This window comes from Electrona antarctica (genome assembly GCF_951216825.1).
Source record: "Electrona antarctica genome assembly, chromosome: 12".
NCBI lineage: Eukaryota > Metazoa > Chordata > Actinopteri > Myctophiformes > Myctophidae > Electrona > Electrona antarctica.
The window spans coordinates 39,400,376-39,544,554 of NC_136793.1; the positions used below are offsets into that span (position 1 = coordinate 39,400,376).

A 144,179-nucleotide genomic window follows, 5' to 3' on the forward strand; every position below is an offset into this window, starting at 1 on the left:
ATTACATTGTATAATTAAAGTTATAACCACTCGGTATAGCCTACTCATAATGCAATCATAGCAGTATAGTGAAGTATCATAGTAGTTATAACTTCATTATCAGTACAGGACTGTATACAACCAGATTAGGCTATACTCACTTAATTTAAGACCTACATCTCATAAATGTCCATATAATATGAATATATGGACATAAATATGTCCTCCAAACCATAGCAGTAGCAGTAGTCTGGTGGGTGTGGCTTTGTTATGCTGCTGGCCCCCCTCTAGATGGCAGAAGTTCCCAAGGAAAGACACTGAGAGGCGAGGGGGTCTGACGTTTCTTTCCCTGGAAATGGAATTTTCTTTTGTTTATCTGTTGGCAGGGACAGAGTTCTGCCTCAATCAAGGCAATCATTTGGTCTGAGCTGTGATTGTGCTGAAAACCCCTTTCAGTTTTTTTTCTCCTTGATAATGCTAACACGCAATTAAATTAACCCTCATTGATGATGACTCTGTGTTAATTTAACTTGAAGGATTTTGCTGTGTGGAAAATGCCCTTAAGGGATCATCCAATAACCATCTCTTGTTGTCATAACCCAAAGCCTGCGTCATTTCCACCAAACTTTTTTAAGGACGTTATCTCTGTTCTGCTCCAAGTATCTCAGCCTTCCACCTTCGCTTCCCAGTGTTCTCCGCTTTCCCAATACCCCACCTGGAATGGAGACCAGATGTGGAATGGAGAGAAGGAGAGAGATTGCTTGCTTGGCTATAAGGAGTGAGGGGGGGGGGGGTGCACAGAGAGAATGTTGGAACGACATAAAAGTTTGTCTGGATGCCATTAAGTACAATTTGATGTAATGTGCAGTTTGGGACGTGACATTTTAAATGGAAACTGTGCGCTCCAGATGAGAGAGATTTGGGCCTTGCGGAGATGGAGGGGGGAGGCAGTCGGGGGGCGGGGGGTGTTGTACTTGAGGCCTTATTTAACAGCTTGGATAAACAGCCCTCTGTTTCATCGCTGAGCAGGCGCCCATCCACTCCTTATGCTTTCCTTCAGTAATCATGCCGGCTCTCTGAGTCCGCTCCAGTGTACAGTATCATATACAGGAATAACAAACCGGGGTCCGCCGCGTGGGTCAGAGCACACTGAACCATTGTGCAACCTGGCACGCTCGCATGACTGAGGTGCCTGCCTTTTGGGTATGTCAGCGAGTACACGTCAAGCCCAATTGCTTGAAGTCCCTCTTCAAATGCGTTGCCAGTTCACCTTTTCATATATCAAAATGCTCTCCAGATTTGAATCGCTTATAGGTTTCCGTCCTCCCTGGGATCTCGTATATCAAAAAGTATTTTTAAAACAAATCTGTAGCAATACCTTAGATATCTTTCCAAGGAAAGGAACAAAAAGGCTGACACTGAGGCCTGGGGGAAGTTTATAGTCTTGTGTATTCTTTGGATTGTGTGTGATTATTTTGGGAAATGAAAATGTCATACTAGACAGTATTGAATTTACTTCTTTCCACTCAACAAAGAGACAACTTATTTGAGAAGTCATTGAAAAAGTTTTTGGTGGCAAAACTCAGGGTGTATTACTGCAGCACCTGACAGTATGTGTCTACTACTGTATTTATACAGTGACTAGTACATCATTTTTACAACAAAAATAACTGCACAGACACAGTGCAGTGTCATCTATTGATTTAGGCCTGGTTTCACTAGCATCTCTTCTAGTTTAACAGGTTGCTTTTTGTTTAAGCCTGCTAGCTTTACAGAAGCTACTTCTAATAAGGATTCTTGAGGCTAGTCATAGTCAGTAAAACAGAGCAACTATAATCTCACCTAATTACATAAAAGGGCCAATCTATTTATAAACATCTGGTGGGTAGTTTTCAGTTGGTGGAGGCTATTGGTTGTATTTGACTATGTGAACCTCTTTAAATCCACTCCATCATTACAGAAATGCTTTCACTTCATATATAACTAGAAAAAGTGCCCTTCTGGGCACAGGTCTCCACCAGGAGGATAGGACTGTGTGAGATGTTTGGCAAAATGTTTAGGAGTAATATAAACATGTTTTTTTTTGTTTTTTGCAACAATTTTCTTTTGTTGAGGAAATGCAGAGCCAGATCACTCAGAGCATCTCTGAGGATAGAATTCTGGATGAGCAGGACATGTGCAGCATTTTGAACAAAACGGGCCACTCCTGAAAACTTTGGAAGGCAATGTTAGCCAATCAGTGTAGAATCTGAGAAATCCAACAGACTCGTCTTGTTCACATGACTATAGAGATCATGTGTACCGATTTGCGTGAGATTTGGAGGAAATCTGTGCGACTAACATAAGCAATGTGTTTTGCAGAAATCGGCCTCATGGTGGCGCTATAACCGGCAGATGTGTAGGGATGCTGAGACAATGTTTTTCCATGGCCTCTAGGGAGTGCGCATACATAAGTTGTATACAGATCGATGCAGTTATAGCTAAAAACAGGAATTGGCCTGTTATAGCGCCACCACGAGGCTGATTTGGAAAAAAATGAGTGGCATGTCGTCCTCGGCCTAGTGGAAATGTGCATGTATAATTTCACGTAAATTGCACACTGTGTTTGTGATTTGTGGCATTTTGTTCGAAACGGACCAATCATGTGAGCTTTGGAAGCCAATCTTAGCCAATCAGGATGGAAGATGGGAAATGGTGCAGATCCGTGTTGATCACATGACTATGGAGATAGTATAGTATACCGAATTGTGTGATGTATGGATAAAATGTGTACGAGTAATCTACAGAAATGTGTTTTGCCTAAATCGGCCTCATGGTGGCGCTATAACAGGCCGTTGAAGAATATTTGGGGCAGAGGTTTGTTGTTGGCATCCAGGGAGTGTGTGTGCAAAGTTTGGCATGGATCGGGCCAACGGTGGCGGAGATTAGCTGGTAACGGACGGACGGACGGAAGGAAGGACACACGGACGGAGTGCAAAACATACTCTCTCCCCATGCCTTCGGCCTGGTGGAGACAACCAATAACAATCTCCCAACAAACAAGGCTGTCAGAAATAACTAGAGATTTGATTTTGCTGTTAGTTCATGAACACATGGACACCAAGAACTTCAGTCCACGTCGCATGGCATGGCATGCCCATAGATGTACAGTAAACCACAACAAACTCCAACCAGACCTTGTGTTCAGAATGCAACAACCCAGCAAGAAGAACAGTATTGGCTCGTAATGAATGTGCTGTGCTGTGGTTCTGTATCATCGATTAAAAAACAACAATTCAAACTATCCATGAGAACGGCATTCTAATAATAGTGTGTTGCCTGGATATGTTGTTTATGGGTGCACCATAAACTATATTGATTGAACTGCCTTGATTATAATATTAGACATGACCCCCATATGTGAACTTAAGACATGCAGTGTGTTCAGTTCTCTGGCATTACTGACTAGTAATGCCAGAGAACTGCTTGTCTCTGGCACATTTGCACATTACTATACTGTTGTGTACGACTGTACGGCACATAACTATCACATGATATCTGTTGTGAGACATTCTAGGATAATACATTCTCTCTTGAGTCTTAATATTCATTGTTGATATAGACTTACTGTATTATCCAGATACTCACTGCTAAAGGCCAGTTGACACTGCATAATCAATCACATATCCACTGTCTATAATAGTATATAATGTATACAGACTCTAGCCATTGGCGATATCTATTCATGCATATCCACTGGTACATTTATACTATGTATTTATTTAATCTGCTGGCCTAGTGGTCCAGGTGCATACCATAGTCTCTAATGCTCGAATCCCAATACTTTTGCTGCGTGTCACTAGTCCCCAACTCTCTCTCCCTATATGTACTGTCTCTCCACTATAATAATAAAACCGGGAAAGCACCTTGATTTTAGTTATAAATGTGTGTGTGTGTGTGTGTGTGTGTGTGTGTGTGTGTGTGTGTGTGTGTGTGTGTGTGTGTGTGTGTGTGTGTGTGTGTGTGTGTGTGTGTGTGTGTGTGTGTGTGTGTGTGTGTGTGTGTGTGTGTGTGTGTGTGTGTGTGTGTGTGTGTGTGTGTGTTAAAGCAAACATTTTAACTCAAATATTAGCTTCTGCAGGTCCCTGGAACCTTTGAGCACCACTATACTGTAGAATTTTATATTTATTTATTTTCAGAAATCTGTTGCGATTTAGAAGACATTTTGTTTCTTATCTTATGGACTTATCTTATTATGGATTTAGGCGTGCCCGATGCCCCCCCTGCCCCAATCCCACTATACCACCATCTCTCACCCATCAACATCATCATCATGAGGCTTTTTTGTGTGTAGGTACTGAGGTAGGCTACTATCTATCTATGGCCCATGCAGGGTGGTACTCCTGTCACACGGGAAACTGGGTTACTAGGTATAGCCAAGGCTACTACATGGAAGGGAACGTGTCGGCACTAGGACCCGGCCGATTGGAGCGCAGACGGCGACGGAATGCGCGCACTTGGGATAGTATCTGAATTTGAGTGTGACAGAGTGGCAGGCAGGCAAAACCGCTAGATTTTGGGAATAACACAGGAGTCGATCAAGACCATTTCAATTCGCCTAGAAGTCGGTCGAATTTTCATTCGGATCCGATTTTTTTTTCTCACTGCAAATCCACGGAGAACTGCGGGAAACGAGACGAGACTTTTCTTTAACACTGGGAGCATAGAAACAAATGACAAAGTTTCACCTTGTGAATAATTCGTTGGCTTTTGCATTGGATGACAGTTTCGTCCGATGACTGCTGGACCCAAACCACTGGAATATCCTAACTGTTGAATAACTTTTGTGGGGATAGCCTATGGTTTTCACTATCTGCGTCTGAGACACTCCCAAGCGCGCTTCTTATATAATTTCCATAAGGTAATTCTGCTATCAGCAGCCTTTTTTAACTAAAAAATCTTAAGCAATTCGTATCCGACGTTTAGGCTGGAATACTTAGGCTATTATCGGAATTTGTGAAGCATGGCGCTAAGGGAGTTGAACGGACAAGCTGCCACGACATAACGGGACAGTAGAAAACTTGAACATTTGGGAATGGCTTAGAGATGGTGTCTGCTGCTTGTTGAGTGGAGTTATAGCCTACAGCAGATCTTTACAGCTTGACATTCAATTTCAGTCCTGAAAGTTTTTGCCTTTGCCCTTGAAAACCGCTTCACAGTGGAGAAATGGGATGACGAGGGGCAGGTGAGGTGACATTAGAGGGACAATGTTCGTGCCCGGCGTTGGCATCCCGCTGCTGCTGGGACGCGTGTTGCTGATGCTGCTTTTGCTGCGTGCCTCCGAGTCCAGACTCTCCCAAGCCTGTCCGGGGCTCATCACCAGCAGCTGCAGCTGCACGGATGAGCGTGAGCGGTCAAAGCCACATAGCACCTCTGTCGTTGGGAAGCGCGTCAGCTGCAGCAAAGAAGACCTGTCGGAAACTCCAGATGCCAGTCTGCTCCCCAACAGGACCGTTACTCTGTGAGTTTCAGTTGTAACCGTATTCTGACACTTATATGAACGTAGACTGGTCATTATGCTGCTGCTTCTGCACCTCCAGGGAATCTTAAAAATGACCATAATCTGCAGTAGTCCAGACCAGTCCTTTGTATTTTAGGGAGAGCAACGGTGGAAACAGTTTGGAACGATTAGGCAGAAGTGCAGGGTATATAATTTAGGCCTACTTTACTTTTACCACTTTTGGCCTCATGACTATTATAGGCCAAACTTAGCTCTGGTAGGCTAAACTAAGGAAGAAAATGGCATACAGGCTCAGACCAGCTATATTTTAGCTATTTTTGAAAATCATGGAATGTATAAGATGCATGGTGCATTGGTGCTTAATAAGAGGTTAAAGGTTAATAGGCCTACTGCTGTGAGTGGTTGACATGTCATATTGCTCAAGAATAATTTGAATGTGTCAAAACTAAATGGCTTCATATGGACTTGGACAGTCTGGTTATGCCTACTGTTCTTGCCCACGCACCCACACTGTGACCTCACGGCCTCGGATCCAACTGTATTGAGGACTTGCTGAGGTAATGAGCCTTGTTAGGTCAGCAGTTTACATCTTGATCCAGTTTAACTCTGTAGTGGAATGCTGAACTTAGCTTCTCTGTAAAGCATTAAGAAGATGAGGGGGCTGGCTGAATGTAGCCGTCATCCAGCCCTGCCTCTTTGTCACTACTCTGACACTTTTTAAAACTGACTTTGACCCAGGCAAACGCTCTGGGTTTCCCCCCCTCCTCCTCATCACCCTCTTTACACGTGGTGCAGCTGACTTAACTTGCAAAACTAGAATAAACAGAAACACATTTCTACTCCTTTTTTTTATATCCTCTGCTGTGTGCCGTAATGGTGGGTTGGCTCCTTCCTTTAATACCATAACATCCCTTCAATCTCGGCCTGCTGCCTCACAATCGCCTTCTGTTCAGGAAGGAAAAGCGTCGCGCTCTGCAAACCTATGGTGAGAATATAGCCTAACACAGGATGGCTCTTAAAACAACCTGGGTCATTCTACGATAAACAGCTATACGAAGCATAAGTTTACATAAGTTGTTATTGTACATTTCTGCGATGAGAGCACCCAAAGGTCCAAATGAAGGACAATAGCCTGGCCTTTTGGACATACAGTATACTGCACGTGCACAGTGCACAGCATGGTCACCATACCATTCCATATACCGTTCCCTCAATGGCAGATTCTTGAGATTTTGGAAATAATATTTCCAAGAATTTCTATTCTTATACAGAACTTTTTTCTGGGTTGCTCAGAGGCAACTGTTCTCATGATGACTGATTGAACCAAGTCTTCAAAGACTTTAGTCCTCCATGTTCCCACAGAGCCTCGCTGTCTTTCTGCCCGACCGACCTAGTGGGAGAAGCCACACATGGGCACAGTAAAAAGCCCAAAAGCCCCATTGGAGCAGGCATAGGAGGCACAGGGAAAGGGGTTTATACCCGCCAGAGCTGAAGGCAGCCAGAGGTCCATTTATAGGGCCTTATGTTTCTTGGTTAATAAAGGCAGGATACACATCTGGGAAACACATTGCTGCAAACCAGAGGAAAAAATAAAAAATAGCATGGGTGGCAGCGGTGGAGGTGATTTAAGATAATCTCCCTTCCCCACACCTACTAATTTCACTTTATTTGTTTTCCTACATATGTTTAGCATTCTGTGACACTTTTATGAGTCTGTGTACAAGGAGCCAGCAATTCCACGCTTAATCCATGTGAAAATCCACCATTTTCTCTACTTTTCTCTGACAAAGTCAGTTCAATTCTCCTGAAGATTCAACAACCTTCTCCGAGCAATTCATACTCTCATCCTTGCTCCTGGTATTAGCTCCAGATGTGGAATGTGAGAAGTTGTGTTGATATTCCTGTTATTCCTGACATTCCTCAGTCTGTCCAGAGACTGCAGACAGTATTCCAGGTGCAGTAGGGGTGCTGTGCGTGCCGTACATTGGCTCAATCCCTCCCCAGGCCTGACGCCCTGATGCGCCGCCATACAGCCCTACTAGCCTCTCTCTCTCCTGGGGCAGCTTAGAGGAATGTTCTCCATGCCGAGCAGTGTAGCAGGGGCAAGGGCTGGGGGACACCAGGCCCAGGGCTTCCGGGGCTGGCCGCTACATGTAATGCACAACAGCTGGCCCCTGTGAACATTCCAGCTGAGGCCCCTCAGCCTCATGGGAAATCCCAACGGGGATTTGTTTATTAAAACTATTAGTTGGCTGTTTGTTGTTCCTGCCAGCTGTAAAGGAGCAACCGGTGACCCCCAGTATTGTCACCTCCTCCTTCGACTCACCACTACACCTTATCATCATTTGAGATCACCGGCGAGTAACTGTGCCAATGTCGATGACTTTGATTACAGTACTGTATATCTGATTTCAGCTAATGGCCTCAATATTGATGCAAGAGATGTTAAACTGCTGCATCCCTTCCTTCTCCATTAAAATTAACTCACATAATTGTATTTCTATCAGCCTTATGCTGTGATTTACAGTTGGCATCTCTCTCTCTCTCTCTCTCTCACTCCCTCTCACTCTCTCTCACTGTTTTTCTTTATCTCTATATACACACTCTTGCTCCCTATTTCTCTCCCCTTCCCCACCCCTCTATCATGAGTTCATCCACACGCAGTAACTCTCAACCTAAATATTTAGTCGTCTTGGTAGGAAACTGCCATGTCTAAACTCCTTCCAGATGTGTGCCTGCGCAGGCCTGTGTTTAGGCCTAATTATGCACGGCTGTGAGGGGAGCTCGATCACTGGGAGAGGAAAAGGGGAAGGGGTAGAGAGAGAGGAGAAGAAGATGAGGATGATGATGATGATGATAAGCACGGAAAAGAGAAAGTAGGTGAAACAGTTATGCTGCTGTGGAGGAGAAAGTAAGAACAGGAGATATGGGGCACACAAATGAGTAGAAGAATTGCAACAAAGGAGAAAGACTAAGTGGGAACTGGGAAAAGAGAGTTGAAACAAAGCAAGGATGAGAGCAGAGAGAAAAAGAGAGAGGGAGGATGGAGGAGGGAGAGGAGATGCTTGGCAGACTGCTCAGAGGGATGTGTCTCGGGAGACTACAAACTCCCCTGACCCTAACTAACAGACCTTAGACACTGGGGTTAGAGAGAGGAGTCTGTGAAGCAAAGCAATATAGCGTCACATAATGTACATAGCATTGTTTACAGTCATGCAAGAGAGAGTACTGTACTTTGGTGATTTTGGTAACGAATGAAAGCATTTGTATTGCGATCCAAGCATAACATAATGCATTCTATTCCTTTTACTTGTCATATACCCCGTACACTGCAGAGATGTGGTATTTGGATTGGATTTGGATTAGAAAGAGAGCACTGCAGTATAGGAGGGAGAGCGTAGTCCTTGCATTCTGAAACCACACTCCTCACTTTGCCATTTGTTTTCACCCTCGTCTGTGACTTATGACTCTGGCTCAGTGAGTGCCAACCTAAATGAGTGGGCACAGATGGTCGGGGAGGGGTCAGTAGTGCCCGCCCTTGGCAGTCAGGACCCGGCGCTCTGTGGAATGTAGTGCCCCCCGACCCCGTGCGCGCGCGCGCGCGCGCACACACACACACACACACACACACACACACACACACACACACACACACACACACACACACACACACACACACACACGCACACACGCACACACACACGCACGCACGCACGCAAGACAGCTGCAATAGAGCTGCACCCAGCATGGTTGCTCCTAGACCCTGAACTTCCCATGCAACTACATGGTTGTCAGGTGTCGAATGTAAAAATACACCAAACTGCTGAAATTCATGTTGTTGACAGACACTATAAATGTTTTCTAACAGTTGCTGAAGGCCTTTATCCAAGGGAAGGTTTGCTGAGCATGTGTGCTCTCTTTCAGCAACGCCCTGCTACATTCACATGCTCATCCCACCTGAGTACAATGCAGAGAAGGCACAGATTAAATGCCTTGATTAAAGGCATCTTGACAATTGTTATTGAGAGAGTGGAGAGCATCATTCATTAACTGTCCTCACCTGAGCTTTCCCAGCTGGTTCAGGGATTTGAACTCCACTAAGCTTCCTGTCAGACTGACTTTCCCCTGTAGGCTGCTTGCAATCCATGATAGGCCTGCATCATGTCCGGAGAATTTATCAGTAAACTAGTTCCTGGCAGACAATCCACCTTTTATCTTTCATTGGCTACAGGGTTAATGAGCATGTCTCTTATCAACCATTTTGTCCTCTGAGTCACATTGTGCGTCTCTTTACTCGCGCGCCATGTGCGGATACCAAAGGAGTAGCAGATGTGTTAGCGGTTTATGTCGGGTCTGTGAGTCAGTATGTGTTGAGACGGGAGTATGCCCATGAAACGTCCCAACAGCCATCTTATCAGCGGGGTGAATTCCATTCGCTGGGAGAACGCTGGAACCCCTGGCGTTCCTGCAGGGAGATGGTTTATTTATGTGGGGAAAGGTGTTGAGTGGGGGTTGGGAGGGGGTGTTCTCCTACGCATGTGTTTCTTGGGCCATTGGTCAGCAATAAATCAAAAAAGCAAACAAAGACACTGACACTAGATACTTAACGGCACTTTAAACTAACAGCGAGCACACCTGTCAGTGCCACACAGGCCCCGAATCTCCCGCCTACACAGGTCAAGGTAGTGGACACAGCTTGAGACTGCATGGGACAGTATACCATATTTGCTATTTCGCCCCAATTTCTCTCTCTCTCTCTCTCTCTGAGGATGATGATTAACCCATTAAAACCTGAGGCCGATTCTACAAATTCCTTTTAAACCGGTTCTCACACTTTCAAGATTTTAAAATAATGTTCAAAAACAGCAGATGTACAAGCTTGCATGCAGTGCGGCATGAAGTGACAAGCACATTTTAGATGTGTCATCTAAAATGAGACATGCTGCTTTCCCGGTTTTAACGGGTTATTTAATATATTTCCTTTTTGAGTTGACCTTATGGCGTTTGTTGATCGAAATGCTGCAATTATCAGACTGAGAAAACAGAGAGGCGTGTTGTCATAGGAACCTCATACCCCCAAGCGACATTTTGTTATTTTAGTTTTTCCTTTCGCGTAGCTCTTCTTATCTTCCTCCAAAAACGCCTGACTGCAGCTTTTCCTGGCCAGCTCTAAACTCTCTTCCCTCTCCCCATGTCTGACCACAATGAAACTGCAGCACATGGATACACATGGAGGTAATGGGCGTCTATAGTGGGAATGCCTGCGGGTTTGTGTGTGTGTGTGTGTGTGTGTGTGTGTGTGTGTGTGTGTGTGTGTGTGTGTGTGTGTGTGTGTGTGTGTGTGTGTGTGTGTGTGTGTGTGTGTGCATACGCACGCACACACACACACACACACACACACACACACATGCACGTGTGTGCGTTGTGTAACACACATGGTATAAACACCCACGCTTAATATCCTTTCCTCTTTTTTTGCATTTATTCATTTGGCATTTTATGCTTTATTTCAGATAGATACAGTAAGAGAGAGAGAAAAGGGGGGGTTACAATGACAAGCCTCAATTGAGTCAGATTCAAACCCAGGTGAGCTGCTAGAAGGACTATAGCCTTACTTTTACTCCGTGATCCACTGGCGTGCCCTGATCTTCCTCATTGATCCACTGGCGCGCCCTGATCTTCCTCATTGATCCACTGGCGCGCCCTGATCTTCCTCATTGATCCACTGGCACGCCCTGATCTTCCTCATTGATCCACTGGCGCACCCTGATCTTCCTCATTGATCCACTGGCACGCCCTGATCTTCCTCATTGATCCACTGGCGTGCCCTGATCTTCCTCATTGATCCACTGGCGTGCCCTGATCTTCCTCATTGATCCACTGGCGTGCTCTGATCTTACTCATTGTCTCCACCAGGCCGAAGGCATGGAGAGTATGTCCGTCCGTCCGTCCGTCTGTGAACAGCTAATCTCTGGCACCGTTAACTCGGTCGATGCCAAATTTTGCACACACACTCCCTGGATGCCAACGATGAACCTCTGCCCCAAAATGTCCAGAAAGGCCTGTTATAGCGCCACCAGGAGGCCGCTTTGTGCAAAACACGTCTCTCTAGAGCCATTCAATGAAACGGGTCTTTCAGATTTCTCAGACTCCATCCTGATTGGCTAAGATTGGCTTCCAAAGTTCGCAGGAGTGCTCAGTTTCAAACAAAATGCTGCAAATCATTAACACATTGTGTGATTTCCGTGAAATTGTGCACGCACATTCCCACTAGGCCGAGGAAGAAATGCCACGTGAACATTTTCAACTCAGCCTCATGGTGGCGCTGTAACTGGCCGATTAGTGTTTTTACCTCTAACTGCACGGATCTGTGTAAAACTTTGTATGCACACTCCCTAGAGGCCAAGGAAAAACCTTTGCCTGGGATTTTTCACATCTGCTCTTTATAGCGCCACCAGGAGGCCAACATATGTAAAACACATTTTCTAATATTACTTCTTCATATTTTATCAAAAATCATGCAAATCGGTACACATGCTCTCCATAGTCATGTGATCAAGACGGGTTTGTTTGATTTCTCATAATCCAGTCTCATTGGCTACGATTGGCTTCTAAACTTTTCAGGAGTAGCCCGCTTTGTACACGTTTTGTACGCCACAACTACTCAACGCAGCGTCCGATTGCGGTGAAACTGTGCATGCATATTCCCACTAGGCTGAGGAAGAAATGCCACTTGACAGTTTTCTAATCAGCCTCATGGTGGCGCTACAACAGGCCAAGCCGCGTCTCACACACACACACACACACACACACACACACACACACACACACACACACACACACACACACACACACACACACACACACACCACACACACACACAACATGATTGTATTACTCCTAAACATTTTGCCAAACATCATACACACTCCTATCCTCCTGGTGGAGACCTGTGCCCAGAAGGGCACTTTTTCTAGTTTCATCTGTCCCACACCAGTGTTGTTATTCAAGTAATAATAAGTTTAACTCAGAGCATCAAAACGTTTAAAATCTATAACTCTAATCCTTCTATCCTCTGTTCGTGCTATAAATCTAAATGTGGTTGTGCTCCCCAATAAAATTGTCAGTGCCAGTTGTGAAATTAAGCATTCAGCTTTTATTGGTCTGAGAGGTTTAAATTGATTGGATAAATTGTTGTTTGCATTATAGTGAATAATGAATTTAACACATGGTATTTGTTTTAATCACTCTGACTTTGTGCCTGCACATATAGACAGTGCAGGCACATTTCATAGACAAGAAATGTCATTTTGATCATTTTGTTTTTACGGGTAGATTTTTCCAGATTAGCTGAAGTGAAGTATTTTTTATGTGGACAGTGCTTTTATAGTCGCTTTTGGAAGCCATGAAACGCCACTTTTCTTTAAATAAAGTCGTTAATTTCACAAAGTACTACAGCCAAACAGAAATGCAAATTTTCAAAATACCCAATTATTATCATTATACTGTATGCAAGTCACTAACACTCTATAAAGGCATTGATCGGGTCTTGGGGGGGCACAACAATTTAGCCTACACTTTAAAAGTAGACAATTTTCCCAGCAGTCTTTGTATATAGGAATGGAATACAGAGCCTGGTTATGAGATAGAACAATGAGACAATGTTATTGAGGCAGCATAGGCCACATTCCTCCTGTCTCAAAAGCCTACATTCACTAAATTGCCTCATTAAAAGTGTAAAAACACTTTAGTTTAGACAGTGATTAAGCTGGGTATTATATTACTGTTTCGCAATCATAAACTTTCTAATTTGGTATAGGCCTCTAAGGCGGGGACTAAGAATATTACAAATAATGTTGCTTAATATATTCTGGCTTTCAATGTCTGACCATTAATATACAGAGTATAGTTGTTTACCTAATCAGTGAGTGTCCATCTTTAGGAAATTGTGTTTTGTTTCAGTCAACAGGAGACAAAACCCAATGTCAGGCATGGCGCCTGTTGTACTCTACACAGTACAATCCTCAGTGTTAATTTAAGTCTTGAGAATGTACAAATGCAATTGTATTAGGCCCACAAGTCCATTTGGTTAAATGTGTACATTCTCTGAGTTGCTAGATACATTAAAACAAATTGTATTGTTTCTAAAAATGTGTTTACTAAAATGGTAGCAAAATGGTAGTTGTTGGGTCATAATAACGGCTTGAGGTAATCAGATTACTTTGTTATTTTTGGAATACGTTTTTATATTTACTTAATCGTACGAGACAGACATGCAAAAACAGCTCATTTACAAACTCACAGCAGCATGAGTTTGTAGATCTGCTATTTTTGCTTTAAAAAAATATTTGAATGTTTCTGACAATTTGTGCCTATAATGACATGCATGTCCAAAATAAGAATCCCAGGTTGAAACTAAGTGGTTAAAAGTATTTAATCTGATTTACAGGCCTGACTGTGTGCCTGTGTGTCTGTGTGCACACATATGGGAAGGGCGTGCATGGCCACAGGTCTCAAAATAGGCTTCAGTCCTCCTCTCTCTAATTAGAGAGGTTTAGAAAACCCAAATTTTAATTTTAGACCTAAGAGTAGCTTTTGGACCACTTATGCGCACACACACTCACTTACTCAAATATATGCACTTTGCATACAAATAAATCTTATGATAAGTCACACACAAATGTATGCACCCAAACAACCGAACACACAGATGCATACACACACACACACACACACACACACACACACACACACACACACACACACACACACACACACACACACAGTTACACACGTACACATGAAACCACAAACCACAAAGCCTTACTCCCTTGCCCAGCTTGGTAACCCATGCACAATGCAGTACACTATAATAAGCAGTTCCACGTATCAAATACAGGAGCTCACCCCCCTATCAAGCCACAGGGCAAGAAAGTATGGAAATAAAGCTAAGTTTAGCTAGATAAACTACATACCGGTACTATAAATGACTCATATATTTTGCCTTTAGCATGGTAAGAATGTATTGTACCACTGTATTGCCTCCTCTCTCCTTTTTGCATTGTTGAATTTCTCATTTGGCATTCACGAAATAATATCAGAAAAAAATATTTTGCACACGATTACACGGATGCCTGTTCCCATGACATTTAATAAATGGGGACTTGTAGCTTGGCGGTGTTCCCTGTTCCCTGCTACGAGCCCTCAGGCGAGTCGGGGACAATGGCCACATTCACATGTTGACATGCATTTACTGCCAAAGTGCCTGTCTTGCTCAAGGGCCTCTAGTGTCTTCATTACGTAGAGCACTGTGACCCCCTGAGGACAGGGTCCAGGGTACTCTCAGGACCGCTGGATGAGGTGGCTCTGCCTCCTTCCGCAAAGGAAGGGTTAAGCTATTTGGATGGAGAGTGGCCAGTGCATTCTGGAGGCTGCTGATAAAGTGCTTAACCACTTAAGCCCCATTTTATACTTTGTCCGGCATTGCGCAAAAAAAGTCTGCCTATAATGACATGCCCAAAATACGGATGCCACGTTGAAGGTGGTTAATGCAACAAAGATGACACAGCTGTCTGTCTGTCTGTCTGTCTGTCTGATTGCGTGCGTGCGTGCGTGCGTGCGTGCGTGCGTGCGTGCGTGCGTGCGTGCGTGCGTGCGTGCGTGCGTGCGTGCGTGTGCATACAAGCAAGCAGACCTCTGCAGGCACCTTAAAAAATTGAGCAGTATGTGCATTTACTGTACATGCACTTTAATATTATCCATATATGCATGTCTCTCATACTTTTAATAAGGCAATTTTAAAAACTATATACAAATGAAAGCAAATAATAAAAGGCATATTCAAAAAGGAGTGAGAAGAAGCATAACTTATTGCTCCCACTCCTTCTCCATCAATAAAAAATATCAACAATCTAGTCAATTTCTATCAATAATAAATACTTTATACATAATACATTCTTATATATATTTTCTGTCTATGATTATATCTTTCCCTTCAGTATATTCCTAAATGGTAAGGATATAGTATTATTAAGATCCTTAAAAGCTTTCTTTTCTGTTTCACGTCCTGATGTCCTACATCATATTGTACTATGATTTCCTCCTCTCAAACACTACACACCAATGTTTGTTTTGTCAAGTCATACCATGTTTACATATGGGTTATAAATGTTCATTATTCGTAGTGTTATCAGATGGATTTGCCACTTTGTACAATGCAGAAAGTTTGTCAGAAACAGCACCGGAAGCCTTTAGACAATCACAGGAAAGGTATTTTTAAGTCAATCGTTTTTTTTTCTCTCTCTCTTTTTGTACGAGATTGAAAATGTACCTGGTGCAGATCTTAAATGTCCTTAGTTGCATGCACCACACCATGCAGGTTAAAACTATATACATAATTTTCAGTTATTTGGCACAGGGTAGGGCATATTACCCCCTCTTTAAAGTCGGGCGGCTCTCAGCTCACGGACTAATCCGACTTTTTACTGAGACACCAGCTTTCCCCAGCCCATTGTCTACTAGGTGAGTGTGGTACTACACAATAATAGTCTCACAGAGGCCTTTTCTATTTAAACATGGCAATTAGCCTGAGAAACACAAGTAACAGCCAAGTTAAGTAATGGAGCTTTTAACGAAGCTCTGAGTTGTGATTGAATAGGTCTGACTTTGTCAGCATCACTCAGAGTGCCATGTGTGTGATGTCTAGTTAGTTATATTTAGAGAAATCTTGCCATGTCTACTTAGTTCTCCTCCGTGCCATGAACTGCCAATATAATAGTCTTGGAACTTAATTCCAGAACTGTAAGCAAATTAAAATCACTCAAACTTTTGAGTGAAGGAAAATGCAGCACAAACAAAGGCATGTTCTGTGTAAAATGCTCTCTACTGAAATGGCAAACAATGGAACAGGCGTGCACACCAGTAGTAAGGAGTTGCTGACCATGAGAAATAACTGTTTCAATGAAATTGTACACAAATAACAGCATTCTCTATATGTTGTTTTTTCTAACATTATTTATTCTAATTTTTTTAAGCACAAATTTATGTTTTTAGTTTTTTATCGCCCAGACCAGACTAGTGTGTCCACTATGAAGTCAGCATGCTGAGTAACTGGCTTAATTCAATAGTGAGTGACGCATTGAATCTCTTATTGAACACCCCTCTCAGATCTGGTTGTCATGGCTCTCACAGTATTAGGACTGGATTTGGGGCATGTTAACAAACACTTCCAAGGGCTCTTGTCTTTCAGCTTGCGTGTGGTCCTTATAGCAAAGGGATCTATTCCAAGTTAAGTGATGTTTACACAGTTATTAATTTGGTTGTTTTGACTTCTCTTTATTACGTTGAACCTGCTGCTCTCTCTCTCTATCTCTCTTCCACTCTCTCTGTTGACCTTGGGTGATGTGACCATGACCAATGGTCTGGGAGACACAGTAGGGTTGGTGTCTAATCTTCATTTATATCCACGTGTTATTCTGTTTGATTGTGTCTCTCAATGTTAGATCTATGTACATCCTTTAAATCAGGGGTTCTCAACCCGTGGGTCGCGACCCCTAGGGGGGTCGCCAAATTATTTTGGGGGGTCCCCAAAATATTTTTCACGATTATTTCAAAAATAGCAGACCTACAAGTTCATAGCGCGCCACTCGGTGGCGCGCTATGAGCTTGTAGATCTGCTATTTTTAAATAGCTAAATTATAACAATGCTTAAAACACCAAAAGGGGTTCCCGCCCAAAATGGTGGGCACATGAGTCCACTGCTGCAGTCCAAGGTGTTGGTTGGTGAGCGATGCTGTAGTGTATTATCTAGACTAGAGAGACTGCTTGAAAGGCTGAGATAGACAAGCAACGGGTAATGAGCGCAGGCAGCTTAGACCGCAGATGGATTCTTATTAAATATAAATCCCTCCTTAAGTCTATCATCCTATTTGTGGTCCGTGGTGGAAGCCTGCAGCTACAGACAAAGTTGCCTCTTTCAGCAGTGGAGACAGAGAGCTCCAGAGAGGCTCCAGTGTGCCTAAACAATTGGATGGCAACAGGGATCAACTGGCATGGGAGCATGGCAATGCAGATTCGAATAACAAACGTGTTGTGGATAGATCCTTAACAAGGGTGGAATATCACCTCAGTCTCAGCCAGTGTCTACTCTAGATACATTATGTCTCCCATCGGCAAAGTGTTTTGGTGCAGGGAGACTGGACAAGAGCTGGAAAAAAACATTTGACACCAATCCTTTTTGTGGGAATTGACAACAAACAGGATATCCTCTTTTGTTTGCGGACGAGTTTACAACACGCTGCTTGTGGTCAGTGGAGGAGATGGAATGAGCTGTTTTCCCAGCATCCAGCTGTCTCTTGAATAGCTGAAAGGACTCTGTTCAGTTGGAAACAGTGTTGGTACTGTGTACTACATAGCATGCCTTCCTACTTCCACCCCGGGCACCATTCCTTTGTAAAACACTGGTATAGATAGTGGATGATAGAGGATAACCTCAATCCTAGGACAACTACAGCAGGCTAACTGCTTTGGCAGACGATCACAAAGCATAAAGTTACACATTCAGATGTACAGATATAGGGCCAGCCTCTTCCCTAGATGAAAAAGAAAACAGACACAATTGCGTTGGTAAATTCTTGTAATTGTGGTTTCTTGCAGATATTTTACACAAATGTGCCGACGTTTCATATTACTATTACCGGTAAGACGCCTGAGGGCGAGGGCGCATGCACGCATCCGCCTCGTTGACGGCAGACTGCTGGGCGAGCACTGGCGCTTTGGCATGGGGGGTCAGATCAACATGGAATGAATTCTGTACTGTTTTCTGTATCGTGTGCGTGTTTCTTCATTCAGTCATTGTTTGGGTCCAGCACCGTATTCTGAAACTGGGATGTGCATATCGTTTTCCTGCTTTACATATGAATTCTGTACTGGCCATATAAGGAGCATGTCTTGAGTGTACAGGGTTTGATGAGGTCAGATCAACATATGGAATGTCAGAACAGGTCAGCTCCTTACAGTATATGGAGATCTAAGGGTGGTAGCGAGGGCAGTGTCTTGAGTGTACAGGGTTTGATTTATTTATTATTATTTTTAGCCCAGTTTGAAATCTGTGCATTATAACTTTATAATACATAGGAAATCAATACTGGAAGTGCCTGCACAAAAGATAAGGGATGGCAAATCAATCAATCAAAAAATAAAACAACAACAAGAAACATACACAAAAGAAGCACAGACAAGAAGAAGAAAACAATACTGCAAGATTTACGCCATGATCAGTGTACTTAGAGTTCTCCAGTGCAAAAATAGAAAAGAAAAAAGAGAGAGATATAAACCATTCCTAATAGATTTCTTTTAAAACCTTGCTGCAGTCAGAAGTCACCGTACGTTGCAGCTCTTCCCGGAGTAGTGAGAAGAGGGGAAATAAATCAGTGAGAGAATACAATTTGGGACATGCTGACATGCCCCTGTGTGTCCCTCAAAGGCTTTGTGGGTTTAGGAAGCAAATTGAGCAAACCAACAAAGTGAGTGGCACGGCCCAGGGAGGGGCTGCTGTGGTTTGCTACTGCTGAAACAGGGCTCTTTGTCTGGCAGTTACTTTCTCCGCCGCACACTAAAGAAAACCCTGAGGTAACAGTGAGGCACTTTATACAGGGCCATACTTTTGTCCTGATTGAGTACTTGACCATATTTGAATCCATTACTTTATCCTGCGATGAGATTAGAAGTGATGGGATGAGAAGTGATGAGATGAGGAATTTGAGGTGAGATTAAATGAGGCACAAAATTAAATTATATGAAACTAGATGAGAGATAAGATGTGACAGACGTGAAAGACATAAGCAACTTCATTGTCACATCACAGGTGTACAGCCAGGTGTAAAGAAGTGGGTGAAATTCGTTTTTGTGCAATAATAAGACTATAAGCAGTAGCACTTCAGTCACATCCTAAACCTGTTTTATAATGCCAACGAATACAGTGCTTGATTCACCACATTTATTTACTCTAATATGACATAATATTCTACAGTCCCAAGGAAAGGGGTGACCTGGTTCTTTTCATATTATTTCCATCTTTTTTAACTTGATGTAAATGCAGTAGGTCAAATCTTTAATGTGGCCCTGGAACCTGACACAAGGCTCTGTGTTTTACATGAATTAGATGGATTCAATTAGTCTTCCTGATTTCTGATAAGCCTTTGTCGTCTGAAAGGGTGAATGAAGCCTGCTAATGCAGCTCAGAGATAACTTAGATCATCTGGATTGAGTTAACATGCTGTCATGCCATATACAGCACAGCTGATTGTATTTTGGTGCACATATTCGATCATATCGCCATCTGACCTGTCACTTATGTCGCATCAATAGAAGCCTTTCAAGGGAGGAGACGTAAGTGATTTTTCCCCCAAGCAGACGTTAGGCCTGTAAGCAACGTGTCCTTATATGATTAAAGAGCTACTCATCTTCTTTGCTTGTGAAGCGCTGTTAACCTTTGTATGCTCCAGTGATAAACTGATGCACTCTCTCTCATGTCCCCGTGCCCCTCACTCTTGCCTTCCACCTGCCTGTGGACACTGCTCTGTCTGTCTTACGGCTGTCCAGGAAGTGCTCTCACCGCAACCCCTGACCTCTGTCAGCCGGGTTCTGAATAAACAGCTAATTGGCTGGGTTTCCTGTTTAGCCTGATGGGAGCGTTCGACTATTTCTGTTCTGTTTACAGAGCTCTTGCCTCTCTCTCTTTCTCAGGAGCTGTACTCTGCGTTGTTTACGAAAGAACAATGTCCTGTCCTACAAGTGTGCTCTAAACATCAGAGATACACAACAGAGGCTTGGGGGATATTACTAATGTCCAGCCTCTTCAGCTTCCCCTTTGCCTTTCCTGGAAATCAGTGTCTGGAAATTATGTTTTTCTGCAGGAGGGCTTCAATGAGCTTGATTTGTGATCTTTGTTTATTTGTGAAAGTCAGCTCCTGATGTGCTGCACAAAGCAAGGTAATTGTTGAAATAATCTGTGCTGTAACGAGACAGATGGATTTGTGTTGGGTCCTTGGGTCATGTGCACAAACGCTGAAATATATTGTTAACATATACGCATCGCCTCGCGTAGTGATACTAATATCACTGTGAGGATAATATCACTATTAGTCTCGTCCCTCTCAGCATTAGATTGTCCCGCCCCATGTTTGCATACTGGGCCCTAGTTGGTTCCAGCCGAATCTGCTTGGCTCGTCACCACTTCGGCCGTGAAGTCCTCCCACAATTGAGAGGGGCCAGACTTAATCTGCCTGGGGCAGTATGCATTGCAAAGGCAGATGAAGGCTGGCTACGCGAGGGCCACTACACGAGGACGTCGCGGGCTGTTCCCCGCCTAAGTTTGTGAACGATATAAAACTTATATATTAATACACATCGCATCGGCATCGCTTAACATTTACATATACACACTGTGGGCGCACACACACACACACACACACACACACACACACACACACACACACACACACACACACACACACACACACACACAGGTGGTCAGGTCACTGGTCACACAGGTACAAACACATGTAGACACCCCTTGGCCTAATTAATAGCTTTCTTTCTGCATAATAAGCTTAGGCAAAAAGAGACTGTATCTAACTGTATCTGTATCTAAACTGTCTGTATTGAATTAAACGGCTTGTTTCTTTGCCAGACGTGACTTTCTCCTCCTCTCCTATCTGTATTGAATTATTCAGGCAGTTCCGGATCTTCTGGAGCTTTCATCTAAGGCCTGCATCCAGTTATAGCAAAGATACTGTGCCCAACTCGAGCGTGAGACCTTAGGTCCGCGTGTCATAGGTTCAAATTTAGGCTAAGTCCTGTGAGGACCAGGATACTGATGAGTCTGCATTGGTATCATTTCAACAAACAAAGAAGTGTGCTCCCAAAAGACAATGCTCATGCTTTTTTTTGGCAGTTTTATCAAGATTTGATGGAAAATTACTCGACAAGATTGGAGATGGAAAAGTTTCTCTGAAAGCTAAATCAAAGACTCTAATCTATGATGTAATGGAGACAGTTTATGGAGCTGCTCCATTCACAAATAGCTTGAAAAGGATATACGGTATATGGGCATTGGGCACTGTAGCCATAACCGCTTTATGGGATGCAGCCAGTGGTGTAGTAGTCTACCGTTATACGCTATATACATAGTATGCCGTGCCGAAGTTTTTGGGAAAAGGCGTATTCCATCTGCTAATCATTTCATCCACCATTGACCACGTGCAAGCGTATAGCCTGTGTGCATGCCGCACAGGGAACAATTATGGTATACCATCTGAAAAAACCTGGACTACAGCACTAGATGCAGCCTTGTTTATCTCCAGGCTGGTTCACTCAAATAAACTTTCTTGAGAAGGTATCTGGATTTCAACACAATCTTATTCTCTGTTCATTTTGGGAAGAGTGCATGGAGCAGTGCTTTTCAAAGTGGGGGCCACCGTGGGGCGCCAGGAGGGATAATTGGAAAGGAACAGAAAATGGAGGGAAAAAAATATAAAACATAATGAAAAGATTATAAAATAAATATATATAAATTCTCTCTCTCTCTCTCACTCACGCACGCACGCACGCACGCACGCACGCACGCACGCACGCACGCACGCACGCACACACCTTCAGTAATGGTTGGCAGAGTGGTTGTTGCACCACCTGAACCTCTCTCTCTCTCTCTCTCTCCCTATAGGTCCTACATGGGCTTCCACCTAGCCTGATATTTTGTCTATTTTGTCTAACACACAGCACATTCCACACACTCACAATTAATACGTTGTAAACTTGACCTATGGCTCTTTACTTGCAGGGACAAGTAAGTAACACCAAACCTCTTAACTCCTTAAAACCCGAGAACGAGAGAACGAGGTAAACTTACCGTTGCATAGGTAGCCATGCCCGAGAGAACGAGATTTGATTAATTGTGGTTAATCGAGCGGTACATTTTCTTAGCATTTTTTAGCATTTTTAGCTAACCACCGCTAGCGTCCACGTAAAAAAGCCCAAAATTCCCGCGTGCACGCACATGCACGCATACACGTTGTCTTTATTGGCATTATGGCTCAAAACAAGGCATGATCGGCACGTAATAAATCATGAATCCAGCCTCCCGCTAATGAAAACAGTGATCGAAGCGCTAGTAGGCCTTGTTGGGCCTACGCAGACCCCGTGGTCTAGATAATATTTCAGTTCGAACAAAAATAAATACCGCCCCATCTTCGCTCATGTTTCAGATTTCAGATTCTGCTACCTATAAAGACATCCTTTTTTTCCTTTTTTCTGGGGGGGGGGGGGGGGGGGGGGGGGGGGTTCTGACCTCAATTGCATCCCAAAAACCTGAACTTTGAACATTCAGTGGTTTTTATGTGGTAATAATAATTAGGCTAAAAACAGTGCTGTGATTTGCCTGTGGACGGTGACATCCCACCCCCTTCCCTATAGTAACTCTGAGGACACCCTAGGGGTCCTGGACCCCCTGTTGAAGACCCACGATTTAGTGTAATCCACAAAGATATGCAATTTTAACTGAGTAGACAATATTTCCACTGCTCCTTGTACTAAGCATAAGTTGTACTCATGTATACATGATGACCTGGATTTTGTGATTATTATTCAGTGAAGTTGCCACAATGGAAAAGTAGCTACTGGCCAGTGTGTCCCCATATACCAGGGCTTGGTGATTAAATCTGGTCATTAAGTGTTTTGGAAGGCGTAGAGCTGAAGGCAGTGTTTTTTATTGATGTGGCAGGAAGCACAGGGGGGGGGGGCTCAACTGCTGCTGCTGATTCTGTAAATCTCAGACTGTTCACAGTCAGCCCCCTATTTTAAAGGCGCACACATACCCACATATATACACACACAGCGCTACTCTTTTGATTGAAAACACACTTCATCTCACAAACAGCCCATTAAGCGGCGTGGGGTTGGGGAGTGGGGGGTGATGTTAGACTGTAGGGAGTGTTAATGACGGCTGGCTGTCGCCTGCACAGGGGCCTCTGCGCTTAGTTGGCTCCCTGCTGAGGGGGCACATGGATCACAGAGACACACTCGGCCAACCTGACAGGGACAGACACATGGGTGTATATGGCCGGGCTATAGTAGTCCGAAAGATGTCCATATAGGTGGTGTGTGTGTGTGTGTGTGTGTGTGTGTGTGTGTGTGTGTGTGTGTGTGTGTGTGTGTGTGTGTGTGTGTGTGTGTGTGTGTGTGTGTGTGTGTGTGTGTGTGTGTGTGTGTGTGTGAAACTGTGTAATGTACAGCTATCCTCGCCTGCGCCCTCTGAACCGACTTAGACAACATCTAGTCCATTTGGGTGTGTCCATTACTGTAAATACCATTTCCCATGATCCCCTGTCTGAGAGAGCAATCTCAACTTCAGCCAAGTCCGTTCTGGACCTCTGAGCTCCTCTTGTCTGATAAGAGGCATATAAGCCAAATGATTTGCCAGTAGGGAAAGAGTTAATTGAAATGACTTGTGCTGATGTTCGTTTGATGTGGACACTGTTCTTTTGATGTGGGAAAAAAAACAAGTATCTGAAATCGTTATCGTGATTACAGCTTCCCTGCTTAACCCTCCTAATCTTAAATCAGCCATTCAGACATTAGGATTAATTGGAAACAGCTTGCTTTCAGCTAAATGACTCTTGCCATGCTCATCCCATGTGTAAATGTGCTACACCATCAGGAAAATTATAACAGGATTAATATCCTCTTGTTAGTATCTTATAAGAATTCTAGCTAAATTGGCTCCCAGAAGTCCCTCTCCCAGCTGATCTGAAGCTTATTGAAGACAGTAATTTCACTCATTTGAGCTGCAACATAACATAATGTGCAATTTACAGTATTTCGATGGAAAGATGGCTTCCTAATTAGACAAAACAAAGAATCTTTGCAGAATGCATGCCAACAAAGTGTCCATTACCAGCTATATGCACTGCTAAAGTGTGCAAGCCATGAAGGCTATGGTACATCTGATTCATGGTAGTCCTACATCACTTTGGAGGAGAGCAGCTGCAGTCAAATGCTTGAAATACCGATATAATATATGGTTCATTTCAAACCTGGTGGAGTTTCTCTAATGATTTACTGGTTTCTGATTTTTACAGAATACTGAGCCACAACAAAATACGAGTTCTACAAAATGGATCCTTCATTGGACTTTTTGCTCTGGATAAACTGTGAGTAAAACTTCTCCTTCTCAATCACCCCGCATCTTTATCATGTTTCTTCTGTGGGCAGTGAAATATAATGTTAATAGTTTGACAGTGTTATACCCTTGGCATCCCTGTGGATGTTTATTTCACTTGGCTCCATATAGCACCTGTAGAGAAAGACACAAATTGTATCAGTGAGATCTAAGCATCTCTGTGCTCATCTATCCCATGGGCAGCCTTCCAACAGGGAGGACGGAACACTTTAGAATGACTATCCCACTATCCCAGAGTTATGTGGAACAGGTTGTATAATTACATCACAATCCATCAGTATCAGGGAAACCCCAGTCCACAGGACAAGATAAGGTGATATCTGGGAGGACATGTGAGTTGGCAGCTTTGCATGTAACTGACGCAGTACATCCCTCCTCACGAGGATCATCTCCTTTACTTCTGAAGTGTAGTGGCGATTTTATTTTATTTATTTTATTCTTTAAGGTGTTATTTTGTTTCTATAATGGACAGTTTTGGGGGCAATCTAGAGATGGGTCATGCTCCCAGCTACAGCAGCCAAAGCAGCCCACAATAATCATACATCTGTTACCCGTCAACAGAGTTGCCTAAATAGTTGCCTCTCATAACAATCCTGTTTGGCAATACTTTGCAGAGTTCAGGGGTTTCAGTAGCTTTTTATTGTTTAAAGTAAAATCTGAGGGCAGAGCTTACTGGTCAAAGTGACAGATGTGTTCCCCATGAGTCAAGGCACATGTGGAAACAACTGCCATGGCTTTTGGCCAAACAAGACATGAGTTATGCCTGTTCAAAGGTTTCATTTTCAAACGATTGTTATATCGCCCCCCTTTGGCCAATTGGAGTAAGCGCTATTTGGCATGACCATACTGTAAAGTTTCATAAACATGTGACTCTGCAACATGTGACTCTGCATGTATGTATTAGGCCCTAATACATACTGCAGAGTCACATGTTTATGAAACTGCCGTTTTAAAATTGCAGTTTTATGAAAATTCTTCTTCTGCCCCTAATAATTAGGGGCAGAAGAAGCATTTTCATAAAACTGCAATTTTCATTGGCTCATAAAAGCTTCATTTTTAAACTTAAAAACAAAAATGAGACACCAGTTTTTAGATATTGGTCCAAAGTTCATGTGTAGCAAGTTTTGTGCATTTTGAGTACAGATTCCAAGAGGAGATCGATTTTAATAGTTTTTCATATAATTCAAAATGGTGGGAGAACTAAAGGTCAGAGTTCAAAAGTCTGAACACGAGAATTGTTCGGCATGAGGAGACACAGTGTGTATCGAAGTTGTATTGCCGGCCCCACAGGTTGTAGTTCCAGACCCACAGGAACAAAACGGTTGAGAAATGACAGAGTTACCGTGTGGGGGTCCCTCTACTGTACTGTACTGTACTGTACTGTACTGTACTGTACTGTACTGTACTGTACTGTACTGTACTGTACTGTACTGTACTGTACTGTACTGGCAAACCCAAAATCACCAAATATACAGTTAATATGTGCATGTGTGTTTGTGTGTGTGTTAGGTGTTCACAGGTGGTGAAAAACAACCATGCTGTTTTCGTGCTCAGACGCACCCAGCCAGCCAGCCAGCCACCCACCCACACACCCACCCACACACATAGTCACTTAAGGAAGTGGTTGCACCACTTAAAAATCACAATTCACATGGGTGGCAGTGGGAGCATCAGCTGGGCTGAGAATATCCTATCCATTAAGCTTTCATGACCAATACCAAGTCACTAAAAGCCACCTCTGGCTCTGTGTGTGTGTGTGTGTGTGTGTGTGTGTGTGTGTGTGTGTGTGTGTGTGTGTGTGTGTGTGTGTGTGTGTGTGTGTGTGTGTGTGTGTGTGTGTGTGTGTGTGTGTGTGTGTGTGTGTGTGTGCGCGTGCGTGTGTGGCGCGCGCGCGTGCGTGCGTGCGTGCGTGCGCCCGTGCGCCCGTGTGTTGTAACCTTATTATAACCAGGAAAGCATCTGTGACATTTTATATTTTAATTACATTTTAACCACTTTCGCCATTATTTTCTACTTTGGCTTTTCAAAAATAGCAGATACACTATAGGCTACACGCTCGTAGAGCTTGTAGATCTCCATTTATTTTAATGGTCAAAATTGATGCAAATCTTAGCTTGACATTCACTTTTTGAGGCAAAGTAAATTTCCCATTCAAATTTCCCGTCCAAAGCACGAGCACAGACAAATACATTTTAAATCAAGTAAGTTGGTTTTGGTGAATACATGTTTGAATATTAGATAAATATTCTCAGTTTACCCGTTAATAGCCTTAGAATATCTGTGATCTTACATTTTCATGTATTCCAAATACACATGCAGCCATGTACTATGGCTGCATGTACAGCCAGGTACTATGCGGGCACGGTTAGCAGACTGACCTCGTCAGCATTTAAACTCACCCAATAATTAATTCCGAGGACTTGGAGTCAGATATTGTCCTCTCGTTACATAGAAAACTCAGAAAACGTGTGTTAAGTAAAATATCGCCATTTTTGATTTTGACAACATTCTCTGTCAGCGACGTGGCCGGACCTGAAATGACTGCTGGACTGAAAATATGAAAACCTCCTTTGGGAACAGTCGATGTTTGGGAAGCACAAACGTATGGGGCACATAATTGACAGATGCATTGCGATTGGTGTGGGGTAATTGATCACACCACCTGCCAATTGTGTGCCGGGTGCCCCATACATTTGTGCTTCCCAAAGGACGTTTTGATATGTTCAGTCCTGCACTCATTCAGGGCCCCTCGCCCATCGAGAATCTCGTCCATGTGTAGCTTGTGGAAAAGTGTAGATATTTGACTAAATACACGTTTTCTGCCAGAACTTTCAAATGGATATGAAAATAGTCTCCAAAATGACTCCAACTCCAAGTCCTAGGAATTAATTATTGGGTGAGTGCACGCGCATGCAGTGCTACAAGTTTAAATGCAGACGACGTCAGTCTGCTAACCGTACGCGGATAGGACCGATCTATTGCTGTGTATAATATGGAATACATGATATGTAAGATCACAGACAGATCTAGGGCTAACAAGTTAACAGAAGTCCATCGATCTGCCTGCATACTTTCTCAATAGACCGGGGCAGTCTATTTGCTCGTTTAGCACAAATAATAGAAAGACGTGATGATGGTCAGTAGCCATTTTAAAATAATTAAATAAATGACGTAGGGTAGTTTTTCCCTTTGAAAGTAAAGAAATACAAAATAACACAAGGTTTTGTTTTCCTGAAACGGAATAAGGGACAACAATATTGGAAAGGTGATTATAATATAAGGAAAGCCAGACAATAATGTCAGACAATATTGTTGGCTGTTACGAGTGTCACAGAAAAAGTGAAACCAACTCAAATCTTTGCTTCTGGGGGTCCCTGGAACAAAATATTTTGAGAGTGGGACTGCAGTGTTCAGAGTTTAAAGTAACAAGGGTCAGGGTAGATGACTACAGGAACTATAGTGATGAGGGCAGAACCGTAGATGGAACATAGCATCATTCACAATTTACAATTTACAATTTACAATTTAGGCATTTAGCAGACGCTCTTAATCCAGAGCGACTTACATTAAGCAATAACAAAAGCATGGCATACATCACATATATAAAAAGTAGTTATCATGAATCATGCGTAGACTAAGAACGTAACAGTGGAGTATCTATGTAAACTATACATACTATACTATATAATATATTATACATGTGTACTATAAAGTGCTATGACTACATAAAGTGCAATTCTAGAGCTGTCTACGTAACAAGCTATAAGTCTGTTTAAAATACTATCTAAGTCTACATAATGTGCTATCTAAGGGGCTAGGCTAGGGCAAGTGCTACGGGCCATGGTGGAGTCTGAAGATAAACAATAAACAAATCAGCACCACTCATGTTAGCCTGGATCCAGCCCTGAATCGCTACCATTAAAAGAATATGTCCTGGCGATTCAGGTCTGGTGACGCTGCCAGTCTCGATCGAAAATCCGATCGCAGCAGCTGTTTGGCCATCAGCCCCGTCACTCAACAACGTCAAACAACAAACATGGCTGCCTCCACTGCGGTAACTCGCGACCGTATCAATCTGGCTATTAAATCGACTTATGATAAATAGTTTCTTTACAGAAACGACAGGTTTTATAAACATCATCATCAGACATATTTTACCGCTTTTGTTTACATGCTATTAGCCCTCGTTGGCTGTGTTTGTTTGGTTAGCAACCGGGTTAGCCATAGCCACATGATTGACAACGTCATCTGCTTTCCTACTATTCTGATTGGTTGGTATGAACCAATCGCCGAAGACTGACGCTTTGACAACGCCCATCCCAGAAACTGCTGCCGTGGGGAGGGCTTTCAGTCTGAATAATGAAGTGAAACGAAATGAAAATTGCAGGCTACTCATGTTATGTAGCAAGTAGCAACTTATAGGTTTTTTTTAGAATGCATCTGTAGAGTCGGCCTCAGGTCTTATGGGTTAAAGAGACTTTCCTGACGGGTGTAGTATCGTAATTTAATGTTTCATGATTCAGTGGTATAACTAAATTCAAAAGATTACTGATTGACAGTCTGTTGTCTTTACACTTACACTATATACATAAAAGAACACTTTCTGGTAGCCAACGATAAACATGGAGCAGCGTTTGTAGTCAGCATACTGTAGATGACAGTCTGGGAATCATGCGTTTTTGTTGTTGGGTTTTTTAAGGAGGGGGATGGGTTACACTTAAAAAAACATATTAGTTCCACATGCCACGTAGAGCTGCCTGCCTGCCACCCATGAAGTTAACAAGCTTCTCAAAAATGGTTGAAGAAAGAAAAAGATGGTAATTTGCCACAGTTGTTAGCTTGTTAGTGCCTACCTACTGGAGCTTTCGCCAGACATACTAGTTCAGACAAAAGGAGCAAACTTTGCTGAAATTGCTGTTTTTATGTCTGCCATGTGAGAAGAAGTAGGGGGAAATATTTTCAAGGCCAGGTTCTCACCATCCACAAACGTTATTGCTGCCCTTGAGCTTGGGCTTTGCAATTTGTTATATAGATATTCGCCCAGAAACTTTTCTTTATGCTTTATCATAATCTTTGAAGTAGATATTTTACTAAAAGTATGAAATAGCCTCTGCAGACTTATAGCTTGAAGTGTTTGTTTGATGTAAAATGAGCTGATATTGCTTGTTTTTGTAAGTGCAGACAAGGCTCCCTGGAGTGCCATGGGGTTAGCAGGTCAGGTAACCTGAGCTTACTCACTAACCGGCCCTTGTACCTGGAACAGTGGTAAAATCAGCAGGGGGGAGGGGCGGAGACATATTGGAGGCCCATGATGAAGAACTGGCAGAGATTGAGAATAGAGCCCCCAACACCTGACCTCAAAATGTACATGGGCGGGCGCCACCCTGGCCTAGCGGTCTAGGCGCAAAACACATCGGCTCTAATTCGAATCCTGATCCCGACGACCTTTCCTGCGTGTCACTCCCCATTTCTTTCTCCCTGTTTCCTGTGTATCTTCACTGTACCATTAATAAAGCCAGAAAATACTAAAACATTTCTTTAAAAAAGGAAAGATTGAAAAAATAATAATATATATATATAGTGCTGTCGCCTCACAGCTAGAAGGTCCTGGGTTCGATTCCCGCTGGGGTCGTGTTCTCTCCTCCGTGTCATCAGTGCCCATACACTCTCAAAGGCCCCCATAAAATCTGAATCCCCCCTCACTGTACATTTGTATGTCTCTAAATGTTCTGATGAATTGGAAAGGGTGGACCCTATTGTAAACAAGTGTAATGCTTATGGTGTCATCCACAGTTAACAGTTTTTGTATTGAGTACTTGAAATGTACTGTAATTCTCCAAACTGTTAATAAATGTGACCAGATTTGACTGAGAGACTGCCATCGCGCAAATTACAGCTTTTCACCAGAGGAGAAAAACTTTTATTTTATTTTATTTTTTCAAAATGAGTTAATAGCACAGGCAGACTCTTCACATACTAGAGCATGTCTGAAATAAGTGTCAGAGCTGAAATCGACATGTAAATATGAAATAAATGCTTAAACATGTAGCTAGGTGTAATGTTAGAGACTACAGAAGTGAACCTTTCAAGCTTGTTTTCTCAACTCGCTGTTTTCTGCAAGACATTACTCTATAAGCCATATCTCCAAAACTGGTGGGTCAAACTGAACAACCAATATGTCAATTTGAAGCTATGATTCCCTGCTTTCATATGACATGAAAAAACGAAAATCCCTCAGTCAAATTTAGTCACAAATAGCCTACTTCAATCAATCAATCAATACCCCAGTTAGGGTTGGCGAAAGGGCCGTTCTGTGTGGAGATATGTTCTTCTTGCAGTAATCCTGGTCTCTAACGTGCCTCCCCCTGGCCAGTCGGGGCACCTGATGGAGGAGAAAGGAACTGGTTGGAATAACGTGTTCCTTCCACACGCTATGTCCAACCAGGGAAACTCTTAGACTCCTCATGCAGTGAAGATAGTATGAGGTGCAGTACTTAGTTTAGACTAGTCATTGGTTAGACCAGTCATCAGTCCTACAACCTATCTCAAACCCTCACCCTAACCCTCACTCCTTACCACGAGCCCTCCACACCCTGGATGGATCCTTGACTGCTGGAACAACCAATGGTCCAAATCCACATCCACGTTGAGGAACTTCATCAACTCTGCTTCAACCAACCCTCCTGGAGTAGCTAAGACCAAACTCTAGTACCTGCACATGATTGGAGTTTCTGCCACTGATCTCTGCGAATGCGGAAAACCACAGACTGTCGAACACATCATCGATGAATGCCCAATCTTCAAGTCATCACATGGAGTCAGCGGCCTAATTGAACTGGACGATGATACCACTTCTTGGCTGATGTCCGTTCGTTTGTTCGTTGGTGTAGGGCTACACAGGCAATTTGGACTCCAAATTGCCTGTGTAGCCCTACCTACATCATCGAACAAACGAACCCTAACCCTAACCTCCCACGGGGCAGCACACCTAAACCTAACCATAACCCTCTCCCAACCCTTAACGCACCCCTCACCAACCTTAATCCGGTCGTCTTCACGCACCCCTCACCAACCTTATGTCTAACCAATGCTATGGCTAACCAAAGGATGCCTCCCGGTCAGTCCAGGGAGTGTAGAGCCCAAATTAAATTTGTGGGATATATATATACAGGCATAGATGAAAGAACAAACACACACACGCACACACGTCCAAAGTTGTTCTCTTGTTTTTTTGTGTTTATTTGGGGGTCAGGAGGGGATTATTTGTGGCATTTGACCTTTGACTGAATAGTGTTCTTGGGTTCAATCCAGCAAAGAGAAGCCGTCAACTTGTTTGTGCCAGCTAATGGGCTCTATATACACAAATGCACGCATACTCACACACACACACACACACACACACACACACACACACACACACACACACACACACACACACACACACACACAGCCCCAGCCACACAAACATAAACACACCAACACACACTAGGCATACGGTGTGGAGCCATGGGTGGGTGTCTGGTGGTGTAAGAAGGGCGTATTGTAAATCACGCAGGCCTCATTTCACTCCTCTGCTCCAACCTCGACTGGCCCTCTGACACAGTGCAGTGGAGGTCTGCTCACTCATCCTGACTTCACCACTCTTTAATTGAGCCCCTCACAGCTTAAAATTACCTCTGAGCTCATTGGGAAAATTGCCGTCTGATGGGAAATACGCCACATTGAAATTCATCAGCGTAATGATGGGTGGGTTGATGTGTTTTATAGCCCTCTAACCGAATGAAAGGGGGATGTATAGGACGAGTTGTGCCCAAGATGTCAGAATTTGTTTTCTTTGTTAGTTTGTTTACCTAATATTGTTGTGGGCTCTGTGTCCACTGTGAATATGTTCTCTTGCGCTGTTTTGTCTCCAAAGGCTGCATGGTCAACGGTTCAGGTCTGCTCATTGTTTCCAGCGCGTTGTCTACATGTGCTTGTCATTTGGAGCGGTGGTGAACAGTTACTCATATTATGTGGTCAGTGCTGTAATCAAAGGCCAGCCCACTAGGGCTGAGTAAACACACATCAGGGAATTACACTGCAGCCCCTCCCCTTCGTGACGAGGATAAACAAAGTCTCCTTTACTGACTCCAATAGACACTCTCACTGTCGGACACTCCATTTGGGTTGCAGCTTCAGCGCATATCTCAGTGTGTATATGCTTGCTTGTGTCCTATTATGGACATCCTCAGTCCTCTCTGCCTAATGTCCATTGGAGAGACGTTTTAAACAGGCGGCTACTATAGAGACTAGTAGCCGCCTGTGCAACACCCACATGCACTCACTGTATGTACGCATGCACACGCATGCACGCACGCATGCACGCACGCATGCACGCACGCAGGAACGCACAAACAAACAAACAAACAAACAAACAAACAGACCAGATGTGTGTAGAGTTGAATAGAGTGTGATCTAGAGTTGTTAGTGTGAGAACACAGTTAGCTCAGGGGCAGCCAGGCCACCGTGCTCCAGGCTCAGGCCCAGACAGTGGACTGATCCACACAGTTAGCCCTTTCATTGGGGCAAGCCTCCTCAAAGGCACTGTTGCCTTCATAACCTGCCAAACCACCCAAGTGCAGAGGAGCAATTTAGCCTTGTTTGTTTTGCCCTCTTTTACTGGACTACTGTGTTTTTGTAGCTCTTTTTTTTTTCTAAGGCATGCCCTCCAACAGCTACACTGGGATCTTGGCATTGCTCATGTTGTTCCAACTATAGGGATGGAGCACCAGTGGAATCATACCTGGAGTCCAACGGAGTTAGCTTTGTTGCCAAATGGTCGTTTGTACCATCAAGCTCTCCTCATTAAACAGATTTGTGTACACCCCTCAGGGCCCTCACCCTCATGCATGACACCCATCACACTCACGCACACACACCCTGAGACATGTGCACGCACGTGCACACATGCACGCACACTCACACATGAAGTCTGCCATATACTGTACATGTGCACCTATTTGGGTACCTCCACCTCTGTGCACACCCTTTCTGATGGGAGCTGACGCAGTCAGGCCCTAACGAGGCCGGCCCACTAATGAGCCGGGACCTTTATGAGTTGTGGACAGATCCCAGCAGCCTGTCCTGCACTGATTTGAGGCGAGGTAATGAGAATAATGAGCAGAATGAGGGGCTCAGGCACTCTGGCTCTTGTCCAACTGGGCCCCACTGCACCATGGGACACAGGACAGGCAGGGCACAAGGGGCCCTCATTACCCGGCCTGTTCGCCCAATGGAGAGAGACAGACAGAGAGAGTGAGCCAGGGAGGAGAGAGCAAGAGCAGAGGGCACTGAAGGTGATGGACGAGGGAGCACTAGGGGTATTGCTCTGGACAGGTTTAGAAAGGAGGAGCTATAGGTTTCTGTGGTCCTGACTGGCAAGAGGTGTTGGCAGCCTGATAGACATTGTCAATGAGAGAACCTGACATGATGTCTGCAGTATGTGTGCTTTTCAACTTTTCTGGGGGTAAGATGATGGTATGTACAGTGAATTCCGTGCCTAGTTCCAGACCATTTTTAAACACTTCCTGTTTTGTTAAAGCCACTTCATTCAAGAACAGGAAATACACACTTGTTTGTGATTTATATTGGTAAAGGGACAAGAATTCAGGGATGTTTGTGCTGAAACCTGCAACCAATGAATCAGAAAGGGCATGAGAATTATGCAGATGTAGAGTGATTTAATGAAAAACAAAAGCTCACTGCCCATATTAGAAGAAGAAAATAAAAAATATTCCTATTTATATCTCTTGCTATTCATATCATAGATATATGGAAATAGCTGTTACTGTCCAACTGCATACTGAGCCTCATTCATTCGCATTTGTCTTGATGGTATCTGTAATAGAAAGACATTCTGTAGTTTTGCCTGAGTCTTGCTGAAACAGACCTTGAAATTGCCTCTGCCATTCTGAGCAGTTGGGGTTAGGAACTAGGCCAACTTAAACAACTTTACCATCTGACACAGGGGAAGTGGAGCCGAGATGGCTAAAGATGGTATGATGGTCGCTGGAGGGAGAGAGGGAGAGAGGAAAAGAGAGGGAGAGAGAGAGAGAGAGAGAGAGAGAGAAAGAGAGAGAGAGAGAGAGAGAGGAAGACTCCTGCAGTTACCTTTATATAAAGTTGAGGTTGTTTTCCTAGGGTGGGAGATGAACATTATTTCCACAGAGACTAAGCGAATTACATTGATGGAAGTGGAAATAAAGCAGAGGTGGGCATTACTATGCCATGTAAATGCAGTGGTAAGTGTGTGGACATGGTTAGGAGCCCTTCTGTCTAGACCAGTCTAGGCAGAACAAGGTTCAAATTCTACTGGCCTACTCTCTACTCTCTACTCTCTACTACTAAAAGCTATCCTGAAATAGAGGCTCTGGACATCTGTGAAGTCTACACACAGGACTCTCATTTCTACCCCGCCAAATGCCAAACAAATGAACATTTGTGTTGGTGTGTTTTCCTGCACACGCCATTGAGTGGCCCCAGTTAAGAAACGGTCACCTAATGAGAGTGCAGAACATAAGGGGTGGAGTGGGTGAGGAAGGGGTTAAGCGTGCTTGAGAATGGAAACAGAACAGAGTGTGTGTGTGTGTGTGTGTGTGTGTGTGTGTGTGTGTGTGTGTGTGTGTGTGTGTGTGTGTGTGTGTGTGTGTGTGTGTGTGTGTGTGTGTGTACGGGGGGGTACTGTTGGAGTTGATAGACTCCAGATGTGTCTTTGAGATAAACCGAAGGAACGGGGAGTGTTTGTATTGTGAGCTTAACTCAGTCGTGGCTCTGGGGGTTTATTGAAACAGCGAGCAAGCCTTCTCAAGAGCCCATTACCAAAACTGAACGCTTTCGTGTATACCAGTGTTTCTCTCGTGCGCAACATTTTGGCAAACTTGATATCGTGTCAGTGGCATTTTTCGCTCTGAGGAGCTGGGGCTCTATGCTCACCTCCCCCCACATCCGTTTTCTGCTTTCCTTGCTTTCCTTGCTACATCTCCCCTCTCCCTAGCTCACTGTCTCTCTCTGTCCCACCCCCTGTTCTCACTATAGCCTACATGCTGTAGTAGTCCAATGTTTGCCCATTGCCTGCGACTGTCTCTCTTTCCATTGATAGCTTGTATGAAAGGCATTCTTTTCCAGATGCTTCTCTTAGGCAGAGTTGGCTCACTTTCAGCCTGGAATAAAGTATTCCCAAACTACTGTCTATTAGCTCATTGTAAGTGCTGCAACGTGGGCGTACAGCTGTCTTTATTTCGGTCTACATTTCGAACCAATTTTATTGCTTTGCTCTATTTTTTCATATTTCATGAGGTTTTATGAGGTACTTTGTATCCTTCTGTTTGAATTATTCTACAGACTACAGCCTGCAAAGAATACTTTGAGTATTTTGACAAGTGTGTATGTATTGAGAGCAAGACGAATGACTATTGGCCTGTTATTGTGATGACCTGTTTGTCTAGATCCCAGTGTATGTAATTGAGGTGTATTGTTTTTGAACATTACGTTTGCTCAATCTCATGCACCTCACATGTAATCAAGCCAGAAGCCAAAACGGGCATCGCCCCCTTCTCTGGTCTGTTCCAAAGCCAGAGCCGTAGTCAATAACAGTCCAGGGTTCCAGAGTTTTCCTTGGCAGAATAATCTCCCGCTCTCATTGCAACAGTCTAAAGAAACATATAATCAACCTAAGAAATGTTACACTTCACATAGAAAGTGTATATTACTATTTCTGTATATCCCTCTTCTAACGAGCGTGCAGTTGAATCCAGAGTTTAGATTTCATGAGATGAGGGGAGCTGGAGGCCATATTCCTATGAGCCTATACAGTGATGGCAGATGGTGGTGTGAGATTTCTTACTATTCAAAGGAACGTTGGGTTTCACCTGACATCAGTATTGAAAACGCATTGAGCGTTAGAGCGTTTACTTTTCCTGGAGCAATACAGTATGGTCTTCAGGGCTACGGCTTGGACAACCACTGAACAAACTGGTTTCCACTTTCCAGATGCACTCGGACAAAAAATAGATTAGGGATCCAATCTGACAGGAACCAGAACAAGAAAATAAAGCAAATAATCTGTGGAAGGGGCAGGAAAGCAGGAAATTAGTAGAAAAACAAGAGCTCGGCAGATCCTGGTTTCCTGTTTTGGGGTGTGGGGGGGGGGGGGGTGGTAGGTTGGGAGCTGTGTTACAGAGCCCCCATTGTGAGCAAGTGTGTTGAGGAGTGGGGAGGTGGGGTCTATGGGGCCATACACAGGGCCAGTTCCCCCCCCCCTCCCCAGAACCCACCCCACCCTTAAAACCCACCTGCCCCTCCCGACAGGGGAAAGGCAGCTAGTAAAAATGGAGAAAAAGGAAACTGTAAAAATAAACGAGCAAGGGCCTCTGCGCTAGAGACACCAACTAGACAGGAAATGACACGTGGCACAAAAATGGTCTCCACTGACCTAACCAAGGTGCCAGTTAACCACTGGATGCCCCTGGCGTTCTCTTTGTCTAACTTGTCCTCCATCCACTGAAAATCACCCAAAATGTGCTTTTATTATTGGTAAGTGTATCTTGTCCAACGATGAACAAGTAGCCTACTGTAGAAAAGAATCACACCTGTGTGAAGTGAGGGGCGCTCTTATCATCGTACATCATCCATTCAGTGTGAAGGGGAATTTAATCTTTGTGTAGGACAAAAATAGCCGATTTGCTCGTCTGCATATGACGTAAATTCTCCATTCATTGTCAATGGGAATTTAATGTTTGTGTCAGACGAAAATCTACACTATAGCTGAATATAGGAGGGGCTAGTGTCCCTCAAAAATAACATGGGAATGCCAATACCTTTCATAAAAGAAAACATTCCATAATGCAGTGAAACAGGAAATTCTTGATTCCAGACTGGCGATAATGAGTGGCCATTCCCTGGCTTCAGCCATTCTCCCAGCTCTTCCCTGGCCACGGCCTGAACAATGTCACTGGAACACTCCAGACCCCTGCCGCTGTGCTGCCTATAATGGAGCACTCCACGTCTGGAGCGCTTTGGAGCCCAGAGCGTAATTATGACCCTCTTGCTACTCCTACAAGCATGTCGCTCTTCTCTTTCCTGCATGGGGCCCAGGTGCTTGTGGGTTGTCCCCCTGTTTCCCCATCCCTTAATAGAAATGACTCTTCAGAGCCAGGAGGACCAGCTCCATTGATGATGAGGAGTTTTAGGAGAAAAAAAGACGGTCATAAAAGGTAGTCTCTGGTGTTAGGCCCGGCGGAAGCAGACAATGGCTACCTTTGGACCGGCAGGGGGTTTCAACTCCCCCCCACCAACAGCATACAGTTGGGTGCCACCGATATTGTCCCTTATCATTTGACCCATTTAGGCCTGACCTCAAAATTTTAAAAAAATCCTTCTAAATCCTCCAGTTTTCTGAAATAAATATTTTCACGATTTTTCAAAAATAGCAGACCTACAAGCTCGTAGCGCGCCACTCGGTGGCGCGCTATGAGCTTGTAGATCTGCTATTTTTCAATAGCTAAATTATAACAATGTTTAAAACACCAAAAGGGGTTCCCGCCCAAAATGGGTTAACTGTCCTTTTGCGCAGATCACGCAAACCTCAGCAAAAAGAAAAGGACAATATCGATGGCCTCCAACTGTAGGTCCAAACACAGCACTCCCATGGTTATAGCTTCGAAATCACAGAGAAAGTTATTTATTGGTACTGTATAGGGGCGCATGGTAGATAATGTGGCACATGATTTAATGGGCAAGTGAGTGAAGTCGCTGCTTCTTGTATGCCATGTTCATCATAATAGCTAACAAGCTTTGAAGTGTCACCCGCTGCCCCATCTGCTAAATATCCTCTTCCTTGGTGAGAGCTGTTGTCATCGCTGTTGAAGCCACTGGACTGTGAAGGTGATGCCAGGGAAAGTGTCTTCTGCCCTAGAGGGCAGAGACAACTCAACACCAGGGTGTGAAGCCTGCAGAGGCAGGAACTAGGCACTTACAGTACATTATAAGACAGGAACTTGCTTCTTTAGTTTGAACAAAACTAGGTTTAGGCTGGAGCTACAGAGGCCGGGCCTGAGTGTTAAGCAGTTACAGGAGATAGCTACATATTAAGAGCTTGAATTCGTTCCATGGGCCCTATTGACTCTAGTGAGCTCCTCCACATTCCCCAGCTTGGTGATAAGAGAGTGTATCAGAGTGGCAGGCTGTTAATATTCTCTGCGCTAAAACACACATAGTTTCACAGGCTGTTTATGAAAGGACAGATTGTAGGAAGTGCAGTGTGGTTCATATATATACTGTTTGGTTGCTTCAAGTGTATGCTATTTGAAGACTGACACAGTGACCAGGGGTTCACCTTTGGAGACTGGAGTATTTATGGGTGCATCCACTGTTTGTCTTGTGGCACGGCGAGTGTTGATATGTGTGTAACACTGAGAGGGATAAAGACAGAATAAGAAACAGAGTTAGAGACAGACGTTCATCAGAGGGAGGAAGTTGTGGGCAGTGCCCCGCCTTTCATCACTGTGCTAATGAGCCCCGGGACACGCCAGTCCGGAAACTGCAGCATTGTTCTCTCCGCCCTGGTCAACAGATTCAATGCAGCTACTCTCTCACATGCATACAATCAGAATGGGCTACATGGTGTCACACACACACATGCACAAATACACACGCATGTGCGCAAGCCCGCACACACGCACACAGCGCCGGAAGGCGCACGCACGCACGTACGCACACACGCACACACACACACACGCACACGCACACGCACACGCACACACACACAGCCATGCATGGCACAGAAGATTGACTCACAATGCATGCTCAGTGATATCCTCAAGCCCGATTCATACTTTGTTGCACGACGATGTCACACGTCGAAAATAGCCGGCCTACAGTACAAGCTCACAGTCACAATGAAAGCATTGCGGATGCAACTAACTCCTCTTTACCCCACTCTCTTTACCCCACATGCAACTAACTCCTCTTTACCCCACTCTCTTGCTACAGTACACACTGGGCAAGACCTACGCTGTAGTGTAGAGTGTATTAAAAAGAAATCACACCTGTGTGAAGTGAGTGGTGCAACTCCGTGTGGGGGTTCCCGGGGGTGGGGGGGGAGTTCCAGACCCACAGCAACGCACCCAGGGTGCCGGCCCGGTTCCGGCGAGCCGCCCCACGTCCGAAACGGTTGAGAAATGACAGAGTTACCGTGTGCCGGTCCCTCTACTCAGTAGAGAGACCGGCACACGGTAGAGGGTACAGTAGAGTCTACTGTACCCTCTACTGTACTGTACTGTACTGTACTGTACTGTACTGTACTGTACTGTACTGTACTGTACTGTACTGTACTGTACTGTACTGTCACTGTACTGTACTGGCACACCTGAAATCATCATATATACAGTTAATATGTGCGTGTGTGTTTGTGTGTGTGTGAAAAACACACACAAAAGGTGGTGAAAAACAACCATGCTGTTTTCGTGCTCATACCCAGCCAGGCAGGCACCCACCCAGCCAGTCACCCACACACATAACTCCATAAGGGAGTGGTTGCACCACTCAAAAAATCGGCGGAAGTTGCGGCATTTTGGCGGAAGTACTGCTCAAGGAAATTACGTTGACGCTTGACTTGATCAGTTTACATTCTATGTGAATGAAACAAGTGTTGTGATTGGTCGAAAAAATATTGTATCCTGGGCAAATACATCTGACGGATGTTCCGGCCCGACACTTCCACCGATACACTCTCTGCCTTAGGTTGTGACCAGGCTTTTCTTTTCGTGCGAGTAAGGCTGGGACCGAGGCTAGCTACAGTATAGGCTATGCCATTACTCTATTTTAAATGTCGGTGTTGACCAAACAATTCAGAAATGCCAAGATAGCAACCTTTGACCTCTATAAAGAGCTGTTAAAGTGTTGCAAAATGTTGTGTCAGAGGCTCTGGAATTAGCTCAAGGAGCTATAGCCAAGGCTGTCCAAGGATGTCTGCTTCAAGACAAACACATCAGACCTCAGCCTGCTGGTCCGATGCCAGGTAGCTGCTGCACCATCATTATAACATGTCTCCCATCTATAATCCTGGTATGAGTGATGGCCCCAAAAGTTTGACTAAAACAGGTCCTGACCAACACCAAAACCCCTGATTCTGACTGTGTTCCAGCCATACCACACACTCAATGTTTCCTCTCTTTTTTTCCTGGAAACATTTTACAAAATGATTCTTGTACCCTGATTTGATCAAAATAGCTCATCTCTTGCATGGGCAGACGTCAAGGCTTATGGGGTAAGGAGATGTCTGAGGCATGGTGCGCGTGGTGTGAGGGCGGAATGGTTGGGGGGGAAAAAACTGAAGTCAGATCACTCGTTGTGGAAAAGAGGAGCAGAAAGTCCCTTTTCCACAAGCAGGACTGCCTACCACAGTGGCGTACTGGGTAGGACTGGAATGGAGGAAAATGTAGCCGTTGTAAACCATGGTGTTGATGTCTGCAAGCTCCTGTAAGGAAATCCTCCTCTGTGGCCAGTCCTGTGGGAGCATTTTTCATGCTATGTAGGAACACGGATCGCATTCCAGACCACGTCGGGCTCTGTCCTGCCGGTTGATAGCCATTTGTCTTCTGACCTCCTTTAACCTTGTTATTCCCACCTGGCCAATAAAGAAAAAGGCTTCTTCTCAATTTCTGCAAGGTTAAAACTCTCATGCAGGTTTGCTGATGGTGATGGTGAGGGTCATCTGGCTGAGCGGTTTAACACATGGGTGTGGGCACAGCCATGGGAGAGGGTGGAGTGTAATGTGGTGGGGAGTATGAAATTAGATCTTCAAAGGGGGTTAAAGAAATTAATATTTATAGTTTTGAAATAGCCAGAATAGCTTTATCGTGGGATGGGCCACTTTCAAGCAAGCACCAAACGAACAGAACCCCTAGTTGTCTTAGGGCCTGTACAGACGAGGACGTATTCGGTGTTTCTCGGGCAAGTAATTAGCCGATCTGCCCTTTTTGTCACACGGAGACGGCGTTTTGGGGGACTTTAACGGCTAATTTTGAAACTACCTTCCAGAGTGGGAAAGTTTGGAGACGCGACTTTCACGTCTCCGTGTGTACAGCGAATGCCGCCTAATTTGCTGAAACGGTGATGTCATAGTCCCCTCGCCCCCTCCAAACTAACCAGTGTTAATGGTTTATTTCACATAGCTGTGATACATATAAGTATCACAGCTATTTTATATTTGCACATAATGTCTATAAATCTCTTCTCCAAAAATAGCCGATCTGCAGCCCGCACGCACGCAAACAGTTGCTGAGATTGAGCAGGCATGCACGAGAGAGGAGTTGTGTGTGAGGAGCTGATCACAGATAGAGGGAAAGTGTTATATTTGGCCTATTATTTATGCTATATATTATTGACCGCGTCTGTGTCACAGAGAGAGAGAGAGAGAGAGAGAGAGAGAGATGCTGCGTGTTAAAAAAATAGAAGGTGTGCGCACGCTCTCTCTCTCTCTCTCTCTCTCTCTCTCTCTCTCTCTCTCACTTACTTTGTGCTTGCTGCTCTTTTCAGAAGAATTAATCCAAGGTTTGTCATATATTATGGTTTAGTAGGCATACACTTTAGCTGGTCAGTCAGTGTGTGCAGACTCAGAGAGAGAAGCAGCACTGCTCTGCTCATTAAATTGATATGACGCATATGCGCATCTGATCAAGATAATTAGTTATTTGGCAACACCTGTGTGAAATACCAACGCTTTCATATAGACAACTTTTAGAAGCTTTTTCTTTTTTTTGATGGCCATCTGCAGGCCAGCCATGTGTACTGCATCTTTATCTTGAAAACGAAGCAGTTTACCGGTCTCGAGTGGACGTCGTACATAATTAACATAACCGCAATGTAGACGCAGTAAGTTTTATATCGTTCACAAAACTTAGGCGGGGAACAGCCCGCGACGTCCTCGTGAAGGCAGCCCCTTAGATTCCAACAATATTTTCCTTGGTCAAGTTCTTGTATCTTTGCTAGCCTAAACCCAGGTGGCTGATGGGGTAAGATTTCTTATCTGTAGGCAGAAAATATCCCGCTGGGTCCTACTCGTGTAGCCATGTTCGGGGCATATGTATCCACTCCCCATCATTTTCACTTGAAGGGGCCTCTTGAAGTCCAAGTGTGCCTACCGCCTATGTCATGGATCCATGTATTGGGAAGTTAACATTATTTTATTGACCTGGTGTTTTCTCTCTCCACAGGGACCTCAAGCACAACCTAATCAGCACAGTCATGCCTGGAGCATTCCATGGCCTGCCTGAGCTTAGGAAACTGTAAGTAGAAGCTAACTTAATTCACTTAAACAATACCTGAGAGTGCATTCTTTGCTGTGGCCATGGGGGCAACGCTGATACCATAGATTTGAGATGCAGCCAAGCAAGCCCTGCACTATGGGAATTAGCAGTATGTTTGGAATGCATCTATAACCGACCAGATAGAATCTAAACACATAGCAGTAGATGTATAAATAGAAATCATAAACACAAGCATGAGAATTTAGAATGCATTTGTTTGGTATGAACCCGATGATGAAGTCTGTGCAGTTTTTGAACAACAACACTGGTTGTGGTGCTTGCCACATTAAGAATCACACAGTAGTTGTTGGAAGAACCAGCGCCCACGTATCCCCTCACATTGTTCTAAAGCCCATACTGTTATGACAACTCATGGCAGATGTCATGCATTATATCCAGCTCCTTGTGTTCGCGTAACCATAAAGGTTTGGCTCGCATTCACTTGACTGTTCTGTCCTGGTCTCTTGTTGATCTTTGTGGGGTCCTGGGATGACATCTCTGGTGCCCTGCGACGTCGCCACGCAAACCTCAGGGCCACGGCGAGGCTTCTCTCATGTCATTGGATGTGACAGGGCAGCAGTTTGCAACCACTCGCTGCTCGCTCATTGTGTTCTCGGACAGTGGTCTGGTCACGGAATGGCCGGGTGCTCGTCCTCTTCGCCTCTCTGCCGCGTGACACTCCCCATCCCCTCACTCGCCCACCCACCCCTCCTCCCTCTACTTGTGTTTTCCCTGCAAGGTCTGGGGCTTCTCAAAACAAACAGGGGGCGAGATAAACACATGCTTTGCACAGTTCTCTGCTGGATAGTGTCAGACAGGCAGCAGAGCACATCCCTCTCTGGCTGTGGCAATACATCACACTCATAGTCAAAGAGAACAGAACAGGGGCCTTGCTTTTACTCCACTGCTGATAAGCTTTTGCAAAGGTTCCTCATCAACTAGTGATAAAGGAAACTGACAGGGGGCTATAGTCGTGTTTATTTTGTGATATTTATAGTATAGTATTTAGTTAGGGATATGGTATGGTATGTACTATGAACTGAATCTTGTATTGCATTGTAAAATGTGGGATTATATGCAGACCTAATCCACATAACGTCATAAATAGCATAGTTACTAGTTGCACATATATATTATATACATATATTACGTGTACAAAATGGTAAATGGTAAATGTATATAGCGCCTTTATCCAAGGCGCTTTACATAGATTCACACACACATTCATACACTGATGGCAGCAGAAACCATGCAAGGCACCAACCAGCACATCAGGAGCAATTAGGGGTTCAGTGTCTTGCTCAAGGACACTTCGACACTAACTCTGGGTGAGCCCGGGTTCAAACTGGCAACCTTGCGGTTACCATCCAGCCACTCTACCGTTGATATTTACAAACAATGTAAATAATTAAATGTTGTCATTTGATATTAATTTTAATATAACTAACAGCATTTAATCACGAGACTATGTCCTTGTTGTTATTTTGATATTTTGACATAAAAACAAAACAAGGATACAATCTTATGATTAATTGTTGATTTGTAGTTGAATGTTTGAATATCTAGCTTGGTGTCTGTAGTGTTTGTATACGCAACAGTAAGCCCGCTCTTATAAGATTTATAACAATAACAGTCACGTTTTGTGACTTACATTGTTTGAATATGTATAGTACATATGTAACTAGTTACCTAATGGTGATACATAACATTACTTTACTATATGTTTGACCTTAATATCCATTGTATGTTTCCTAATGTGATCGTGTTGATGTGTTAAATTACTTCACATATCTAGAAAAGACTGACGCACAAGAAAAACACCATAATCCAAAGTGTCAAGATATCACAGATATGTGATTGATTGATTGAAACCAGTCAGCTTGACAATAGTTTAAAAATAACCACCAAATCTGTGCCCTTCTCCTTGTCTTTTCACACCTTTTAGTGATCTGTCCAACAACCGCATTGGCTGCTTGACTCCAGAAATGTTCCAGGGACTGACAAATCTCACCAAACTGTAAGAGACAGATAGGAAAGATATACACACTGACTATAAAAACAGTACACTGTTTGCATTGTGGGGTAAGTAGTAAGTACCCAGTTGAATTGTTGGCATATTCCCGTTTGCTAGGATTCTCTCTGGCAACATTATATCTACTTTGGATCCAGGTGTGTTCCAGGAGCTGCCTTCCCTCAAGCAAGTGTGAGTACTGGACATTCAGTGTGCTCAAATACTTTGTTAACTCTGTATTATCCTTTTCCATGAGGAAAAATACTAATAACAAATCTCATGTAAAAAGCCTGTGGTGTTTATTAAACATTACAAATGTAAGTAACCTTTATACAGCCTTAAAATAAAATATGAATGTCATGTTTATCCGTCACATCAGCCCCCTTCATCAAAACCCCATACATTTTAGAGTGAAAACAAATCTTCAATCCAATAAATCCCTATGTAAACAAAACCAGTGGCGGGATGACTATGTTTCAACAGTTTGCAATAAATAACAGTTGAGTGTTGGGCCTTTAAGCAGTGAACATTATTTTGCCATATGTAATATGCTGAGCCTATAATGGATACAGTATACACTATATACACTATATTTCAGATACTGTAGGTACTAATGTGTCTTGTCCAAAGAGCTCTTATCGTTTTGCCATCAGAGTGAAAGTATACATCCCCCTTGTTATCTAGCATGATAAATCACCATCCTCCCTTCTCTCACCAGGAACTTCAACTCAGACTTCCTGTCATGTGACTGTGGATTGCGCTGGGTGCCGGGGTTCTTCCGCACCAGCTCTGCCCGGTTAGGGGATGAGACCCTCTGTGCCTATCCAAGGAGCCTGCGTGGAAAGCCCCTGCGTGGACTGAAGGAGAGCCAGCTGAGCTGTGGTAGGAGCCTGGCTAGTAGAAAGCTCAATGCATATGGATGAGGTGGTTCACCACTCTTTACTTCCAACACTCAGGAAATTTGAGTTTATGAATGACAAAGCCTGTGCACTCACAGCAACATCATCTCAAGATGTTCCCCGTTTTGAAGGAATAGTAAACCAAAATAAGGCTGCAATGAATCTTGTCATTTCAGTAGGGATGTATTTCCAAAAGCATCAGCGTGCTGTGTCGTTGGCTAATCCTGTGGTTTGCCCTTATGAATTGATGCTGTCTACATCCAAATACTTCCATTTAGCTTCCATTTTAACCAAGGTTAAATAATGAGAGAGTAGCATATAAATTTGCCAGAATGATGGAGCAGCGGCCTCATCTTCTTTTTCCTGCGTCCGTTATTCAGATGGTCCTCTGGAGCTGCACACCCTGTCCCTGCTGCCATCGCAGCGCCAGGTCGTGTTCAAAGGGGACCGGCTGCCCTTCCACTGCACCTCTGCCTTGGTGGACAGAAGCACCACTTTGCACTGGCGTCACAACGGTCAGCTGGTGACATCAAACCCAGAGATGGGAATCCAGTTGGAGAACAGTGTAGTGCATGACTGCACCTTCATCACCAGGTTAGCCAAAGTTATTAGAGACTCGCTAGACACTACAGAGGTCGGTTTTCACTCTTTGGCCTGCATTTTGTTCAGAGTTCAGACATTGATGTGATTCATTCAATGACCCATTGCTTTCCATTCTATTCAACACTCAAATATTTTTCAGTCAATATTAATTTACAAAGCATTGCACATTGAGCAAACTGATGCTTTGAAGACGAACAGTTTAATTCATTCAGATGCTTGAAAGATTATGTGGTTGCAATGTATAAATAATGGCCTGTCTATCTCCTTTACTGGCAGTGAGCTCATCCTATTCAATGTGCATGTGGAGGCCAGCGGAGAGTGGGAGTGTATGGTGACTACTGGGCGGGGTAATACTTCTCGCAGTGTTGAAATAGTGGTACTGGAGAACAGCGCCTCCTTCTGTCCAGAGGACAAAGTTGTCAACAACCGGGGAGAGTTCAGGTAAGTTACAGCAGTGCTTCTCAAACCTTTTCATGTCCAGGACCCTCAAATTAAAATATATGTAAGCTGTGGATGCCCCCCCCCCTACCCCGCCCCCCAACCCATCTGAAAATGTTTTGGGCCAGGTTTTAAAGCAAAAAATGCAGATCCACAACCAATTTAGATTTGACTATATATTATCTCATTTTGCTGGCCGGGGACCCCCTGGGACCCTTTAACTTTGAGAACTACTGAGTTACAGTAACTATTATTATGCTCCCGAAAGAGCGGTATTGCTTTTTATATTAAACCCTGCTGTTTACTTCCCAGGTGGCCAAGGACCCTGGCAGGCATTGTGTCCCACCAGTACTGCCTGCAGCTGCGTTACCCCTCCCTGTCTGTGGATGGAGGTATGGAGCAGAAGAAGGCTTCCCGTTACTGTGACCGCTCAGGAAAATGGCAGGAAGGTGACTACACCAACTGTCACTATACCAACGGCATCACCCGTGTCCTACACACTTTCATTCTGGTCAGTATTACTGTTAAAGGTTGAAGTAGGGCTTCTGGTCCACTTAAGGTGCATGATAAAGTCAGGAGAACTGGAGACAACAAATTTCAGCAACACTCGCAGTGTACTCAGAAAGTAGCTTTATTTTTGTGCGCACGCACTCATGTGCGCGCACGCACGGTCGCACGCACACATACACACATCTGTCATATATCCAGTGTTTGCCAATATTATGAGCATGTAACGTGCTGTAAATCTACTACTTCTGATTATTATATTGCGTATATCTCAGTTTTAATTATTACTGCACAGTTTAAATTGGGTGGCATGAATAGGTGGATCTTGCATATTGCTTCCTCAAATCTTTGCTTCTGTATTTCAGAGGCCCATCAATGCATCTAATGCAGTCACTGTGGCGCATCAGGTGCGCTCATACACACTAGAGGCAGCAGGCTTCACTGACTCTGTGGATGTGCTGTATGTAGCCCAGATGATGGAGAAATTCATGGAATATGTCAAGCAGCTTCGAGAGGTGTGACTTTAAATATCTATATGTATATGTATTTACCGTTTATAATTATTTATAATTATTTTCAATGTGTGAGGTATGTTTCAAAATCAAATCAAATCAAACTTTATTTATAAAGCACGTTTTAAAACAACCAAGGTTGACCAAAGTGCTGTACAGATCAGTGGCAAAACATAGACAAGCAAGAGAACACAGAATGTAAACGAGAAAACACAATCAGAAATTATGACAAAAATATAAGCATGAAAGGTCAAAATAAGCAAAACAAAAAAGAGCTAAGATAAAGCAAAACCTAAAATGGACTCAAGACTAAAGAGGGATTGAAAGCCAGGGAGAAGATGAGTCTTAAGGTGAGACTTAAAAACATTAATAGATGGGGCAGATCGAATATAAAGGGGCAAGCTCTTCCAGAGCCTAGGAGCTGCAGCCGCGAAAGAGCGTGCGCCCCTAGTGCTCTTCTTGGTTATTCGGCCCTCTAGCAGTACCTGATCAGCGGAGCGCAGAGCTCTAGCCGGCGTGTAGGGTTTCACGAGCTCGGAGAGATACTCGGGGGGCCAGCCCATTTAAACATTTAAAAGTAAATAAGAGGACTTTAAAATCGATTCTAAAAGAAACCGGGAGCCAGTGAAGGGAGGCCAGCACGGGGGTTATGTGTTCTCTCTTTTTTGTACCAGTTAGTAAGCGAGCAGCCGCGTTCTGGACCAGTTGCAGTCGTCTAATTGCAGAATGTTGAATGCCAATGTAGAGTGAATTGCAGTAGTCTATCCTGGAAGAAATAAATGTAGAGTGAATTGCAGTAGTCTATCCTGTAGAGTGAATTGCAGTAGTCTATCCTGTAGAGTGAATTGCAGTAGTCTATCCTGTAGAGTGAATTGCAGTAGTCTATCCTGGTGTAGAGTGAATTGCAGTAGTCTATCCTGGTGTAGAGTGAATTGCAGTAGTCTATCCTGGTGTAGAGTGAATTGCAGTAGTCTATCCTGGTGTAGAGTGAATTGCAGTAGTCTATCCTGGTGTAGAGTGAATTGCAGTAGTCTATCCTGGTGTAGAGTGAATTGCAGTAGTCTATCCTGTAGAGTGAATTGCAGTAGTCTATCCTGTAGAGTGAATTGCAGTAGTCTATCCTGTCAGTAGTCTATCCTGTCAGTAGTCTATCCTGTCAGTAGTCTATCCTGTCAGTAGTCCTGGAATCCTGGAAGAAATAAATGCATGGATTGCGGTTCAGTGTACTGATGTCCCTCAACTTTCTACAGCTAAATAAACACTAGACTGAGATCCTTGTAGTAGGAACGTCATTTAAATACACATAAAATAAGCAAATAAAACAAAGCATGATATGTCATTGGCTCTTGAAACAATACAGAATTGACTTAGTATAGCTACTTATTATTTACGTTCTCAAAGTTAATTAGGAATAGAAACCATTTGAAGTTTTTTTTTAATATCTCTTTGTTTATACGGTATGTGTATATCTATTTCAGCTGTCACAGGTGCTTGTAGAGATGGGCAGCAACCTTATGCAGGTGGATGACCAGATTCTGGCCCATGCCCAGAGGGAGAAGAGAGCCTGCAGCTCCATAGTCTACTCTCTGGAAACACTTGCCTGGCCTCAGCTCCACAGCCATGCTCAGGACCTTCCCATGGTAGATACAATCAAATCTCAGCCACACCTTGTTGCATGTCACCCCCTTCAATTGTAATGTCACGCCACAAATGTAGTAAATATACAAGAATACACAACAAGAATATAGACGGAACAAATTAAAATAAGTCAGATATGTCAAATATACATATTGTATAATGCATGGTCAAAATAGCAAATAAAAATGAAGCAGAATATTGCAGTCTCTTGTTTCCTCTCTCTTCCCTGGTCTGTCTAAATTAGATTCCAAATGCCATAATACAGATTATCTTTGAAAAGTCAAAATATTTAACTGTTTTATTTAACTTTGATCAAACTGATATCCATTATCCACAGGTTTCCAAGAACATCGTGATAGAGGCCTACATGATTCGACCAGCACACTTCAAAGGTATAAGCTGCACAGCTTACCAGCGTCGGGAAGTCCTAATGGGCATCCCAAGTCTGGAAGGGGCAGAGTCGTCCCCTGAGCAGCAGCTACACTTCCGCTGCACCATAGGAACACATAACACCTCCCTGAACAACTTCCCCTTGAAGGTGAGCAGAGAACACTCATCTCTTACTGTAGCTGTTCCACATCCATGAGTGTGAGGTTACCTCCTTGTCACCAGCTGACCATAATGTTATGATTATTATGAAATGGACATTTTTTACCAGCTGCTATGCAATTGACTTTATTCAGACCGTGGCCATCTTGCCAGCAAGGTGCTAACTAGGTGCAACTTCCCATTGACAGCCCATGAATCCAAACAGAAAACTCCTATCTGATTGTAGAAAAATAATCACCTACAAGGAATTTCTTGACAGAAAGTAGCTCATAACATGTCTGGAAAATGTCAGGATTTTTATGAAACACTTTGCAGATGGAAAGAGGATAATTCAAGCTTTTCGTACAGCTGCAATGTTGGTGAGTTTGACGTTGTTTAATACAATCACTTTTCTGTTTGGAAGTGTGGGCTGTCAATGGGAAGTTGCACCTAGTTAGCACCTTGCTGTCAAGATGGCCACGGTCTGAATAAAGTCATATTGAATCTGACACAGAGGCAGATAATAATAATACAGCTGGTAATTAATTGATTTAATAAATTCTTGTTTTTGCAAAGATATTACTCTAATATTTTGGCCTGGCTAACCAAATATAAATGATATGCCTGGGGGCTCAGTGTCTCCCCAGAGGATCCAGATCAGATCTGTGCGTGTGTGTGTGCGTGCGTGTGTGCGTGCGTGCGTGCGTGCGTGCGTGCATATTCAGTATAGAGGGTATGCGCGTGACATCATCATCATCATACCAGGAAGTTATGCGGAAATGCCTACTGAGTGGCAAAAAACTACTTTCTGGCCTTGACAGCCCATACATCCAAACAGAAAAGTCATATTTGATTGCATTAAATTACTTTAATCAACATTAAACTCACTTTGCCACTCACTTTGACACTCGATTTGCCACTCGATCTGCCATTCACTTTATGCATGCGCATACCCTCTATACATACATACTAGAAAATTGTACAGTCTGTGCTCACTGCTCAAGAAATAACGCAAATGCAACCCTTTTCAGTGGTGGAGAACACTGGATTTAAACAGTTAATCAGCATTCTAGAACCACGTTGCCAAGTGGATCACATTTGAGCACAAGTGTGTTGCCTGCGATGTATGAGAACATGAAGGCAAGAGTTGTTGAAGGGTTGAGCCATGTAGAATTGATTGGGGGGAAAAAAGAAAAAAAGAAAAGAAATGCCCATTCCTCAGAGCGCAGATCTCCACCAGGCTGGGTTGCCTACCCAATAGCCCAAAACTTTGAAAGGCAGTCATAGAACTCTTACCTATTCAAAGAATGTTTAAAGAAGAATCTGAAAATGTTAATGACAGTTGTTAGGAAAACGCAGGCTAAAATCCTTGATTTTGCGGGCTAAAATCCTTGATTTTGCGGGCTAAAGTCCTTGATTTTGCGGGCTAAAATCCTTGATTTTGTGGTGAAATATGGGGGGTTTTATGTGATTTTATGCGGTAAGAAATCTAACTTGAAATGTGCTTTACAGTGTGGTTGTGTATAGTGTGTATATTATTATAGTGATAGCAACATGCTGTACCTGCATTAGAATCCATGAAAGGGAACTAGTGTTCTACCTCATTGAATTATGAGTGGTGATATAATCAATCCCATGGTTCTCTCTTCCTCCAGAACTCTATAGCCCTGGCCTCTGTGACTCTCCCAGCCTCTCTCTTCCCACCTGATGCTCCTGCAGATTGTAAACTCCAGTTTGTAGCATTCCGGACAGGCCGCTTCTTCCCATTGACTGGGAACTCAAGCATGGGTGGGGAACACTCTCGGAGACATAGCGTCAACACCCCTGTCATCTTTGTAGGCCTGGGTGAGGAACATTTGTCACTCTTGAATCCATGGAAACCTCTCACTCTGGATGCATGAACACACTACAATGTTCACTGTGACATTTATGCCCAATAATTGATTATACCATGGTGATAGCCGATACGGATGAGGAGACATGTAAGTTTAGGGTCAGAAGGTCATTATAATCCCTGGATTGTCAGGAGAAAAACAAGTTAAGTGAATGAGAAATGCTCTCTAACAAACTCTGTAGTATGTCTTTGAGAAAGGCATGCTATCACCATTGTGCAACTCCCAGATGTGAATAAACAACTCTACAGTATAGATGTGAGGCAGGGCATTATTTTAAAAGAGCATCAATGCAGTACCAAGTTTCCCTGTATGAATAAAGGTCAGATATACATGTCTAATTCAGTCAGATGCTGAATAATTAGCATGGGTTCATAGAATTTAATATGGGTAATTTCCCCTCCTCTCTGTGGCAGATGGATGCAGCATGTGGAATCATTCGGAGCCCATCTGGGTGTCTCTGCGCCACTTGTCTCCTGGCACCGATCCAGTGGCTGCCCAGTGGAGCCTCAGGGCACTGGAGAGGCAGGGCAGCTGGAGTCAAGAGGGCTGTCAGCTGGTCTATACTGACAGCAGCACATCCACTTTGCGCTGCTCCCAACTTAGCAACTACGCAGTGCTCCATGTATGTCAGCCATATATAGTGTCTGTTCTGTTATCATGTTGCACAGAATCATAATTTGTGTATGTTCTATGAGAACTCGACCAACTCAAACTTTTGTTTGTTGCTTTAATCTTTCTTGTGCTTCAGGAGGTGCCAGACTTTCCAAACTCTCTCCCCGTCTCAGTGAGGGTTCTCCACCCTGTGGTCTATGCCTGTACTGCAGTGCTCCTCTTGTGCCTGTTTACAATTATCATCACACACATACTGCACCACAGGTACTGTGTGTGTGTGTGTGTGTGTGTGTGTGTGTGTGTGTGTGTGTGTGTGTGTGTGTGTGTGTGTGTGTGTGTGTGTGTGTGTGTGTGTGTGTGTGTGTGTGTGTGTGTGTGTGTGTGTGTGTGTGTGTGTGTGTGTGTGTGTGTGTGTGTGTGTGTGTGTGTGTGTGTGTGTGTGTGTGTGTGTGTGTGTGTGTGTGTGTGTGTGTGGTGTGCGTGCGTGCGTGCGTCCACATTTGTCCATGAGCGTGTTACAGCTGTTCAGATCTATACCACACCATTGTTGTTTTTGTAAATGTTTTTCCCTTAAACCATGCAGCTCCATACGCATATCAAGAAAAAGCTGGCACACATTACTCAACACATGCTTCCACATTGCCATGACAACAGCCATCTATGCAGGAGGCATTAGCTTGACCAGCTACCCAGTAGTGTGCCAGGCAGTAAGAGACCCTCACTTTTTTTCCCATCATGTTTCATGCTACTGTTTGTGTGTGGGATTGGATGTCTGATCCCACGTTTGTAATCTGTGCCAGGTGGGCATCGTTCTCCACTATTCCTCCCTGTCCACTCTGCTGTGGATTGGAGTTAGCGGCAGGGTCATCTACAAAGAGGCAGTGTGGAGAATACCACGACTACCAGAGGGAGAGTCTCCCGCTCCGCCTACTCAGCGACCTATGCTCAGGTCAGTGATGTCATCATGGCGAACCACAACTCACCTTCGGTCAAACCGTCAGGAGGTTGTCATTTTGCTGTCAGTAAGGATTATGTTTGACAGATGAGGGAGTTTTTTGTGTGCACGGCCACCCAAAGTGCACCCATCAAAGACGGTCATTGTGTAGAGCAACCAAAGCGCCTCTGTTTGCAGGAAACCTTGGAGGTTAACAACAGTAGAGCAATGCTGTAAGGCACAAAGAAGCTAAACGCAGTGATGCACACCGAGTTCTCAGTGCAGGGGTGGCAAGGAATGTATGAGGCCAACATAACGGAGGTTGAGGGGTCTGTCGTAAATCTGAGCAGGGTATTAGAGGGGGCACACTGTCTCCCTTAACTCTGTCTCCTTTTTCTGTGGTCTCCCTGCCCCCATGTTCCTGGATCTGTGTTCATACACTGTACTGCTGACCTCATTGGTCTTCCAGCCACCACCCTGTCGCCTACTCAGCCACATGGGGTCAGGCCTTCATTGCAGCTGAACTACCCCCCCAGTGAGTGAGTGTGAAGATCACACTCACTCACTGAGGCCCTTGTAACAGTCCATCAGTTCAGAAAGAGAAAGAACACAGAGCCTTGTTATGATTAAAAATGGCCACAGGGAGTAGAAACTCAAAGAGGAAACGAACACGGACAGGGACACTTCCAAAACAATAATAGCTGCCAGAAAACTTTCGGCATCCTGCAGAATAAACAAGAAATGACATTGCGCACTTTTCATTTGTGACGAGTGAGCCACTCAGAAATTCATTGCTGGGATTTCCGGTTTTGGCCTAAATGTTTTTCCTCTATTTCTCTAGGTTCTATTTGATTGCTGGTGGAGTTCCTCTTATTATATGTGGGATCACTGCAGCTGTCAATATCAATAACTATGGAGACAACAGCCCTTAGTGAGTGCTTCTCTTTTTACCCTTGAGCCATTTTGTTTCGTACCGAACTGAATATTGTTTTGTGATGTGTTGCGTACACAGAGATTCTTTCATTCATTCATTCGTTTTGTACTGACCCTTCTGACTTCTTTACTGCCTCTTACAGCTGCTGGCTGGTGTGGCGCCCCAGTCTGGGAGCTTTCTTTGTCCCTGCAGGCCTGGTGGTGTTGGTGACCTGGATCTACTTCCTGTGCACTGTGTTTCGCCTGAAGCACCGAGTGGACAAAGAATGTACAGGACCCTCCCTGTCCGTCCCTGCGCCTGAGAGCCAGCCCGCGCTGGCAGGAAGCACCAGTCTCCTGTCCACAGACTCAGCGGTGGGCACTATAAACCCAGTCATGCCACCAGAGGACCAGTACTCCCTGAGGCTACAGTTCATGGTGCTGGTGGCCACCCAGTTCCTGTTCCTGGCTTTGTGGTGCTGCGGTGCCTTGGCCATGTGGCTAACCGGGCACACTGGTCTGTTGTTCAGTTGTCTCTATGGAGTGGCAGCCACAGTACTGGGGGTGTTCTTGGTCGTGCACCACTGCTTCCGACGTCTGGATGTGCAGGCCTCGTGGCTCGGGTGCTGCCGAGGCTACCGCCGCTCGCAGCCCGTTTCTACCTACGCACACACATGCACCACTGGGAGTGGAGTGCAAACTTCTGAGCAGGGATCACCTCACCAACTGTTCATAAGCTGCCATCCTCCAGGTGACTCCCACAACTCCTCATCAGCCAGATCGTCATCCACACCCAGTGGAGTCAGCAGCGTGGGCCCCGGGCCCTGCAAGCTCACCAACCTACTGCAGGTGGCGCAGGATAATCCCAACAACACCTCCCGTGCCCCTATGAGCACCAACACGAGCAACGGCATTGACCGTGTCAACAAGCCAACAAACAACCACCTGCCTACCATAAACTCTGTCGCCCCAGTGCAGCCCCAGAGAAGGAAGGTGAGTAGCAGAACTAAGCAAGGGAGTAGCCAGTATTATCATCGGGGCGAGGGCAGAGGTCATTATCGTCTCAAGGCCCTGAGGGCCGCTGGAGGAGGGGGCAGCTTGGGAGCATTAGGACCTACAGGCGTAGAGCACCTCACCGTTCACAAACAGGCCACAAGTGAGAATGGCAGCATCCATCACAGCCTCTCAGAGAGCCAGGCCAGCCCTCTAACTAATGGTAGGCGAATTGGTGAGACAGTGGCTACTAGCCCATCAGAGGGAAGTGACGGGGGCAGCAGTGGAAGCCGTAAGCCCTTTCCCCTGCCACCCTCGATGGCCAGCAGGGTGGCCATGCACGGTCACGGTGCCCAGAGACGATGCGCCAGCAGAGACAATTTGAAACTGGCAGCGGCTGTGGAGCGAGACGCTAAGCGGTGCTCATACCCTCTCAACAGTGTCACTGCCACTGTGCCAGGGGCCGCTGCTGCCGCCCCTAATGGCACGCTGAAAAACTCAGTGATAGAGCCGGAGCAGGATACAAGCGGCACAGACCATTCCCAGAGCTCTGTTGGCATGAAAAGTGGCTTGTGGAAGAGTGAGACTACAGTGTGACCCATATTTCCACATGATCATCTGTAAATGCCGACTTGGTTTTGTTTTAATGGTCTCTTACACATAATCATAACTTGAGGTATGAAGGATCATAAAGGCATCCAGTGTCCAAGTCTGGTACTCTTGCCTCTGTAGCATAGTCAGGGTTTGCTGTGAAATGGTAAAACAATAAATAATAATAAGACAGGTCATTTGATTGTCATTTGCAACAAAATAAAAACTAAGATGCGCATTTATTTTTACATTTCACATAAAATTGTAAAAGCAATGTCTGAAATTGGCATGTGATGTTAATTTTGGATCTGTTATGAAAGCTTTATTGTTGTATTTGTGACTTTTCTATGCATATTGACTATAGCACGAAATGGAATCCAAGATAGTCAATTTCCTCTGTACAGCTACAGTATATGCATTTACTCTGTGGAGATCCTTATGCTCTTTTGTTTTCTTGAAGTAACTGTTTGCATGTGTTTATGTATGCACTTGTATGTTTCTGTATGCATGCGTGAGCGTACACACCTGTGTGTGTGTGTGTGTGTGTGTGTGTGTGTGTGTGTGTGTGTGTGTGTGTGTGTGTGTGTGTGTGTGTGTGTGTGTGTGTGTGTGTGTGTGTGTGTGTGTGTGTGTGTGTGTGTGTGTGTGTGTGTGTGTGTGTGTGTGTGTGTGTGTGTGTGTGTGTGTGTGTGTGTGTGTGTGTGTGTGTGTGTGTGTGTGTGTGTGTGTGTGTGTGTGTGTGTGTGTGTGTGTGTGTTCGGCATGCATGCGTGCGTGTTTGAATACACAGAATTAGATGTGCAGAATGTCTGAGCATAAAAGAGAGATTAAAAAGCTAGAAAGAGACTTTTGAATATATATTTTTGTTCATGTACTCACATCAGCACTGATACAGATCTCCCCCCATCGAATAGATTTAACTGAACAAATATGGTGGCAGTAACTGATTTTCTGCCCACACAGAATCCTTGTTCAGGTTTATATGAATTTAGACTGCCCTCTGCTGGATGTCAGAATCAACTTTACATTTGCTGACTAATTATGTCTTGAGAAATTCTTAGTGGTATATTTTTCTAGGTGACGATGAGCAAAAACATGTCCAAAGTGAGTGTACTGGAGATACCAGATGTTATACCCCTTGGGGCTGGGCCGAAAGCTTGCACTGCACATAAGCTCTTAATTTTGATACCTAAATATGAATATATTTTCTACAGAATACAACATACTAAAATGTCTCAAGAGTTACATATATTTAGAATTGGCATAGGTTCTCTATAGAGCATATAATTATGGCTATTGATATTGTCTGCCTAAAAAGCATTCTGTTGTCAACAGAACATACTGAATTGTGTGTTTTATGGCCAGTCTGTTGTATGTCCATAGTTGTGTATTGTCCATAGTTGTGTATTGTCCATAGTTGGCCGTATATAATATTTGGTAAATCCCAGGGAGATTAGTATCCATGTACTAAAACTATGTACAGAAATGAATAGGCAATGAAATCAGTCGTGGAAAACTAATTTTCATGAAGAGAGACTTAAGTGACGTTTGCACTCGAGTGTCTATTTAATAATTATTACATGTTTTAATTGTATTGGCACAGAAATACATCCAGTATGGTTATAATGTAGTATTGTCACCTATTATGCAGCACAACTATTCAGTTATGGCCATGGTAGTTACACTATCGGCCAATCCAATGGAGTTAACACCTGTATCAGTAATCACAATTTTGTTCATAACTTCTCGAGTATGCGTAATGAATAATGATATGTGGAAGGTGATCCAAAACTGTTTAATGAAATGTTATGTCTAAAGGCTAATTTATACTTTGTCAAAACTTGTTTCAATAGCCTAAGCCTCGGCTTTTGACACTAGTTAGGGTCATCTTTGTTGAGAGTTAACTGAAATGTATAAAATGTTACCTGTGTCTGTCTCAAGCAATAAAGTATGAATTAGCCTTTAGTGTTTGAACATGATCATCTGGTGTTAGATATTTCTGCTACTACACTACAAACTATAAATACTGAACTTTGGAGATTGCGACAATCACATTCATAACATTGAAATAGCTCATTATTAATAACTGAATTTTAAGTTTTTTTGTTTTACAAGAAATTGCTGTTAATATTTGTGGTGTTTGTGTTTGGTTTGTCGTTCCGTTAAGCCAGTATGCATTACTCTAACTTAAAAATGATTAGGTTTGTATTGGATATTGGTTATAAAAACAAAAGCTTTAGTTGTGAAAATATGGGGCAGTATAAGCCTACAAACACCAATGAAACTGTAGTGAAGTCACATATTTGGTTTTGTTTGTCATAGTTGTCATTTTATTTTCTATGCTCCCATAAGGTCCATTTATGAAAGTGGCCCCGTAGCATTCATGAATGCATTTAACACTGGTTCATAATCTGAACTTCTGTATTCTGAGTACAGCCACCATCATTCCCAATTTCCCATAGCACATCACATTATTAGCTAGTTGACTCCTTGATGGATATTTTTGATGGGTTAAACTTGCATCTTGATATAAAAAGGGAGATTTTGAGAACATGTCTGTATAGCCTATTGGCCTATTTATAATTGTCACATAAAACAGTCTATGAAATATTCTGCCATTTTCTTTAGTTCAGTAATATATTTTTCAAGAACCTCAGACTGCCTTACAAATCCAGTGTCAAATAAAGAAATAGAAAAGAATGTGACTGGACATCATCTTATATTTAATGGGCTCAGATCAGTGAATGAATAAGTGATCATTTGACCGCACTTGATACGAGGTGCTGGACAGTGGACACTGTTCTCCATCTGTGATTGATGTGGAACAGTGGAAGGTTAACGGGCCATGATTGTGCAACACCATACAACCGCTATCCAATCGTGGGTGGACGTCAAGTTATTGCCAGGAATGTTAGCCAATCGCATCAGATGTAGAGCATGGGGCGGGAATGATGTTGGGGAAGTAAATTGTTCCTCATTTCTACACAGTGGGGTTGGAAAATAGAAAAATAAACAGCGTTTTGTATGATGATATGTCAAAATGGCGTTTTGCCGTAATTATATATTGATTCCGCTACACTGGTTAGTTAGTAGTAAGGTTGTCAGTTGTTGAGGGTGTGTTTGTTTGTTTCAGGGATAGTGTTATGAGAGAGGATGAGGGAGGAGCATCCTGACTCCTGAGCAGTTGTTGTAGTAACAAAACACGGCCGCTTCCTGGTCTGAAACAAGCTAGCCTAGGTAACGTTACAACCTCCACAGACGTGTTGAAGCTTGAAGATAAACGTCAAGAAGAAGGTTTAAGGACACACCATCCGAGCCAGGCGCCAGCTAGTCGGAGTAGTAATATTTGTCAAAGCTTAATTAGCTTTGACAATGTCTTTGTCCGACCAAAGCCAACAATGGTTTCCGACCAGTGTACAGGTAACGGTGCACCAAGCTAGGAATCTGCGTATCAAGGGGAAGAATGGAACCAACGATGCCTATGCCATATTCCAACTGGCCAAAGACAAGTTTTCTACCTCTGTTGCTGAAAAGTCCGTCGCGCCAGTATGGAAAGAAGAGGCGAATTTCGAACTTCCATTATTCCACCAAAACAATGCTGAGCGATGCACACTTAATATCATTGTGATGCATCGTGCCCATGTGGGGCTTGACAAGTTCCTGGGACAAGCTGTAATAAATTTACTGGATCTTCACGACAACAAATCTCGCAAAAAGACAGAGTGAGTAGTACTCTTCTCACAATAGGCTACCTGATGTAAAACGTTGGTAGTCCCAGCACCAACATGCAAACTTAACCGAGACATGTTTTCCTTATAGTGTTAGTAAATTCAAGGAAAGGACTAACACTAGTAACAACACGTAATGTTTGTTTTGTAAATGTGTTTGTAATGTTTTGTTTACGTTGCTTGTACTGGAACAGTTCCAGTAGAATAAAAGTGTAAACCATACCTAGATATATTTCAACTTTCAGTTGGTTAAGAAAGTTCCAAACTGCTTACTGCTATACTTTCCAATTCATTACTTATAATTCTTTTTTTTAAACACTTGTAATTATTATACAAATACAGCTTTTTCCCCCTTTTTTTTGGAGGGGGTACAGTATTCGTCATCTCTCATTTTTACCTTTCCATCATAGCGCCTACATGTTTGAAGAAACAAAGAATCTGATCCCTCAGGCTCGAACCTTTCTCTCCCCTTGACCTCCTTGGTTGAGAGTGGGATCTGACAGAGAAGTAGAGGTGTGAGAAACATAATCCAGCAGTGGTTGTCAAACTAGCTCTATTGTTGTTTTGTCTGAAGGCTGTGGCTGGACTTGTACCCAGGGTGGAACATTAATACCACTCATTACAGCGATCAAAATGGCACCTCTGTGTCAAATGACCAACTGTCATTTGGTGTTGTATATAGGCTAGCCAGACTAAATTGTGATTGCTTGGAAGAAAAGGAAAAACAAAGTGGTTCGTGAATCTGAGTATAAATAAGCCTGTGGCCAGTAGATATCGTTTGCATATTTCTTGCCAAGTGATACACACCTTTTAAAATGTGTTTACTAAAAAGTTATTTTTTCTACTTGTTTAATTGCTCAACATATCAAATTGAAATAACAGGAACATTTAGACCGGTCTTTTTGTAGTTTATTTAACCTAGCTCTTGTTTCTTGCTGTAGGTTGGATATTGCTTCTTGCATGAAGTAGTCTAGTATTACTTTATTATAATTAATGCATATTCCCCTTTGCCTCAGTAAAGTGTCAGTTATCTACTGGCAGAATATTTTATTACAGCACAGGTCAGGACACAACATCTGCTAAGATGATTAAAATTCCCAGAAAAGCACAATGGCTGGCTTGTTTATATTGTTTTGTTTTTTTTCATTAACAACATTTGGTGACATACAAATATACAGTACTATGCAAAAGAAAGGCTTTTGATTTTAAGAGTCAGTTCTTGGGACGTTCTGATTTGGAAACTTAAAGTAAAAACAATGTTCTTTTTCTGCAGTTCACAGAGATTGTAACATACTATTGCAATTAATTTGACAAGCACAATACTATAGATGTGTGGAAAGCAGACATGTACGTAATAACTTGAGGCTTCTCATTGATGGCAGCTACAAAGATTACAACACATTAACTATTTCCAATAGAGTAATGTCCTTCCACTTTTTTCACGTTATTACAAATCACTCTATTTTAGAGTTAGTATTCGTAGCTAAGATGCTTTGAGATGTATTTTCAAAGAAACGTATGACTAAGAAAAGTAGTTATTAGAATTTAGTCTCCAAGTTGACTGAAAATCAAGGCTGTTGAAACCACACTAAACAATTTACAAAATAGTAAATACACATATCCACAGTATTTATATTTTATCACATGAAACGGGCTACAAAATAAAGACGGCCTAAACCCTAAATCATATGGTCCTGGGCCACAAGTCCCTCGCTCCCGCTAACCTTATCTCTCACATGTACCTTATCTCTCTTGATAGGGAAAAAACAGATACTATGGTCCTGGTTGGAAAACAATCGGAATACTTTGGGTCACTTCCTCCTCCTCTGCTTCTCTGTTTGCTATAGTAGACCTCCATTGCTCATAGCATTACCTTTCCATTCCTTCCACTGGAATTCCACTTAATAAGGCAGTGTGAATCCATCTCGACCATTGCTAGGTTGGATGGGTTATATAAGTTTGTCAGATCTTTTTCCCACAGAGCTGACATGATGCGTGTCACCCATTTGTTTCTCTAGTTGCTACAGTGTTTTCAGTAAGCTCACACACCCAAGTTTGTTTCATGACTCAGGACTCAGAAGGTCATCCACTTAGATGAGGTGGTGTAGTGTCATGGACATGGACATGACACTTCAATGACGTACTGTAGCATGGGTGTGTAGACTCTTATGTAATGTGGGGAGTTTTCTCACTGACTGACATCTGAAAAGAATGAAGCAGTCGTTAATGTGGGGAGTTGAGCTACTTTTAAACCCTTCCCACAATGGCTTCTTATGTTTGACGTCGAGTTGGGCAATTAACCAAAAACAAACAAACAAAAATAAATAATCATGATATTGATTTGAAGTAATAACGCCCAGCCAGGCCAGCCCTAGTTTGACACCACAGTGAAAAAAACAAACGAGAATGACACACGTATCATTAACAGTCAGCCAGGTGAAACAAGCGTTCTCCGTTGTGCATCTGTCCCCCTTTTCTGCGGCGTTACAGACTCTGGGTTGAGACCAGAGTTTTTTTTTATCTTAATTTTATCCCACAATTTTGCAACCCATTTTTTCACCCAGTGTCAATTATCTAATATCTAATCTAATCCTGGGCGGTACACGTCCTCTGCCAACCTGGGGGGGCAGTGGACTGACCTCATGCTTCCTTCTATGCACGAGGAGTTCAAGCTGCTTCTTTTCACCTGACGTGGGGGAGTTTCCCCGGCCGTACGTAGCGTGTGGAAGGAACACGTTATTCCAACCCGTTCCTTTCCCCTCCATCAGGCTGGCCAGGGGGAGGTAGTTTAGACCCCGTTTACACAGAGACGTTTCAAAAGATATCACTGAGTCGGTGTCAACGTTTACCGTATACACTTAATCGAATCAATTAAAAATCTGTCTACACTACAACAACCAAAACGGCACAAGGCCCTGAATGCGCCTGTAGTATATATGGCCAGACTGTAGGTGGTGCTGTAGCACTAGCTGGCACAAAGCCCCAAAAAGAGAGAAGTAGACATGATGCCAGTGTTGCCATGTCTGTTTATTATAAGCGACGTTGGGCTTCTTTTTTGGCTTGTTAAGTGTAGTTGATTATTTGGTCTTTTTTTCCTATGATTTTATTTTATTTTATTTAGCACATTATAAAAACTAAATAATGAAACATACAAAAATACAGAAAAGTGCCTGGATGAGGCAAGTAGCCCAATGTGCTACCTATAGAGGCTACAAGATAGTAGCCTGGCTAATAAGCCAGACCGAATCAGCCGTTGGCAAAAAGAAAATTGCCTGCCGGTGGATTACGGTCTGGAGAGGCTCAATTGTACGCCCATTTCCTACACCAGAGAACTGGTGTGGCCAATCGGGACACGGTATGCAATATGGGCAGGCTTTGGTACACTGACGTTCAATGCTTGAGACCTTTGACTGACAGTAGCTCTGACCAATTGCGTCAAAGAGAAAATGTTTGAACCCGCCCCCCCGGGAAACAAGATCCATACACAGCATCTCCAGACTCAAATACCACACGACAGTGTGATTTGAGTCTGGCTTATTAGCCAGGCTAACAAGATAGACTACAATAAAACATTTAGGACATGATTGTATAGATTTTCCTAAATACATGATTGGACTATATAAAAATACAACAAAAGTATTCTAATTAAAAAATATAACACAGAAAAGAGATAATAAAAAAATATATTTATTGTCATCTGGTCAATCAGAAATTCGTTTGTTGTTCTGTTTAAAAAATATTCCACATTTGTCACTTTGTTTTCCATGATATATATTTTTAAATATCAGATCAACAAGCTCACAACGCGTCGCATCACGAAGCAAACTTGTAGAACTGCTATTCTCAAATAAGCTGGTCGCTTTTGGGGTTGTTTTCATAGACCTGGTTGCTTATTTCTCTCACACAATCTGGCAACACTGCAACCGCTCCGATGTAAACAAAAACAGACAGGAGAATGCTATTCCCATGTCCACTTGTTGCCAACGGTGGTGGTGTGTAGGAGCAGTACATTTTGCTGTAAAAGCCCTAACTATTTTCTGCAGGACAAATGCAACGCTGGGTGCTGCCATCTTTGTTTATTATTGTTCGGGGGTCGCGCATGCGTCTTAAAACACATGTGGGCTCTTGCGTCATCGGTTCAGGAAATATGCGGATTCGGACGTCCACACAGTGGCGCAAAAGTAACGGTTTCATATTTATCCACTCTGGGACCCGGTTTAAAAAATGAACGGATTCATTCAACGTTTTGGTCGGCAGTGTGTAGATGAAAGGGCAAAACGATAAAGTTATTACAATTTAGGCATTTAGCAGACGCTCTTAATCCAGAGTGATTTACATTAAGCAATAACAAAAGCATGGCATACATCACATATATAAAAAGTAGTTATCATGAATCATGCGTAAACTAAGAACGTAACAGTGGAGTATCTATGTAAACTATACATACTATACTATATAATATATTATACATGTGTACTATAAAGTGCTATGACTACATAAAATGCAATTCTAGAGCTGTCTATGTAACAAGCTATAAGTCTGTTTAAAATACTATCTAAGTCTACATAATGTGCTATCTAAGGGGCTAGGCTAGGGCAAGTGCTACGGGCCATGGTGGAGTCTGAAGAGGTGGGTTTTCAGACTACGGCGGAAGATTGGGAGTGAGGCTGCAGTTCTGACTGTGATGGGAAGTGCATTCCATGGTTTTGGAGCCAGAAGGGAGAAGAGTTTGGGATGTGTGGAGCGTTGTCCCGGCGTATGTTATGTGGTTTGACTGCGGATCGTCTCTGTGTAAACACCCTCTTAGAGACCAGGATTACTGCATGTTTTTTTAGGGTACCTACCCCAGCGGGTATCGAGCCCAGGACCTTCTAGCTGTGAGGCAACAGCACTACCGACTGTGCCACCGTGCCCCCTTGAGACAATAGAGTTATAATATATCTAGAGAGTGGATGAGGAGCGACAGGCCCGCCCCCTCTATTCACTTCAATGGAAGTCTGGGGGCTTGGTTGAGACTTCCCCATGGCGTTTCAGAGTATGGGGTCAGACTCCCATTGGCTTAGGCAGCGTTTCGGAGTATGGGGTCAGACTCGGCCAGCCAAACATGACTAGGTTCTGCAAAAGGACTCATAAGGTCCTCATAGCCAACAGCAGCGATCATAAGCCAGGTTTCACCTGGCAAAAGAAATCAGTTTACATCATGTTACCTATTGTAAAATATCAGTGCCTGAGTATATAACAAATTCATTTTAAACACAAACACCATATACATTCTTGCTGTTACAGCAAGTACCTGAGTAGATGAGTTGCATTGAGTTCTTCTTGGGTTGTACCATAGGCTATTCATTGTAAAGTAAGTTGTTACTGATATCCCTCAGGATAAAGTTGAATGAGCTAGTGATAGTTTTATCATAACCTCAGGCAGTGTGTTCTCTGTGTTGCTCATCCAAGGGCAGCCTTTCTTCAGACCTAGAACTACCACACATGTTTATTGTACTCTGGTATCTGTAATCTTATCTAGTGTTTACTCAGTAAGGTTGTTCAGGTTTTTATGACATTCCTTAGGTTCATTCCTTGCACTTACCATTCCTTAGTCATTCTCCTTCACTCACCTTGCTGTTGGCATAGCCTACTCCTTCCGACTACTCTAGGCCGCACATACAGGAAGGGTATTGGATGTTGCCTTTCCCCCCTGGAAGCAGGTGGTGTTGAATTACTACCATTTTTCACTGTTGTTCTGATACAGGGTCTGACACTGAAGACTAGGCTTTCCTGCTACAAGGGAGGCCCTTTGTCCTACTAACACAATGCAGCTGGGAATATTCACAATGAAATTAGGTTATACCACCACACATATTTCAGTTTGTCATAGAATAGTTGTCATGTAGTGTGATTCATGAAGTGCTCGCTCATGAGTTATTTCAATTTAAAGAATAATTCCTGCCCCCACCCCCATACTATATTTAGGCAGGTGTTCTTTTTTGTAATAAAGGGTAGTTTTTTTTTGAGTTTTTAGAGAACCAGCTGTATCTAATGGATGACAGGTTAAGGACCCCTTAGCTGAGAGAAACAAAGTAGGGGCTCCACTTACTACATAATGTATTCAATTGTGTTGCATAAAACAATCTTATTGTCTCCACCAGGCGGAAGGCATGGGGAGAGAGTATGTTTTGCACCCTGTCTGCGTGTCTGCCCGTCCGTCTGTAAACAGCTAATCTCTGGCACTGTTGGGTTGGTCGCAGACTGCACACATTCTCACTGGATGCCCCAGATGAACCTCTGCCCCTATTTCTTTTTGCATGGACCTGTTATAGCACCACCAGGAGGCCGATTTTTGCAAAACACATTTTTTCTACAGATTTTGTCCAAACATCATGCAAATCGGCAAACAGTCTCTATAACCATTAAACAAAACGGTTCCTTCCAATTTTTCATACTACATCCTGAATCCTGATTGGCTAAGATTGGCTTCCAAAGTCTGGAGGAGTGCTCCGTTTTGAACAAAATGCTTCAAATCATGAACACATCGTGATTTGTGTCATTTACGTGATGCAAGTTTGGAATGCATGCCCCCCCGGTTATGAAATGATTATGCCTGTTGTACCTGTTGTCAACTGGTGTACATTTGCTGTACCCGTTGTTGGAGTACAAAGTGTGGTACCTCTCCTGTCACCAGTAGGCCTACACCACACCACAATACTATTAACGTGCGGCAGTGCGTTGGCCTCCAAACGCACAACTTGCGTCTCCCCGGTGCTGCTCTTCCGCTCAACATCTGTGCGTGCTTGCTCGCTGGTTTGCAGATGGGCTAGTCGCGTCTCCTCCGTCTCGCTCTTCCAGGTGTCAACTGTGCATGCGGCATCTGTCCTGGTGTCCCCAGACACGCCACTTGTTGCATCTCTCCTGCCTTTGGGGCCGCATTTGCGTGCGGCAACGTCTCAAAATTGCGGGGGGAGGTGGAGGGATGTGTCCATTTCAATTAATTTCCTATATGGGAGTCGCATGACTTTCAGGTGTCAATGTGTCTCACGGCCCCCCTCCTCCCTTCACCACCTGAATCGGCAGAAAATTAATGTAACCGAAAGTTCCCCTCCGCTCGTGCCTCCCCAGTCTCTCATTCCTGCGCATCATCAGTGTGTGTGGCTTCAAGTGCCTTCACTTGCACATCCGGCAACTCTGCTTCATGAGAAAATGTAAATTAGTTGTAAATGATAGAAAACCAGTGGGTTGAGAATCGGTTATTTAAGTCCTATTCTATATGAGCACAATATCTTTCACCATGTTGACCATGTTGACCTTATGGGTTACACATTCCTTTCTCGTTGATTTGAAAATTATCCAAATGCTGAATATTACTTACTATATTGAAATGCTATAGAGTAGTTTCAGACTAATTTACCTCTATAGCAATGCCTCACTCACTTACACTCACTACTTTTTTCATGGACATTAAGAAAAACGGGATGAACTAAGATTGTTTTAACTCAATTTTGTGGTTAATATTTTTTATTTAGACTTGACATTGTAAAGTTACTGGATGATCATTTTGACAGACAGACTTTACGCAATCAACTACGTAGGCATGTAACGATATATCGATATTAATCCCGACGATATGAATCGATTAAAAAAAAAAAAAAAAAAAAAAAAGGGCTAGTGAATTATGGTGTGTGTGATGTGAAATGTGAGCTTTAATCATATTCCATCATATTCAAGAAATGAGACTGAGGTGGTTTTTACACGAGAACGGTGTTCATAAGAAACGGCAAAATAAAGTTTTCCTGGGGTCCGTTTAGACGAGAAGGGTGTTTTCAGGAGGTGAAAACGCAACAAAGTGAAACCACCTCCCAGAGTGGAAATCTTTGAGAACGCCGTTTTATCCCTTCTCCGTGTAAACAGGCAAAACTGTGAATCCGCAAAACGTATGACATCATGGCTCACGTTGGCTCGCAGCGCATATATTCATTGATGCAGAGCCATATAATTATGATATAATGGAGTTCCTGAACAAGCCTCCCTCCTCGCCTACAAAGCGCTGCTCATCAGCGATGGTGAATGTAAAACCATGATGTAAATAAAATGCCTTAATTGTGATAGGTGGCAGCCGCGGCAGCAGCGTTTATGTAGCCTAATGTATTATAAAATATATAACCATCCCATGGCACGCTCTGCCTGCATGCTCTGGGCTGTCTGTCAGCCTGTCTGTCACCTCGCTGCCTTATAGAAAGCAGACAGCGAGCGACGGCCACAACCACGTTGTGTTCTGATTTGTTATAGATTTGTAAGTAATGTTCTATTATTTTCTATACTAACTATTCTCCAACACATTTCCCAATGGAAATGGAGAAATATACGGTATTGTTTACTGTCGTGTCTCTTTAGTTTCTAGAGAGACTAAATGGTCACAGATCAATATTATTAAAAATCTTTTTTTTAACATCCAATATTCAGCTATAATGTAACATTATTGTTGAATAGCAAAACCTCGATAGGGTTGCGTGAAGGGGGAGCTGGCTCTTCTTCTTGTACGTAACGTGGGTGACTGGTCTATTTGGCAGCCCGTTACCGCCACCTAGCGATATTATAGCGTTTCCATAAAGTGTGCGTTCTCGTGTAAAGGGTCAATAAAAAATGAGAACGCAACAGGACTTTGCCGTTTTATCTGGAGATGGTCGCTGTCTAAAAGAGGCCTGAGTCACTTTCAGTAGTAGAGCACTGTAGAGGGGAGCTGTCTGTGACTGTGCCCAGGTGATGGTCGTTGCTCATTAATACATCAAGGAAGGCAATTATGTTTCTGCACTGTCAAAAGTAATGCTACTTTTGCAATGTGTAGTTAAATACAAAATGTGAAAAAGGCTCGGGGGGGGGGGGGGGGGGGGGGGGGGGGATCAATTATATATCGTGAACGTCATATCGTGATACGAATCGTATCGTGAGTTGAGTGAATCATTACATGCCTACAACTACGTGATCGAACAAAAGTGTTTAGTAATGGAAGGAGGAAAGAAACGGGAGCAATCGTCGGTTCAGCGTCTTGCTCAAGGACACTTCGACACTAACTCTGGGGAAGCCCGGGATCAAACTCGGGGAACCTTCCAATCCCAGGCGGCTACTCTACCCCATAGCCCCTGCCACCCCCTATGTAAAAAACAGTGTCGTCATGCATTGATACAATATTAAGGAGGAAAATATGTAATATTGACTTTAGTGTGGTTTGTGACTTCATTGTCCATATTACAGAACGGAGCCTCTCATGTTAATCATTATGTTTCAAGGGGAAGTGCTTTTACCACTTTCCTTTGCTGATAGAACCAGTTCAGCAGGATCCACAAATGACAATTGTCTACTACCGCTGCAAACACAGCAGAGGCTAACTGCTATGTCCACCACTGTTAACTCTTTTATTTTCCTTTCACAATACACGATTTTGCATCCAAAACATTCTCTAGATAAGATAGCAAAATTTGAAAAGGGACAGACAAGTTCTTGATTTGTGGTTGTGAAGGCCTAGCACATAATCTGTCTGCTGTCTCAGTTAACCTAAGCCAGTAGTTGCTGTTTGACTTGGCAAGCTTTACTTTGGGTGGGAGATGAAGAATGTTTGAATTAGGCTCAGCCCGGCTTTCATTACATCTCTTAAACGGCCTCCTTGCATGTCTACAAGGGTTCTTGGAATGTTGGTTTACTCCCATGCATGTTTCCTGGCTGTTTTCCCCTGCAGATTCCGTCTGGATTTTTGTCTCATGATGACACTAAAATGAATGCTGTCAGCAATGACCTCCACATGAACCACACGCAACAGTGTCTGATCAGTGCCAGGCAAAGAACACTGCATCCTAGTGTGTCTTCATCCACTGTCAAAATATACCCAACCCAGAGCACCTACCAGATTATTACCACTCTTACAAATTGTTCCAATCTGTCTTTGTGCCCTCTGTTCGAGTACAGTGTGGTCCTCCTATGATGTCATCAAAGAGGAATCCACACAAAGACCTTTACTTTCTGCCTATCAGGTAGAAGGCTGCTGAATCATGTTTGGGGAACAAAAGAGTTCACAAAACGGAAGGCTTGCTAAATGGGACACACCCACAGTACCACAACAACTAATAATAGCAAGGCTTTAATCACAAGCTGTGGGTGTATGTGTGCGTGCGTGCGCACATGCGCTAATTGCTTGTTTTGTTGTACTTATGACAAGGGCTCTGAAGTACAGTATGCTCCTACTTTTCTCCTGCACAGTACTGATTGTGCTTGACAGGGAGGATAAGAGGGTGGAGCATTTAACAAAGCTCTAATTGTGACCCCTTTTTTTAGGTTGATTCTCCCAGTGGGCACTAGAAAGGCCTGCACACAAAAATCCCATGAGGGTGTAACATGCAGAGTTAAAGCACTCAGAATTTTGCTGCATGTTTTTCACACACACACACACACACACACACACATGCACGCGCACAAACACAAAGAGGCAAAAGGCAAAAGTTTGCTATTATTGCCTATTTAGTATTTATGTGTACTGTACATAGTAAACTGCAATTATAGTAAGTTATGATAGGATATGGAATTCCCAATAACCTATTGTGTTTTCACTCAAATAAAAAATGGTTTTGATTGAATATTTATTTAGACAGAAATGTAAACGGCACAAGGTAATATTTGAGCTAAAAGGATGACACAAAGTTATGGGAACTTGTTCCCATTGTGGTCCTATGTATTCAATTCATCAACATGGCATTCAAAAAAATCAACAAATATAAAACACATTACTGATATATGTATGTATGCATGCTGTTTGTATTGTTTGCTTATTCATAAATCAAAGACCCATTAGTACTGATTTGAGATTTTATAATCTTATGATTATCTTCAACATCATGTTCTCTCTCTTTGCCTTTGTCATTTTATAGCTGGTACAAGCTGGTGGACAAGACGGGCAAGGAGGACAAGGCGCGAGGCGAGGTCCTACTAGACATCCAGTTTATGAGGAACAACATGTCAGCTAGCATGTTTGACCTTTCCATGCAGGACAAGCCTCGCTCTCGCATCTCCAAGCTGAAGGACAAAGTCAGAGGGAAGAAAAAGGATGGCTTCTCAGACTCTGCCTCTGCCATCGTTCCCTCTGTCAGCCAAGTCCTCACAGACAGCGAGGGAGAACCTGACGCCCAGTCACTCAATCAGTCTCCAGCGGTCAAGAAGAAATCTAAACTGAAAACCCTCTTTGTTCCCAAATCAAACCTACAACGCAACATCTCACAGTCCATGTCGACTCTGGGTACTCTCCCTGAGAAGAACTCTCTGAGTGGAAGCCGTTCCTCAGGCCTCAACATGGACTCTCCAGAAGGTAACTATCCCGTGTTTCTTCCTGCTCTGCTTGAACTATGCAAGGTTATGCAATGGTGTTTGATGTGTAAACAATAACATCATATTTCACTGTCTTCTCTATCCCACAGTTAAAAAGAAATTCAAATTCCTAGGCCACAAGCGCGGAGGCAGCACAGACAGCAAAGACAGCAAAGGCCCGTTCTCTTTCCTGGGTCGGTCCAAACACGGCTCCAATGACAACAACCTGTGCATCAATGGCAGCCATGTGTATGCAGAGGAAGCTGAGCCCCAGAGCGGGTCCACCCTTAGCCTGAACAGCTCGGGCCAGGGCTCTGTGGAGGACGTACGCAGCCGCAGGCACGGCTCAGACGTCTCTGCAGACTCACTCAAGGCCCTCTCTATCCCCGCCTACCAGCCAGATGAGGCTGCAGGCAGAGCTGCACTGGAGCAACGGCGCCATCAGGAGGAGGAGGAGGAGAACGCGAGAAGGAGGCAGGCAGAAGAGAGACGCAGGGCAGAGGCCAAGAGGCTGGAGGAGGACGAGAGATCCAGGGCAGAGGCCATGATGAGTCTGCAGGAGGAAGAGGAGCGCAAATACCAGGAAGAGCAGGAGAGACGTAGATGCTTCATGGAGGATGAGGCGAGGAGGAAGAAGTTGAAGGAAGAAGAGGAAGAGAGGAGGAGAAAACAACAACAGCAACAAGAAGAAGAAGAAGAATGCAAGAGGTTGGAGGCAACAGAGAGTCAGAGGCTTGAAGAGCAGTGGAGGAGGCAGCAGGAGGAGGCGCACAGAGCAGAGGAGAAGAAGCGTCAGGAAGAGGCCTCTATGAGCGAGAGGCTCTCGTCTTTGTTTGGTATGATCAGAAAGAAGGAGGAGGTGCAGCAACCGAGCGTCACTCAAGAGGAGGCACCTAAACCTGCTCCCCGAATTCTTACTCGAGATTTGGACATCCAGACCTCACACCACTCCACTAACCCCTTTGAGGAGATCCCCCTCACCCCAGACCCTCTGAACCCCTTTGATGGACCACCATCGGATCAGCCAAAACCTGTCCGCAACCCACAAACCCCTTCTGCTATGGTTTTCCTCAACCGTGCAACGAAAGTGTCTGCGGTCAAGCCCAGGTACGGTTCTCTATTCCTTCTTTACTTTTTTGAACTAAGCTAATTATAAAAGCATCCCCTTAATACACAGCTCCATAATTGCTTTTTTACCATTTGGGTAATGTCCAGATGTTGACTGTGGGGGTGCTGTTTTCTACTTAGAGTGCTACAAAACCACTTAAAAACCCTATAGTTGACCGGAGATCCCCCAGGGGTCCCGCTCCTTTTTCCCTTGACACCAAATATCTTTGCTGAAAATGGCCGATCTACAAACTCACGCTCATGCTATAATGAGTTGTGAGCTTGTAGATCAGCTATTTATTTTGCCAAATAGCTGATCATTATTTTTGCCAAATGTTCACCCCAGTATAGAGATGCTAGGGTATGTGTAATTGAATCACAATACCCTGGGACTTTTATTTAACAAAGTGTGTTTGCACAGTGCACACATACAATGCATTTGACTTTAAAGACAGCCAAGACAGAGATTGTGAACTTGTGGATCAACTATTTTTGAGAATTTCATTTTTATGTTTTGAAAATATTTTTAAATCTTCACCTATAATACAGTATATGCAGATGGAGCATTAAAAACCTTTTATAATCTTGTGACACCACACTGACAATCACTACTGATTTACATTTATGTTCCATAACTAGTGAACAACATATTCAAATATACTATACACTGCAGCCTAATGGCTCTTTTCATTACTAAACAAGAACCAAGTTAACCGTACCTTGCTCATGTAACATATTTCACATAACCTAACTTTGGCCTTGCTCATCAGGTTATAGTTACCCTGGGTTAAGCCATTTAGTCCTGAGCTCGATTCTACAAATGCCTTCTAAATCCTGACAGTTTTCTGAATAACCCATCTTTCTATGTCAGTCGTTCTCAAACATTTTCATTTCAAGGATCCCTAAGATTATATGTAATTGGCCGCCGACCCCCATCTGACAATATGTTGTTCCAGTGACCCCCCCAGAAGCAAAGCGATTTGAATTAAAAACGTTGGCTCTGAAAGAATATACCGGTATATTCAAAGATTTGCACTACATTTTCACGATTTTTCAAAAATAGCAGACCTACGAGCTTGTAGATCTGGTATTTTTCAATAGCTAAAGTATAACATACTGCTTAAAACACCAAAAGGGCTTCCCGCCCAAAATGGGTTAAGGGAACTCGGAACTGAAAATGAATTCACATAATAGTTTTTTTCTACAAGCTCACAATACGTCACGATATATATATATATTTACTATGCATGATATACTGTATATAGTTTTTGTTTTCATGATGTAACTCCTCCAGGTGTGGCTCTGGTTATAATGTAAACAAAAATAAACGTTACAGTACTTCACTGGTCTTACAGGTTATGAAAGGTTCTGGGTTCTGGCATGTAGTAATGTCCTTTTATGATAGGATGTTGTTAACATAAGACATGATTCCACAGTGTCCTGAAGTTTCTGTGATCACTGATCAGTGATCAGCCTACCTCAGTTACTATTATTGTTGCACTTATTAACGTTCATAATGCCAGATTTCTGCTTGTTGAATCAAATCTCTTGAGGTGAAACGAGCACATAGGCTAATTTCACATACATTCAGTAACTTTCTGTCCTCTTTGTTCACCTTGACTTAACTCTGTGACGATCTTGGATTACTACTAGAATCTTACCTCAAATGGTTGTCGGACCTGCTTGGCCTGTTGATTGGTTTCTGTTGTGGGCTGGCGTGTGGGAGTGTCTCACTCTGTCATCTGTTTGCATGGATGGTATGGTGTGGAACAGGTTGTAGAATGACATGAGCAAGCTACAAACCAGCATGTGACTGTTTTGGACTGCTTGGTATTTGTTTGGTATTTGTTTTGGTCCATTTTTATATCTGGCTTATAATGGTGAGTGACTCACGTCTTACATTTTCAAATTGATTTAGCTACTTTCATGGAGGTTACTATAGTCCTTTATTTTGACATATTTGTGCAGCTTGCTTCATAATGTTTTGCTTAGTCCAAGGCTGGTGTTGAATATCTGGGTTACTTGTTAAAAACTAATTAGAGCTCCTGTATGTTTAAAAAAATGTAAACTGCTTTCAGGCTCAACTAGTACAGTAAAACCAGGAAACAGTTGGTTTTCATTGTTCTGTTCATAGTATTAGTTTCTTAATACTATGCTCTGTTAGCTATTCCATAAATAAATTGCAGTGTTCATGGTAAACTTTTGAAATGAAGATGTGGGCAGGTCAAGTTCATGTTTAATTAATAGGAAATCCACCCTAAAGCAGACATCACAGTAGTACTTCCTTTGATCTTAGAGTTTCTATATTAATCATTATAAATGGCCTCAACCACAAGAGGAGAGAAGCATCACGACATTTGTTGTTGTGAAGATGAGATAGACATTTTGCCGTTAAATTGGCACTAAGGTTTTTGCAGTGTAGCCACATTATATGGCAATTATTATTCCATATCAGGATTTGTGAAAAAAAAGAAAGGGAAAAAATAGTCTTAATGGTACTTTCACACTAGCATCTAGTGGTGATTAAAGTGGCCAGCTAGAGTGCAACGCAGTGTCGGTCACCCTTTGAAGTGTTGCTCAAGCCACACTATCGGCTATATCTTCGCCCTTATCCTTTATCCCTAAACTAATTTGCAATTTTTTACTATTTAAAAAAAACTTTTTTTAAATAGTTCAAATAGCTCACAATGTCTCGATGTAGATCGACTAGTTGAACTATTTTAAAAGGTTTTTTAAAATCAGTAGTTCTTAAACCTTTTCATTTCAAGGACTCCCAAATTAAGTTAATTAATTGGCTGTGGAGCCCATTCTGAAAAGAATTTTCTAAATGCTTCAAAAATGCTTTTCCCAAAACAAATTCAAGAAGCTCACAACGCATAGTGGTTTCTCTTCAATTTACAGAATAGAGCAGGAATTGTGAAGAGAGACAAGGGAGTGGAAAAAAGGTGAAACAAACAAATATGATTGCTTCACTGCATCATTGGAGTAGCCTGGCGGGGCCAGACTCATAGCAAGGATTCACTGACACTTCCTCCACATATGAGGAAGCGTCAGTGAATCCTCGCTATGAGTCTGGCCCCGCCAGGCTATCATTGGAGTCCTGCAAAAATCACTGGCTTCCATTGAAGGACTTGGTTGCAGCTAGTGTAAACACAACATAAAGCTCATCCACAGTCTCCAGTTTGTTTTCTTTTAATGATGTTACAGATCACTGCTGAAGTACTCTGATTTCTAGCTCTGAGAAAATGTTTTAAATTTGATTTAAAAGTGTGTTCAGTTTTAGGGTGGATTTTTGCTTATTTGGATATTGAATGAAATACTGTTGTTTACTCATATACCTGAGAGATGATGGATTGTAGGGTGGGGGTGGACAGGTTCGCAGATTTAGCGACCATTTGATGGTCACACTGACCTTCAGGCTTTTGTTTTCACTCCTTGGCAGATTGGCTGAATCTCTGAAGCCCGAACCCTCTGACTCTCAATCTCATAGTCAGCAGTGTCCTTCCCCAACCACCTCCGAGTCTGAATCCACCCTCTCTAGTGTCTCATCCGTGTCCCCTGTTCTGTTCCACAACCTCCATTCATCCCTGGCTCCCCCTAAACCAAGAAAAAGCTCATCTGAATCCACACATAGCAGCATTGAGTATCTATCATCTGTAGGATCCTCCCCCACAATGTCTGAGACGAAGCGAAAGGCCCTACATCCACCCGCACATGGTGTCCACTCTGGAATAGCCCCACAGATGGTGCCACTGCCACCTTCAAGGAGTACCTCAAGGGCTCACCATATCCCTATTAGAGAGATTGAGAACCCTGGTTATGATGAGCAAGATGGATCACAAAATGGAAAAATGCCATCGCTTCCACTTCCGGACTACGAAACCTTGTTCCCGCAGAAGAGGCATGGAGTACATGGCTTTACTAGATGGGATCACATCATCGCAGAGGTGAATCAGAAATCTAGGGATAGTGAGGAGATGAGTGTTGATGACCCCTGCACACATCAGCACATAAAGATTCAGGAGGCTAAACCCCTGGCCATGCAAGAGAGGCCTGCAGTCAGCCATCAGCACATACAGATTCAGGAGGCCAAACCGCCAGCCATGCAGGAGAGGCCTGCAGTCAGCCATCAGCACATAAAGATTCAGGAGGCCAAACCGCCAGCCATGGAAGAGAGGTCTGCAGTCAGCCATCAGCACATAAAGATTCAGGAGGCCAAACCCCCGGCCATGCAGGAGAGGTCTGCAGTCAGCCATCAGCACATTCAGCTTCAGGAGGCCAAACCGCCAGCCATGCAAGAGAGGTCTGCAGTCAGCCATCAGCACATAAAGATTCAGGAGGCCAAACCGCCAGCCATGCAAGAGAGGTCTGCAGTCAGCCATCAGCACATAAAGATTCAGGAGGCCAAACCCCCAGCCATGGAAGAGAGGTCTGCAGTCAGCCATCAGCACATAAAGATTCAGGAGGCTAAACCCCCGGCCATGCAAGAGAGGTCTGCAGTCAGCCATCAGCACATAAAGATTCAGGAGGCCAAACCGCCAGCCATGCAAGAGCGGTCTGCAGTCAGCCATCAGCACATAAAGATTCAGGAGGCTAAACCCCCGGCCATGCAGGAGAGGTCTGCAGTCGGCCATCAGCACATTCAGCTTCAGGAGGCTAAACCCCCGGCCATGCAAGAGAGGTCTGCAGTCAGCCATCAGCACATACAGCTTCAGGAGGCCAAACCTATATCGACGAAAAAGTTAGCGGCCCCTGCTCCTCCAAAACCAGTAGCCACAACAACACCAAGACAGGTAGTAGACTCTAGCCAGAAACAAAACCGGGGCATTGTACCATCTGTAGAGAGGCCTGATATGTCTGCACTCCCTGATAGGTCTGCAGTCAGCCATCAGCACATACAGATTCAGGAGGCCAAACCGCCAGCCATGGAAGAGAGGTCTGCAGTCAGCCATCAGCACATAAAGCTTCAGGAGGCCAAACCCCCAGCCATGCAAGAGAGGTCTGCAGTCAGCCATCAGCACATAAAGATTCAGGAGGCTAAACCGCCAGCCATAAATGGTGCATTTTATCTAGCCATGCAAGAGAGGTCTGCAGTCAGCCATCAGCACATACAGATTCAGGAGGCCAAACCGCCAGCCATGCAAGAGAGGTCTGCAGTCAGCCATCAGCACATAAAGATTCAGGAGGCTAAACCCCCGGCCATGCAGGAGAGGTCTGCAGTCAGCCATCAGCACATTCAGCTTCAGGAGGCTAAACCCCCGGCCATGCAAGAGAGGTCTGCAGTCAGCCATCAGCACATTCAGCTTCAGGAGGCTAAACCCCTGGCCATGCAAGAGAGGTCTGCAGTCAGCCATCAGCACATACAGCTTCAGGAGGCCAAACCTATATCGACGAAAAAGTTAGCGGCCCCTGCTCCTCCAAAACCAGTAGCCACAACAACACCAAGACAGGTAGTAGACTCTAGCCAGAAACAAAACCTGGGCATTGTACCATCTGTAGAGAGGCCTGATATGTCTGCACTCCCAGAGTCTCCCAGGGACACTTCAAGCAGAGATGCTCGTTCAGTCATGACCAAAGATGGGGTAAAGAAGGCACTCCATCCACCAGCTAAATTGACTGATAACAAATACGTTCTGCCCAGAGAGGTGCCAAGACCAGCTACCCAAACAAGCGGGGATAAACAAGTGCCAGCGGAAGACCAAAATGAAGTGCCAATAATCAGTACCAGAGAAACGCCTACAGCCAAACCCAGGCAAAAAGTTGTTGTTGGCAAAGAACCAGTGAAGCAGCCAGATCATCATGTGACACCAGTGGCATCTTCCAACACTTCCAACACCCAAATGTTATCCCACCCAGCTGTGAATGACACAGACAAGAAAATCAGTGACACATTTTCTCAGTCTGACCCATTCCCCAGCACTGACCTTCTTCCCAAAGACCCATGGGAACAGCTAGATCAAAACCCCAGTGTAGATGATATTTTCATTTGTGACGGAGACAAACGGCAGAAGCTCGAACACCAGGGACTGACATCTGAAGATCTTGATCAAATTTTTACAACTGATAGTCCTGCAGATCCTTTTTCTATATTTCATGGGAGTGACTGGACCACTGCCCAGGTGGAAAAGGATGTAGACCCAAATCAACACAGCTCCACTTTCCAAAGGCAGCATTCACTGACTAAAAAGAAAATACACCAGTTCCAGTCTCACTTGGTTAAAGACACAGGGATTCAACACAACCACACTCCTAAAGAGGAAATGGCTAATCAAAGCATCACAACTAAAGACGCCCCGACTTCCAGTCAATCTTTTACACGGCAACATCAAGGCAATGTTAGAATGCAGAATGAATTCTATGGTGGAGAAAGGGTGGAAACGCATTGTAGAGAGGATCCATTTGGACCAGGTCCTCTCACTGTGAACTCCTCTTCAACCATGCCCTCTCTGACTACCCCAGAGCCCTACCAGCTGGATGGGGAAGAGCCTACATCCCAGGCTGGAGGTTTACCTGGGGGAAAGACACTTTTGCGGGCCTGGGTCTCACCCTCTGAGTTTCAGCCTCACAGTGCACAAAATAGCAATGGAGGTGGGCTGAGCTCAACTCCACGCAGGTGAGATTGCACAGGCCAATAATGAAAAATGCAACTGACTTAGTATCTAAATTGTGAATGGCTTTTGTATTGTTTATTGTATTTGGTGGCAAACAAAGTCCTGAGGTTTACATGGTGTGTTGGTCTGCTTTGGAAGTCTTGTGGTTTCTCTCTGTTGATCAACTTGTGTTTTATTCAAATTATTCTGGTGCACACTGTGGGAAGGTAGTCCTTTTGGTAGACATTTGTTTCATCCTCCTTGTTGTTTCCTATATTATATAATCTTGCTATGTTCTTTCAAGTAAGCTCAGTTGTAGCATTCTTTTATTCTGTTGTGTGTATATAATGTCTTTCCAGACCTCATCCTGTGAAGCCCTTGAGCGCTGTAGAGAGTCTGCAGCCCATCAACACCCCTGCTGCGAGAGAAATAAAGATCCACGACAGCACAGTGGGGAAGATAAAGGTACAGTTCCTTGCAACAAAAGTCTGTTATTATGCATCAGGGGTGGATTTACTGTAGGCAAAGGCAGGCAACCTTACATGGCTACGTTTATGCCTCCCCTCCGACAAAGTTAATTATTAAATTATATCGCCTATAGGCCGCCGCCTAGCCGCTACTCAAGGCTGACAGATAGTGTATCAGACAGAAGAATACACAGCTATTCTCTCTGTGTAGGCTACTGTGTGTCTGGAGGGGTATTAAGTCTTTTCACACTCTGGTGTGAAACGTGTCTGCCAGGTGCCTGCATGGCATCCCCCCCATTCACAGAACCGGTTTTCACGTGACGACATATAAACACCACACACATGTCCCTTTGACATGGGGGGGTCAGATCAACATATGGAATGAATTCTGTACTGGCCATATATGGAGCGTCTCTTGAGTGTACAGGGTTTGATGAGGTCAGATCAACATATGGAATGTCAGAACAGGAAGGACGGGTGGGGTACCATCAACATATGGAATATCAGAACAGGTCAGCTCCATATATGGAGATCTAAGGGTTTGAGGTCAGATGTAGAGTTGCTGGCCGGCTCCATATATGCAGATCTAGGTGATGATCCAGTATTCTCCATGTATGGTTATCCAGGGTTAGACGAGGTCAGTGTCATGATCTTCAGTTCATATATGGAGATGGTCATATATGGTGGCATGACCATATAAAGGCTAAAATCATATTACACAGAGTTATATAATTTACACAATCGGTGTCGGGCCATAGTGAAAAAATTAGTCTTCGATAAAGATTTTACGTTTGAAAAGCCATTCTACGCTAGACCTATGTGTTCTTGTTGAAAAGGAAATTAATCCATGGACTAACCTTCCTTTGGTCCTCTTTAGGTGCCAGACTCAGTGGGACCTTACACACAGCTTACACAGGAAGAGCTGATCACCCTGGTGGTGAAGCAGCAGGCTGAGCTGTCAAAAAAGAACGCCAAGATCATGGAGCTGGAGGAGTACATAGACAACCTGTTGGTCCGTGTCATCGAAGAGAAGCCCAGTATCCTGCTGTCCCTCACTGATGGCAAACCAGCTTAGGGGAACAAGATGGGGCCAGAGTACTGTTTCTCAACGTCTGGTCCGGGGCCCTCCAGGGGCTCTTACAGGTTTGTAACTCTGAGTGTGTACAGATGGAACCCCTTTTTTTGAGTGGTGCAACCATAGGAGGCAGCCACTCCAATGCCCAGCTTTTATTTGTCCGTCCCTGGCTGTGTCCCTGTGTCCCTATGTTTAGGGTACCAACAGTTGCACCACTCACTTCAGACAGGTCTGTTTTGTTTTTTTTTTACTTTGGGACCTCAATCTGCACTGTATGATTCTCAGTGTTCATTTTAACTCGGTGTACACATTGTTTTACACAATTTGTACACTCTCAGAGTTACAGACCCTTAACGGTGCATTTGGGCACCTGGTAGTCCCCGGACCCAATGCTGAAAACCAGTGGGCTAGATAGAGTGAAACCAAATGTGTACTCCACTGGCCACTAGAAGCACCAGATGCAACGTGTTGGTAGCTTGAAAATCAGTTCTCTGTGGCAAGCAACACCTATACTACAGAGTATGAATTAGACTTAAGAGAGTTCACCTTAAGCACCAAGTGTCTTGTGTGCTTCTCTACTGCTGTCACTGATGCTTAGAAAACAAGTTACTATGAAGGTCTTACTTAATCAGAGCATAAAGCACTTTTTTTTGGTTCCCGTAGGGAGTCTGAATCAAATTGGTCCTTCTGAGAATGCTGGAAGATGTCTCTAAATGTAATTATTGATTAGTAATTGCTGCCCCATGTTTAGACGAGCAAAAAATAATTAGTCTAGCTGTTTTGACACTAAGGTACTGGAACAATGCAATTACTTGATTACATAGTCAACATTTTGGAAATATACAGTACTAGATGAACAGTGATTTATACTTTCTTAAAGACTTGTTACAGGGATTAGATGGAATTATTATTTGCCTTTTCTGCTGCTCTACACTGTGCTTTGTTTAAATTCTGTGGTGCCTACTGATGACCTGACCATATACAATAAGTGATATAGCTTTTCCAACATCTTGCAGCATTGTATGCAAGTTCTCAATGTCTTAAGTCAAATGTAGCCTGCATCTCCGGTAGTATTTTTTGAGAATATATTTGCAGTTAATTGTTTATTTAAATTGCTTGATATTCCTTGGTACTATAACTATTTTAAGTGCCGACCATAAACTATAACTGTATTACATACCTCATTAATTGAGTAAATATTAAGGTTTGGCCGTGGTACAAGTGCAGATACTTTAATCAAAGTTTCATGGCGCTCAATAATAATCATCCATCCATCTTGTTATTTGTTGTTTTCCGGGTTGAAACTTTCAAAAGTTTAGATAATCAAAACATGTCTCTTTTCTCTCATTTACCTCAGTCAGATGTAACTGGTACTTTTAAGTCCTTAAACATGTGCCTAGTTTGCTTAAAAAAATACAACCAGCAATAAATAAAAGTAGCCCTCTAATTATTATTTTATGTATTGTATTTTTGGCAGTGAGTAAGATGTGATACTATTGTTTGGAGATGAAAAGAGACATTCATTCATGTGTCTATCTCCAGTCCACTACGTAAACTTAATCCCTTTGAGCACAATCTTTATACTATATATTTATGCAACTCTAAGCGCACATAGTACATGAGATATTTATGCAAGTTTGAGTAGAAGTAGTAGTACAGAATCAATAAACTATCATCATAAACTATCTTCCAATATAAAAATTGTGCATTATAAATGTGTTTGTGGTGTTATGTAAGGTGAAGTACCACAAGTGTGTTGAAGCTTTGTCATTAGAGGAACAGACTTGGATGTTTGACAATGACAATTCTGTAGCCTTATGATGTGTGAAAATCCCAGCCAAGCCAATGAATGTAATCTTACTAACTACACCAATGAATGGGTCCTGAGACTAAAGCTTAATTTAAATTCTTCATGTGACTGTTAGTTTCAACTGAAAGGGGTTTGTTTTTCCGTTAATGTTCCTATTTCCCGAATACTTGTTGAAAGTGTTTTTTGACAAAGTATATTAAGCTTTAACCTGAGCCTAAGCCTTGTGTTCTGTCATGTAAGGTCATAGCAATAATTACAGTTAGGTAAATCTATACAATATACTGTACTGTGCCTTCTAAAATGTAATTCCATAGTTTCTATGACAATACATCTGATCCACTGCAGGCTACTCTACTGTTCTCCTTTTTATTGAAGGGAGAGCTCAAAGAATACACTGAATGCATGCTGTTTGTCTGAACTAAAATCCTGTACAAAACGAGTACTGCTGTGCATGGTATCTTTTTAATGGAAATAAATGATCATGAATTGAAATTAAAACATGAATTGCTTCCAATTATTTGTGTATGCTATTCGGTTAGTTTCCAGAAGAGTGCTACATGTAGTTCTAACTTCTAACCAGAATTTACCATAGGGGTTTAGATTTATGTTTAATATAAGCCAGTTGTTTAACATTTTGTTTTTATAACTGAAATTACATCCATTAATAGCTTGCCTGTGAAGCCATTAATTGCCTGTGTCTTTTCAAGTCATAAAATGTGTGCATGGATGGAGATATTGTCTTGTTGATTCATGTTCATGCACTTTGAGGCCTGTCACAATTATTATTTGGTTAAAAAAGTAAACAGGAACTTGGAACCCTGGAAATTTGGGCCCTTGGGAACTCAGGACCCTGGGAATATAGAACCATGAACATAGATGTTTCTACAGCAAACTGAGTTCTGTGTTAACTTAATGGGATATGTATGTTGAGTAAGATACATTTAGGCATCTCCTGTTAATATATTGTGTTTAAATAGTTTTACAGGTTGCTGGCTTTCACCGACATGTTGCAATAGCTAGTATGAATGAATATATAGTATATTCGGCACTTGAATGTTTTACTGTTAACAAATTATTCATGCCTGCACTTGGTAATTATGGTAAATGTTACAACCTTTAGTTGAATCAGTTGAATTAATTCTGATATGCCATGTAGAAATATGGACTCTGGAATTGCTATGGGAAATGTTTATTTTGTAGTTTTGATAGTTTTGAAGCAAAAGAACAAATTGATAATACCGGATGTCTAATAAAACAATGTGCAGCCACTTGAAAATACAAAATAAAAATAAGAAATTGCACACTTTTTTCTCACTGCAACAAGAAAGTCTGATTTATGGAATGATTTCAAAAAGCAGATGCATTTAAGCTGAATTTCCAAACAATAAAACATTAATCGTAGAAGAAGCCATTCTTATATAACATCTTCAAAGTGGGTGTTCTTCATTAACGTTCACTGTACTGAAATTGCATTAATACTTCTTCCAACAGATGGTCAGGAGCTAGTTTTGTTATGTTAGTGATGTTACCATAGCACATTATAATGGGAACAGGTTGCTCTGCTATACTGACAAACTAAACCACTCCTTACTTAATTACTTAAAAACGCACTGGATTGTCTCTCTTCCAGCAGTTATACTGCATACAGTAGACAGATGAAAGTTAAACAGATAGATTATATCAGGGATGAGAGCCGAGGCCATTGCTGAATACTCCGTTGCCATGGTAGCACAGTACTTTGTACGTGGTTCAGCAAATCCATTCACTTTTCATGTGCTTTCAATGTCACAAGTTGAAGGGTGGCTCTTATGTTTTTTCATGTACACTTTCCCTAGAGCCCAAAATTATAAAATAATAAACACTCAAGGAACTTTAAATAAGACTGACCGATTAAAGTGCTTCACAACAGCACACTGGCAGTAGCACAGTTGTTGGCCTGGATACCAATGCGATGGTGGCATTTGAACATTTTACGAAGCTCGGTTCGGAATCGATCATGCAGCCAGGCATAGAGGAAGGGATTACAGCAGGAAGAGCTCATTGCACACAGGTGACAAAGCAGCTGAATAAGAAGGAAGTAGTGCTTGTCAATTAGATCAATGTTAATGTCCCGCAGGACATTAAACACACTAATGGGCATCCAGCAGAAACCAAAGGCTGCCACCACTAGGCTTACCAAACGGAACGTCTTGCGCTTGCGTGTGCGCTGAGCCTCTGCTTGACTCTGAGTGCGATGGCCGGGGACAACACAGTTCCGAAGCTTGACTGAGATGCACAGGTAGGAAGTGCAGAGGGCAGAAAGAGGTAGGACATAGGTGATGAAGAGTGTGCTGTATGCATAAGCAAGTCTCTCCCTTTCCTGACCCATCCAGAACTCTTCACAGATGGTGAAGCCCTCATTCTTGAACTCCACATAGTAGGTGTGGGCTACAGCCGGGGCCACCAACCCACAGGACAGCAGCCAGATGCCAGACAGAAGATAGGTGCATGCCATGACTGAGATGCGCTTTTTCAGAGGGTGCACCGTGGCATAATATCTGATCAGAGGGGGGAAAGTTAAATTATTACATTCATATAATAAACAACCAGAAAACGACTAGCCCGGTGTTACCAGGGTAAATTGTCAGCATGTTCAGGTTTTGGTACCCAGCAGGTGTAGACCCACTGAATGTTTTACTCTATTGTTCGTGTTGGTAATTACAGTATGTGCAATCTTCCCAGAAAATACAGTAAAGTCACATATAAAGTCAGAAGATATATCTGAGTACCTCTAGCCATAGACCTTGAATATAATTTCCTTCAAGTGACTTTAAAACCACCCAAGACATCTGAATTGCAAAGGCATCCTTAGCAAGCAGTTAATACAACTCAAGTGAGATAAAAACTAGATAAAGTGCCCCTCGGGGCACAGCTCTCCACCAGGGCAGGTCAGGTTGTGGCCTCCTGGTGGCGCTATAATAGGCCAATGTGAAAAGGGTGACATTTCTTCTTACGCCTTGGATGGCAATTAGATGGCAATTGTTCCAAAAATGTTTTGCAAAAATCCACCTGTTGGTGGCGCTATAACAGGCCAATGTGAAAAGGGTGGGATATATTCCTCAGCCTAGTAGGAAAGTCTGTGAAAGATTTCACGTAAATTGCACGCTGTGTTCATGATTTGAGGCTTTTTGTTCAAAACGGACCAATCCTGCAATCTTTGAAAGTCAATGTTAGCCAATTAGAATGGAATATGAGATATCGGACAGATCCGTCTTAAACACATGACTATAGACTATAGTGTAACAATTTGCGGGATTTTTGGACAGAATCTGGAGGAGTAATATCAAAAAAATAGTTTTTCATGCAATAGATGCAAATCTTCTTCACAGCTTTGCCCTTTGCCCTCTGATACAAAGATATTGGATTAAGATATTTGAGACACTCTCTGATATTTTGAATATTCATATTGACCCCGATCCTGTACTAATTATTCTGGGTTTGTCAGACTCCATGCCTATGATGACGAGAGCACAGAAACAACTCCTCTCATATGGCCTGATTACAGCAACAATTATTTTTTTGACACACTGTAAAAAGGAGGAGGCTCCTGCATTTAAGCATTGGCTAAATGAAGTACACTTCATCTTGAGAGAATAAGGTATTTCCTGAGAAACAAAGAGTCAATTTGATAAGGTTTGGCTGCCCCTTGTCCATTACTTGAGTAGAAACAATTAATAGACAGGACCACTGGTATGGTTGACTGTACGCCATTTTCTTTTCAGATGTTTTCCATGAGCATTTCATCATCTTACTATTCTATTCTATAGTATGCGGTGTCACTGAGCAGCATGGGTGGGAGGGTTGAGGGTTTCTTTCGCTTTTTGTCATTGTATTCTTTTCTTTCCTCCTTTTTTGTTTTCTATAAAAGAAAAATGGGCTTTCAAAAAATTGGCTTTCAAAGTTTGCAGGACTGTCCCATTTTGAACAAAAAGCCTCAAATCATGAACGCAGCGTGCAATTTACGTGGAATCTTTCACGCACTTTCCTACTAGGCTGAGGAATATACCCCACCCTTTTCACATTGGCCTGTTATAGCGCCACCAACAGGTGGATTTTTGCCAAACATATTTTTAGAACAAAATGCCTCAAATCATCCAATTGCCATCAAAGGCATAAGAACAAATGGCACCCTTTTCGCATTGGCCTATTATAGCGCCACCAGGAGGCCACAACCTGACCTGCCCTGGTGGAGACCTGTGCCGGTGCCCCGAGGGGCACTTTTTTTAGTTCTCAGTCTAGTACTCACTGTTTCACTGTCTCTGTCTTGTCTGTCTCCCCTTCAGCCACACCCATATTGCATTCCACCTGCACAACATTCCCCTCAGCCTATCCTATGTGTTCATTGTTTACCTGTGTCCTTTTAGTCCTGTGTATACTGCTGTACTCCCGTTTTACCTTTTTCTTTTCCAGTTCCTAAAGTATATGTTACTTTCTGTACCTGTCTTGTTTCCCTGGTCTTTTAGTGTCTAGTTCCTCCTCAAATTCTGTCCTGCCTCATTCTTTTGCCTGCTACTTTGGAGTATTTGCCTTTTATGGGCCAAATCTCTTTGCCAAAAATTACAAGCTCACAATGCGTTGTCAATCATTAATTGTTTTTACAGTAATTAGCTGAGATCCACTATTCGACTGTGGCTCAAGAGGTAGAGCAGGTCATCCAATGATCCATGGATGTTCGAATCCCGGCTCCTCCTGTCTACATGTCGAAGTGTCCTTGGGCAAGACACTGAACCCCAAATTGCTCCCGATGTGTTGGTTGGTACCTTGCATGGCTTCCGCAGCAATCGGTGTATGAATGTGTGTGTGAATGGGTGAATGTAATGCACAATCTATGTAAAGCGCCTTGGATAAAGGCGCTATATAAATGCACCATTTTAGATAGTTCAGTATATGGTTGAAACCCCAAATAATTGATAGAAAATACATTTCAATGGATTATGTTACTATTGGGTACCAGTATGCTAAATAACATACTAAAAATCACACCCGTGTGAACTGAGTGGTGTAAGTTCTTATATAGACTGATCAGCTGTGGTCTGACGTAATGTCTGACGTAATGAAATCACACCCGTGTGAACTGGGTGACCATAGCAACCATGCTCATTTTTTTTGGTACGGACAGACACGTAAACTAACAAAGCCAGTTGTAGGAGTGGTTTACACCACTCAAAAAATATGGAAATCTAACTTTTTGAAAACCTTGCCCATACCTAACACCATGCCAAAAATAAAAAAAACAAGTACAAGATATACACAAATTCCCTCCCTGCTAAATCATGGACATGTCGTTTTCATATCATCCCATGCCCACATGTAACACCACAGCTTACCTGTCTACACCAATGGCAGTGAGAGTGAAGACAGACACATATACTGTCACCGGTTGGATGAGATACACCAGGTAGCACATAAAACAGCCAAACACCCAGCCTTGTGGGTTAAAGGCGTAGGCCAGCGTGAACGGGACACAAGTGACACACATCAGCATGTCGGAGAATGCCAAGTTGCCAATGAAAAAGTTGATGACGTTGTGCATCTTGCGGGTACGGCAAATTACATATAGGAGCAGGTAGTTTCCAATGACGCCCACCAGCACCACCAAGGAATAGCAGGGGATGATCAGAAGTTTGAATGACTGCAGCAGCTCCACCCCGACAAATTGTGGACTGTGCTTGGAGGAGCCATTCTGCAGTGGTGCCTCAAAGACCTCACCGGTGCTGTTTCGTTCAACGCCACCTGTCCACAAGGGGTTAAGCTCTGCAGCCCAGCCACTGCCCTCCATGCCTGCAGACCGATGTCAGGGTGCTGGAACAGGAAAAAAACAGATGATTCCTTTGTTAAAATAATGTAGGCACAGGAATTGATCAATAAGAATAAAAAATCTGCATGATAATGTTGAATCAAAATGATGGTCTATAGGGTTTCATGGCTGCGGATTCAAACCCCTATAAGTCTATAAACTCTGCAGTGGGCAGGTACTTTACGCCTATACCTATTTGATTATACCCAGCTTTGTCTGTTTGTGTGAACACAAACATTGGCTGATCACCCCATAGCGATGATTTGATTGGCTGAGCAAAGTACATATTCAGGATAAAAGTGGGCACAGCACACTGTCGCGTCAAAAAACACCTATTCCAGGCATCTCTTGTGGGTTTTTAAACAGCTGGTGGATGGAAATGATGATCATGCGTGGCTTCAACTTGTAGTGGCTACAAGTTTCTATGCGCGGCTTCTACAAGTTGAAGCTGCGTTTAAGTGTAATTTCCATCCACCAGCTGTTTAAAAACCCGGAAGAAATGCCTGAAGTCTGGACTAGGCGTTTTCTTGCAGCCTCTTGACGTGAATATCTGCCTGCACCCAGTGAGGGCAGAAAAGTGAAGACGCCAAAAGTGATTGGTCGGAATGACATTTGTGATGATTTGATTGGCTGAGCATGGAATGTGATGTATGATGATAAGAGCGCCCCTCACTTAACACAAGTGTGATGTGTGTGTGTGTGTGTGTGTGTGTGTGTGCACGTGAGCGTTAGGTTGCGCAACAGTGACACACTGACACTTGAAGTGAAAACCAACCAAACGCTATTTTCGTGCTCGGCCTCGGACACGGCCAACCAGGGACGGACCCAGTCCCTCTAGTCTACACCAAATCCATATAGTCTTCGATACCAAATCTACACCAATTGAGTGTAGGGAATTAGTTAATTCTGGGAACAGTAGTACACCAGTATAGTCTACTACTAACCAAGCCTGGTTCATCATCTAAAGTCAGATGTATTTGGCAGATGAATCATTCATTTGAACTAATTGACAATCTGGAGGTGGTTGCAGAAGGAAGGATGAGGAGGACGATGGAAGGTATACTGATCAACCCCTCACACATATTAGATGTATGCCCATCACTGGTAAGAGATTGATATTTGCATGCGTATAATAGTAATAAGTAGTAGTAGTTTTTTATTTAACCTTTATTAAACCAGTAAAAATTTAAGAAAAACACAATGAGACTGCATCTCATTTACAAGTGGGAACTGGCCAAGAGGCAGAAATAAAATTACACTTCAATACTACATTGTACATGTCACATTATAGAACAGCAAATAAAACACTAAAAACATCCATGATAAACCTCAAGGTACCTATAAACAAATCACTAAAGTGCTAAGTAGTAGTAGTAATAATAATATAACTGCTGGTTGATCATTCTTCTTGTGCAATTATTCTGGCACGGCAACATCAGAGGTAAATAACATGCAATCAATCAATCAATCAACCAACCAACCAACCAACAACCAATCAATCAATCATGAGTACATGTATTGCAATCAAATTATTAAAGGACCATATGTTTTGCTTATATATAACAAGATTCTGGGAGGCTGTATTCAGAAAACAAGCAAGTGTCATATAGGCTACATCAAGAATGGAAATAGAAATAGAATGTTAAACCTACCGGTCCGTATAAGTTCAGAATAGTGTCGAACTGTCGATAAACCGTCACTTCTCCCTGCGTCCAGAGTCAACAGAGGCAAACACCCAGCCACAGCGTGGCAACAGAGCAGCGTGGTCTGAGCGCTGAGCAAAGCTGCACCTTGATTGCCTCCTACTCTGACTGGTGTTTGTTGAGAATGGGCACGGAAACATATCATGCTCTCGGTCGCAGAAATGAACGGGTAGGCTGTGTTATTTTAAGTGTAAAGTGTTTTGTTATAGGCTATGCAATAATGCAAATGAACGAATGAATTAACTAGTTAGCATGTCGTGTCACGTGCATGGTTCCCAAAATACATGAACAGTAGTCTACCGGGGAGAACGGGGTAGGAAGATATGAGACATTTTTCATTTAAGTTTTCCACCTGGAAGCAAAATGAGATAGCAGTCAAAATCTTAGCCTTGGAACATGACTGTCATGATTGAAATGAATAAAGTAGCATCATGTGAACCATGGTTGGCTATCAAAATCTAAACATACCCGGCTTATTTCAGGATGTCTTTTTATACATCGAAATAGAAATTAAGCACAAAGGTCAGGGCCAGCATACAATTATGGCTTATTAAAACTTATCAAACATATAACATCATTTTATATTTCATTTCCCTTTTGCAAATAATCGTATTTCTTTTAACGGTTTAAACAAATAAAGTTTGTTATTCTGAACCTTTTAATACTTGCAATTCCAACTCAGCAGACCAGGCAGGCAACAAGTCACGCCAAGAGAGCTAGCTCCCTTGGGGGAGCAATTTATGGCCGGGTCTATTGCAGGGTTGTTACAATATACAATATAGTAAACTTCTATTAAATGAGTATTAAAGGACCTTCAACATAATGAGTAGCAAAGACATAATAAAAAATCACACCAGTGTGAAGTGAGCGGTGCAACTGTACCGTGTGGGCGTCCCCAGGGGGTCCCCGCAACATCCAGACCCCCAGGAACGCGCCCAGGGGAGCAGCCTAATTCCGGGGAGCCGCCCGTGTCTGAAACCGTCGAGAAATGACAGTTACAGTGTGGGGGTCCCCGGAGGGTCCCCGAAACATCAAGACCCCCAAGAATGCGCCCAGGGGGCCGGCCCAGTTCTGGCGAGCCATCCCGCGTCCGAAACAGTCGAGAAATGACAGAGAGGGTTAGACCCGGGGCGAGCGTGTTTTGAGAAGAGCGTTCTTATATTCGGGTTACGGGAGTGTGCGAGTACAATTTTCCATGGCAATTGGACACATACATTCATGTGCATAATGGGCACCTGCATAATAAGCCCCTGGCAAACGGTCGCATCTACAACGCGATTGTGAGCTTGTATGTCAGCTATTCTTGGCAACAACGTGTATCGATAGGGTGTGCCTCACCAGTTAACACACAAGAGGAGGTTGAATGAACTGAAACCAGCGCTCCCCAAAACAACAGGTTTGGGGATCTGTTAGGAATTGATTACATCAAAGAAAGCAATAAGGTACACCCGCACACTGTGTATCTGCTCGGCACAAGAGTATTGTCTTATTTAATGAAGCAACGTTTCGGTCACTAGTAGGGACCTTCCTCAGGCAAACCGAAACGTTGCTTCATTAAATAAGACAATACTCTTGTGCCGAGCAGATACACAGTGTGCGGGTGTACCTTATTGCTTTCTTTGATGTCCACTGGCCTACGCACCTGTGCATACGCCTGATTGCTAGGTGTGCGATAGTTTTCTCCTACATTTGATATAGGAATTGATTACATGAAATCGTGAATACCGAAGAACTCGGCGGTTTACCAACTCGCCGCAGCAAAAAGTCGAGAGAAACAAGTTTCAATGTCTTCCTTCAATTCATCGCTATGCTAACATGCTGTCTTCATCAGTATAGTATGTCAAACCCACAGATGTTATAGTTAATTTCCAAAGTGATCAAATTATTTTGTGCAATTAAATGGTTAGCTAGATAATGATAAAAAAGATGAGTATGAGAATACCAATGATACTACCAATGATATTATTTAATTCTTCTCTCTCTCTCTCTCTCTCTCTCTCTCTCTCTCTCTCTCTCTCTCAATTCAATACAATTTAAATAATAAAGGTTAACTGGTGAAGTAAAACTAAAATGCACTAAACCGTGGCGAGTCGGAAAACCAGAGAGTTACCGAAACCGACACCTGTGCGACCAGTCTCAATGTTTGTAAACAAATAATTGGTCTGTTGGCCAAAATGTGAAGCAGGCTGTTATAGCACCATTATGTGGCCAATTTAAAAAATATATGGGGCCTAGGTTCTTCCTTTGCCTACTGGGAGTGTTCGTGCAAAGTTTCACATCGAGCTATAGACAGAATCATCATAACGTCACCACAATCAAAAATGTATGGGTAGATAACGTCATTCAAAACTCCGATAGGGTTGCGTAAAGACCCAGACCCGCCCCCGCCTGCCTCTTTGCTCTGTGGTTACCTGACAGTCCAGACTGTCCTCCGAGGTGGAAGTCTGGTGACACTGTCACTGACGCGAGGTTACGAGTCCGTGGTGGGAAATATTGCTCTGTGTTGGCTCTTAATTAAGCATGACTCAATGTAGCATTATCACTACTGAGGCAGAGAAATATCTACAACTCGGGGTCCTCCAAACTTTTAGAGTCCCAGAGTTTTGACACTTACGGCAGCAGCGCCCTGGACAGTGTGTACACACAGTACAGACAGGCAGGGGCGGGTCTTTATACGCGGTTTTGAATGGCGCGTAGATGACGGGTAGATGTTGTCCTTGCTTACTGTAAGTCGCTCTCGATTAAGAGAGTGGTATTAAATCCCTAACGCCAACAGTGTCTCATTGGAGCAGTATTATTCATGAACATTATTTCTGGTAGAACAGGACAATTATATTATTATTGACTATTAGAAATATAATGTTTTGTTATAAATATCCACTTGTTGACAAGTAGAGAGGCAATGTTCTGTTATCTGTACACTTTTATATTGTGAAAACATCCATAGACATTCTATCCTGAAATACACATTCTGATCTGGTCTATATAGGCATATATGTATTCATGAAAATCATATTCGCAAAGTTTCTTTGATTAAAAAATTAACAACACACTGCAGGAAAAATAAAATGCTACACTGGTGCTTTAAGGCCCAGGCTATACGTACATGGATCTTTTTCAAAACAGATATTTTTGTCCTCCGTTTTAGAAAAAATCCCTGCCCATACGACAGAGATATCTGAGTCCACACACAAACGCAGAAACGCATTGAACACAGGCTATATATATATTTTATATTTAAACATATTTTTGAATGAAGGAATAAGTACCGCATTTTAAAAGCCACCTAACACCGGGGCTCCACCGGGCGCGTCAGCGTCACCGTCAGGGAATGTTCCCTTTTTAATCAATGAAGGGTGGCTCCACTGCCCGCGTTGCGTGACATTAACGCGTGCATTAAAATTGAACCGGTGCGTTTTTTGACACACGTGACGGAGATCATGTGCCATATATGCGCATCGCGACCCACTCACTGTATACTTTCTTCTCACCAACCACGCTATATGCGATTGCATTCACACCTTTCTCTCTCTCTCTCTCTGCACCCTCTCTCTCTCCTGCATGACCATGAAATGGAGAGCAAAATACAGCACGAGAATATAGTTTCACATGCGGCTATGCACACACCACGCATAGACATGTACTGCGCAATGGCATTTGGCCTGGGTCCTTTATTGGTAGGTTAATATCCACAGTTTATCTGTAGCGGTCCACAATTAACCTATTGTTCAAGCTTCGCACTCGGCACCAATACAAATGAAATCACCAGTCCGCACTGGACTAGTAGGCTGATATATTTATTATTGGATGCAGCAGAGCAGAGCCTTTGCTCGCTGCAATTGATGCAACATATGTTTTAAAGTTGTTAACATTTATATATAAACATGAACAATCGGATAGATTACCCTGTAATTTCCATGCAGGCACAAGCTGCACCTAATTATAGTAAATATGATATGCGCTAATAAACGGTGACATCCTCGTTTCTCAAAAGCTCCGTTTCGCATGTCTACACAGATCCACTGATCTGGATATTTTTTAAAATCTTCACTTATTTATCCGTTTCCAAAAACCTCAGTTTGAGTGGCCGAAAACGCCGTTTGCGTGTGGCTGAAAGGCCCAAACGCACAAAGAAATGTGCGTTTTGCAAAAGATCCATATAGCCTGGTCCTAAAGCTATCGATTCTGATTCAGTAGTACACTGTGTGATTGAAGAAGAACAGGTCTTGATTACATGTCCATCTTAGTGGCATTCACTGTGCGACATTCTGTGTCTGAAGCATTGGGACGCTCATCTAAAACTACTGATTGTAATCAATAAAGCTTAACTCTAACCACTCCTTCAGCACGTAGACAGGAAATGTTAGGTTTGTTGTTGATCTGTTGATCTGTTGGTCAGCAATTGGTTTCGATAGCACATCAGTGAGCTGGATGCAATCCTACCTGGAGGGGAGAGAACAGATGGTGGAAGTGAACGGAACACTGTCCCCCCCCCTCCCAGTGAGCTGTGGCGTTCCACAAGGAAGCATACTAGGGCCTCTACTGTTCCTAATATATGTAAACGACATGACTTCAGCCTGTGACTGCAACTTGTTCCTGTTCGCAGATGACTCAGCACTGCTGGTCTCGGACAGGGACAAACTGCAGGTTGAAAATGCCCTCAGCTCTGAACTCGGTAGAATCTGCACCTGGCTCGCTGATAACAAACTATCTTTACACCTGGGAAAAACTGAATCCATTCTCTTTGGCTCTATTAGTAATCTCAGCAAGGCAAATGGCTTCTTGGTTAGAGTGGGTGACAATGTTATCACACGTAAAGATGAAATTACCTACCTAGGTTCCATCCTGGAGGCTAATCTTTCCGGTGATAAAATGGCCACCAACGTAATCAAAAAAGTCAACCATAGAACAAGATTCCTCTACAGGATCTCCTCACTGGTCAACAAAAACACCTTGAAGACCTTAACAGGAGCCCTTGTACAGGGTTTCTTTGACTATGCATGCACCTCCTGGTACCACAGCACCTCAAAGGCCCTTAAAACCAGGCTCCAGACTTCCCAAAACAAACTGGTCAGGCTCCTACTTGATCTAGCCCCCCGAACCCACCTCACCCCTGCCCACTTCGACAGGCTGGAATGGCTTAGGGTCGACGACAGAGTACAGCATCTTGCAATGGGTCTGGTCCACAAGATTCGATACACCACCAAGATACCCATGTACCTGTCTAGATACTTCCTTAATGTTAACGAAGTCCACACCCACAACACCAGAGGGAGTGCAACGAACCATGTACAACCCAGATTCGGCACAAACAAGGGACTAAATTCTTTTCGCTCCTATGCCACCAAAATGTGGAACGCCCTACCAACTGTCATTAAGACATGCGAATCCCTTGACTCCTTCAAAACCGCTCTCAAAGGGCACCTACGGATGGCTGCAATTCGAAACTGGCCCCCGTAAAATCTGAATCCCCCCCCCGCCCCCCCCCTTTTTTCCCCTCACTGTATATATTTCTTTTCCCTTTTTACCTCCTTTTTGATGAATTCTTTTTTGATGAATTCCTGTTCTGTCTATAGAAGTGTCTATTTGTACGTCTCTAAATGTTTTGATGATTTGAACATGGTGGACCCTGTTGGAAACAAGTGTAATGCTTAATTGGGTCGTCCACTCACAGTTAACAGCCTTTGTATTGAGTTTGTGCTTGAAATGTACTGTAATTCTGCAAACTGTTAATAAATTCTTCAATCAATCAATCAATCAATGTGTGTGTGTGTGTGTGTGTGTGTGTGTGTGTGTGTGTGTGTGTGTGTGTGTGTGTGTGTGTGTGACTGTGTGACTGTGTGTGTGTGTACCTTTTCCCCCTTTTTGAGCAATGCATTGCCTTTTTATTTGATGACTTTGTGGATTAATTGATTTTTGCAAAATAGAAGCTCTACAGGTTTTGGATTACTTTTTGGGAACTATACTCATTGGATACATTTAAAAAAAATTGGTTACAGTATAAAGAATTACTGATGCAGGTCCAGGACCTTTATTTATTTTAGTTCTTTAATATAACTCAGACATAACATTTTATGGTTCTGATTGTTGTGTACAACATGGGTATATCATGAACTATATTGGATAGAAAAGCATGACATAATAACACCTCTGACATGTAATCTTTACTGCTCAAATATTGTGTCACAAATTCTGAAAGCAAAGTGATTGATACAGACAAGTCATGATTACTCTTAAGACACAGATTGTGCTCTTTTTTTCCCCCCAAGAAGACTGTAAATACATCATGGATTTAAATAAATGTAACAAGCATTTCCAGTCCTTATTGGCTACTAAAAACAGAATTTTAGAGCCAAGCTTGGCATAAGAAACTAGAAATGAAAATATATATTTTTTTATAATATTTATTTTATTTGGAAAAAGCAGTACAAAAACATCATTTCTATGCATACATAGGACACAAGTGCAGTTCCCAGGATTTTTTTTTCACCCCTATTCCCTCCCTCCCCCCTCCAAGTGACTCCATCTCCAGTGTCTCTGTGTCCTTGCTTTCTTCAGGACTACATAATATGTATGCCATATTATATTATTATATATTATGGCATCAGGTCAACACTTAACAGGGGCAAAGGGCAATATCGCTTCAGAGTGTACATTTCAGAAGGAGAAAAAGAAGAAAGAGTGGGCAGACAAAAGAAAAAGACAGACAAAAGAAAAAGACAAAAAACAACAACAATCAAGAAACGAAAGTATTTACAATATTGCTGAGGGGGACAAAAACAAAACAGCTTTGGATTTCGACCATGAGAGGAGGAAGGGTGTCTTAAACATTTTCTACAAAGATCATAAAGCAGGCTATTAGGACCAGTGAGATCACACAAAGTCAGCTCTCAGAGGGGCAATGTGTACTATCCAGTTGTTCCAAATTTGGTAGAAATTGTCTAGTCTAGTTCTTAGCATGTATGTTAATTTTTCCATTTTGAAAATATCCAGGACTATTCCGTGCCAATCGTCCATTGTGGGTGTGATTGGGGTTAGCCATCTTCTTGTTATTGACTTTTTGCTGGCTGCCAAGAGCATCTGCAGTAGCTTTGTGTATCTCGACTGGTTAAGACATTCAATGTGGCCCAGGTACAAGGTTGTGAAGTTACATGAAAATATCTAATGCTGTATCACTAACCTCAACTGTGACATTGTGTTCCATGTTCCAGGTTTCAATAGAACCTTACAAAGGAAAAACCTTGAAATAAAGTACATCTGAGAGCTCAGTTCAATAGAAACATTACATAATATCGGTGCATTGCAAGCAAATACATTGTGAATAGTTTCAATGAAGGCATTCTTTGCCGGGAGCATAGATGTCATTTGCTCAGGTAGTCTGCAAATACATAAGTATTCACTCATCATCATTGCCATTGCAGACAGTGCATTCTCCTGCCAATGGATTAAGACACAGTTGAAGACCATAATGTTTTTGTTCCTCTTCAAAAAGAGATCTAAAAACGATGTTTTGAATCATCCAAGTTACATCAAACTGCTCCAGAGATACAGTAAATGGTAAAAGATGTTGATTATTGTATGTCTTGTTGTCTTGTTTACAAAGGGACTCCTCAGATCACCATCTTGACGGGCATCATGCTGTGACAATCAACAGTGTTGCTACCCTGACAGGAGCTGTTGTCTGGTAAGTGTTTGGCAAATTTTGGGGGTGTCGCTACCCACACGTTTAGCTGTGTTAATCCACAATTCCACGATTGCACAATTCAAGTTATACCTTGTTGTAAAGGTGACTAATCAACGGCAAAAAAAATATTTTGGTAATACACATGTTGTGCATTATAATATACCAGTAAGGTCGCGTGCACGCATCTGCCTGGGTGACGGCAGACTGCTGGGCGAGTGCTGGTGCTTTGGCATGGGGGTCAGATCAACATATGGAATTAATTCTGTACTGGCCATATATGGAGCGTATCTTGAGTGTACAGGGTTTGATGAGGTCAGATCAACATATGGAATGTCAGAACAGGTCAGCTCCATATATGGAGATCTGAGGGTGGCAGCGGAGGCAGTGTCTTGAGTCTACAGGGTTTGATGAGGGCCCAGGTAGGGCCGGGCCTTAATTTTCGTTTTTGCCGGCTGCCGGGCACAGCTGCACTAATAACATTTAGACTTCTAGAGTTTGAATGGACAGGTATCAGTCAAAAGGGAGACATCGAAGAGGAAGGACGGGTGGGGGGGATCAACATATGGAATGTCAGAACAGGTCAGCTCCATATATGGAGATCTAAGGGTTTGAGGTCAGATGTAGAGTTGCTGGCCGGCTCCATATATGCAGATCTAGGTGATGATCCAGTCTTCTCCATGTATGGATATCCAGGGTTTGATGAGGTCAGTGTCGTGATCTTCAAATTTGAGGACGGCCATATATGGAGTGTGTCACTAGGTGTGAGGGACTGACGGCCATATATGGTGGCGTGACGTGTCACGAGGCGTGAGCGACTGACGGCCATATATGGTGGCGTGACGGAGCGACGGACAGGGTTTTTCAGGTTTTCATACTAATCTGCGATCGCAATAATATATAATACCAATTGGTATTATTGAAGGGGAGAAATATATATATTATCGTTTGCTGTATAAAAACAGCTTTAGAGATCTTTTCCCTTTTTATGAATTGTTCCTCCCTACTGGACTTCAAATTCAAGAGTGCCACTCATGAACCCTGATTGAGAAGCTATATTAAGCTGTATTAGCATGACAAGTCAACGGATACTATTACTTAGAATGACATTTTATAATTTTGTATAGTATATGTAACAGACCTAGGAGGAAATGTATGAATCGATCTGAGTGATATGGCAGACATGTCCGTCTGTCAACGTGAAAATACTTGATACAATGTACTTTCTGTCACGTGGTAAGATGGCATATAATACGTAATGTCCGTATCAATGGCCGAGTAAATAACCTACACGCTAACGCTGGCATCGAAAGCTGCAGCCCGTAGAAGTGCACCCGCCACGTGGGCAGTCCTACCTATAAACAAACTTCCAAATCGGGGGCGCGGCTTCCAAATCGGGGGTGTGGATTGTGGAATTAAGCCGCTTGTATAAATAGAGGTGTATGGACTTTGATGTATGTGCACAGTCTGTCAGTCCCTTTCCTGTCTAAGGGTAGCCATTTATTCAGTAAACCTTTGTCTTAAAATTGATAAAGTACACAGTCACCAGAAGCAGGGACGTGTCTTTTCAATGAGTTGAACATGTTTAAAATGTTTGGGTTTGGGCTTATAGGAGGTGCGTGTCTGATAAAATCAAATATCTAAATATTGAATCAAGCAACTTCGAAACGGTCTGGGGTGCACCAGACGTGTTTTAACCATTAAGACCTGAGGTCAATTCTACAAATGCCTTCTAAATCAGTATCAAATCAGAATCACACTTAAGATAACGTAAAAATCTAAAATGGCACAGATGCTAGGACTAAATGTGTGAAATTGTACTGTATAGATGGCCTTTGATGTATGTGCACCATCTGCGTCAGTCCCTTTCCCTTTTGAGGGCGGCCATTTACTCAGTAAACATGGTCGTCTTAAAATTGGAAGCTGTGATCTACTAAGTACACAAGGTCCTGTAGCAAGCACATATGTTTATACATGTGAGTGATGCTCACAGTAACTAATAGCATTGATGGATCTGGAGTGCAGTCATGGAAGCTTTTGTTAAGCAGTTGGTGTGTGTTTGCCCAAAGCTTATCACTTCTATTGGTTTTCATCCCTTTAATTCTGCATAGATGTTGTGTTTGCCTTCACATGTATAACCACTGGTAAATTGGTCTGATTGGGATGTAATGTTTGAATACAACCAAGACATTTTTATGTAGAAAATACCTTCCGGTCACTATGGCTTATATGGCCTTTTAGAGGTATGTCCACTGGTATTTTTGATCTGATCATGCTATAATGTTTGAAATATATCCCTCAAGAATGAAACCAAGCAATTTTGAGGCAGGAACAAATAAGCTTTCAGTTATCGAGGATCACTTTTGTGAAAAATGTTTAGGAGCAATATAAACGTGTGTGTGTGTGTGTGTGTGTGTGTGTGTGTGTGTGTGTGTGTGTGTGTGACACGTGGCTTGGCCTGTTGTAGCGCCACCATGAGGCTGATTTGAGTCAAGTGGCATTTCTTCCAAAGCCTAGTGGGAATACGCACACGGACACACGGACGGACGGAGTGCAAAACATACTCTCTCCCCATGCCTTCGGCCTGGTGGAGACAATAAACAGCCACCATCCACTTCCATGTGTTATCGCATTTTTTTAAATGGCTTTATCTCGCCTCTTTTCTTCTCGTCATTTTTGGCCAGCAATTCTATTTTCAACGGGGTCGGATGGTCGCTCTGACAATTTAAATTGTTTTCGTGGAAGCACCGAGAAACCTCTGTTTTTAATCAATGATCGGGGGATTGATCATATTGGAGATAAATATTCTGTGACTACTTCAAAAGGTAAGGAGGCAGGGGCTGAATAATTTATTTATTTAGTTGGCAGTGAATTAGTTAAATTCATTAGCCAATTGCGCCAGTAGTCAGTTGAGTCATATTAAACTGGTGAAAAGGACTGTTTAATCTATGGCATCCATCCATCCATCTTCAACTACTTATCCGTAGTCGGGTCGCGGGGGCAACAGCTCCACCAGAGTGCTCCAGACTTCCCTCTCCAGAGCCACATTAGTGACTTCCTCCTGGGGGATCCCGAGACATTCCAAGGCCAGTGAGTCGATGTGTTTCCTCCAACTGCGCCTTGGTCTGCCCCGGGGTCTCCTCCCAGTGGGACGTGCGTTGAGGACCTCCCTAGGGAGACGCCCGAGAGGCATCCTAACCAGATGCCCGAACCACCTAAGCTGGCTCCTTTCCAGGCGAAGGAGCAGCGGTTCTATTCCCGAGTCTCTCTCGTGTGACCGAACTTCTCACCCTATCTCTAAGTAAAATGATTATTTATTTTAAACACAAATGTTTATTAATCACATTAAACAGGCATATTAGACAAATCCAAACACATATAAACATATAGTAATTACCTATATTCACGTATCAGATTAATACCTGATTGACAAAGTTACAAGCAGCTGTAGACATGCTAAACTGGCCGATTATAGCTTTAAACAACCTGTGTGCACTCCCACGGCCCCCAATCACACTCGGCACCCATCACAACACTGGCCTTCAGGCCTGGCAGAGATAACCAAAGTCCAACTTCCAATATCACAGTATCATAGTATGGCACAACTTCTTGGCAAAGAAACATTATAATAGTTTTATGCTTGTGGTAAGAACAAAATATACAGAATACACGACTGATGCATTTAGATGCATGGATTACATGGTACAATACATTTATACATGAAATACATAGTACACAGGGTAATTGTACAGTTGCCCACATTCATATATCATATTGCGAACATTCATATATGGCGAACATTCAGTCACACGACACGTTGTACGTTTGTAGATTGGTCTTTTTCGCTATTTGATGTGCAACAAATTATGAAGATGTTAAAGTGCAAAACAAAATGGCTATAGCAATAATTAAAACAAACTCTTCCATTGTAATACCAATACAAATATTATACATTTGACTAAGTCAAGTGTCTTACAGATCTTTTGTTTGTACAGTATGTTCTTAAAGTTGGAGTACCGTGATTTTGTTCCCCCCTAAAACATGTTCATCAGGTACTGATGATTAATTGATTATACTAGGAGGACGATACAAATAAGTGTACAGAAAGTGTTAAAATTATGTTTTTATGTGGCCACACCCACAGTTCATACCTGGCTTAGGCCTCACCACAGCTGTTGTATGATAATGGGGGAGGGGTTAGGGCCGGGAAGGGGATATGATAACAGAATGGAATGGAAGAAACCAAAAATACACAGGGAAGACAAATTTGAATATTATAACCACACCTGGGGGTCTATTAGACTCTTGTTTTGTATGTGTCTATGGAGTAATTTGCCCTAATGGGACTGATCGAGGGTACTGGGACGTAAGTCGGGACTTGATTACCCCGGCTGGGTCACCTGAGTGAGGGGTATGATGTTGGAAGACCCGAAACATCATTGAGTCCCAGGTGCATCCATGCGATGCATTTTTAGTTATATGCATCCATGTGATGCATTTTTAGTTATAACTAGAAAAAGTACCCCTCGGGGCACAGGTCTCCACCAGGGCAGGTCAGGTTGTGGCCTCCTGGTGGCGCTATAATAGGCCTATGTGAAAAGGGTACAATTTCTTCTTACGACTTGGATGATTTGAGGCATTTTGTTCCAAAAATGTGTTTTGCAAAAATCCACCTGTTGGTGGCGCTATAACAGGCCAATGTGAAAAGGTGGGATATATTCCTCAGCCTAGTAGGAACGTAAATTGCACGCTGCGTTCATGATTTGGGTTTTTTTTTTGTTCAAATTGGGCCAATCCTGCAAATTTTGACAGATCTGTCTTGATCACATGACTATAGAGCGTCGCAGTCCCGCCTCCTACCCTGGCCCAGGAAATGAAACCCAATGCATTTTCCTCATAGACATTTTTTAAAGTATTTATTTAAAGACGGTTACGCCGCGGACAAAGCCAACTCGAGTCGTGACAACTCATGACAACACAAACAATATTTTGGACCAAACAAATAATTAGAAAGAAGAAAAAAACGGCAGGTTACAACACTTTTTTTGTTGTTTTTCTTCTTTGTAATTATTTGTTTGGTCCAAAATATTGTTTGTGTTGTCATGAGTTGTCACGACTCGAGTTGGCTTTGTCCGCGGCGTAACCGTCTTTAAATAAATACTTTAAAAAATGTCTATGAGGGAAATGCATTGGGTTTCATTTCCTGGGCCAGGGTAGGAGGCGGGACTGCGACACTCTATAGAGATACTGTGTAATGATTTGCGGGATTTTTGGACAAAATATGGAGGAGTAATATCAAAAAATGTGTTTTACAAAAGTCGGCCTCCTGGTGGCGCTATAACAGGCCGTTCTGGAAAATGTGGGGCAGAGGTTCATCGTTGGCATCCAGGGAGTGCGTGTGCAAAGTTTGGCATGGATCGGGCCAACGGTGCCGGAGATTAGCTGGTAACGGACGGACGGAAGGACGGACACACACACACACACACACACACGGACGGAGTGCAAAACATACTCTCTCCCCATGCCTTCGGCCTGGTGGAGACAATAATTAGAGTAATGTTTACTCCATAGACACATACAAACCAAGTACAAAAATCATGGCACTCCATCACTATATAGCAAAATGTAAATATTAGCACACTGTTGACACTATGGAGAGTTGATATATACCAAAAAATTGCATTTTCGAGCGATGGAAATAAGCGAATTTGCACAACACCCCATAGCCCCCATTCAGGGCTTATGGTGGGGTAGGGGAAATAGCCAATAAGGCGTTTTTTCACAAAATAACAACTGGACCACTTATTTGGATATTAAACAACTGTAAATCAAGGTAAGAAAGCCTTCTAGCATGGAATTCTCCTTTAATTCTCCTTTATGGCATAGCCAGGCAGTGCTATAAACAAACAGTAATAAAGGTAAACTAGAAATGCACTCTGTCGAGGTGCCAACTTGCGCCTTGCACACAAGTAGGCCATACATGGTCTACTTGTGCGCAAGCAGAGCGTGCAAGTACTGCTACTAACTAATGTCTAACTGCTGTTCTAAATCCTTTAGACCCGTTATTGACCTTATACCAACCTTGAAACGTACCTTAGTTACGTCACCATCAACAGCCAATAAGGGACCACCATTCTTACCCCGGGAACTGCCCATAGATCCGAAGTCCCGTTAGTCCGAACTGCATTAAGGTACATACATACATACATACATACATACATACATACATACATACATACATACATACATACATACATACATACATACATACATACATACATACATACATGCATACCCAAGCTGATCACCAAACGTACCTTAGTTACGTCATCAAGAATGGTGGTCCCTTTTTGGCCGGTGGACATACATATACATACCGACATACATCGCAGTACTTGCACGCTCTGCTTGCGCAAGTAATAACATCAATAAAATTATACATTTTATATTTCACCTTCTGTATTCTATACCAGCAATTGTATCTTTCACCCAATATTCAATATAAACGCATTAACAAACATTTAAAAGTACATCTTTACCGTAGCATAGACACCAAATCATGCCATCTCAGAACAGAGAGGGCATGTTCATGACTGTTACACAACTACTATTTGGATAGACATTGCTCCACTGACAGAGGCTATTGAGCATGGGTCAGAATGATTTGTTCTACCATTCTGTACCATCTAAAATGGCAGCTAACCTTTGACTGAATGCAATTACAGTAGCTACATCAAACCTGAAACAGCACAAAATATCCTGTTCCGACATGAAAGAATGACTCCCTCCCGTTGACAGGGATCAGATTGGAGATGTCAGGGCCTGGTGGATGGACTCGGCTATGTAGTCCAGGCTGCCTCTGTTGATTGCGCTCACATTGATGCAGCCATTAGGAAGCAGATAGATGTGTTTCCTCTGTGATAGAAAATCCACCTGTTGAGCTTAATTAGAAGGTAAAACAGGCTTAAGCATGACCGTGTTTATAGTGTTTTTTGTTTTTGTTTTTACTATAGCTTGGTTAAACTAAAGTAGCCTAATGGCTACCTCAGTATTCAATAATTACATGGCTGAAGCTGGAATAGTTCAATATTGAGAAATGGATGTGAGCCTATGTTTTCAACATGTTAATGTGAAAAAGATTCTCCCCTGAACCCTTTGCTGACACGTACATGATATGAATAATGAATGTTCCTTTTGTACAGTCCGAATGTGTCTCTCCATGTGTAGCCACTGATTAAGCGATTAAGCGGTAGAATGCAGAAAAACTAGAGCATCTATTGAGATGCCATTCGTTACACAGACCAAGCAACGTACTTTCCAATGACAGAAGAGATTTTTCAGATGTTCTTTTTAGATACCCCTAAGCATAAATAAACGTATCTATGGTCCCAATGTTCTTTGATAGTCAATGTTTTACATATAAAAGCTGATGCACCTTACCGTTCAAACCGGTGCAACTGTACAGACCACCTTGTTGAGTAACGTGATTCCAGCAGCCAGGACACCCCAGAAGTCTCAATCTTTCTCTCAACCGCTCCCTGATTAGCATACACCTTTCCACCATGTGCTTAAGTCCTTCCTGCCTAGGAGGTAGAGTTGGCAACATACAGTTTCAGAATGACAAATATCCTTTTTTTTCTCCATTACCTGTCATTACTCATTACCGAATATGTTGACTGTCTTACATGATGCTGATTACAATTATATATTTCTCAAAAACATGGCTCATATTTTCTTATTTGTCTTAAAAAAATTGTTAGTGGCCCCGGGAAGACTGAAGTAGTGAAAAGATGTAGTAACTCACCACTCAATGAGGTGAGCTGGGTTACTTAGCACTGTAGCAACAATCCGCGCTCCCCCTGCAGCTGGCTGGGCCCCTAGCGCACTGATCAGTTGCTCTGCTTGAGACTGCACAGCTAACAGGATGGAGTTGTTCTTTAGGACACATATAAGGTGTCCAACACCCTCACCTGAAGGACAGGAGTATAAGATGAAGTGATATGACCCAATAATAGAGGGTTAATTATGCAATACTTTGTCTCATGACCAGTAAATGTGAAAACCTGGTGTGAAAAAAAGAATTGGTTGATGATGGGGAACACTATGCAATGCTTTGTTCTGCCCTTTAGATCTGGGATGTCATACTGAGGCACAGCTTCATTTGATATTATTTGTCTTAAAATTAATGTACATGCCCATTGAAAACATGCCCATTGAAAACCCTGTCCAGGTTGCTAGGCAACGCCTACGTCCTTCCCAGCACAAAGACAAATGCGCACGCACGCCATAGGCACCCATTCAAAGCAGAATCTTTGTTGCCTTTTCTCTCTGACAAATTGCGCAAAGTCCGTAGTTTTGTCCAATCCATCCGACGTGACAGCTTGCTCCACATGTCACTGTGCGAGGCTGGAATACCCGGATGAACAGGCTCTATTAGCTCAATGGTAAAACATGTCAGCACGTGCACAGGAAATCGGTTTCAAAACCGGGGTAGAAGACGAAAGCTGCTTTGCAGTGCAGCATTAATAGTTAATGTTTTGATTGTCCTGGACAAATGACTAACATCTACTGTATATTATACATCACTTTCTCACCGTACAATCCAAAGCAGTGGGAAAAGGATTGGGCGCAGAGCAGCTCTATCCCCAGTGATGCACAGTATTGCACAGGCCAAGCATCTCGCTCTAGGTCACCATAACATAATCCATGTTCAGGCAGTAACAGAAAAGGAAATAGCCTACGTCTCTAATTTAGAGAGAGGAAAGAGGGAGCATAGTAAGAATAGTTAGTGAAGGGTTCATTCATACCTCGTCGCACAGCAGGATCACTCAGATTTTCCAACAAGCATATTTAATGTGCAATAAAGCATTAATTGATTAGGCTTTCATTCTGGTAACAGTGATAGTATTCTTCATGAATTAGGACTCCTTGCTGCACAATATTTCTGTCTTATTTACAATTTACAATTTAGGCATTTAGCAGACACTTAATCCAGGCGACTTACATTAACCCATTCAGGCCTGACGTCGAAATTAAAAAAAAAAAGTTTTCTAAATCATGACAATTTTCGGAAAGATTTGAGGCACATTTTAACGATTTTTCAAAAATAGCAGACCTACAAGTTGGCGCGCTATGAGCTTGTAGATCTGCTATTTTTCAATAGCTAAATTATAACAATGTTTAAAACACCAAAAAGGATTCCCGCCCCAAAATGGGTTAATGGTTAATGTGGTTAAACGCTAACGTGACATGGATGCGTTCCAGGTCTCAATGGATTAAGCAAGAACAAAAAGCATGGCAATACATCATATACATAAAAAAAGTAGTTATCATGAATCATACATAAGCTAGTAAGAACGTAACAGTGGAATATCTATATAATGAGACTGCATACTAGATATAGTGCTATAAAAATGCTATATACGTTTACATAAAATGCTATCTAAGTCTACATAAAATGCTATCTAAGTCTCATTATGAACTGACTGTGATTTTATAGTTTTTGTGGTGTTTAGTATTGTAGTGTTTTAGCAATCTTTTAACTAGGAGTAGTTTTTAGTGTGTGTGTGTGTGTATATATATATATATATATATATATATTAGACAAAATGTCAGTTACCATAATGAGCTGTGCAATCAGTTTCCAGCCATTGTGGGACAGTTGTGCTCCAGTAGGGTAGTGGGCAGAGGCTGACAGCATGATAATGCTCTGTTCTGGAGCCATCTCCAGATCCTCTAGCATCTTCTCCAAACAAATGTCCCGCCTCTCAGCATCCCAGTAACGATACTGACAGATATCTTGGAATCCTGCTGCCTCTAAGATACTCACCAGTGAGTCTGTAGAGATGATGAATAGGCTTAGATCATTTTACATCTTCATCAACACTTAAAGCCTGCATTGTATGCATTGTTTGTAACCTCTGTTAAACACTGTTTCTCACAACACTGATTTTGTTCACGTAGTGATTGAAGAAAGGCTATTCTCAAGTGTAGCCTATTTTATTTTATTTATTTGCCTGGTCAGACCTCGAACAGCATGTGGCAGCCAGATGAGCTTCATGCATTTCTAGACAAGTTCTCATTTGTCTCAAAAAGTGGCTTGGGTCAGCAAGATTTGTTCTGCTATATTGTACCATCTAAAATGGCAGCTAACCTTTGACTGCATGCAATTACAGTAGCTGCATCAAACCTAAAACGAAATGACCACAAAATAATATAGTAGAGTGACAGGAAATGGGCAGAGAGATGGGGGGGGTGATACGCAGCAAAGGTAGTCGGGATCGGGACTCGAACCTGTGACACGCGGATTACCAGCTTGAGCCTACTGTAGGTGCCTGGACCGCGAGGCCGTAAATACTGGAGAAAAACGTACTGTATATATTCATATAGATACTGTAGGCTACTACCATGTGTGTGTTGTGTGGGGGGGATTATTATGTAAGAGCGAGACTAACTATACAGGAACATAACTAAACATACCCCATATTTTAAGGTCAGATTTATTAATGTTATTAGTTAAAATGTTTTACCCACCATCACACGGTGAGGAGAGATAGACTGGCCCACACCAAGCAGCACTGACATTGTACCAGTGTGTCAAAAGTTCAGCTCCCAAACGCACTGCACCAGTGCATCCAACAGTCTGGATACCCAACACCTGGAAGGGTAATGTCAGCCTGTGATTAACATTTCTTAACAAGTTGGTATTTAACATGATGCGACTATATGAAGCTATTGGCCCAAAAAATGTAATCAACTTTAAGCTGAATTATCTTCATAATTTGTGAAGGTTTTAACTGTAAACCTAAACAAGTTTGGAAGACTTAAATATTCCATGTGTTGACTGAGTAAGCAAATTGTCATTACCCTGTTCTCCACTATTGCATTGGCTTTCTTCCCCAAAGCCAGCTCTATAGCTCTCCTGGTAAATTCTGTCTGGCCAAGGGAGGATGAATACCCTAATCGTAGAGTGGGATCTGCACTTATCTGTTGCCTTATTTTTCCAACAAGAGACGGCACAAAAGGTTGACCTTCCTCGTTGAGACACTCTTAAGAAACAAAAAAGAGCACTCAACATTCATTTTTTACAACAAAGCTTTTTTTTTTAATTGCATGATCAGCATGGTAAAGATATTGACCCCCCCCCACACACACACACACACACACACACACACACATACACACACACACACACACACACACACACACACACACACCCTTAAATAGAACAACTGATGTCAAACATGGTGGTGAGAAGAGAACTGTGCACAGAGATGAGCTGACTCACCTCTACCTGCCAGATACAGCTTACTGGCATGAGTGTCTTTCTTGAAGGAAGAAAATAATTTTGTTTCAGTGTTCACAGTTGCGGGTGGAGTGTTGATAAACACAGAGAGACTTTGGTTGACTCCATCACTGCTTCCATCTGACTGCCTCATTTTGTACCTTGTCCGCAAGCTGCAAAGCCTTTGTTTAGGGCTGTTGCTACGCTACCAGACCACACTTATGGACACCACAACAGTTGTGATGGATGGGTTTGCCAGCCTTTATCCCGGGTTTGATCAGCAATGGCATACAGTGTGAGATGTAATGGGATATCCAACTGTTGTGTGAACTCTTTAGTTAGGAATTGATTTTCCATGTCAATACACATGTTATACAGCAGAGAATAAAGGCTGGTAAAAAATGTCATAGGAGCTAGTTGCCACAAACCACTAGATGGCAGTAGATGTCCAATTGAGGCAGTCAGTATAACCACTGCTGATCAAAAGGGAAACTGACAAACGTAATTTACTGGACACAAACTAGTTTATTTTATGGTGTTTCTGAAACGTGTGCGTGCGTGCGTGCGTGTGTGCATGCGTGCGTACGTGCGTGTGTGTGGCTTTCTGCCTACTGTAACATCCTCTCATTTTGCTTCTATGCATAACCTAATGCCTGACATTTTGCTCTAATGACAGTTATTGCAGTGTGATACTCGGTGTGAATCCCAGCTATCATTAATGATGAATCAAACAAGCAGAAGTTGTGTGGTTTGAGTCCATGCCAGATAATATGAGCCTCAGCCAAGCCAGCTAGGATCAATTTATGCTTATTTTTACTACTTTCATCTGAACTGGTCTGCTTTTGCTGAGACATAGACATCCCTTTCTTTTATTCTTTTTCAAAATTGGTTTGTTTATTTGTGTGGGCTTTTGTTATGTTTTACCCTGGAGGGATTGATATTAGGCTATGTACTTATTTGTATTTTATCTTTTTATTTAGCCTGGATAGGTCCTATTAATATCACAATACTGCCATTCTGATTTATCTAATGTAGGCTACAGGCCATTATACTGTAGTAACACAAACAGCATTCCTTACTAAGCATTGTATGAGATTCTTATAATACAATTATTATGATTAATGTTCTTTTTTTCCCTCTTCTTGTCTTTAGGGTGAATATTTCACTTCAGGGTTGTTTTTAATGTCATCTCAGCTTTTCTTTTGGAGTTGTTTGAGATTGATAAGGTTTTGTCCCCCAACCTACACCCACATCGCAGTTGTAACAAGAATCACTTGATAAGAATCTGGCTGAACTTGAGGCAGGGACAGTTGTTTACACGCTAAGTTGTTGCTTTTGGGAGGATATTTCCAACCCTATACATTTAGCCCTGCGGTGGCTATGCTGCTTCATACTTTACGTAGAAAAACGCAATTGTAAGAAGAAACACCTGATGGGAATCTAGCTGAACTTGAGACAATTGTTTACACGCCAAGTTGTTGTTTAGTCAGGACATTTCCAACCCCACAAATGTACTGTGCGTAGTCCTGCAGTAGCTAGGCTACTTTTTAGATTCAGATCTCATCTCATCTCCCCTTTTCACTGACATACTGAAGGTGTTTGTGCCTGTTCCACTACATAACAATGGAAACAACTTTTTCTATATTAAATAATTCAAAGTTTGTTACAGATTAAATCATAAATAGATAATTTACTCAATATTAACCATAATTATATCACACTGTCACTTTCAAACTAAAGGTCACATACTGTACATTGTGTCCTGGGGATCATTGGAATGGATTCAAACTTTACAGAAGTGCTTCCTTGTTCAGGAGTAGAGAATGTTGTTGTTTTTGTGCACAGTATATGTTGCTGGCATGGAGAAAAGTTCCGCTTTCATGTCAAAATGTCTCAAGTGCTGAGTTGTAAGAATCTTTTCATTGTTTCATGGCCTCCATTCTGTGGGGTTTCAATGCAGTCCAGGTCTGTCGTCTCTGCAGTCTGTCCACTGTCCCCTAGGCCTAGAGTTAGCTCTTGACCACCCCTCACCAGGGCCAGTATGACTGCCATCCCGTTGTGTTGTCCTCAGTGCCGTTGTGGTCCCGACAGTAACTGTTGGGTCTCGTTCATTTCAGTAGCTTGACATTTGATCTCCCATCTTTGTCTCACCCCTCCTTTACCTGCAAAGTGAAGCTGAACACAGAAAATATATTGGCGTTCTACATTTCTTTTGATAGAAAAAGAAAAGCATTGTCACGAGGGATCATAATGATGGATAAATAATAAAAGTGACTTCTCTGAATGAACACTTTTTTTTTTTTCTAAATAGGAACTCATCTTGCAAATAATAGTAAAATAACCCATTTTGGACTGAGGCCGATTCTAAAAACACCTGACCTAAGTTTTCTGAAAAACTTCAAATATTTATATGGCAGCATAAAAAAAAAATCATTTTTGAATACTGTACATACTGTACAGAACCCCAAGAGGGGTTCCCTTCCAGAATGGTTAGCACACCAAAAGGGGTTCCTGCCCAGAATGGGATAAATAAATAAAATCTAGTTTTTCCAAAACACATTTTTCATCTAGAAAATGAATTTTGCAGCTACCGTACTTAATATCATTCATCTTTAGAAGTTATTCCAAGTTGTCTTCTAAAACAACTAAAACAGGCTTCACAGTCTCATCAAGAAACTAACCATATTTCCAATTTGACATTAGTCCATGTCAGATCTAATTCTGACATACTGTTGCTAGACAAGAATGTGCTGCCTAGTTGGTTTGAAGTAACTTTGTCTGTACTAGTCAGTAGTCACAGCCTCAAAGGCATTTGGGTCAGATACGTGTGCTCCATGACAATAAGCAGTTTTTTCTAAATACCTTTGTTTTAGAATATTGATAACTCACTGATTAATTGTCTGTTTTCCTACTTTTTCTTCTTTTTCTTCTTTAATATTTTTCTCTAAATAATGTCATATTTATTATCCTTAGCATTTCTTTTTTTTAAACCTTCTGTCAAAATACCCTGAATTCTGATGCTATCACCGCTGTTGTACAGTACATGTCTAAACAGGAATACATATACTCTCCACGGCCATGATTGCTGCTGCTTTGTAGAAATAATGACTGATTCATAGTTAGTCATACGATGGTGTTCCATGTAAAAAAAATGCCATTCTAATAGCTCACAATGAATTGTGATTTTGAGCTTGTAGAGAATATTATATTAGGCATTATAGTTCGAAAAAGAGAAAGGTATGTCTTTGACTATTTAGGAGGTGATCCTCATCCACTCTAGACCGGGTGCTGGACAAACGGTAATACAGGAAGAAAAAAGTAGAGTCTGCAACGCTGCTTAATAATACTCAGCTCCACTGGTTTATTGCTTCAATGCTTCGATCCGGTTGGATCTTCTTCAGGAATAATATATGATAATATATAATTCCTGAAGAAGATCCAACCCGATTGAAATGTTGAAGCAATAAACCAGTGGAGCTGACCAGTGTTACGGACTCTTGTTTTTTCTTCCTGTAAAACCGTCTCTAGAAAATATAGAATATTAAAAACAATAACTGAGAGACGTTGGGGTTGCTCCTGTGATGACACAGACCTTATGAGCAAAAGTATACATTCAATTAATGTAGAGAAAATTCAAGAAAACGGACAACAGCTCTTTTTCCTTTTTCCCCCCTCTTTTTGGTTGCATGTTGAACATGCTCACTTGAGGAGTTGTATTTCATTATACTACAGTAAACCTGAGACATACTTAACACTTTTTGCCATCTCCATCCAAATAAATTGAGTTAAAAAAAACACTTGTCCATCCATCAAGTCAGACATGTGTATTTTATTTCTCTGCCATTGGTCATTGATTGAGGAGACGATATTTAACGGCAGCATGATTTCAGTCCTTTTAAACTCTCCTTTTTGCTTGGAGCGCCTGGACTGCTAGGCCAGCGGGCGCCCCAACTCTCCCTCTCTTTGTTCTAAAACTTCAAGTTGCTTTGATAATTATACAAATAGGCATGAATAAGGTGCATATACGTATATAGCAACGTTGTCCCGGATTGGTGTAAACAGCACTCAAATGTTTTACTTAAAGATGGAGTGCAGTGGTTTTTTCCCACCCTAAAACATGATCATCAGGTATTATTAGGGAAGAACCTGGTGCGTGGTGATGGGTGGTTATCCATCTGAACTGAAGCTGCACCCACAGCTGTTGTTGTATGATAAAGGGGGCAGGGTTAGGGGAGGGGATGATATTGTGATGTCACTATATCACAATTCTTTTCATTGGCACGTTTGACTGTCAAGGTTTCAGCCTCCAGGAACAAACACACCAAGGGGTCTAATGAAATACTGTCACCTCATAATCACATGGAAAACTGGGAAAAAATACAAAAATCACGGCACACCATCTTTAAGTAAAAGTATCAATACTGCAATGTAGAAATAAATTACTCTGTTACAAGTAAATGTCAGGAATTCAACATTTATACACTGTACACTTTAATCCTTTATTTTAACCCCAAGGTTGATTTTGGCTGCTGTTGTAAATGTAATGAAGTGGAAAATGTATAGAAAGTCCTGCCCTGTTTGTGTTCTGGTCCTCATTTCATGCTTCCTTGGCCAAGCAAAAGGCACATATGGACGTTTAGCATGAAGACTGATATGAAGAGTTCAGTAAGTGGGCTCTGATGGCATCATGCATATTTTTTTATCAGCGGAAATCTCATCTATCTGGATGAGTCCCATACTGAAGTGTTTGTTCAATGCCCTGACCTTGATTCTAAAGGATTGGATACCGCCTTTGAGAGGAAGTGATGGAGATCTTCCACGGGTCATACGGTTCTGTTTGCAGTGGTGGAAAGTACTGTACTTAAGTACAATTTTGAGGTATTTGTACTTTGCTTGAGTATTTCCAATTTCCAGTACTTTTACTTCAACTCCACTACATTGTACTTTAACTCATTAATTTGAAAACTTTAGTTACTACTAGTTACTTTATTGATTTTGATTATAATTACAAAACATACAGCCATTTGAAAATAGCCGATCTAGCAGATGTACAAGCTCACAATGTGTTGCATTGTCAGCTGCTATTTTCAAAAGATTTGAAATGAGACATTCTGCAAAATGAGTACTTTTACTTTTGGTACTTTGAGTACATGTTCATGCCAAATACAGTAATTGCAGTGAAGTACATTTTTAATAGTTTTGTAACAGAGTATTTCTATATTGCAGTATTGATACTTTTACTTAAAGACGGAGTGCCATGATTTTTGTATTTTTTCAGTACTTCATTAGACCCCTTGGTGTGGTTGTTATGTGCAATGATGTCTTCCCTTTGTTTTTAGGGTTTCTTCCTGGAGGCTGAAACCTTGACAGTCAAACGTGCCAATGAAAAAAACAACAGCTGTTGGTTCATGAGCCTCACCACCCATCACCACCCACCAGGCAAACCAGGCATACATACTAAAAAAACCTTTTACATTTTATCGTCTACTCTCAGGGTTATGTGAGCAGTGAGCACCCCTGACGGTTTTTAAGTTGCTCCATTCAGTATTTAGATATTTTATATTAATTTTAGCTGCCCCGCCCCCTTCCTATTCAAACCCATTGTAACTTCAAACTCCATGATAGATTCATCAAAAACAACAGTCCTTTTTTATGGTGACTGATATTGTCCTTCTAATACATGAGGGGGGCCGTGTTTTTTCATTTACTGTTTTCATTTATTTTTGAGGGGCGCCAGCCCCCCCTATACACAGGTTTAATGTTTGTTTTGTAAATGCATTGACAATGAAGGAAAAATGTTTGTTTTGTAAACGCATTGACAATGAAGGAAAAATGTACGTCATAATGTGACATTTACGTCATATTGTCTCTTTATTGTTAATGGTGTTTGTGTTTGCACCGTTTGTTTTAAATCACCATTACATCACCTAATCAACATGAGTTAGACTTTAATATATTAGCGCCCCTCACTTCACACAGGTGTGATTTGTAATAATTCTTTTAGATATTTTTTGTCTCCTCCAGCCTCCTCCTGGAGGAGGTTATTTTCCAAAAGAATTATTAAAAATAAATGAAAACATGAATTGAAAAACCACGGCCCCCTCACGTATTGGAAGGGCAATATCAGTCACCAGAAAAAAGGACAGGTCTTTTCGATGAATCTATCATGGTTCAAATGGAGTTTGAAGTTACAATGGGTTTGTATAGGAAGGGGGCGGGGAAGCTAAAATTAATATCAAATATCTAAATACTGAATCAAGCAACTTAAATACGGAATCAAGCAACCTAAAAACTGCCTGGGGTGTTCATATGAGCCTGAGTAGAAGATAAAATGACAAAGTTTTTTTGAAAGTGAAATATCCCTTTAATGAACTTGGTGGTGTGTCCACATAAAAACATCATTTTAACAAATACTGTTTTGAAAAAAATCTTCCTCCTTATATGATAATAGGCCTAATACCATCATCATGTTTTAGGGTGGAATAAAAATATTGGCACTTCATCTTTAAGTAAAACATGTGAGTACTTTTTCCACCACTGCCTGTTTGTATCCTGGTCCACATTTCAAGCTTCCTCAGCCAGGTAAAAACCACATATGGACGTTAGCATTGCAGAGTTTGGAAAGTGGCTCTGATGCCATATTTCAGAGAAAATAAGGCACTTAGAGGGCGACACAACAGCATCCATTGCTACACTCTCAGTTAAAGGTAGGGTAAGTGATTTTCTTTGGTTAAAATAAGTGTTAAAGAGCTCTATGTTGTGATAGTGCTCATTGCAATAGAGTGTTTGTTCAGTAACAGGAGTCTCCATGTCTCCAGCTTTTTATTAAACAGAAAATGCATTTTCAGGTTGGGATACACATTTTATCCAATCAGGATAGAGAACACAGTCAGGAGGACACAGATTTAACAAGTGGAATTGTAAGTGAAGACGCAAAGAAATGAGCAGACAAAATGGGAACTGGAACACTAAAAACTAGAAAAAGTGCCCTTCTGGGCACAGGTCTCCACCAGGAGGATAGGAGTGTGTGTGATGTTTGGCAAAATGTTTAGGAGTAATATAAACATGTTTTTTTGTTTGTTTGTTTGTTTGTTTCTTGCAACAATTTTCTTCATTTTGTTGAGGAAATGCAGAGCCAGATCACTCATAGCATCTCTGAGGATAGAATTCTGAGCAGGAAATGTGCAGCATTTTGTACAAACCGGCTACTCCTGAATACTTTGGAAGGAAATCTTAGCTAATCAGTGTAGAATCTGAGAAATCCAACAGGCTCAGTGCAGATCTGTGTTGATCACATGACTATGGAGATAGTGTATACCGAATTGTGTGATGTATGGATGAAATGTGTACGAGTTATCTACAGAAATGTGTTTTGCCTAAATCGGCCTCATGGTGGCGCTATAACAGGCCGTTGAGGAATATTTGGGGCAGAGGTTCGTCGTTGGCATCCAGGGAGTGTGTGTGCACAGTTTGGCATGGATCGGGCCAACGGTGCCGGAGATTAGCTGATAACGGAAGGACGGAAGGACGGACGGACAGACGGACGGACACACGGACGAAGTGCAAAACATACTCTCTCCCCATGCCTTAGGCCTGGTGGAGACAATGAAGCTGATAAATGGCTACTCTCTCCTGATTGGCTGAAATGTTGCCACCTGTACTGTAAACTATATTAGGCCTGTATATTGACAGGCTTAGGACGACATGGAACTGTATACCACCTCAGGTTTTTCAGTGTGTTGATTTCCCTCACTGATTTAGTGTATAGATATTCCCTGACAAATCTTGTCAATCACAGGTTGTTGAGTTCTGCAGCATTCATAGTCTCGTGTTATCAGACTCTCGCCATTTCCAAATGCTTTCATCATACAGTCTGGAGCAACGGAAGAGCTGTCATGAGTAAAACATAAAGCGGAAGTGGAGACTCCTCGCCACTTCCATTTTGTCATTTACAGCCACGCAAATCCCTATCCTAATATAAATAGAAATCATCATAAGCATATATAGCTTGTTGCTTAGCAGAAAAGGATATCAAAAATAAGCTCTAAAGATATTTTATGGAAATTATTAGATTGTGTTTCGATTCGATTTTTTTAAATTGTTTTTAATTTATGAAACCTTTTTTTAATATATTTGGTGAAACAGTGCTTTGGGCCCCTCTATATTTCAAGCAGTACAAGCAGCACTAAAAGTACTACAATGAACCCAGATCCAAACATGGCTTTATCGTGTTGCATACTGTAAGCTGTTACTTCCACAAGATCTCCCACAGTGATTACAAAATGTCCAGTGATGATTAATAAAAGGAAGAGTAGTATGTGTGGAAATAGAATTATATTACTAGCTATGTCATAATTATACTATTGGACTGGGTCTTCCTGTAAAACACTGTTGCATTATAAACACAAGCTGCTTGGATTGTAAACATGGTGTCCTATATTCTTTTAACAAAGAATTAGGGGCTAGCCATGAGCGCAGGATCGTATTCATGACTCTCAAGAGCCATTGATTACATTTGTACACCTTAGTCCATGGTGGTCTACACAGTATTTAGCTTTGAAACATCACTCAATTGTCATGAATCACCATTGCCGGTTGAGTACTGTATGGTGTTATAATGTAATGTGTGTAGAAATATTTACAAAACCACTTAGAATAATGACCCAGTGGTGACATTTTCCATCATCTCTCCCTCTGGCTCTCGCAATCTCACTCTCCCCGTCTCTGAATCTGTCTCTCTCTCTGTGTGTCTCTCTCTCTGTCTCTCTCTCTCTCTGTCTCTCTCTCTCTCTCTCTCTCTCTCTCTCTCTCTCTCTCTCTCTCTCTCTCTCTCTCTCTCTCTCTGTGTCTCTCTCTCTGTGTGTGTGTCTCTCTCTCTCCCCCCCCCCCCACCCCCATCTGTCTTACATCTGCATCACATCTTAGTTATTCCTCCTCATGTGTCTCATAGTTAATACTTCATGTAATCTCTTTCATAGTTCATGAGGTGAAAAAAATGCTGTGCCAACCATAATATTCCTTTGCCTGTGTGTGTATATTTTCTCTGAAAATATCAGTCCTTTATCGGAATCGAGACACATTATAACTGCTAATCACAACACCAGAGCAGTACTAGTGCTCACGTAATTAGTTACAACACATCAGCGACAGGCCCTGTGCCCCAGGGTGACCTCACTTGAAGTGCCCCCTTCCTCCAACCTTACGAAATTGAAATGTACTAAATATAGCCTACTAAACAACCTTTACTTGGGCCTACATGAACTTACAGCTAAGGTACCCTCTACAGTACCCTCTACTGTACTGTACTGTACTGTACTGTACTGTACTGTACTGGCACACCCGAAATCATCATATATACAGTTAATATGTGCGTGTGTGTTTGTGTGTGTGTTAGGTTGCGCACAGGTGGTGAAAAACAACTGTGCTGTTTTCGTGCTCATACCCAGCCAGGCAGGCAGGCAGGCACCCACCCAGCCAGCCAGCCAACCCACCCACACACACACACACATAGATCCGTAAGGGAGTGGTTGCACCACTCAAAAAGATGGCAATGGGTTTGCTCAGTTGAGTGCTCTACCCAAAATCCAGTATCCATATCAAAAGTAGGAATTGAAAAAAATCACAAAAAGGTAGCACATCCCAAATTTCTAATAAATGGAGGATAAAGTACTCACATTTCCACTTTTTACTGGCCATTTAAATCTGGATGTCTTAATCATTTGGTGCCCCCTCACTGACTGGTGCCCCAGGTCACTCGCCCTATGAACTATCCTGCCCTGATCAGGGGTGCTATTCCTTTAAAGCTTGTGATGAATTTGCCCTACTTTGCAGTCTATGCCACCTGCTGTAATCTTCATTGGATAGTTGTGCTTGTTTGATATGTCCAAGATGAAAACAAAGAAACAGTAGCCTAAGATTGTTGACGTTTTTTGTTACAGTATACATTCAATGCAGACTGTTTCATTTTATGTGGACCTTGTTTTCCCAGTTAGTGACACATTGTAAATATCCCCAGGTGTCCCATATGTCTCCTACCCTTATGCTTACGCTGTAATGCAGGCACACAGATGTAGTATGTAAAAACATGCTACCTTGATGGTACTCTTTGCCCTGCAGTAATATCTGCACACGCACAGTACATTCCTTGCTCTCATAAGTTGTTGTTGTTCTGCCTTTCATGTTATGGGTCTAGTCAAACGTCCTCTGTTCTATTTGAATGTGTTGTGATTTGTGTTGTGTTTTTATTTAGCTGCTACCTCTCTTGGAGATTTCTGATCTCATTGGAACTTCCTGGTAAAATAAAGGTAAAATAAATAGTCACAGTTTTCCCATCTAGTGACATACAGCTGATGAAAGCCTTCCTCAGTCTTACATGTTACTATACATGCTCATGCAATCACGATCTGACGCTGCACTACTCTAAATTCCAGTACAAATGCCATTTAAGCCATAACCTGTTTGACCATGCAAGACATACATGGTACAGTAGGACTGTACAGTAGGACTACCATGGAAAATGGACTGAATTCAACAGAAAGCTTTCCTTTTTGTTATGCAGCTATTGCCATATTAGTCCAGCAGCCGACAGGCTTCTTTTGTTTAAAGTGGGAAATTTGGTATATAGTCTTTTTTATTGGCCTAAAATATTGTCTATATACAGTACATGTACATTCATGAATCCACTTGCTGACTGGCTGTTTTTAGCCCAAGGAGTGTATTTTGTGCAATCTTAGAATGGATGAAAAACCCCTAGTTTGACACATTACATGCTACTTAAAGCAAAAGGAAAGTTTGACATTTTTGCCTGCCATAGGATGTTAATGGTAGGGTCACAAGAAACCCTATAAAAGAATTGCCCAATAGTGACAGCCGGTCAGCAAGTGGATTCATGAATGTATGTATATAGACAATATTTTAGGCCAATAAAAAAGACTATATACCAAATTTCCCACCCGTCCACCTCGACTGCCGGACTATATTGTGCAGTTCTCTCCTTTTTAAATAAACTACTCCGCTGTCTGTTGAGATTAGATTAGCTCTGTCTCTGTTAGTCTTCTCAGCCACATAAACTGTCATAATACCCTTCATCTTTGCCCCCAAAACACATAACAGGTCAATGGTTAAAACTATAGCTAGATGCCCTGTTGCCCTCATGAGAAGTAATCCGGCAGCAGCTGTCACACTTCAGGCCAACATGCATGAGAAACCTAGGAATGTTGGAAGCACAACCAATCAATCAATTTAAAACATAATACAATGTATTTTTTTCATTACATAGTTTTGTTTTTAACTATGTAATGAAAAAAATACATTGTATTATGTTTTAAATTGATTGTATGAGTGTTTGGACCCCAGGAAGAGTAGTCTTCACTGTAGTGAGGATTAATGGGGATCCGTAATAAACAATAAACAATAATAAACAATAAACAACCAAGGTTTCTTAAATATAGAATAAATAATAAAAGAAGAACATTGGTGCCACCTGAACTGAAAACCTTTCTTATTACTTAATTCCGATTTATTAATTCTGAACATCTTAATCAGAGTATTACGAACACTGTTATAACACTATTATTAACTCTACTAACACTACCACTATTTAAAATAATAAAATGGTACATGCTGTACGTGTACACTGTATGGTGCTTGCGTGACACTGATGTGCACTTTGATGTGGGCAACAGCATCATGCGCATGTATTTCACTGTAAACAAGTCCTCTGTTTATAATGACTATAGCAGGGGTGGGCAACCGTGATGATTCAGAGGGCCACTATATTTCCACACTCACTTCAGAGGTCTACGTTGCATATATTGTCAGGCAGAAACCTCTTATCTTCCTATTTAAAAAAAAGAGAGAGAGAGAAAGAAATAGCCAATCCACAAGCTTGAGCTTGTAGATCTGCTATTTAAGCTTGTAGATCTGCTATTTTTGCATGATCTGCTATTTCAAATGCATTTAGTTTTTTTTTTTTAATAACCTACTAATATAGACTGAAGTAATTAAACAGGTCATGTTTGCATGTTTAGAATTGTTTGGAATTGTAACAGCTGAAATCAATAATATATACTGATATATTATTGAGCTATATAAAGTGTGAGTAAACTACCTCACCCCTGTATCGGTCACCATCTCCAGGTGATCATTCGCTTCAAAGTTTCCATACCTAACTTTTCAAACAATCCCATCAGTCCCACCATCTTTCTTACATTACCCTGCTCTTTTCCTCAGATCCATGAATACATTTAATTTAATTTAATATTTTCCCTTTCTCCTACCGCTGCTCTGTCATGTCATTGTCCCTCCCTACAACACTACTGTTGTTGCAAAGGGAATCTACTAATGTGCCTCAAGCCTGGAACGGCTAGTCTGGTGCATCACAGGAGCACGGACAATACGTTTCCACCTGGTCTTCATCAGAGTCATACAACTCTATGATGACTGTTGAAATGACTGATGAAGACCGCATAGGTCGAAACGTTAGTAATTTATTTTTATACTAGCATCTAAATAAATGGCTTAAATTGTCCTATCTGCTCCAACGTCTTCTCCTTCTTCTACTACTGTGTACTATTGCCTTTGAGTACAGAACATGGGGATGAATGGTCTCTCATAGATTTCCCATATAATGGAGCAATAGCATCCACATCAGAACCAGTTTACCAGCCACACAGGCACACAGCACAGATATACCTGATGATACCATTGCAGGGGCTGCATGTCAACAGGGATGGCATGCCTTGTCATATACAGCACATTTGTTAGACTTCTCCTGTCAAAGCCATGGCCCTGTTTGAGTCTGAGGTTAATGTCTCTCTTGAACTTCTGATCCCTCTCACATTTTTGTAATCCGGTTGAAAGCACAGCGGGAGTCCATTGAGCCTGCCCTTCAGTGTGATCTACAGTGTAGATGCTACACAGCACCACTCGCTGGGCTCCTTTTAAGGAATACTTTTATATGCTCCTAAATGTCTCCCACATTACTGCACGATTGATTACATCTGTAAAATCACACAGGGATGGATGGCAGCATCTAATGGAAATGCATACAGTAAATAACTGAAGCATCCTTTACTCTTTACTGTATATAAACCTAATCATGAACCGAATCACATTAAAAAGTCACAAGTTTGAATATTTCACAGTACAGGATTTCTAACCACCCAATACATTGATTTAGATTAACTGATGATATCACTAGTTTGTTTGCACAACTTCATCTTGACTCCTCTGTTTTCCGTTTTGCCATCATAATCATCACAACTAACTACATCCAGAAATTATGCAAGACTGCTGTAATTTTTGTTTAATAGCTACTGTATATACTGTATCTATTAGAATAGCAATGAGAATTCTAAGCTGTCCCTCCTGACCGTAGCTGAAACATGCTAACATGGCCATTCTGATTGGTTGTTAGTCTGTAAACAGCCTCTCTTATATATGGGGGAAGTCTTGTGCCTCAGTGATAAAGATTTATCAGCTACGAGAGTTAGAGGGTGCGAGGCCCCTGATAGAGGCAGAATCTTCTTGAGCCACACTCATTTATTTAGAAGGAAATTTGAAACCTTGTATGCACTCTTCCGGAACTTTTATTTATTTACACTTTGGCAAATGGCTGTATGTTCTTGTAAGTTATCGCTATCATTGTGGGATGGGTTGGGTTGGTATCACAAGTCCACACAAGAATCTAAAATAAAATGATTAAATTAAATTATTGAAATTATTAAAAATAACATAATTAATATGTTTTTGTTATTATCAGTGTTATTAATACAATACTGACTCTGCATAGTGTCTGTAAGAGTACCTCAAGGTCTTATGAAGTATTCATGTTCAGATTATATGAAACCAATGGACATCTGTTAGTAATTTAATGTTCATCGGCTTGAGATGAAGATGAAGATTGATTACAGGTAACATAATGCTTAGCAGAAACCATGCTATTGGTTGATCTGCTCTCATCAAATGATCTGCCATATGTTTTTTTAATCACTGAGTGGAAGGCATGCGACTCGGTTTTGGGTTATGTTTTGGTCTTTTGTAATATTCTAACATCAGAACATGTTTCAGTATAAGTATTTATTGTCTTACTTTGTTCTGCTCAATCTATTGTAATCTCAGGATGTGTTCAGAATATATCTAAATATCAATTATTTGTTTTATTCAGTGAGTGGATTCATGTGCAGCAAGCTTTGCAACAAGTTCTTTCTATTGAAGAGTGTTGGACTAAAAGAAAATCAATATGTCCTATATTCAAATTGGCTAATAGGACGGCAGGTGGACCACATCATCAAGCTCATGTCACTAAATATGACAACAAAGGATTTCCCAATGCAGCTACGCCCTAAGAGTGTGTTGTCTAACCTCAATGGGCCCCATTCACTAAGCTTGGGTCTGCACAAAATGTGCAAAGTTTGCTCACAGGCAGACTTACAGTATGCCTCAAACATTGTGTGCATAAGTTATTAGAATGCCTTATTCTTCATGCAAAATCAATTACAATAGTGCCAAACCTCAAATAAAATACTTATGTGCCCAACATTTGCCATCACAGTAAAAGGATGTCAAACACAACCGATTTTTACTCATTTTCAGTTGACACATTTATAGCTGAATTATTATGTCCCTCTGTGTGTTTGCCGTTTCTGCAAGTGTGGTTACAGTTTTGCATATTGGACTTTCATGCCAACTCCAATGTTGCTATTCATTTATTATATTGACCACAACACATGATTAATACTTCCAATTCCAATGTAGGACAGTGGATAGGATATGTTCATCCAAAGGACGGATTTCCACCCAGTAATCAATAAAGCGCTGATAAAGAAATATCGGAAATCGGTGGATTCCACTATTTCATAATCTTTTTACCTCGGCAAAGGTGAGATAGCAATTGTTCATTAGAAAGGACTTATAATATCCTTTCCCAGTTTTATTAGCCTTTTGTCGTGAGGTTAAACTGAGGGTTATACACAAGAGAGTAGTAGACTATTACTTTATTAACATTGAGTTAACACGTTGACTGCGTTATAAATTTATCTTTAACTCCCCTTCCCTGATGATGTTTTCACTAACCTTTGAAGAATCACGCCGTTGCAATTGTACCTCCATTTCATGAAAATTCGCCTGAAAATAGTCCCATCGTGTTTGAGTTGAAAAATCCACCACCGTGGCGATCCAAAACAACAACACAGAACAGAGCGAGATGGATGCGGCCATTACGCACTGTAGGCAATACATTGAGCCTCAATTTCCCAGAAGCCTTAGGAATTTTCAGGGAAACCCTGTATGTCTTAAAAGTTAACACAAAACGTTGAATAAAACATATAAAACAAAAGTTTCCACAGGGAAAGACGATGGGAAAATGTCGGGAATAGCGTGATCTGCAGGGAATATGTTAATAAACCATCGTTTGAGTGACTCGCTTGCCAAAATTGACGTTTTGACGTCAAACACCTTTTCATGGCAGTAGGTGCAAACAAATCAGTCAGCTCCATATATGGGCACAAAAGGGGCATGCCCATATATGGTTATTTACTGATGACATCAGGGATCTCCATATATTATTATGGCCATAAAAGGGACAAGAACTGACTGATACAGAGATTTCCATATTATGGGTATATCGATTGGATCGGCAGTGCGACATGGGTTTAAGGGCAGTAAGTGGTCAGGGACATTTTAAGATCTAGGACTGAACTCGAGATGTGAGGCTCTAGTTCCTAAAATGTGCCTGACCACTCTAAAGATACTTACTACTAATGTTTAATATGCTTAACCTATATAGCACTGTAACATATATGGAATCATATTTTCCATATACCACATTATACTGTATTGTGGTCATGCAAATATATGCTACTATATATTACAATTGGAATTTTATTTATATCTGTTTTTATAATCTTTTCGTTCAATCATTTGTTTACCTGTTGCTGATTTTATATCTTGCCAGTAACACTGCATCTTCTTTTATTTTTTTATTTAAATTTGTATCCCACGATTTTGCAACCCATTTTTTCACCCAGTGTCAATTATCTAATGTAATCCTGGGCGCTACACTTCCTCTGCCAACCTGGGGGGGGGGGGCAGCGGACTGGCCTCATGCTTCCTTCTATGCATGAGGAGTCCAATCCGCTTCTTTTCACCTGACAGGGGGGAGTTTCCCTGACCAGACATATCGCGTTGAAGGAACACGTTATTCCGACCAGTTCATTTTCCCTCCATCAGGCACCCCGGCTGGCCAGGGGGAGGCAGTTTAGAGACCAGGATTACTGCATGTTTTTTGTGAGGGTACCTACCCTAGTAACACTGCATCTTGTGAAATTAATTGTCTGACGTATGATTTGGGGGTGATGGTTTGTTGCTATACATTACTTGGCCCTTTACTCATCCACATCTTACTGCTGTCTTGTTTTGTTAATGTATCTGACAAATGACAATTATCTGATATATGCTAATTACATTTCTCCATCATATTGTATGCATTAAGACATTCTTGTCAAGAGTGACTTAAAATAAGTGACAACATATTAAAAAATATCAGAACTGTTGTACTGCAGCTCACCTATAAATATAAGAAATTATTCTTGTTCTCTATCTACCCCAGCGTCATTACAGTACATACTAGTTGATATTCAGTAACAGTAAATCACCCATGTAATTACTCAATTTCAGTCAAATTAAGGAAATGTGCCATGGTTCATTAAATGTGTACAGACGTAGCATCTTGTTATAGTACAGTAATGCTGCATCAGTGCATCATCATGCCATTGATGCATACAAAAGAATAAATTATTCTGCTGTAGACTGTGTAATTGGAGCAAACATGAACTTTGTTTTTGTTTCATTTCATATCAGCATGCCATGTGTACACAAGCTGACTTAACTAGAGTTTGTTATGTATCTTGATTCAGCAGAGGTTTGATTCTTTTAAATCTTAAGTCTAATGTAGAACTCAAATTGTAGACCATCTTCCAGTGGACATACTGTAAACATTACAGTATACATTAAGTCAAGTTTTTAGATGCCAAGATTACATGTATTATTTTGGCCTGGCAAACTTATCAAAGCAATTAATATACTAATCTGAGGCTGGACACATGGACTGTTAGACATCTCACAGGGCTTGACATTAAAGCTTGTCCGCTTGTCCGGAACAAGTAATAAATCTTTCCAGACAAGTGCATCAAAATTTTACTTGTCCGTTGGACAAGTGACTCTTGGTTTCACTTTTTCTGTGACACTCCTAGCAGCCAACAATATTGTCTGGCATTATTGTCTGCAGCTTTCCAAATAATCACCTTTCCAAGATTGGTAATAGCCCTAGAATGTCTGTGATCTTACATACATTTCATGTATTCGAATAGATTGGTCCTATCTACGCACGGTTAGCAGACTGACCATAAAATACACAGCAATAGATTGGTCCTATCTACGCACGGTTAGCAGACTGACCATGTAGGTATTTAAACTTGTAGCACTGCGTTTGTAGCACTGCGTTTGTACTACTGCGTTTGTACCCACCCGCACCCAGTAATTAATTCCTAAGACTTGGAGTCAGATATTGGGCTATTTATATCGCCACTTTTACATGAGGAAAACCTGGACTGAAAATATGAAAACTTCCTTTGGGAACAGTTGATTTTTGGGAAGCACAAACGTATGGGGCACACAATTGACAATTGGTGGTAATTGATCACACCACCTAATTTGATGTGGCCCATACATTTTTGCTTCCTAAAATAAGTTTTTATATGTTCAGTCCTGCACTCATTCCGGGCACCTCGCCGGAGAGAATGTCTGTATTTTTCTAAATATACGTCTTCTGCCAGAACTTACAAATGAATATGAAACTAGTCCCCAAAACGTCTCCAAGCCTTAGGAATTAATTATTGGGTGAGTGCACAGTCACGCAGTGATACAAGTTTAAATGCCGACAAGGTCAGTCTGCCAACCGTGTGTGGATAGAAACGATCTATGGCTGTATTTGGACTACATATATTAGATCACAGACATTCTAGGGCTATTAACTTGTAAACTGAGAATATTCAACTAATATTCAAACATGTGTTCACCAAAACCAACTTACAGTTAAAAATGTATTTGTGTGTGCTCGTGCTCTGGACAAGTGACTTTTGTGCCCGGACAAGTGAATGGGAAAGTACTTGTCCGAAAGACAAGTGCCTCAAAAAGTTAATGTCAAGCCCGCTCACATTTCTTCTCAGAATTTATAAGTGAGTTTGTAAATGAAAACTAAGATATAGTTACATATATCTATATAGAGAGGACTTATAAATCTAATAGAGATTTAATTCATAGATGCAAGCATGTATGTATTATGTAAAAAAGCAGTATCTTTATGTTAACATGCAGTAGGCATAATATTATATTATTAATATTATAATATTATGTTATTATGAAGGCAACAGGAACACTAACAGTCGGCGTAGCCAGGAATACCATGTATATACAGAATAACTTTGCTTACTGCTTTCTTGACACGTTTTCTACCGTTTTTAGTATTTCATATTGCAGTAATAATGACTATTCTCTTTATGTTTCAAAAAATATATTTTTATTTAATTTATTAATTTATAGAAACTGAAGATAAAACAAATTATATTAAACAGTTGTGCATCAGTCAAGGTAAATTAATCAAGTGAGTGTTGGGGAGTTGAAGTATAGGCAAACTTACAGTTCCATTTCTGGCTCTGATAAGTCACTGAATTGTGTGCTGCCATTGGAATGGGGAGGTCCGGGGGAAGTTATCTCACTTTTGTTACTGCCCTGACTGCTGCCCAGGCTGTCGTTCCCATCGGCTGTGGCAGTGGGAGTCTTCTGGAAACAGCCGGCTGTGCCTGACTCAGCCTGCCATAGAAAGCAGGGGCAGCGAATCCGTAGCTCCTTATAATAGGTGTTGAGCCGTGGAGGATACATCCAGGGGCAGCCCAGCAGGTTCTTGAAAGCAGCACGGAACTCTGGGCTCCTGCAGTAGATGATAGGATTGAGTCCAGAGTTGACGTAGCCCAGCCAATTGAGCAGGCGGAACCACTCACCAGGTGGGATACTTCTGTCGAACACGTTGATTATGTTGGCAACAAAGAAAGGCAGCCAACATAGGGTGAAGGTGCCCATGATGATACCCAATGTCTTGAGGGCTTTGTGCTCCTTGACGACCAGTAGGCGTGATGATCGCCGCTTAGAGTTACGGACCGGGCTGCCGGGCACACAGGCTGTGGGCAGGATGTTGCTGAGGTGTCCGGGCTCTATCTGTGTTGATGGATACTCATTTTGAAAACGTATCCGGCTCTTATCTATAAGCTTTACCTGCCGTGATGCTATTAGAAATACTTTGGCATAAACAAATATCATTATGAGCAAAGGGATGTAAAAAGACACCACAGACGATATGATGGCAAAGGTCCTGTTGGTCACAAAGTCACAACAAGTAGGATCCTGATAGCATTCAATTGCCTCTAGGTTATCTGCTGCACGCCAGTAATTGGTCATGATTGGTAAAAAAGAGATTAGGGCAGACACAATCCACACCACACAAACTATTAGCCTGGCACGGCACTTATTGATCAGTACCTTGTGTCTGAGTGGCCTTGTAATGGCTATGTAGCGGTCCACTGCTATTACGCAGAGCGTCTCGATGCTTGCCGTGACACACAAGACGTCCACAGAAGTCCAAAGCTCGCAGGCTGTGTCACCGAGCAGCCAGTTGCCTGTCACCACAATGGTGGCCCCCAGGGGCACAACTAAGACCCCCATGATAAGGTCTGCACAGGCCAGAGACATAATAAAGATGTTGGTCATGGTTTGCAGATGTGAGGTACGTGCAATAGATATGATGACAAGCAGGTTGCCCACAACAATAGTCATTATGATAACAGTCAATATGACCAGAATCCATGATCCAGTCGCGTCGTGATAGGGCCCGGTCTTGTTGGTGGCTTGTAAGGTACTGTTGACCCAATTGGAAGCCGTAACAGTCAAATTATAGTCCATCTTCCACCAGTGGACACAGATATTACATTCAACTCGGTTAAGTTAAGTCAAGTTTTTAGATGACGACTTTGACTAAGACAAAATGAGGTGCCTTCCTTAGATGCATTTTGTATAATTTTGTCACTCAAGAAGTCTCTGGAATATTGTGGAATACTTTCTCTCTACAAACGCTGCTAATGTATATCGTTGAAATTGCTTACATATTTCACACAGCCTTGGAGCCTCACTTGTACAGTGTTCAGACCAATGGTCCTTGGGTGGCCGTATCCAAAAATCAAAAGAAGCATTTTAAGAGGTTCCCACTAGTGTATGCAAAAGCAACACGTTTTAGGTTTTTGTTGTTTTCAACAACAATAAAAAGTTGTATCCACCAATGTCCACATCAACAGGAAACCAATATTAGTTCATGTGTTTCAATAAATCCATGAGGAAGGGAAAAAGTTTTGTAAAGAAATTTCAACCATGTCCAGTTGAATATGTCCATTGGGATTAAGCTTTCCACTGATTGTTGAATGGTAGCGATGCCACTGTGGGAGCACAAGCAACAGTGACGTTGTTGCAAGATCCATCAGAGTGCACCAAGTGGCTACCCACTCCCCCTTTTGCTCTCTCTCTCTCTCTCTCTCTCTCTCTCTCTCTGCCCCCTTCTTTTCTGTGAGTGCAGGTCGCTCCAGCATGCATTGGCTCTAATCACACCCAGACTCTGAGGGGGGCGGAGTTGAGGGTTGAGTGTGCTTTTGCTTTTTGTTTCCGACTCTGCCGAAGCCATACAGTGAGCCTTAACACTGGCATAAAGCAACCATTTATTTTGTGAGGACCAGGAAAAGCGTCCTCTTAAATGTCTGTTTCTCAAATTCTAGTATACTTGTGTTATAGTATTATACAAGTACATGCACACACTTTTATGCAGACACACACACAATAGAAAAGTTACTGCCCTTATTCCCACTTCCCAGGCCACCCAGGAATGTATATAAAAATGCTTAGTCCATAAATATATTAACACTTCACAATAGTCTCTGCCACACACGCTTCAAACGCCTGTATGCAAAACAATGGCCACACACACACACACACACACACACACACACACACACACACACACACACACACACACACACACACACACACACACACACACACACACACACACACAGGTTGCCAATTTCATCCAACCAGGAGAGAGAACTCATTCATCAGCTTAAATTGTTTTAAAGCTGATAAATGAGTTCCAGTTACAGTTCCTTTTTTTCTCTCTCTCTCATCACTTCCAATTTCACTTATCCTGTATCCTGTGTGAAGTCTCTCTCCTAATGACGTTTTCAGGAATTTGAATTTCTCAGGATCAATACTAGAGCTAGGAACAGCTTTAATATTTTGTTGCTTTCAAATTCACCTTCACATTCCATCCATCCTTCCATCTTCAACCGCTTATCCGTAGTCGGGTCGCGGGGGCAACAGCTCCAGCAGAGAGATCCAGGTCTCTGCTGGAGACCTCTCCAGAGCAACATTAGTAACTTCATCCTGGGGGATCCTGAGGCGTTCCCCGGCCAGTTTGGAGATATAATCCCTCCATCTGATCCTTGGTCCACCCGGGGATCCCCTTCCAGTGGAACGTGCATCGAAGACCTTCCTAGGGAGACGCTTGGGAGGCATCCTGACTAATCCTCACCTAAGCTGGCTCCTTTCCAAGCGAAGAAGCAGAGTGTCTCTCGCGTGACTGAACTTCTCACCCTATCTCAAAGCGAGATGCCAGAAGGCTAGACAACTCATTTCGGTTGTAACACAATTTGTGGTCAGCTGTACAAACCACAAGACATGAGATACCCAGAAAGTCATGTGGCCTCCCTGTGATTTAGTACTTTAACCTCTACAAGAAGAAATACTAAACATAATACGTCAGACTCAATCCAGTACATTGAGGAAGAACAATTAAGCAAATATTTTGCGTTCTTTTTTTACTTCAGGAATCTGTACGGGTGCTATGGACTGGAGAACATTATTGTCGCTGTAGAGCAGAAACCTTGTATGTCCATATTTCTATGGAGATACGTGTTTTATTTCCGTAAATTAATGTCATCGTACAAAAGTGTCACGCAAAACTAGCCGATCTACAAGCTCACAATGCCTCCATATACGGCCTGTTGTGATCTTTTAGGTCGCTATTTTTGCTATTGTGAAAATGTTGCAAATTGAAAGTGGTTAAGTGTGTGAAAAGTATTAACAATGACTGTGTGTGACTAAATAAATATATTTTTTCTTTTCCTGAAAACGTATGCTTTTGGACATAGAAGGTTTTCACCTGACAGCAGCTACTGTATATGAGCTGCCACCACCAGCAGGTTCCTTTTTTGGTCAGCTGTACAACACTGGCTGAATGCTATTAGCGAGCCAATGTTTTTTCTTTTGCACATTACCTTGTCACTTGTCTTTTCCTTTCCCCTATTAATTACAACCTCACTCTGTGGACAAGGCAAGTGGACAAGGCTTAACCACTTAAACCCTATGTACTTGACCCCCCCCCCCCTTTTTCCCTCCAAACAAAATCTACAAGCTCACAACACAACAATATGATATGTTGTGAGATTGTAGACACACTATTTTTCAGCAAATGTTTGACCCAGAATAGGGACGCTAGAGTCCATGTGGTTAATTCATACTTCTTGATAAACTCAATGGAAGACAATTTGTTCTTATCAGGGAGGCATGGTGGAGAGTTTTGTCTCATTAGTTATTGATAATTTTATCACACGACATCTTTAAATATATGGAAAAATCACACCCGTGTGAAGTGAGTGGTGCAACTCCGTGTGGGGGTCCCCAGGGGGGTCTCCGGAAGTTCCAGACCCACAGGAACGTGGCCAGGGTGCTGGCCCGGTTCCGGCGAGCCGACCCGCGTCCGAAACGGTCGAGAAATGACAGAGTTACCGTGTGGGAGTCCCCCACTGTACTGTAGTGTGTGTGTGTGTGTGTGTGTGTGTGTGTGTGTGTGTGTGTGTGTGTGTGTGTGTGTGTGTGTGTGTGTGTGTGTGTGTGTGTGTGTGTGTGTGTGTGTGTGTGTGTGTGTGTGTGTGTGTGTGTGTGTGTGTGTGTGTGTGTGTGTGTGTGTGTGCGCGCGCGCGTGTATACACATAGGATAGTATACATGTTCGTGCTGAAATGGACACTACACAGACACGCACGCACACACACACAGACAGCTCATTGGAGTGGCTAGGCACCGCTCAGAAATAGTCTGTAAAGTTCTGTATGGACTTCCCAAAGGGGATTGTTATTTATTTGTCTTTCAGTGTCTCCTTGTTATTTGCAAATGTTTATAAGATACAACCTACAGTATATAAGTTAAATTAAATTACAAATTAATGACATATTAAAACATGTACGTTTGCTTTACTGATGCATAGACATGAGAGCTTTAGATGTCTCCCTGGCCGCATTCTCTCCCCTTTTCAATGGTTCTCTAATTGGAAGTTCGTGCCAGGTTTCTCTGTCACTCATGTGAAAGTAAGCTGTACATTGAATTAACCACTCAAGAGGAGGAAGGGGGATGCAGAAGCGTTTCCCAAGGGATTCTTTCTTTCTTTTTTGAAGGGGGGGGGACGACGACGACAGAAAAGCCCCATCCGACAACATCAAATGACCGTTATGTCATCCTGGAGGGGATGACAGTTTGACAGCTTGCTCATTTGTCTTTGCGTGAGAAGATGCCATGATAGATCTGGGGCTGGTCCTGGTCTAGTAGTCATGGGCATCTGGCACAAGTTGAGCTGTTGATAGAGGAATTAGCCTGCCTGCTTTCTCACCGAAGATTGTTGTGTCACACTCGGTGCGCAAACATTAAGTACTGCACATGGCATGCCTCTGTCTCAGTGTGATTTCTATTGCATATTACTCCTTTGCATCCAGAACAACCTCTTTCATTATTAAGTGTTTTTACATACCGTATTTATAACCATCACCTTCAGGTTTTCTTACTTGAGATGACGGGCCTCCATCGCGGTCTAGTCCATCGTTATATATTTAGGTCTAGTACACAGTTGTTGTAAGCGAGAGGCACTTCCGCGGTGGCCACAGAAGTGGGGCATGGTTATAAGCACATCCCGCATAGAGTTTTGAATGTCGCGTCTGTGACATGAAGGATTGAGATCAGAACACATTGTACGTGAAATCACTTTTGGCTCTACATTGTTTAGTGGCCCCACAATGTGTAATTCAAATTTGGGGCATATCGGTCATGATTTGGGGCATTTTTGGGCAAAACGGGTCCCTCCTGCAAATCGGAATGGAATCTGACAATTGATATTTGATTGTGTGGTTCAAGAGTTATAGGCCAAATATGAATTGTGAAACAGATTTTTATACAGTAGTGCCACCATGGGGTTGATCGTTTCAGCGGTGCCAGAGATTAGCTGCTCACACACACACACACACACACACACACACACACACACACACACACACACACACACACACACACACACACACACACACACACACACACACACACACACACACAGGGGCACAAACATAATTCCCGCCATAGCGGAGATAATATGTGTTTTCTCTCTAATTTATATACGCAATTCTTTCCACACACATCTCTGCTCCATTTTGGGACTGTCGTAACATTTGTTTTATCTCCAGTTTACAATGCACTCCATGAGTTTGTTTGATGGCATTTTTTCTTTGGCACAGGAAACTCTCCATTAGAGAGAAGCCAATCAAGTGGAGAGGTAGCTGAGGGGAACTTGCCAAGTCATACAGTACAACAAAATGCAAATTGCAAGTTGCAAATGCATTGCAACTCTGGATACAGTTTTCTGGAAGCAATTGATGTTAAAGGTCCACCTGACATAAAAGCAGATGACCTGCGCATGTTTTCCTCATGTGTGTGTCCTGTGGGGGATTAAAGCCTACAAGAGGTCCTCCTAGCGTTCAGTGTTCCACAACTATTATATCGTGGGGAAATCACACTTATTATCCTCTGAGTGGAACCACATGCTGAGGTTTCTATAGACCCTTATTGTGAGAAGACTTCCAAGGCAACACTGTGGGCTCAATGTACTGTAGATGCTCTAATACCCTCTGTGTCTCTCTGTGCACAGCACGCTCCAGGGAGACTTCCAGGTCAAGCAGCATGGATATTTTGTGGGCCATCTGAGCATTTTCTTTCGATGACCGCATAAAATGCATACAGATGGTTTGGCTCGATGCTTCCTCATTTTACTGGAAACCATGTAATGCAAACAACGTTTGCATTACATGCATACGTTGAGGAATGTAAAAACATTTCATAAAGGGTTTCATGGGATTTCCAGTCGGTAACCAGCACCAGCCATGACTTGTCCATATTTTATGTACATGCACGCGATGCATACAGGATACATGTGCATGTGTGAAGGAGGACTTGCAACAAATACTGATGACTTCATACGAAGTCTGTCCAGCTGCAATCATTTCTCGGAAATCCTCCTCCTTAACTTCTCTTCTTTAACCACCTTAATTAAATCTTTAATATGTAGGGAGCTTTGCTTGTGTTTTCTTCGGGAGTAACCATTAGGGCAAGCTCATAGCTTCTAATGACCAAGAGGTGCCTTTAGGTCAGTGCAGATAACAGAGTCAGGGAGATGTTGCTTTATTTTCTTTTTTTTAAGGGTGGGGGTCATTCCACATAGGTTTACACACAAATGTGGAATCTTGGTAAATGGTAAATTATCTATAAAATATATTTATTGTAATTTGTAAAGAAACTTCTCGCTCTCTATATTCTTACTTGTACAGTAGCTCATTTGAACCCTTAGCTTGATCCAGATTAATTTCATTTGTTTGATGCATTGTTTCTTTGTATTAATCGGAGGCCAATATACACATCAAAATAACCCAAGGCTGTCGCAACCATGAGGGTGGCTGGCTGTTAGCTATGGCTAACAGCCAAAGCAAAAAACAAAGCCATGCAATGTATGGCTGTCAGTTGATGTATGACAGTTTGTCATACGTCAACAAACAGCCATATATCCAAACTGTCGTGACACTCGTTACAGGTTTTAAACATCTGTTTTAAGGCAGGAGAAAAATGGCTGTTGAAGGTTGGCTCCAGGAAGATTTGAGGAGGAGAATCAGATTGCCTCTGCTATTCCTCTAGGTCAGTGAATGTGTCACAGGGATGAAGGCAGCAGGGCAGGGTGCACTTGGTCTGGCGCCATCAAAGAAAGAGAGAGAGCGAGAGAGAGAGAGAGAGAGAGAGAGAGAGAGAGAGAGAGAGAGAGAGAGAGAAAAGCGAGCAATGGAGGAGACGGTTTATTGCAGCATTCCATCCTCAGGGATAGATGACTGGGCTTGGTGTCAGCAGGATGCTGGCCTGGGGCTCTGGAACCATTGGGACTTTATTGGACATTAATCATCATAAAAGCTCATAATCATCCATGATCTAACTGAATTATGGGTAGGCAATATAAGTCAAGGTGAGATCCCCTCATAACAAACAAAGATTTACCAAAGGAAAGGCCAGTGTGATGAGTCTCTAAATGACTAAGTTAATTGAGCGCAGAATAGTCAAATAAAGGCAGTGGCAAATCTATGCTGGTAAAACAAGGGAGGAACACGTCAGAGGTCAAGCCTAGAATATTAAACTGAAACTGAAAATGTTGAAATTGCCAATGGCAGGACTTATGCATCACTTAACTATGGTGAATCAAAAAGCAATTTAGAATAAAGATAGACTTTGTGTAGCAGAATGTGGCTCTGACAACAGAGACAAATCAGTGTAAGAGGCTAGCGGACCAAAAAGCACAGGCATATAAAAACGTATTGGTCATAGCGTTAAGGCACAATTGCCTTGGGCAAAAACATAGCCCCAAATATTTGTCAAATACCAATTACGTTTGACTTTGAGTTCATTATAGATTGGTACAGGTATCGTATCGGCTATAAAATGATTAGATAGGCCAGTGCAGTGTGTTCTTATGAATCCAAGACAGGTTTGAGCAGATTCTAAACTATGAACATCATGTTCAAGATGACTAGATAAGTGTATTTTAAGGTATTGCCTTGTTATCAGTCTGTTCTTATCCACCCAGAGATCGCTTTGGTATTGTGTTGCATTACCACTGGTTGTTTCCTTGTAGTTCATCTTGTATACTAGGCAGGGTTTGTATAATCCAGGCTGGTCATGATCCAGCATGCAGTTGCATGTACAGACGCACTCAAAGTCCAGTCCTTGAGCCTCTCCTGATCTTACTTTATACAGTAAACATTACAGTGAAGAATTAGACACTGTGCAGACATTATACCTAGTCTGCTATGAGGACATGATCCAGTACAAATGTAGCAGTCACAGTGGAAGAGATATAGACACTCTTTTTCCAGGCTACTGTCAAAGCCTTACAAGTCATCAAGAGACCAGTGTATTTTTGACATCACAGTCAAGTGGATTGAAACCTGGATCCAATCCTAATAAGCGTACCACCCACTTTCTAATAGTTGAATTAAGGTGTGGAAGGCCCGTCAATCAACCGTGTTTTTTGCAACAGGAACATAAACTCTCTTTATTCAGCCCCACAGAACTGCCATTGACTGGCCTGGCTTTTCAGTGGTCATAGAGCAGTAACCAAATGTTTCCACTGACTTGTCATATGTATTTGTGTGCACAAACCACAGGGTTTTGGGCTGGGGCTTTGTACTGTAGCCTTCAGTGCACCCCACCATCTACATTAAGTGACCTAATTATAGACCAAGTCATTTATAGTAATTGTATTCAAATGGCTCTGTGAAGAATTCTCTGCAGGTAAAATGTCATTTAGTGTATCAGGTACATTAGGAGCAGAGTTCATGTGAAGTGCATGTGTGCTCAGATGACCTGGACATTCTTCTGTGATCTTGTGATCAGCATGTGGAGTCTCCTTCATATACGTATAGTTCAGGTAAAACAAGTACGGTACCCAATTACATAAGTCAGATATCTGAGCAGGGCATATCTCTTTCTTTTCCCTTTTTTTCCTTTCTTCGAATGAGTCATGAAGATAAGTCTTGAAGAGAAATGTGGTAAAATTGTGCACACACCCTTGTGCACATGAAACAACTTTTAAGTCACTATTTTAATACACAAACAAATGCAGACACTGCACATTTTGGCCATGTATAACATTACAAAACTTGTCTCCAAATGTACCAATTGAATTAGGAACTGGATATGTGGATCCAGATTTGGATCTTGAAATTGTAATTAAAAATCACACCTGTGTGAAGTGAGTGGCGCCTCTTATCATCGTACATCATCATGCATCATCTCATACTGGCCAATCAAAATGCCTGTTGCCACAAATTTACGTCATATTTGGCGGACATCTGACCTAATTAATCATTTTATTGTCGATGGCAAATATGAGACGTGTGGTGACAAGATCACGTAAATTTTCCCTTCATTGTCAATGGCATTTAATGTTTGTGTTGCGGACATTTTGTGGGGACAAAAGCTATAGGAAGGGCTAGCACCCCTCAAAAAAAGGCCAGGTTTTGTAATGTTTGCATTAACTTGTATGCTAAAAGAGTGACTTTAAGACCTACTGTAGCTGTTTGAATGCAATGTAAATCAATGATGAGCATATTTTGAATTATCAATTTCTAATCAACGGAGGAACTATTGAAGATTCTCACCAATATTTGGAGAATACATCATGGCAAGGTAACTACACAACCCAAACCTCCAACAAAGTGTCATTGTGTTTGAAGAGGGCAAACTGTTGACACTGGACTGGTTCAACAGCAAAGTATCAAGCATTGAGCCCATCCCTGGAGCGGTATGAGCATTCAGGAAGGAACTGATGCAGAGGTAGATAGACACTAGACAGAGGCAAAACATCGCATAAAGATCTTCAGAACTTTCTTCATTCTTCTAGGTCCAAAATTATATTAGAATACACTACCAAAAATATTCTTACTGGAGAAATTGGGCCTTCGTATTGACCTCAATAGTGGAACATTATGTACTTATGTGCTTCACTTCTCAGAACACATGTACTGTAACTGTATACTATGTACGGATGTTATCATTTTCTTTTAGAAGTCTCTAGTGAAGTAGCCTGGCTTCACTCTTCACTACTTACTTCACTCACGCCTCCCGAAGCGTAAGTAATCCACGTTATCAGTATGGCCAAAGCCAGGCTACTAGTGAAGCAGCATAGGCGGAGAGGAGAGAGGCGTCTTATCTCTCTCACCACCAGAGCTACTTGCTCGGCCACGATACAGAATAAACTGCTCCTTGGTGCCTTTCGTGTGTGTGTGTGTGTGTGTGTGTGTGTGTGTGTGTGTGTGTGTGTGTGTGTGTGTGTGTGTGTGTGTGTGTGTGTGTGTGTGTGTGTGTGTGTGTGTGTGTGTGTGTGTGTGTGTGTGCGTGTGTGTGTGTGTGTGTGTGTGTGTGTGTGTGTGTGTTGGTGGTGGGGGGGGGGCTCACAGGGGGTCACAGTCATATGTAATGAAGAGTTATACAGTAGGTGCTGGAGAGATTCAGATTTATCTGGATTTCACTTTTTTCTGTGCATACTTGGCTGCTGGGTCGCAAGACAAATTTCAGTGTGAACTGACAAAGTACTATATCATATCATATATCATTTAGGTCTGCTTTATCTAAACGAAACATGTAGCCTGCAACCTCAAACACTCATACACACACAGGCAGTCAGTCCACACACAGTAACACTCATACACACACAGGCAGTCAGTCCACACACAGTAAGCTCCTGAGGGATTTCAAACTTTGAGTGTGCGCTGCAAATACAATCAAATGGATTTGGTTATACACAGTTGTACTGTTGGATACATTTACACTGAGGATTTTACTGTGCAGTATTGTCAGAGAAATATCGTTGCAGCGGTGGTATACGACACCCTTATGGAGGGCCAAAACTGCCATATCTAAAAATAAATTAATAAATAAAATAATAAATAAATAAATCCAAAAATAAATAAATATATATGCAAAGAAATATATAAATCAATAATTAAACGCAAAAATAAATAAATAAATAGGCAAAGAAATATAGAAATGAATAATTAAATGTATTTATTTGTTTTAATTATGTACACATTTAAATGCGCATTTAAATACACATTTAAATACGCATTTAAATATGCATTTAAATATGCATTTAAATACACATTTAAATGCACATTTAAATGCACATTTAAATATGCATTTAAATGTACATTTAAATGTGTATTTCAAGCTGCTTTTCCCAAGGGTGTATAGAGACACACGGGGACGACAAATTTCACGCCCCCAAATGAGACAGCGTCCCCACTTCTGGTCCGTTGGCACGGATACTGCAGGCCAGCCCATAGAAGTCCATTGAAATTCAACTGTAGTTAGCCTACTTTTAAAATAATATGAAATTAACTGAAGACTATATTGATTTGAATAAAAATATGTTCAAATGTATGAAGTGTCTTTGTCAACATATATTGTTGTTTTCTCAATAGAGGATGTATTTACCACTTGAATGAGTTACCCATAATGTTAACGGCAGACAGAGAACCTGTCGCTTTTACGGGACGTCACTGCCTTTACGAGGCTACGAGCGCCGACTTTGAAGAGTGGAATTATCAATATACATCCCGATCCCGACTGACTTTGTTATTCATGTCTATATTTTGAACATGTCACAGGCTTACTATATATGTTCTACCTACCATGGAGCTCCGACGGTGTGTTTTACCGCTGTCAACTTGTTGTATAATTAACTTTGCTGAATAGTTGCATGGGAAAATAACCCAGCTAAATGGAGGAGTGACATCCTGACATTTTCAACTACCTAGTGAATTCTCCAGATGAGTATTAATAATAGTCTTGCAAGATGCTGTTTAGATCATTTTCAACAAATACATAGCATATAAAACGAAATACAACAAATATATCTGGGTATTGAAAACCTCAAGGGATGCATCCGTGACGTATATACCGTGCGACCACTTTGACTTGAGATTTACAATGCTAGCACTTTTCACAAACTGATGGAGTATATTATAGTACATTGTAGGATGTATATTGAGATGGCAGGTATGTGACATTGAAAAGGACAAATCAAACATATGGGACACTTTATTAGAACACAAAATCGCTATAGCCTCAGTAATGAACCAGTGAAATTAGGGTATTTTATGATGCCTCTCATTGGCAGCTGCAGTACACAGTTGAAACGGACCAGAAGTGGGGCCGCTGTCTCATTTGGGGGCGTGAAATTTGTAGTCCCCGTGTGTCTCTATTTCATGAACCGTATGTTAATGAGGGGGCGTGTCTTTCCTAATGAGGGTGTGTCTTTCCTATTCAGCCATTAGCAATCTAACCCAGAGCAATCAAACACCAAAAGATCCCATCCAGCCACTAGCATATAGTTTTGGATTTTACATTTAATTTTAGTTTAGTTTTAGTTTGTTTTTAATATATATATATTTTTAATTAAGTTATTGGCATCAAAATGTACTTAAAGTACCCAAAGTAAAAGTGTCCTAAATGTATAAAAATCTTTTGAAAATAGCAGATCTCCCCAAGCTCACAATGTGTCGCATCGCGGCCCATGTGAGCTTGTAGATCGGCTATTTTTAAATGCCCGAAATCTATATATGCTAGGGCTATTGTATGTAAGTTTTGTAATAATAATCAAAATCTACAAATTAATTAGTAACTAAAGTTTTCAAATAAATGTAATGGAGTAAAAGTAGGCTACAATTTTGGGATTTGTAAAAGTATTGGTATTGGAAAATACTCAAGTAAAGTACCAGTAAGACCTCCTTGCACGCATCCGCCTGGGTGACGGCAGACTGCTGGGCGGCTGGCGCTTTGGCATGGGGGGTCAGATCAACATATGGAATGAATTCTGTACTGGCCATATATGGAGCGTGTCTTGAGTGTACAGGGTTTGATGAGGTCAGAGGTCAGATCAACATATAGAACAGGACAACTCCAGTCAGAACAGGTCAACTCCATATATGGAGATATAAGGGTGGCAGCGGGGGCAGTGTCTTGAGTGTACGGGCCTTAATCTTTGCGCCTGTTGCATGGACAGGTATCAGTCAAAAGGGAGACATCGAAGTGGAAGGACAGGTGGAGAAGGATCAACATATGGAATGTCAGAACAGGAAGGAGAGGTGGAGAAGGATCAACATATGGAATGTCAGAACAGGTCAGCTCCATATAGAGATCTAAGGGTTTGAGTTTGAGGTCAGATGTAGAGTTGCTGGCCGGCTCCATATGCAGATCTAGGTGATGATCCAGTCTTCTCCATGTATGTCTATCTAGGGTTTGATGAGGTCAGTGTCATGATCTTCATATATGGAGATGGCCATATATGGAGACGTGATGTCACGAGGCGTGATGTCACGAGGCATGATGTCACAAGGTGTGATGTCATGAGATGTGGACTGATGACTATATATGGAGGCGTGACGCTGACTGACGGAATATGCAGGTTTTCATATTAAACTGTGTATATCTCAACAAATACCTCAAACTTGTAGCCTACTTAGGTACAATACTTAAGTAAATGTACTAGATATTTTCCACCACTGCAAATACAATGCTAAAAATATTGAACACAAGAAAGGATTTGATTGATTGATTGATTGAAAATTGTATTCACAGTTTGTATAATTTGGGTACAGTTCAAACGAAGGTACAGGACAAAAACACTAAGACTGTTTACATCAGGGTCCTCCATTTTCAATTTATCAGAAAGAAGGGTAACAGGGTTACAGGTCAAGTGGACACTTAGTGGATCGACAGGTCACTTGTACACCTTGGATGAGTGGGCACTAGGTACAGGGTTGTAGTTTTTCTGGCACCTTGGTCGATTACCTTTGACCTCAGTACATTTTATTCTCAGTAGTAATTCTTAGTGGGGCAACTGGGCACCTAGGGGTAGGATAACTGGGCACCTGGACAACTTGGCACTGGGTAAAGGTGGGCAGTTTTTTTGCCACCTTGGTCGGGCACCATTGACATCAGTACATTTTATTCTCAGTAACATTCTTCTTGTGTGCAGTGAGATTAAGTATTGGCCTAAATTGGACATCATATATCTCTGATTGCACACTGTATGTGTATGCCCAGGCAAACATATTAATGCAGACATTTTGTAAGTGCTCTTCAGATGTCAAGGTTTAACTTTTTAAAGCATTTTGCACACCATTGTACACCAGGGGTTTTCAACTGATTATGAACCAGGGACCATGTACCACCCTGACTGAGAATCAACCTGGGGACCACCACCCTGACTGAGAATTAACCTGGGGGCCATTGTTGTGTTGGGAGGGGGGATATGGTCGTGGTGTGGGGGAAAGAAATTAACCTTCCATATTGAACTCATGTTGCTGTTCATTGTAACTTATTATATGAGTAAGCAGACACTTGCGATTGATTATGGGCACATTTCCTTAATGGTGACTCAACCAGGCAATCCGGTTTCCCTTGTTCTTGACATCCGACTTCCCAGTAACTGACAACATCGACGCGTCATCATTTGTCACCAGATCATTTACTGCATTGTTTCTCAACTTGTGGTCAATACAATAAATACAAATACGAATCTTCACTTTCCTACATTACTAAATGCATGGTCAGGGTCCAGGGACCACATGCAACACCTTTACGGACCACCAGTGGTCCACGGACCACCTGTTGAAAACCCATGTTGTTCACCATCACTTGTTTACCTTTACTACCACCATATGATAATATTGTATCTGTATTTATTTATCATCATTTCCTGGGAAAACAGACAAGTACAGTCGATCTGTGAGCTCCTACATAGATTATCCAATGGTTGTTAAGTGACATCATCAAGTTCCACCCGGTCAGTGAGTGACATCATCAAGGTCCACCCCCTCATTAACATATGGTTCATGAAATAGACCTTTGGGAAAAGCAGCTTGAAATACACATTTAAATGTGCATTTAAATGTGCATTTTAAAGGGGAATTTAAATGCATATTTAAATGTACATTTAAATGCGTATTTAAATGTACATTTAAATGCGTATTTAAATGTACATTTAAATGCGTATTTAAATGCATATTTAAATGTACATTTAAATGTACATTTAAATGTACATTTAAATGTGTAGATAAATAAAAAATAAATAAATAAATAGTCACTTAAATACATTTAATTATTGATTTATATATTTCTTTGCATATTTATTTATTTATTTTTGCATTTATTTATTTATTCAATTATTTATTTATTTTTTAGATATGGCAGTTTTAGCCCTTCATACTACCCTTACGTACACTTATGTCTTTGGAGGATAGGGTTTGAAATAGCAGCAACATGCTGGCTGGTTGCCTTGCATTGAGGCAGAGGCAGCTGTGTTGTTAAAGGATTTACAGTGTATATTTCAGAATTTGCTTCTCGTTCTATTATGGAGTGCATATGCTTCCTTTTTGGTCATTGTTATTTTTTTACCTACAGAAACTATTTATTTTGGTCTCATAATTATTATTTGCAGACCCATAATGTATCCTTTTATGGTGTGTATGTATTGAGCTCTAATCACTCGTACCCTTGGCCTATCAGTGCCCCATCAAACAACATTAGCTTAGTACAAAGCCTATTATTACTAGCTAGGCTGAGAAACCACAACGACGTGGCCTTGGACTTGGCCCTTTCATTATAGTTTCATTATAGTTTGTGCATATCAGATCCTAAAAAAGTTTGTATTCTGTTGATGTAGCACTGCAAAATCCTCAGTCAGTTAATTTAACTGTGTAAAAATGTACCAATTGATACTGAGGATTTTAGAGTGGAGAGAAGGGAGAAAAGGTGGCCTGTTAATTGAGCATTGTTTCTGGTTTGCCCATAATGTAGTCTTCCAACCCCCTTTGTTTCCGCTGTCTTTGCTGATTGCGCCAACTCGCCAAGAGTGTGCCAGTTTGACCGACGTCTCTTGGTTTCTGGCGCCAAGCATTGCATAATTGTAATAAGGCTTAACATGCTGATTTGGAGATAAAGCGTAGAGTAGGAAATGATAAAGAGTAGGAAATGTAGAGAAAAGCAGACTGAATTATGTAATCTATTACAAAATGATCTCTTTCAGGTGAACATGACATAGTACACATATATGCCTATATATTTTGGGCATGTACTGTCATAAATGTATTAATTTATAAAACATTGCTTAAGAAATTGAGTTCCTATCTCGCATCACTGTTGGTCTGGAACTAACAATCTACGTATAATGAACTAACTCTCTCACACACATGTCTGGCATTTTTGGCAAAATTAACCCAATCCATGACAACCTCAATATCTCGTGTAAAACCATTTTAGCCAAACATGAGAACACAAGATTTGATAAAAGAGCATTAATCCCGCTTTAAAAATAATACTTGTATTTATTCATCAATGGGGGGTCACCGCTAAACCCCT

The 144,179-nt window shown here is 42.2% G+C and overlaps 5 protein-coding genes across 7 annotated transcripts; 2 read left to right on the plus strand and 3 right to left on the minus strand.

Moving 5' to 3' along the window:
- Window positions 1-42,230: 42,230 nt before the first annotated feature.
- Window positions 42,231-58,827, plus strand: adgra2 (adhesion G protein-coupled receptor A2). Of its 3 annotated transcripts, none has more exons than XM_079515509.1 (18): window positions 42,231-42,305; window positions 42,968-43,039; window positions 45,006-45,077; window positions 45,192-45,263; window positions 45,790-45,953; window positions 46,351-46,564; window positions 46,850-47,014; window positions 47,324-47,522; window positions 47,884-48,033; window positions 49,509-49,670; window positions 50,006-50,206; window positions 51,852-52,041; window positions 52,505-52,713; window positions 52,840-52,967; window positions 53,287-53,410; window positions 53,504-53,652; window positions 54,479-54,568; window positions 54,714-58,827. In XM_079515509.1, exons 2-18 carry the CDS (start codon window positions 42,999-43,001, stop codon window positions 56,137-56,139), a joined length of 3,756 nt encoding a protein of 1,251 aa, XP_079371635.1. In that variant the 5' UTR covers window positions 42,231-42,305; window positions 42,968-42,998; the 3' UTR covers window positions 56,140-58,827. The 3 variants fall into 3 exon arrangements, with proteins under 3 accessions (XP_079371635.1, XP_079371634.1, XP_079371633.1); XM_079515508.1 differs by lacking the exon at window positions 42,231-42,305 and adding an exon at window positions 42,487-42,626; XM_079515507.1 differs by lacking the exon at window positions 42,231-42,305 and adding an exon at window positions 42,627-42,766.
- A 274-nt stretch (window positions 58,828-59,101) lies between these two features.
- Window positions 59,102-82,745, plus strand: rab11fip1a (RAB11 family interacting protein 1 (class I) a). Its single transcript, XM_079516779.1, has 6 exons — window positions 59,102-59,855; window positions 70,766-71,199; window positions 71,309-72,305; window positions 75,748-78,918; window positions 79,255-79,360; window positions 80,240-82,745. Exons 1-6 carry the CDS (start codon window positions 59,506-59,508, stop codon window positions 80,435-80,437), a joined length of 5,256 nt encoding a protein of 1,751 aa, XP_079372905.1. The 5' UTR covers window positions 59,102-59,505; the 3' UTR covers window positions 80,438-82,745.
- A 684-nt stretch (window positions 82,746-83,429) lies between these two features.
- prlhr2a (prolactin releasing hormone receptor 2a) lies at window positions 83,430-88,065 on the minus strand (the record flags this gene model as incomplete). The annotated part of the gene is made up of 2 exons (XM_079516970.1): window positions 83,430-84,784; window positions 87,614-88,065. The coding sequence occupies 2 exons, from the start codon at window positions 88,063-88,065 to the stop codon at window positions 84,148-84,150; spliced, it is 1,089 nt and encodes a 362-aa protein (XP_079373096.1). The 3' UTR covers window positions 83,430-84,147.
- Window positions 88,066-104,126: 16,061 nt separating this feature from the next.
- Window positions 104,127-109,081, minus strand: got1l1 (glutamic-oxaloacetic transaminase 1 like 1). The gene is made up of 8 exons (XM_079515399.1): window positions 108,755-109,081; window positions 108,334-108,515; window positions 108,001-108,124; window positions 107,087-107,304; window positions 106,062-106,212; window positions 105,272-105,437; window positions 104,908-105,050; window positions 104,127-104,408 (listed from the first exon to the last, which is right to left on the minus strand). Exons 1-8 carry the CDS (start codon window positions 108,903-108,905, stop codon window positions 104,269-104,271), a joined length of 1,275 nt encoding a protein of 424 aa, XP_079371525.1. The 5' UTR covers window positions 108,906-109,081; the 3' UTR covers window positions 104,127-104,268.
- A 358-nt stretch (window positions 109,082-109,439) lies between these two features.
- Window positions 109,440-128,931, minus strand: adrb3a (adrenoceptor beta 3a). The gene is made up of 3 exons (XM_079515544.1): window positions 127,449-128,931; window positions 109,757-110,926; window positions 109,440-109,719 (listed from the first exon to the last, which is right to left on the minus strand). Exons 1-2 carry the CDS (start codon window positions 128,762-128,764, stop codon window positions 110,899-110,901), a joined length of 1,344 nt encoding a protein of 447 aa, XP_079371670.1. The 5' UTR covers window positions 128,765-128,931; the 3' UTR covers window positions 109,440-109,719; window positions 109,757-110,898.
- Window positions 128,932-144,179: the final 15,248 nt, after the last annotated feature.

Bases quoted from the DNA above. Each gene is read 5' to 3' on its own strand.
- got1l1 (XM_079515399.1), bottom strand. From the start codon at position 108,905: ATGAGGCAGTCAGATGGAAGCAGTGATGGAGTCAACCAAAGTCTCTCT. The intron at 108,516-108,754 runs GTGAGTCAGCTC...TTGTTTCTTAAG, and splicing joins GCTGTATCTGGCAGGTAGAG to AGTGTCTCAACGAGGAAGGT. The intron at 104,409-104,907 runs GTAAGGTGCATC...CTTCTAATTAAG, and splicing joins CAGTTGCACCGGTTTGAACG to CTCAACAGGTGGATTTTCTA.
- rab11fip1a (XM_079516779.1), top strand. From the start codon at position 59,506: ATGTCTTTGTCCGACCAAAGCCAACAATGGTTTCCGACCAGTGTACAG. The intron at 59,856-70,765 runs GTGAGTAGTACT...GTCATTTTATAG, and splicing joins AAATCTCGCAAAAAGACAGA to CTGGTACAAGCTGGTGGACA. The intron at 71,200-71,308 runs GTAACTATCCCG...TCTATCCCACAG, and splicing joins CAACATGGACTCTCCAGAAG to TTAAAAAGAAATTCAAATTC.
- adgra2 (XM_079515507.1), top strand. The intron at 50,207-51,851 runs GTGAGCAGAGAA...CTCTTCCTCCAG, and splicing joins TGAACAACTTCCCCTTGAAG to AACTCTATAGCCCTGGCCTC. The intron at 54,569-54,713 runs GTGAGTGCTTCT...TGCCTCTTACAG, and splicing joins TATGGAGACAACAGCCCTTA to CTGCTGGCTGGTGTGGCGCC.
- adrb3a (XM_079515544.1), bottom strand. From the start codon at position 128,764: ATGGACTATAATTTGACTGTTACGGCTTCCAATTGGGTCAACAGTACC. The intron at 110,927-127,448 runs GTAAGTTTGCCT...TTCTGTGTTCAG, and splicing joins TCAGAGCCAGAAATGGAACT to CTTCACTTTGCAGGTAAAGG.